Below are 132,997 nucleotides of genomic sequence, written 5' to 3' on the forward strand. Positions count from 1 at the left end.
ATTTAATTTACGTTCCTACATAATTCCACACACACACTTGAAGGTTTAATTTAATTTAAGGTTCCTACGTACGTACATAATTCCACACACACACTTGAAGGTTTAATTTAATTTAAGGTTCCTACGTACGTACACATAATTCCACACACACACTTGAAGGTTTAATTTAATTTAAGGTTCCTACGTACGTACACATAATTCCACACACACACTTGAAGGTTTTATTTAATTTAAGGTTCCTACGTACGTACACATAATTCCACACACACACTTGAAGGTTTAATTTAATTTAAGGTTCCTACGTACGTACACATAATTCCGCACACACACTTGAAGTCTTAAGGCGTCTACTGGTACGTGTACGGTACTGAAGTCTATCAAATAGTCTTTGTTTAACATCACGGTTATGTTATGTAGGAGTGATTTGAGTGAGTTGGAGCACGACACTGCTGTAGAAGTGGGAGGGCGCTTGGGTAAGGAGCCCCCCTTCTACCTTTAAAATGGGTAATTTCAAAAGGACACTATTGACAATAACGTCAAGAGAGCCCCCATCTGATAAATTTTAGTTCTACAGCACTGGAGCACGATCTTTATTTTTCAATATTATTGGGAGTAAATGGTTTGAACCTGGGCTTATCGATCATCGGGACATTGATCGTTACAATGACGTAAGAACCAGATAGCAAATACGGATGATCTGACGTTTACTCCTCATTTGACTCTGAAGATGACTACCGCTAAAGTTGTCAAAACGTCAGTCAACAACAACAAAAACAGTCCTTCTCAGGACTATACCAACCTGAACGATCTACATTTACAAACATGAAATTATTGGGAGGCTCACCTTGTGTTTGCCAACTGATATTTTATACAAACACAAACCTCATTCTGATTTCCTTTATTTATGAATGTTGATTATGTTCTTTATTGAACTTGTGTGATATAATTTTAGCTTGCTTCGGACATGCATCAATCCCTTGCAAATATGGATGTAAAAAAGTTACATATGGAACTTGACGATGCAGATTTCGGAACGAAATTGTTTTCGCTGTATTTCGCGGTGAAAGAAATCATCGAATATCGAAGATATTTGCCTCTCAGGTAACCACAATATGAAAAAAATCGTCCTTTTTTATGTCAAGGCCAGTTCACATGATCTGATTTTTCGGATCCGATTTTGTCGAATCAGAAAAAAACGGATCGTGTGAACACATATAAAGTGAGCTTACGTCAGTCAGAGTCGTCAGTCTGAAAAATTGGATGGAAATAGAACTTGCTCTTAACGCGTGAAAAATGTATTCTGTGTTAAAATTTTGAAGGTGGGAGATAGATTGTTGACAACCTATGTTACTGCAAAAATTGCCATGGAAAGAGCACACACCATTATCCCCCTTCTAGAAAGGTCTTCATCCTTTGCAGTGGACATTATGTCCTTCCAAAGATTCTACTCTAACAAACTTTGCGTCTAAATAACTTTAACTATTTGATTTATTGCAAAATGCTTGGCATGCCAAAAATGTAGCCAAGAATTCAATTATTTGTCAAAATCGTCAATTGTTTTGTTTCCTTAGTATATTTTACATGCGATAATAAAAGTTTCTTATTTGTTATTTGTCGAGAGGTGGAAAGTTGTTTTTTATTTGAACATTATCTTTATCATCAGGGTGAATGAAGTATTTGCCTTCGACAACAGCCATGTTTGGTTTAAGAAGTTCATAGAATATTGGTTTCGCGTGGCTCGTGAAAAAGCTCTGGCTCGAGTAACGAATGCTGTGGAAATTGATAAGGTTTGGGCCATTTTTGATCAGCATTTAATTTTGAAAATGATTTTAAAACGTCAATAATATTTTAGATGGTTGCCGTGGATTCAAGTGTACAGTATTCAAATTCTGCTGTTACCGTCACTTCTTGTTTTCATAAGGTACAGTTGGAGTCCTTATATGCTCCAGTCTAGTATCTTCATCATGAGCTATCTGATGTTGAAACTTGAGTCGTTATATACTCCAGTCTTCATTAGGAGTGATCTGATGTTGAAAATTCAGTCTTTATATACTCCAATCTAGTGTCTTCATCTGGAGTGATCTTTTATGGAAACTTGAGTTCTCATGCTAAAACTTGTGTCATTGAACGCTTTAATCTAATGGCTTCTTCTGAGGTGAACTGAGGTTGAAGCCTGAATCCTCACATACTCAAGTCTAGTGTCTTCATCAGCAGTGATCTTATGTTAAAATTGGGTTCAATTTTTTGTCTTAATGACTTGTTTTTTCTCTTCATCGTCATTTTGTAGCTGTGTGAAATTTGGAAGAGATTACAATGGCCTGATGGCAAAGAAAGGTATCTTTTTGTCATGAAAATAAGCGAAGTAAGTTAACTAGATTAAATCATTGTGAAAAAATATCTACCAAAGTCAACAGATGAGATTATGTTTTTGTCTTCAGGATATATGCGAAGCAGCTCGACATTACGCTGAGGAATTGGGAAATAAATTGAAAGCCAACAACTATTACAGCGATTATCCTTCCTATTTTGGTGTAAGCAAATCGGTAAGTTTTGGTTAAAGGAAAGAATACACTTTGAAGACGACTTTTTTGTATGTTGTTCATAATTGATCTCTACATTCAACTTTTGCCGTGAATGTGGACCTACGCTATGAAGAACATTATGTAAATCCTCAACTGAAACTACTGCCAAATGTATTAAGGCTACCTTAGCTGTTTTGTAGCTACTGCAAACATTTAAAGGCGACATATTTCACAGTAAATGCCATCTAAACGTTGAAATCTCCAGCTATTATTAACGCCAAATCACTTTCCCTGAGTGAACTGTATAAACTGAAAATTAATTTAACTAGTGTCGAAAATATTCTGAAAAATGATGTTGATAAATTCAAGCAATGATGTATATTGGGGAACTCTTTTATATTTTTGTAGTTATGCATCACAATAAATAATGTGCCCTACACTCAAAAATGGCTGACAGAGCTTGATAGGCACTTAAACTGGCACAGTGTCATCAGAGACATGAGACTTGCGCATGACAATGAGACGGCAACGGAATCCGAACTCACTTTGATACAGTTATCCGAAAACACACAAGAAGTTCTGTTCAATAAAATGGACGAAATGATTGATCATATTGTAATGAAGGTTCGAGGCGTTCTGTTTTTTTAGCATATGAAAGGATGTTTTGGCGTTTGTTGTTATACTTCTCTGGGGAATTTTGAGAGCAATGGACTTCTACCTTTATATAGCTTTCACTGGCGTGGAGCATTTTGTGTACGCTCTGTTTATTTCATTTATCAGATGTCCATAGACTTGAAAAGATTTATTTCCGAACTCGTGAGCAGCAACGAAGACATTGAGATTGCCGATGTAAGTATTTATTAAAGTTTAGTTTCCAATTTGTATTGTGTGGAGTTAGTGGCGGGCACTAATGCTGTGCACCGGAGTTCCGGAGGCCTGAGGCCGGAGCTCCGGCTATTTTCCACTGTTTAATTGCTTCAGTTGTAGTCAAGTTTTGTTTAGTGGTTGACTGGTTCACTGTTCAAATGCTTCAGTTGTAGTCAAGTTTTGTGTGGTGGTTGACTGGTTCACTGTTTAATTGCTTCAGTTATATCAACTGAGTCATTGTTGAATAGATTGCTTATAATTTACAAGGATCTTTTTTAAATGCAGGCAATGGATCCGTTACTCGCATACCTTGAAAAATCATTGAGAACATTTTACGAGACTTTTGTTCGTCCTGTTTTTGAAAGGCACGTGTATTGCAATGACTTATAAATCTTTTGATTTAGCTTAAATCTTTAAGCAACTGCTTCATCTTGCAGGACGTTGCTTAATCTTTGGAATGGACTCGTAACGATTGTTGTCAATACCATCAAAAATGATAAAGGGGTGAGCGCTTAAGATATTGAATTATGGAAAGAGCAATGGTGTTACTATCATTAATGGAAGGGTGGGAAGTGGCGCTTCGAGGTTTGACAGTGAGGGTGTTAATTGAGAGGTGAAGCTCAAGTCCAGTTCTTTTTTTCTATATTTTATATTATCTTTGTTTCCAAATTTGTCCAATTTGCTTAAAACAAGAACATTACTTGGTTGTCTGTGTGTACGATTACGTTATCAATGTATTTTCATATCTAGAGATCGCCAAATTTCTATCAACGAACGAAAAAAGTCATAAAGGTATTATTGTTTTGTAGAAAATGTTCGACTCGAGAGTAAAAAATCTTATTTTCTTCAAAAAAATCGCATTCCTTGCGACATTACCAAATATAATAACCTTTGAGCGAAGTAAACAATAATAATTTTAAAATAGAAGAACTATTTCTTTTCTGCTGTTTTATGACCTAAATGAAAAAACATGTACGATGTTCAATACTTTTCCCAGCACTCACGCATACAGAATTTCTCACGTCAACTGACGTGTTTACGATTTGGTTTTGAAAAACGAAACAGGAAGAAGATAGAAAGGAATTAGTCATTGAGTTGTATAAAGAACTGGGGCCGGTTGCACGAAGCCTGGATAGCGTTATCCATTGGATAGCAAAAATTTTCAAAGTTATATATTTATAAGTTTGAAACTTATATTTTTATAAGTTTTATAAATGCAAACACCTTTTTAGGTGTTTGTATTTTTCATACGACAAAGAAATTTTGTAACCTTCAAAACAATATTTTAATTCAGTGATTTATCAATTCAAATCTTATATTTTTTGCTTGTTAAAGGGTTTTATAAAAGTTTTAAAAAATTGCTATCCAATGGATAACGCTATCCAGGCTTGGTACAACCTGCCCCTGAAGGTAGAAATGTCTTAATACAACTCAGTGGAATTAGTCTGCTTGCATCACTGAGTCCAAGATACAGCTGGAACGATAACTTCGTTGCTTTTTTTGAACAAAAATAAAATTTGCTTGTTGAAACTACTCACAAAAGACTTATTTTGTTTTGCTGCATACTGTAATGTAGAGAATGTGACAGTACGTAGTTTCTAGTTTTCCAGATCTCGTACAAATAAATTATTTTCATTTTCTATTTGATAACTTTTTTACATATTTGTTTTTCAGGTTCTAACTAATTTTTTTGGCGTCGATGGCTTCGGTATACCAAGTGAGAACATGATAAATGACGAATTACAGGTGTTGCTTTTTCGCTGTTTGCTTTCGTTTTGCCTTCTATGCAGTTGCTCAGCGGAATAACACGGCGCCCCTTAGGCATATTTGGTGGGGAAGTCTCCAGGTTGACTGTTTTCACAGCTTGACTGGAGTTCTGACAATTGACTTTATTTTACTTTTTTTTTATGTATTCGATAAAACACCTTAGTGGCTTAGTTCTTTAATTAACTGTACTTAATGAGTGCTACATTCCTGCATCAGTGGATCATAGGTAGTGTGACCATATAGGGAAAATTTTTTAGCAGATTAGATCGAATGAGCTTAAACACTTCCCCTGTTCAGAATTTTGCAACTATATAAAGTAGGTGGGAGAGTGTATGCTCATCTGACAAAATCTAGTAAAATAATATTACGTTCACTGGGCAAATTTATTTTGAAAATGATGTTTACCCTTATTTTATTTTTGTGCAGGAACTCCTTGACGATCTTGGTATTCGTCAGTTTACATCGGAGAGACTCATAGAAGAATACTATGCTGAGAAAATGATCGAAATGGTTTGTTTGGCTGATTTTTTGATGCACTTATCAATCAGTTGAAATTCTGTATATGAGAAACATAGTGCTTATATACTCATATCCTTCTCTTAAATTTTCTCTGTTCGCTCACTGCGAAAACAACAGATTTCTAAATTTACACAGCTTGACCAAAACTGGGCTGTTTGAGGAACATGTTGTGGTTTAAAATCAGTTGAAAGACTGGAAATCTCATGTTTCGTGTTTTGTAGTTGGAAAAACCGCGTGATTTAGGAGAACTGGCGCTGAAAATGTTTTACGATTCTAGAAATGAAAATCTCCACATTGAACGTATGTTTTGTTGATTATATTTTCATCGCATAAAAGGAGAAAGTATTTGGCATTATGTGCTTTTTTTGTAGTGTTGAATGGTAGAAATTTACCTGCATTAGACTCAAATGGTAAAATGATTTTGAAAATTTATTTATTGTTAAGTGGTTTGTTGTGGATGGTCAGCATTATATACCCTTTTCAGGTTTCAGTGATCCGTATGTTAGGTTGACACTTGCTCCACGTCATCTCTTTCCCATGGCAACAGTGGAAAGGACTGCCGTACAATGGAAAACGCTTTTTCCACTGTTTGATGCGAAGTTTCAATAGTAAGTTCAGAACATTGCTTTTGACACCATTGCTGGGGGTAATTCCTGCATCACGTGATCATATTCTCTATCCCTTCCGCGCTCTCATATCACATTTTCCTTAGACACAATAACAAATAGTCTTTACGATGTACTTGTAGTGTTTGTGCTAAAACTTCTTGTCCTTTTTTTTCAAAAACACCTAAAAATGCTGGCAAGCCTCTTCAATAGCTTGGACAAAATTGACATACTCAATTTATGATGTATTCTTTTACCAGCTCCGTTTCGGCTGAGTCATGTAAGCAGCATGGTGCCCACGTTCAATTGACCGTAATTAATAATAACGTTCTGACAGATGACGTGGCTGGTCAGGTGTTTGCATCACTCAATGATGTCCCAGGCCTCGAGACCAAAATCCCGAACACTTTCGCTGCTTTTGAACAAGTCTTATTGCCCGTCATTCACCCCACCCTGAAGGGAAATATTTTGAAAGTAAGTGAAACAGGGACTTGTTGTTATCACCAATGGCTGCTATTTAGCGATATTCGCCAGATTGTGATAATTTTCATCGCTCAAAATGTTGTTGAAACCACCTTCGACTATCTTACAGCATAGGCAGCCCATAACTACGGGTTTTTCTTAATAAATGTGAAATAATTAACCTTTCTTACTCCTAAGTAACTTGATGCTGTAATTATTAAACTGATAACACTACACGTCACACTAACGTTGCGTGAGGCTGATCGATCAATGCGAGACAAATTGTTGAAGTCATCAAGTTACCCAGGAGAAAGATACGAATATTATTTCATCTTTATTAAGAAAATCCATAGTTATGGGCTGCCTATGTGTACGGTTGATGTGTTGAACCAAAAGACGGCATGTGTAGAAAGACTGATTGTAAAATGTATGAAAATAATAGTTAATTGATCTGGAGTGTAGCTTGGGGTAGAGGGGTTAGTGATTTTTGTTGTATTCGCACTTTTTCTGTACCTGTCAGTGCCGGCGAATACTGAATACAGCGAATAACCTGTTTGTTGATCGGTACATGCTGTGTATTTTGTTGAGCTACGCCATAGCATTGTAAAAAATAGGTTAAGCCAGTAGCATTGTTCTATACCTGTCAAAACTATTTTCATGTTCTTTTCGTCTAGTTTTGGAAGCAAGAAGCGACGAATTGGCGATGAAATTCGTGAAAGAAAGACAAGATATTTACCAAAAACTTTTACTCGTACGGAATAAAGCAAAAGGGAAAACTCCTTAACTTGCGTGTAACTTGCAAACTGGAAAAATGTTCAGACAAGAACAGTTGAAAGGGCAGACTGTCGAAATGAATGTTGGGATACTTCTGGGCTCTTTTTTTTTCATTCATAACGTAAATGTTTTGCTGAAAATTTACTTCCGTCCATAATTTATTGTAGGTAGTTCTATTTTTTTCGTATTGCTCTTTTGTGATTAGTTTCCTTCATTCTGTAGCATCCATCAGAATGATATTGGTGGAAGTTATAAAAAAATAGCCATTGTTGTAAATAATTTAATGAAGTCACTTAATTTAAAGGACGATGTCTTTATCTACATGTGCTAAGTGGTTGTGTAAAAATTTTTGCTAATTTATTTATTGTTAATAAAATACTATTCTACGCATTCACTTCCTAAGTTTATCGATAATTGTTGCCAATGAAGTGCCTGGCGAGAAACGGATTCTCAATATAAATATTAGAGCCCAACAAATAATTTTGAACATAGCCATAAACAATTTGGTTGTGTGAAATTTATTAAAATAGTGACGTTTCGTCTTGACTCAAGACCTCTTCAGACTAATAAAGAAGTTAACAAGAATTATAGGCGAGCACCTTGTATATACACTTTGTATATAGGAAATTTAAATTTGATGATTCTCCCGTATAAAACAGTGCTCGATGCCCGAGAGCAGAGCGCAAATCCCCCGAAGAGTGAACAATCACGAAACAGGCTTGTCGGGATTTATCGGTAAACTTCGTGATTTTTTTTCAGCATCACTACATACATATATACATTTTGTAATCAAATTAGTGTGAACTATATATATATATATATATAAAAGATAAAAGTTTCTCCGCATTTTAAATGATTTTTATTGAGCTCAGCTTTATAAGCCCTGAGGAGATTAAATCCAAGAGTCACCATTGCACTATGGTGATAGCCGGGGAGAGCACATTGTATATACACTTTGTACATAAATATATATATAGCTCAATAAAAAGTCATTTAAAATCCGGAGAAACTTTTATCTTTTATGTATTAAATGCCAGGATTACCAATTTTCAAACTTATATATATATATATAGTTCACACTAACAATACATCACATCACATTTACACATCCACAATAATCTGATACCTCTAACTATGTAGTAATGTTGGAAAAAATCACGAAAACTACAGAGATTTCTACTAGTTTTCGTGATTTTTTCAACATCACTACATATATTTACGCTCTGCTCTCGGGCATCGAGCACTGTTAACTATTTATGTTAAATATGTTCCACATCATTTCAGTCGATGGGAATGAGTAATGTGTATGATAGTGGACGCCATTTTGAATTTATGCTTCTACTTCAAATTCAAATCTGTTGTCACATATTTTTTTAATTTAACCAAAAAATCACATAAGCACGTCTTGTGCATGGTTTATTATCTGGTTTGGGCCTAGAGGATAATAAAAACATGGGTCGTCGATCTGTGAATACCACAAAAAGTGGTAAATTTATGAATCCTACAGACCAAGCCAGTAAGTTCATTATTTCTGAAATTTGCACAATTTGATAAAGTCAGCTCGGCTAACAATTAAATGTTTCATAGGAAAGGAAGCAAGAAAGAAAGAACTTAAAAAGGTTAGAACTTCCTTAATGGCTACATCATCACACAAAAAATGCAACTCTTAAGTTATCAATATAGCCATTTAATTGAATTTAGTATAAAAGGAAGGCAAATTTCTACATAATGTTTGTAGCCCAGACTAGAAAATTTGTGAACTGCGCACACGAGATTCGAAATGCGTGCATTAAAGTGTTGTTTTCTCAAAGTTGTGCACTCAAGATCTCTGGTGCACACTACAAACTATCCAGTCTGGTTCGTTAAATTCAGCAGTAGTTTACACATGTCACATATCCTGTTATTATATTCCTATTGTTGTAGGTTTGTATCACAAAAATAGACAAAAAGAATATTCTGCTACAATTTGCAAATTTTTTAATAATTTGCATTCTTGTCATATAATTATTGAGTTTCCCTTGGAAATTTAGCTTGTCTCCATGTAATTTTTATTTTTGGCAATCCTAACTCAGGACGCTAGCTATTGTAATTCTATTTATTTGAATATCAGAACAAGAAACAACGAAAGATGGTCCGAGAACATGTTTTAAAGGGAAAAGACCCAAATCAGATTTTGGAGGAAATTGAAAAACTTGATGAACTAGGTCAGTGAATAAAATTTTCCAATGTTTTACTCTAGTGTGAGTGTGATGGTAAATTGGTAGTATCAGATTATTAGTTAAAGTGTCAGCACTCTATACCATTGATTGGTCACTCAGCCAGGGGGAGAAACAAAGGTAATTTGTCCACCCTACGTTTAAAATGCCCAATAAAGATTAATTCCAATAAAAATCTATCCATGAGGGAGTAACCTTAGTATATTGCACTTGGTGTGTGCTGAGTTAATGGCATATATCTTATGTATGTATGTCTGCAATGTACGAATTAACGGTGTGCAATGTGCAATTTGCACATCGTTTTAGCTAAAATGAAAACAATTGCACATCACTTTTTCAAACGATGTGCAAAAATCAGTGACGAAAAATACTGTCATAAATCATATGAATTTGTTCACGTTTAAAAATATTAATTTAGCAATTAGCGCTATATAATAAATAACGTAATATCGATTTGATTATATCTCTAAAGAAACACTTTTGTCAAAAAAATTGCTCATTGTTTTTTGAGACTAAATTCACAAGCTATTGTAGTTATACTATCGAATATTAGGTTTGACAAATAACTCTCAACAGGTATCAAGTTAAAATATGGTGTATTTTTGATTTGATAGCATAACAACAAATTTATCAATTAATATCAACTGTTTCATTATGTAACTTAAAAGATAACTAGTGATTTGTTTTTCACTTAGAAATTCAGAATGGTCCTGTTCCTTTGCCAAATGATAAAGCAATCAAAGAGAAGAAAAGGAAATTAAGAGAAACACTTGATCGGTTGTTGTCTGTCTATGTAAGTAATCTGTTGTCTGTCTATGTAAGTAATCTGTTGTCTGTCGATGTAAGTAATCTGTTGTCTGTTGATGTAAGTAATCTGTTGTCTGTCTATATAAGTAATCTGTTGTCTGTCGATGTAAGTAATCTGTTGTCTGTCGATGTAAGTAATCTGTTGTCTGTCTATGTAAGTAATCTGTTGTCTGTCTATGTAAGTAATCTGTTGTCTGTCTATGTAAGTAATCTGTTGTCTGTCGATGTAAGTAATCTGTTATCTGTCGATGTAAGTAATCTGTTGTCTGTCTATGTAAGTAATCTGTTGTCTGTCGATGTAAGTAATCTGTTGTCTGTCTATGTAAGTAATCTGTTGTCTGTCGATGTAAGTAATCTGTTGTCTGTCTATGTAAGTAATCTGTTGTCTGTCGATGTAAGTAATCTGTTATATGTCGATGTAAGTAATCTGTTGTCTGTCGATGTAAGTAATCTGTTGTCTGTTGATGTAAGTAATCTGTTGTCTGTCTATATAAGTAATCTGTTGTCTGTCGTGTAAGTAATCTGTTGTCTGTTGATGGGTAATCTGTTGTCTGTCTATATAAGTAATCTGTTGTCTGTCTATGTAAGTAATCTGTTGTCTGTCTATGTAAGTAATCTGTTGTCTGTCGATGTAAGTAATCTGTTATCTGTCAAGTAATCTGTTGTCTGTCTATGTAAGTAATCTGTCGATGTAAGTAATCTGTTGTCTGTGATCTGTAAGTAATCTGTTGTCTGTATGTAAGTAATCTGTTGTCTGTCGTGAGTAATCTGTTATCTGTCGATGTAAGTAATCTGTTGTCTGTCGATGTAAGGAATCTGTTGTTGGTCTATGTAAGTAATCTGTTGTCTGTCTATGTAAGTAATTTGTTGTCTGTCTATGTAAGTAATCTGTTGTCTGTCTATGTAAGTAATCTGTTGTCTGTCGATGTAAGTAATCTGTTGTCTGTCGATGGTAATCTGTTATCTGTCGGTAAGTAATCTGTTGTCTGTCGATGTAAGTAATCTGTTGTCTGTCGATGTAATCTGTTGTCTGTCTATGTAAGTAATCTGTTGATGTAAGTAATCTGTTGTCTGTCTATGTAAGTAATCTGTTGTTGTAAGTAATTTGTTGTCTGTCATGATGTAAATCTGTTGTCTGTCTATGTAAGTAATCTGTTGTCTGTCTATGTAAGTAATCTGTTGATGTAAGTAATCTGTTGTCTGTAAATAATCTGTTGTCTGTCGATGTAAGTAATCTGTTGTCTGTCGATGTAAGTAATCTGTTGTCTGTCTATGTAAGTAGTCTGTTGTCTGTCTATGTAAGTAATCTGTTGTCTGTCTATGTAAGTAATCTGTTGTCTGTCTATGTAAGTAATCTGTTGTCTGTCGATGTAAGTAATCTGTTGTCTGTCGATGTAAGTAATGTGTTGTCTGTCTATGTAAGTAGTCTGTTGTCTCTCTATGTAAGTAATCTGTTGTCTGTCTATGTAAGTAATCTGTTGTCTGTCTATGTAAGTAATTGATTTGAAAAATACGTTTTATAGTTTCAAGTTATCAAGACTTTGAAATATTTTATTGTTGTCTCTCCTTTATAATGTAAATTTTGATCATGTTTTCTTTAGGAACGAGATGATCCTGCTCGAGTTATTGAAATAAAAAGGTTCACATCTTTATACAATATTTTTATGTTCTGTGCCATTGATAGCCCGGGAGGGGCTTCAGCATGGTCTGAAATTTTAAGTTTTTTCAAGTATCTACTTGGATACCAAGGTTTTAGAATTTTTTATCCTTCTCTATCATCTAGCATCCCAAGTTTTTCTTGTTTATTTTTTAATGATGTATTACATGTTGTTTTCATAGAGTTCTAGCTGAATCAGAGAAAAGACGTGCTAAGCTAATGATAAATGCTTATGGTAAGAATGTAATATATTTGGCAGGATTCACTTCGTTTGTTTTGATCAAAAATTTAGATTTTATTTTTCCAAAATTTCATGTCTCAATAAACAAAGATCTGGGGAAGTGTTGGATCCGTTTAAGGACTGGGTGATTTACCTGTTTTTCCGTTTTTCTCCGTTTTGTTTGAAAGCGACGTTTATCGGTTTGCCGTTTACAAAAACAGGAAAAACCTTCATTATTTAATTCATCTATCAAACGTTGTGCTCCCTCAATTTTGCAACATTACTATGAATATTGTTGTTAGTTAAGGTAAGAACTCCTTCAGCTGGATTTTTGTCGTTGTTGAAATTTTGAAAACGACATACGGAGTGAGCCCAAAGTATTCCTTAAACAACTATAGGAAAAATTAACGTTGAAAATCGGTTTTACCGTTTTAGAATTTGACGGTTTTGGGGTTTTGACAAAACTTTCCTAGGCTAAATGCCGTGTGTATTAGATTTGATGACGAGTAGAAATTAGGATTTGCAGATATTTTACCAGATGTTTGATTTTTGGGTTTAACTTCTGCTGTGTTTAATGACAACGAGATATTTCGTGTTTCACGCGAGGAAAAAAATTAAATCCTCATACCCTGTCACCTTTTGCTCAACTTTACCACCAATTACGAGTAATTGTATGTATTAACACTTTATGGTTTTACTCTGTGACAAATCTGTTGACTTTTGTTTTTGTTGTATTGCTTAATAGCTACTTCACTTTATCTTTATTTTATTATATTCTGAAAAACTCGTCATTCCTGAATGCTTATGAAGTATGGATAAATTGTGTCGTCTTGACAAATTTTATTTTTATTTTAACTGGCGTGTGGTCGTTTAGTGACTGTCCTTTTGTCAAGAAAAGAAAGCATTAAAAGGCCATCTTGCTCAGAATTACATGACTGACACATGTTGAGACAAGTGTACACATCGATCGCCCTCCACCTCCACCTTCCCCTCCCTCCCTCCCTCCCTCCCTCCCTCCCTCCCTCACCTTTTTAACTGATAGTTAACATTTTTTGTCTCATTCTAGAAGATAACCTTAAAAGTTCTACCAAGGTGCTTCTGATTTTCATTTATCACTGATATTTTTCTTTATTTGCCTTCTTTAATGTATCGATCCTTCATTTCAGAGTGATGGTTTTGCCATAGCAGACATACCTATGCCAGAGGCCATTCCTACACCTGTTGGTAAGAGCAAAATCTCTTTCAACTTATGAAGTTGCTTAATTTTGTAGAAGTATTTTATAAATGTCTTCACTATCATCCAAGGAAGTTCTTATACGTATATATTTTGTATTGACGTGTTGACCACTCCCTACATGACGTCACAAAAATAAGTTGTTCCAGGCTTTCAGTCTGATACTGTACAAGATCCATCAAAAAGAGCATTTTTTGCCCACTTCAAATCGCTATAAAAATGCATTTATTTGACCAAATTAAAAACTTTTTTCACTGCTACGTCAGACATCACACCTAAATTCAACATCGCGAATAATGTTTTTGCTTGAAGAGGTGCTCTGATATAGTTTTATCATGTGCGAATATGTAGATACATCCTAAGGCTAATGAAAGAAAAACATCCCTGACAGTTATCTAGTTTTACTGTACCCTTGTCTCCCATTAACGAACAATCAAAATGAAACTATAACAGATCTTAGTTAGTGTTGGGCTACGTATGTATTTATTTATCATTCAATGTTAAATATATTTTTCCATTTCCTAAGGTGCGCTCTCTCCAGGAAATATACCATTACCTGGAACACAACCATATGGAGGGTGAGTTGGTGCAACGTTGTACATAGGATTCGTACAAGACTTGAATGCTTTTAAATTAAAATTGAAAAATTCAAGGCCTTACTGGAATTTATTGAAATTTGCTCGAATTCAATTGTTTTTGATCGACTTTTGTGATTATATCATCTTACTACGTACGTTCCTTTGAAAAATAGAGTTGACATTGTATCTTAATCCAATATTGCAAAAAAAAGTGAGTCGTGTACAGGAAGGAGTAATGTCAGAATTTTGAAGTGACATGTCAACATAGCAGCTTACATGCCATAGAAAACACGCTCTCGATTCATTAGAAAATTTTTTTGTGTTGATTTTGATGTTTTAATGTTTTCTTACTTTACATAGTTGTGCTTTGTGTGCAATTCAAGTGTTTTAATTTCATCACCTTAGCATTGTGCGAATCCTGAGTACAATGAGGAACAACGATGTATCGAGTGACATTTATAGTTTCCTTTAAACTTTGTGTGACAGCCATAAACGTTTGTCTGCGATAGATTATCTTTTCACAGCCTTTGAACTCTCAAATTATCAGCGTTTTACGCTTTTGTCTCTTCTACCGTCTGAATTATTTTCCTTATTGGTATAGATTCCAGATAATACCACCAGGTCCCCCTTCCACCCTCCCCCCAAACCTTGCACCTCCTGGTCCCCCTCCCGGTCCACCACCAAAAGAGGCGTTCCGTTTCAACAATGTCAAATACATTCCTGCTGATGGAAAGCAGCAAGTTGGTCAGGGTAAGCGAGTTATTGCTCTTTTGATGGATGGAAAAGAGTATATAAGATTAACAACAAAATATAACATTGCGTCCGTGTGATTATATATGCAACATTTTTTAGCAGATTTGGTGATATGATGATCTTAGACTCTCCCACCTGATTTTTATAGTTACAAAGTTTGGGACAGAGGGAGTGTTTAAGTTGATTCATCCAAATCTGGTAAAAAAATGTTAGTATGAGTAAAGTTACACAGCACTGAGTAAGCAAAGCAATTCCTGCGCAATAACATTGAACTAAATATACAACTGAAATTCTTCCTTTGAGGAACATACCAGTTTTTGCATGAAGCCAAATTTTATCCCCAAGCACGCGTGTCCAGCGTTTAACATCCTGCATCTTAGCTTGTTATCGAAGTGAAATTTCTTTGAGCCGTGCGTTGGAGGTTTGGGACTAGTTAAATTGCTGAGTTCAAATTTTAGTGACAGGTAGCCTTTCAGTTAGTTTAATACTATAAATATGTACATGTATACAAAATTACCGTTTATATAATGCTCTAGAAAAAGGTGTGGCTTCCACTCCCCCTTGATAGACATAAAGTTTCTATTTATTCCGGGTGATGGCTACTGAAAGTTTGCGCCAAACTATTGCACATAATGGTAATGCTACAATCTCTGTTGTTTGATCGATTTTAGCTTCGACACAAGACGATGATGATGCAAGCACAGGAGAAAGCGAAGGTATGGACACTGATGAAGAATATCTTGCACCCCCCGGTGAAGAGGAAAAGGAAGAAAAAACAATTGAAGGTATTTAAGTGACGATGCTTTATTTTCGTTATTATGTTTGTATTTTAAACAACTCGTGATTGGCTTTAAACATTCATGTGACTGCGCACGTGATTGGATATTTACTGTTTGACATTCAAATCTTTAGGAAAAAGTGAAAGACATGTACGGTTTGACAGTGAGAAAGATGATAACGTTGGCGGGGAAAATAGGAAGGAGGCAAAGTCTCTTCAAGATCGATTGTTGATGTTGGCTGGACAAGCAAAGAACGACGAACAAGTGGGTGAACAATGTTTTGGTGCTTGCGTATTTAGTGCATCATGTTTGGGTACTTTTTAGCTGTTTTAGTCCTATACTAGTGTCCTTCAGAACCCATTCTACTAGATGTCAAAATACCGTGCCCAGGTGAGACAAGGACGCCATCTTGAAAGGTGGCAAATAGCAAAACTCAAAATCGAATTAGAGCTAAACGAAAGTTTAAAAAACCAATCCTATAAAACATTCTATAAATCAAACCTAGACTATCAACTATGCAGCTGTATATCAACTCAGGAAAAGCAGATATTAGTCGTAAATATTGTCAGTTTTGCCACCTTTCAAGATGGCGGCTTGACTCACTCGTGACTATAGAATTTCGGCAGAGTCAGATATCTAGTAGTTTGGGCTCTCGGTTATTGGTTCTTTTTAGCTGTTTTGTCGTTTATCTAGTGCGCCATATTTAGATACTTTCTAGGTGTTTTGGTGCTTTATCAACGCACTATCTTTGGATCCTTATTGTTGTGTTAGCGCTGCTACAGTGCACAATTTTGGCATTTTTTCTTCACATCTTCTTCATACAGGAACTAGAAGAAAAAAGTCAAGAAAGACCTTCAAATCCACCTGCACCACCACAATCAGGTATGGTTCCCCCCGGTCCTCCTCCCGGTTTACCAAGACAACCTCGTCCAGCTCATTTGATGAACTTCAACCAACGACCTATGATGAGAATGATGCCACCTGGACCACCACCTGGTCGACCCCCGGGAATGCCATCTGGTATGTAATTTTATAAAGGAGGGGTACAATGGTACAATATTTTGTCACCCTGATGTTTTTATTAAGGTATGCCACCACGTGGAATGCCCCCTCGTCCTCCTCCTGGCTTACCCCCTGGTGTGCGTGGACCTATGCCTCCTGGGCAACGCCCTATGATGCCTCTGCCCCCTAGGCACCCTCCTCCAGGTCTTATGAACCTACCTCCTACCAGACCTCCGATGCCACCTCCTGGTGCTGTTCTTTCAGCTCCGCCTTCCGTGATAAAACCAGCAGCTTCAAGTTCAGAAACAAGTTAGTAAATTGTTACATCACTTCAATGAGTTTTTGAAGCACGGAGATGAAGTCTTTACCACGATATAGAGGATAAAGGATGTTTCTTACAGTAGTGTGTGTAGGTAGTGATGAATGAACAGAGAACAAGAACAGTCTTTACACTAACTAAAATATATAAGAAATAAGATAACGTGTATCAGTGTAGGTAGTGATGAATGAACAACAGAGGACAAGTACAGTCTTTACACTAACTAAAATATATAAGAAATTAGATAACGTGTGTCAGTGTAGGTAGTGATGAATGAACTACAGAGAACGAGAACCGTCTTTACACTATCTAAAATATATAAGAAGTAAGATAACGTGTGTCAGTATAGGTAGTGATGAATGAACAACAGAGAACAAGAACAGTCTTTACACTAACTAAAATATATAAGAAATAAGATAACGCGTGTCAGTGTAGGTAGTGATGAATGAACAACAGAGAATCGACGATTAATTGAGACATGTTAAAAATACAGAGTATAAATGATGTTCGTGCTTGTTATCACATTAAAAAAGACTTTCTGCTGTATTAACATTGTTTTCATGTAGATGATCCAAAAGGAGAAGCTATCATAAGCGCGAAGCCTCAACTACGAAATACTCAAGCTGAACTAACCCGACTGGTTCCGGTTACGTTACGAGTAAAACGCGAGCAACCGAAGACTAATAAACAGAAAGTCAAGACTGCAATTGCCGAAGAAACATTTCGAACTCCTTCAACAACCGGAGCGTCGGTTCCTCTTGGTCAAGTGGTTCATGCACCCACTAAAGACGATGCGTACGCACAATTTATGAAAGAAATGGAAGTCTTGTTGTAAATAGTCCGTCTTATTAGAATAAAATTTTATAAACATTTTGCTGCAAACTTTACTTTGGGACTAAAACTGCTCTTCTGTGTCTTCTCTAAATTTTAACATTTTTCGTGGAGCACACGCGTGGTTTTATTTGAGCTAAATAGACTGGTAACTAATGACATTTCCTCTTGCATTTTGTCAACGAAGGTAAGAGAACGTAAATGTGTTTATGTGGTTTTGAAATCTCTCCAATCTGAGAAATCCTAACATTTTATAGTTTTCTTTAATATCCCAGCGAAAAATATGATCCTTTCCTACTTTTTCATATCAATATTGCATTGTTTTTCGAGAAAACAGATAATTTATATATTGGTTAAAATTCGTAAACCTGACAACGCAATATTTATACTCTTTACAATGAGTTGACGATAAATTTTCATTTGTTTTAGGACAGCAGCATGGGTCGCCGACCTGCTAGATGGTATGCTTGAAGAAACCTTTGTTTTGTCAATTGTAATCTTAGTTTTGGGAGACTTGTTCTGTGGTTATATTATCAGTGTATATCTACTTTTAGTTACCGTTATTGTAAAAACAAGCCTTACCCAAAATCCCGGTTCTGCCGTGGTGTTCCCGATCCAAAAATCAGGATTTATGATTTGGGTCGTAAGAAAGCTGGAGTTGATGATTTTCCCCTCTGTGTTCACATGGTCTCTGATGAGTATGAACAGTTGTCTGGAGAGGCATTAGAGGCAGCTCGTATCTGTGCCAACAAGTACATGGTGAAAAATGTTGGCAAGGATTCCTTCCATATTCGAATTCGTCTGCATCCATTCCATGTGCTTCGTATCAACAAAATGTTGTCATGTGCTGGGGCTGATAGGTAATTCATTAGCAAAGCATACGTTGATGGTTTTTACAGAAAGAGATTGATGTACTTTCAGGGAAAGCTTTAAGCTTGTTACTAACAAATGAGCTTGGTATTTGATGACATAAGAGGGGTATGGTAACAATTTTTTAAAGCTGTTCCTCTTGCAGAGATATTTTGGTATGTGTTGTAACTGTAAGAGGTCATGTGACCATTTCTATGGGTCATTCATTCGCTTTCAACTTATGCTATTGTATGACCTTATTCATAAGACTGTGTGGTATTAATATGTGGGAATTCATGTATGTTAGAGATCTTATCATACAAAAAAAGACATCTTGACTATTTCAGTAGGTGATTTTCTTATTGAAAATGAGGTTCTAGGGTAGTTAACAAATATAACCGTTGGATCATGTAATTCTTCTCTAGAATAGAAAATTGGTTAACTGCTCAACTTAGATCTTCAAAAAAAATTGCTTTGTCTGTTTTATTTTTTGTGCAATGTTGCATGTTTTTTCTTACCCATATCAAGAAATGTTGGTGCAATAATTAAAACCCATTGTTTGTCCCAACCTTAAATATTTATACTCCAACAATACTTTGCCTGTAACTTTCAAAACTTACTGGTTTTTATGTGCATTTTTATACATAGTTGGTCTAGATATAAGTTATGAAGTGCAAACTAACCTGTTTTACAATTGAATGATACAATGTCTTGCCAAAAATGTATTTGTACCTAATTTAGACTCCATCTTCTTTTTTTTGCCAGTGAATCTTACTAACAATTTCATTTGGTATTTTTTTCTTACTTAAGGCTCCAGACTGGAATGCGAGGTGCATTTGGTAAACCTCTTGGAACTGTTGCACGAGTGAACATCGGTCAAACAATTTTGTCAATTCGATCCAAGCCTCAGCACAAGGCAGCTTGTATAGAGGCTTTTCGACGTGCTAAGATGAAGTTTCCTGGACGACAAAAGGTTTGTTTAATCAATTGATTGCTCTGTTAAAAGACAAGGTTATATAATTATTCTTTTTTGTTTAAATAAACTAATACAAAAATACTTAAAATGGTCATATGGTTTTATAATGGGTATGTGTGAAACAAGAAATCGAAACGGGGCTTGTACAAAACTTGATGTACTCTCTTCAATAAATTACAATAATGCTAAACTTAGTACACAAGTTTCCTATTTCAAAGTTGAGATGAAATTTTATTTTTGATGTTGAAACTTTGAAGTAACCTAACTCTTATGGTGCCTTTGCCATCAGTGTCATACATGTGTTCTTGATTCATGAATTTAAGTTTTTTATTTTAATTTTGATAATGTCAGATTTTATCCCCCTAAATCAGTTGAAATGATTTTTTCTGGGAATTGTTTCAACTTGTTACACTCAATGATGGATCAATGCTCTTTTGACAAGAAGGGTGCAGATTTTCCAAGTAGGTTGCATCTGTGTCCTGGCTAAAGTTGCAAGGAATGTCAATTTTAATTTTTCAATGAAAACATGAAAACATGAATTCAATTCCAATGGTGGTTGTATAAATTACGTAATTGCCTTTGAAATGAGAAATTCTACCTAACTTAGTCTTATTGTACAATTTCATAGCCTCTAATACTGTTATATTAAGCGTCCACAGTACATAATACCATTTTAGAATTTTTCTTGAGTAGTTGCTAGAGAATTTTGGGGGTGCATACCCACTGCATCGCTGAGAAAATGCCCTGGTTCCACTTCTCTTGGTGGCTAGAATTCTAGACTGCCCCCAAAATCCAGACCCCTAGTTTGTCTTACATGACTTCCTTCACCAGCTTATCACTCTAAAGGTTGTAGTACCACCCTTGTAAAAAATATAAAAATCTGTCCATGCCTGCAACAAAGATCTTATCCCTCAGTATGACCGTGAAATGTTTTTGAATTTATTTACTTCCGCATCATATGAACCCTGAAGAAGTTTAAAGAAATTTTCCATACATCTGACGTCTCTTGTTTTCTATAACTTACAATCATGAGTTACACGATAATTTTGTTGCAAGTAAAATTGTTGAATGTTTATAATCAGTTTTTATTTGTTATAGATTTTTGTGTCTAAAAAATGGGGTTTCACCAAGTTTGACAAGGCAGAATATGAGAAAGGTCGTTCTGACGGGTCAATCATACCATCTGGTGTTCATGCCCAATACATTCCTAATCATGGTCCTTTGATTGCTTGGAAGAAACGTGTTGCTGCTGCAAATTGAGGCAATTTGTTACAATTTATAATATTGTGTGACAATAAAAATCAATTACACATGGCCAATTCTGTATTGTTTATTTCATTTCTTTGCTTCAATTTCTGACATTTCATTCTATATTCGTAAAAAAACTAGTTTTACGTATCTGTGAAGGGGTCTGCCTGGTGCCTAACTAACTTCTGGTCTCTGTATTTAAATTAACGTGAATTTTTTTAAATATTATGCATCGTTGATATCCGACCGCGGTTCAACCTAAAAGCAACACCTTACCAACACAAGATTGTAACTAAACATAAGAGAAAAATCGAAGCTGTTTCTTTTGCAAATGTATTTCGGTCAAGCTCATTCCAAGGGGCGTCTAACTTGACTTAGATAGGCGTTGGTGGGATAATGTAGGATAATTTAGGTAGTTCAAAAATTATGATTATTTTTATCAATTTCTGTGGTGAGATACGAAACTGACTATGTGTGTTTTGTTATGAATAAACGAGAAGTTGGAGTTTGACCTGACGTGTCGTTGTTTTGCATTGCTAATTATATTGCCATTGTGAGAAGCGTTTAAAATTACTGATTTAAATGGTTCAAGTATGACATCAGTCGTTGTGTAATGCATAGTCTGTCGTTTTTGTGTTGGCGTAAATATTCAAGTTTATCTTCGTCACTGTTTTGTTGAGAGCTATGGACAGGTTAGTAAATCAATAATAGTCGTTTATGTTAACTAGAAATGAAATCATAGACGTTTTAAAACGGTTATGTTCATGTCCTGTACAATTTATATAATAAAGACAACACTTCGTTATTTGGACAACATTTACACGCGTAGACACGACCAAAAAGTTTTGCATTGATTGAGAAGTTGTAAAAGCCTAAAAGGCAGCAATCTCACTTTGCAATGTTCGTTAAAATAGTTATGTCGGGCATTTAAATCCCGCTATTTTCAATGTTTTGATAACATATGGGTAGGAACTCATCTCGTTCTGCTTGGCTAGACTAGGTATTTAGCGTCATGTAGGTTTAGTCGAACTTTCGATCTCTTTGTGCAATTATTTTATTTGTTACTCAATCGATAAAGCTTTCTTATGCTTACTGAAAAATGTCCAGCGCGCGATGTATCACTAATTTCGGAATTATTTGAACACAACCTCAATTCCTTCACCCGGGTAGTGTTTAGCCCAAGAATCCTAGAGTGTTCAAGAAACAAAATGCCCAGTATTGTCGCAAGATAGATAGAACTAATCTATTTAAGATATCGACTGAAGATGTATTACTGCTTCTCAAAATTATTTGACACAGCCGTTCGCTACGTACGTGGCAAGCTACGTGTGGAAGTACTTGAATACTATTAATAATTCCGTCTGGAGAGTGATTAGCCACAATATTTTGAAATTATAGAATGTATGACGTTACATAAATGGCCGACAATTGTTAATATAATTTTTCATCGTTAAAATTAAAAAAACCTTTATAACAGTGAAAAACTTCGAAAACTATAGTAAATATATTTATTTAATCTTCATGCATCTTGGCCCTCTTAGCGTTCACAGACGACCCGGGCATTCTACGGCATTGTCATGCATTCTCCGGCACTCCGGCGGCTTTTGGTAACCGTAGCAACGTACTTGCATCGATTAACAATTTTTAGATTTTAAATTCCAGCAAACACTGAGGATATGGAAACTATTGAAAATTATAATTGAATCTATCAATAATCTTACCCTTTTAGTGTTGGATCAAAACAAGAGATGGAAAATAGGAACGCAGCCAAAGGTACACATATTAAGTCAGCATGTAAATGATGTGTAAAAGGTATTTTTACTGCTTGAAAATTATACAAACACTACGTATGAAAAATAGGATTTTGTAGAATGCAAGGCTGTTGGGAGATTGATAATTAGGGAGGGGTATTGTTCATAAATACATGTTTTGTAAGAAAAAAAGATATTAACTGTGTTTGCACATGCAAAACAAGTGAGAAACTAAGGAGATTCTCAATATAAATATTAGAGCCCAACAAATAATTTTGAACATAGACATAAACAATTTGGTTTTATGAAATTTATGACTATGTTCAAAATAATTTGTTGGGCTCTAATATTTATATTGAGAATCCATTTCCCGTCTGGCACTTCATTGGCAATTAAGGAGATGTTTCAGAGAACTCAAGAGCAGATCAATCAAGTACTATGATTAATTTAGAAATTCTTTTTATTAATTGACCAAGCTCAGATTGATTTCCTACATTTGCGCTAGCTATGTAACACAAACTCAGCTATGCAGTTTAATCAAACCACACATTGTGTTGTTATTTCATAAATGGTTATAATCCATAGAAAACAATGAATATACAAACCTACCCAGTTATTGATCTTGGGTAGGGTCATATTTTTTTGTAGCATTGACTTGACATTCATTTTTAGCACAAGGGAAATGTTATGACTTAACCCAAATGAAAGAAAAACTATTGGAAACAGAGAAGCCATCTATTTCTGCATTTCAAGCTAGTTTGCTTGCTGATGCAGATGTTGCTAAAAAAGTAGCAAATGCTCTTCATACAAAGAATACTGCTAACTTTGTTACCTTAATTCAAAATTGTTCTGGTGTTGTGTTGACGTCTGGCATAGGTATTGTAAAATTTGTTTTTTTCAACCATAGTGTGAATGATCTAAAGTTGAAACTGATTAGATGCTGAAATTTGCATTCTTTTTCTCCTGTCTAGTGTTTTCATCAGAATTGATCTGATATTGAAACTCGAGTTCTTTTATTATAGTTTCTTCATCAGGAGTGATCTGATGTTAAAACTTGAGTTGTTACGTTTATACTCTAGACTAATGTCTTCATCAGGAGTGATCTGATGTGGAAACTTTAGTCCATATATACTCCAGTTAAGTTTCTTCATCAGGAGTGATCTGATGTTGAAACTTGAGTCTTTATATACTCCAGTTAAGTTTCTTCATCAGGAGTGATCTGATGTTGAAACTTGAGTCTTTATATACTCCAGTTAAGTTTCTTCATCAGGAGTGATCTGATGTTGAAACTTGAGTCTTTATATACTCCAGTTAAGTTTCTTCATCAGGAGTGATCTGATGTTGAAACTTGAGTCTTTATATACTCCAGTCTAATGTCTTCATCAGGAGTGATCTGATGTTGAAACTTGAGTTCGTATATACTTCTGTTTATTGTCTTTGACCATCAGAAGTGATGAGATGTTATGGCAGTTCTTTTCAGTCTAGTATCTTCACCATAAATGATCTGATGTTAAAGCTTGAGTTGTTATGTATTACACTTATACTGTCTTTTTCACTCTCAAGAATAATCTGATGTTGAAATTTAAATATCTTTCGATTAAAGGAAATCAGGCATTGTTGCTGAGCGATTGTCCGCCTCATTGGCCTCAACAGGAACTCCTTCCCATTATGTCCATGCTGCGGAATGGACCCATGGAGACCTGGGGAGAGTTTGTAATGGTGACATTGTTGTGTTTCTATCACACAGTGGTAACACAAAGGAATGTGTTGCTGCAGCAGAGCTCATGAAAGATCGTGGAATTCCTGTTTTGTCTATTGTTGGAAAATATGGTGGGTATTTTTTCATTAACCCATAAAATATAGTTGTAAGTACAATAATGTCTACATTTTTTTTGTTTTTAGATTGTGGTCTCCGAGCATGGTCGGATGCATTGATTAATTATGAAGTAGCTGGACCAATTCAAGATTCCACTGGGGGTGCACCAACTAGGAGTATTGTGGTACAGGTGAGGAATGTTAGTTATTGAACTTGAGGTTTCACAGAGGGCACCAACAAGGAGTGTTGAGGCACAGCAGGGGAATTGTTTATCATTGTCATCAATTATTTAGTCATTGCTTTTTACTCTGACACTCATCCATTATTTCATATGTATTTTAGTTAGTGTGAAGACTGTTCTCATTCTCTGTTGTTCATTCATCACTACCTACACTGACATACATTATCTTATTTCCTATATATTTTAGTCAGTGTAAAGACTGTTCTTGTTCTCTGTTGTTCATTCATCACTACCTACAATGACACACGTTATCTTATTTCTTATATATTTTAGATAGTGTAAAGACTGTTCTCATTCGCTGTTGTTCATTCATCACTACCTACAATGACACACGTTATCTTATTTCTTATATATTTTAGATAGTGTAAAGACTGTTCTCATTCGCTGTTGTTCATTCATCACTACCTACAATGACACACGTTATCTTATTTCTTATATATTTTAGTTAGTGTAAAGACTGCTCTCATTCTCTGTTGTTCATTCATCACTACGTTCACTGACATACGTTATCTTATTTCTTATATATTTTAGTCAGTGTAAAGACTGTTCTTGTTCTCTGTTGTTCATTCATCACTACCTACACTGACACACGTTATCTTCTTTCTTATATATTTTTCTCCCCATCTCAAATAAACCATCTCCCTACAACTGAAATATGTCTCTGTAAAATTTATTTTTTTGAGTAGTTTTTTTTCAATATTTTACTCTATAATTTCTAATTTATCCAGACTTGCAAGTTTTGTATACTTAAAAGGTATATGCAAACTGATAATTTTTCATAGGAAATGATTGTTAATGCTATTGAATGCGAGCTGATGGAGCGAAGAAATTTCACAAAAGCAGACTTTTTGCATAATCATCCAGGTGGCTCTCTTGGAAAGAAGTTAATGCGTGAACAAATCCAAAAAGAATGAACATTGACTGTAAATTATGTAGTAATGCATGTAGCAGTGTTGTGAATGCTGTTTATAACGTATATATATATATATATCCTGTAGTTTCTTTCCATCTTTCAGAATTATATTTTGTTTATGTTGCAGTTTTATCATTGACATTCAATGTCCATGTCTGATGTTGCCTTGAACTTTCCCCTTTTGTGTTCTTCCCATTGCTGTAGAACTAAATTTATCAGAATTTGACGTTTTTGTCAATAGTGCCCTTTTAAAATTACCCATTTCAAAGGTAGAAGGGGGGCTCCTCTCTCAAGCCAAGTGTCCCCCACCACACTTATACAGCACTGGTTCTTCCCCACTTGATTACATATGTAAATTGTTTAGTTAAAGAATGAAATGAAACCTTTTTATAGCAAATTTCACTGCATCTTTAGGACATTTTTTGAGTCTTGCAAGCACTTGAAATTGTCCACTTGCATTTAAATGTGCACAGTCTGGTGATAGCAATATTCTGTTTGTTGGTTTTTCATTTGTGTACACAATAGAAATTAAAATTGAGAAATTTAGAGATGTTGCACATGGTTGGAACCAACTGGAACTTATGAAAATATTGAGGAAATTTATGTCTATGAAATGCCCTGGCCTCTACATCAATCATTTCTTACCAAATTTGTTGCTCTTCATCTTGGTGTTAACTGTCAAGGATGTTGCTTTGTAACAAGTTCTTCTTGCTTTCCATTATTTGAAGCTGGCTCTCCAAGTCACCGACTGTTTGTAAACATTATCCGCCATACATTTTTATAGTAATTTGTATCTCTAGTGGGTAACCGGAAGTGAATTTTGCATATATTGGGCTTCACTTCACATTAGGCTTCACTTTTGATACCTATAGAAGCTATATGCAGTCTATTATCAGTTCAGTGCATAAATTATGTTTGATAAAAATTATTTTGTTATTTTCTCATTTTCTTTGATACATATAGTAATTTTTTACCTAGCTTCATAAGCCTATGACCATATTCCAAGTTCTTATAATTTCCACGGGGTATCCCTTTCATACCATACATACTACCCCACCATGCTGCAGCCAATATTCCTGTATTGGGCTTCACTTCACATTAGGCTTCACTTTTGATACCTATAGAAGCTATATGCAGTCTATTATCAGTTCAGTGCATAAATTATGTTGGATAAAAATTATTTTGTTATTTTCTCATTTTCTTTGATACATATAGTAATTTTTTACCTAGCTTCATAAGCCTATGACCATATTCCAAGTTCTTATAATTTCCACGGGGTATCCCTTTCATACCATACATACTACCCCACCATGCTGCAGCCAATATTCCTGTACTGTCACTATCTCCACCATGAAACATAGAACAAGAACACAATTGAAACCGGGAATCTTTAGCCATCATCAAAGCATCGTAAGCAATCATTGGTGCATCATGACCACTGGACCCACCCCAACCTGCATAACTCACAGATTTATAAAAAGCATCACGTTCAAGTATGTTATATGTCACTGGAAACTTTGGTTCACTGGTTCCATTGGTTAATCCCCGTAGTTCAAGATATGACTCCCAACTGTCTTTAAAGTGTTCCAAAGATTCCTTGGTTTCTTCTACATCTCAATCAACCTTCTCAATGAATAAAAAACTTTGGGTAAAACACTTGTGGTGAAGCAAATAATGGTAGAGTCCTGCATCCATCTACTGTCAAGATTTTTAAGCTAATCCTTTGACTCATATTTAGAGTTGGAGAAGAAGAATGGGCTCTAATGGACCGACACGACTTCAAGGATGAAGAATGGAAGGCAAATTTTAGTTAAGAATTTTTGACGTTCAGGTTTTTATAGTTAAATTGAAGAAAGTTTTTATTTTTTCTGCCTTTTTTAGCAATAACTTATGAAGAAATAGAACACTTGAAATATAGAGTCATGAATTATCAGTATAAAAAAATTGAGCTATTAGGAAAAGTCGCTAAATCTATCAGCGCCCAAGATTTGCAAAAACTTTCGGGAGAAACAGGTAGTTAGACTTCCAATTATTTATCTGACAGTAAACTTGCTGCAAATAAGAGACAACTTTAGGATAAGAATTTTGTCACCAAGAAGCACTTTAGAAATAGCTTGCGCACGAAAATCACACAGCTAAAAGCATATGGAACACATAGGGCTAAAATATGGCATATGCTAGTTAAGCAAAATTTCAGGAAATTTGGTTTTACCTTCCAAAATATTAGTCATTATGAACAATTTGCTTTTAAATGCTTTCTTTTTATAATTCTTAACAATATGTGGCTTTGATGGCTTTAAAAAATGGGATTTAAAAAGGAAAAGCTCAAAATAATTTGCAATTTCGCTGCCAAGCAAGAAACCCGATGTAGTGTTCATCGCAGAAACATAGCTTACATGATACTTGTAATCTTGAGATATCTGAGTATAACATTGTTTATAAAAACAGAGCTTTTGGACCACATGGCGGTGGTGTATATGTCTATATATAAGAAAATCTATTCAGTGTACAGTTCTTGACTAATTTAGTTCGACCACGTTTGAGGCTTTTTGGGTTTAAATTACGCCAATCATTTAGTTATAAACTAATTAAACAATTCAATTACAGCAGTGGACATTTTTATATTCTAGGTGTTAAGTCGTTTTGAATTGTGCTTTTAATCGACTTAACTTTTGCCATCTAACGGATCAATTCTGAATACAAGAAACAGCTTCAATTCAAATATACCTAAGTGATACAACCAAACATCGGACATGATCTTAACAAATCTTTATAGTTTCTACAATAAGAATTCTATATCAGCTTTCCTTCATTTAATTTATCAGAATATAATGTAATGTTATCTTATCAAGGCGTGAGATTTACTTTTCCCAACATTTATGCGAACAAACACCTAGTTTTTCTTATTCAACTTAAACAAGCAAATGAAAGAAAAAGTTCCACAATCTGATATTGTAAATTTTCATGTACAAGACCAACTCTTAATTATGGAGCTAAGGTTTTTTTTAACAAACTCCCAAAATACCTAGGAAACAAAAATTCAAACATGTTAATAAAAACAATAAAAATCATAAAGCCGTATCTTTGCTTTACATAACAATAAACTTTTAATGTTTTAAATTAAGTTGCACAAAATAATTTGCCACGTATTAACTCAAAGGAACGCAACCATTTGACGCTTAACTTTTCAAAACGTTAAGTGATTTGAAAGATCGAATGTTCAAAGTTTGGAGCCATCAACTAATAAAAGGTTTGTAAGACTAAAGATAAAGACTTATCGTGTGTGTTAACGATCTGTAAATGAAATCTTAAAGAAAAATTGCTCGTCATCTTTAATTGATAAACTTTTGATAAATATTGGTCACACCCAAGTACTATAAAATATACATCATAGATACCCGTAGTACTTTGCAATCCTGTAATTGTACACCAATCAAACCAAGTTACAAATACAAACATATAAACTGCTTACCAAAAAAATCACTGCCATTCATCTAAAATAAGGCGTGTTTATCATGATGTGTTTAATTGTAATTTAATTCATGTTTATAAAAAGTGGTTTTCGCCTTTTACCAACGTTATTATTTAGGAAATGTAGCTTTTTTAAATGTTATCAATAAACCATTTATACTACAGATTTCAATAAGCACAATTTAGACGTTCATGACGTATAATTGTGCAATGATATTGTGTTATTCAAGGGGTAAGAGTACCACTAGTATAAAAATAAAACTGACATATCAAGCTGTAGATTTTTACTAATCGCTCTCAAAGTACCTTAAAAATGATACAATGCAATATAATTTACACTTCTCATTTCTATTGATGAATTCGATCCAACTTAAATTCAAACTTATAAAGAAAAACAATAAAAATCATAAGACCGTATCTTTGCATTTACATAACAATTAACTTTTAATGTTTTAAATTCAGTTGCACAAAATAATTTGCCACGTATCAACTCAACGGACGAAGCCATTTGACGCTTAACTTATCAGAATGTTAAGAAATCTGAAAGATCGAATGTTCAAAGCCTCAATCGTCGACCAGTAAAAGGTTTGTAAGACAAAAGACAAAGAATTATCGTGTGTGTTAACGATGTATAAATGAGATCTTACATAAAAGTTGTTTGTCAAATATAATTAATACACTTTAAATGAATATTAGTCTCGACCTAGTACTACCCATATTACATCATAGATCCCCGTAGCAACTTGTGATCCTGTAGTTGTACAGCAATTAAACAAAGTTACAAATACAAACAATTTGCTTACCAAAAAATCACTGTCATCTGAAGGAAGGCGTGTTTATCATAATGTGCTTGCTTGTTAAGGAATTTAAATTGCTAGTTAGCATGCAATTATATTTATCTTTGGGTCCGGACGGTATATTTATAAAATATGTGTTATTTCATTATACTTGTTATGATATGAAATGACATTTATGAATCAGGAAGAAAATTTAGTTTGAAATTGCAAATGGACTCATGCATGCCATCATTGAATATTTTAAATATTTAGTCGTTTTGTGACGTTGCAATTATCTTTCGTCAAGCTGTTAACGCTAAGGTGATACATGAAAATTCATAGCATTAAATAAAAAAAACTGAAAATCTTTGATTTCTGATTTGAAAAAACAGACCTTTTGGACCAAATTGTGGTGTACAGCAGAAATTATTATATAATTATGCCACGTTTGAAGCTCTTCTCGTTAAAATTAGAACGATTAACTAATTATAAACTAATTATTGAATTCAATTACAGCAATAACATTTTTGTATTCTGAGTGTGGAATCGTTTTGACTTGTGATTTTGATAAACTTAACTTTTGCCACCTTACGAATCAATTCAGATTACCAGAAACAGCTTGTACTTAAATATACCTAAAAGATACAAGCAAACATTGAACTTGATGCTAACAAATCATTAGAATTTGTACAAGACTACAACAAAAATTCTCTATCAACTTCCCTTCATTTGATTTATCAGAATATAATAAAATGTCACTTTATCCAACTGTGAGATTTACTTTTCCCAACATTTAAGCCAACGAACGCCTGGTTTGTCTTATTCAACTTAAACAAGCAAATGAAACAAAAGTTCCACAGTCTGATATTGTAAATTTTCATGTATAAGATGAACTCTTAAATGTGGAGCTAAGGTTTTTTTTAACAAACTCCCAAAATACCAAGGAAACGGTAATAAAATTCAAACATGTTAATAAAAACAATAAAAATCATAAGGCCGTATCTTTGCTTTACATAACAATAAGCTTTTAATGCTTTAAATTCAGTTGCACAAAATAATTTGCCACGTATCAACTCAAAGGACGCAACCATTTGACGATTATCTTTTCAGAACGTTAAGTGATTTGAAAGATCGAATGTTCAAAGTTTGGAGCCATCAACTTGTAAAAGGTTTGTAAGACTTAAGATAAAGAATTATCGTGTGTGTTAAAGATCTGTAAATGAGATCTTAAATAAAAATTTCTCGTCATATTTAATTGATAAACTTTTGATAAATATTGGTCACACCCAAGTACTATAAAATATACATCATAGATACCCGTAGCACTTGTGATCCTGTAGTTGTACACCAATCAAACCAAGTTACAAATACAAACATATTAACTGCTTATCAAAAAAATTACTGCCATTCATCTAAAATAAGGCGTGTTTATCATGATGCGTTTGATTGTAATTTAATTTATGTTTATATAAAGTGGTTTTCGCCTTTTAGCAACGTTATTATTTGGGAAAATGTAGCTTTTTTAAATGTTTATCAATAAACCATTTATACTACAGATTTCAATAAGCACAATTTAGACGTTCATGACGTATAATTGTGAAATGATAGTGTGTTATTCAAGAAGCAAGAATACCACTAGTATAAAAATAAAACTGACATGTCGAGCTGTAGTTTTTTACCAATCGCTCACAAAGTACCTTAAAAATGCTATTTCTATTGATGAATTCGGTCCAAATTAAATTCAAACTTATAAAGAAAAACAATAAAGATCATAAGGCCGTATCTTTGCTTTTACATAACAATTATCTTTCAATGTTTTAAATTCAGTTGCACAAAATAATTTGCCACGTATCAACTCAACGGACGAAGCCATTTGACGCTTAACTTATCAGAACGCTAAGAAATCTGAAAGATCGAATGTTCAAAGCCTCAATCGTCGACCAGTAAAAGGTTTGTAAGACAAAAGACAAAGAATTATCGTGTGTGTTAACGATGTATAAATGAGATCTTACATAAAAGTTGTTTGTCAAATATAATTAATACACTTTAAATGAATATTAGTCTCAACCTAGTACTACTCATATTACATCATAGATCCCCGTAGCAACTTGTGATCCTGTAGTTGTACAGCAATTAAACAAAGTTACAAATACAAACAATTTGCTTACCAAAAAATCAGTGTAGTCTAAAGGAAGGCATGTTTATCATAATGTGCTTGCTTGTTAAGGAATTTAAATTGCTAGTTAGCATGCAATTATATTTATCTTTGGGTCCGGACGGTATATTTATAAAATATGTGTTATTTCATTATACTTGTTATGATATGAAATGACATTTATGAATCAGGAAGAAAATTTAGTTTGAAATTGCAAATGGACTCATGCATGCCATCATTGAATATTTTAAATATTTAGTCGTTTTGTAACGTTGCAATTATCTTTCATCGAGCTGTTAACGCTAAGGTGATACATGAAAATTCATAGCATTAAATAAAAAAAACTGAAAATCTTTGATTTCTGATTTGTAAAAACAGAGCTTTTGGACCACATGGTGGTGTACAGCAGAAATTCTAATTTAATTCTGCTCCGTTTGAGGCTCTTTTGGTTAAAATTAGACCGATTAACTAATGATAAACTAATTGTTCAATTCAATTACAGAAATGAGCATTTTTGTATTCTGGGTGTGGAATCGTGTTGACTTGTGATTTTGATAAACTTAACTTTTGCTACCTTACGAGTCAATTCAGATTACCAGAAACAACTTGTAGTTAAATATACCTAAAAGATACAACCAAACAATGAACTTGATGCCAACAAATCTTTATAATTTCTACAAGACTACAACAACAATTCTCTATCACCTTCCCTTCATTTGATTTGTCAGAATATAATGAAATGTCACCTTATCCAACTGTAAGATTTACTTTTCCTAACATTAGAGCAAACAAACGCATATTTTTTCTACTTCAACTTAAGCAAGCAAAAGTTCCACAATCTGATATTGTGAATTTTTATACCACCTCATCTGTATAAGACCAATTTTTAAGTATGAAGCTGAAGTTTTTACCATATAGTCCCAATTATCTTGAAAACCGTAAAATTTAGTAAAATTTATACTTCTCATTTCTATTAACAATTTGATCCAAATTATATTCAATTTTATGAACATAAACAATAAAAATCATAAACCCATATCTTTGCTTTACATAATCTATTCTTAAGATGGCTTAAATTCCGTGGCAAAAATAATTTTCCACGTATCAATTCAAAGGAAGAATATATAGCACTTAACTTGTTAAAACGTTAAATCTGTCTAAAAGCTCAACTGTTCAAGGCTTCATGCTTTCAAAAAAAAAAAAGAATTTTAATGCTTGATTACGACGTATAAATGTGACCAATGGAAACTTGTAAATTCTGTAATTGTAGATAAATCAAACGAAGTTACAATTCCAAACAAGAACAACATGCTTACCATAAGTAAATCATTGTCATCTTAACCAAGGTAAGGCTTTTTTTAAAGTATATTTAATTAGTTATGATTCACCAAAAAGTACATTTACTTTAAATCGCAAATCGACACATACATGTCATCATTCAATAGTTTAGGTATATAAGTCGTTTTAGAATTAGAAATATTAATCAACAAGTGTGTTTATCTTTGTCATAAACTGTAGTATCGCTTGTTCAATTTAGTAAGTCCTCATTTTAAATGAAGCTAAAGAATTTTGCTTATCTTTGTGACGTTGCAATTGTCTTCCGTCGATGCTAAGTTGTTGACTCTAAAGTTGATTTGTGCAAATTCATCGTATTAAAAAATAACAAGTTAGGCAATCTGGAAATTACGAAAAAGCTATAGAGTTTCACAAAAAAGATATGGAAATTCAAGTACAATCGTCAGAATCAAATTATGTTGATGATGCTCAGTCTTTGAACAATCTTGGTAATTTGTTTTATGAAAGTGGAAACTACGACAAAGCTATAGAGTTTTACGAAAAAGCTCTAGAAATTCAAAAACAATCGTTAGGTCCAAATCATGTTGATGTTGCTGATTCTTTAAACAGTCTTGGTTTGGTGTTATATAAAACTGGAAAATACGTCAAAGCTATAGATGTTCAAGAAAAAGCTCTGGAAATTAGAAAACAATCGTTAGGTCCAAATCATATTTGTGTTGCTGGGTGTTTAAACAATCTTGGTATGGTGTTTGATGAAACTGGAAATTACGACAAAGCTATAGAGGCTCACGAGAAAGCTCTAGAAATTCGAAAACAATCGTTAGGTCCAAATCATGTTTATGTTGCTCATTCTTTAAACAATCTTGGTGCGTTGTTTAAAAAAACTGGAAACTACGACAAAGCTAAAGAGGTTCACGGAAAAGCTCTAGAAATTCTAAAACAATCGTTAGGTCCAAATCATGTTTATGTCGCTTTGTGTTTAAACAATCTTGGTGATGTGTTTTATGAAACTGGAAACTACGACAAAGCTATAGAGTTTTACAAAAAAGCTCTAGAAATTCAAAAACAATCGTTAGGTCCAAATCATGTTCTTGTCGCTTCGTCTTTAAACAATCTTGGTTTGGTGTTTTATAAAACTGCAAACTACGACAAAGCTAAAGAGGTTCACGGAAAAGCTCTAGAAATTCGAGAACAATCGTTAGGTCCAAATCATGTTGATGTCGCTCAGTCTTTAAACAATCTTGGTAATGTGTTTTATGAAATTGGAAACTACGACAAAGCTATAGAGGTTCACGGAAAAGCTCTAGAAATTCGAGAACAATCGTTAGGTCCAAATCATGTTGATGTCGCTGCGTCTTTAAACAATCTTGGTATTGTGTTTGAAAAAACTGGAAGCTACGACAAAGCTATAGAAGTTCACGAAAAAGCTCTTGAAATTCGAAAACAATCGTTAGGTCCAAATCATGTTGATGTCGCTATGTCTTTAAACAATCTTGGTTTGGTGTTTGAAAAAACTAGAAACTACGACAAAGCTATAGAGTTTTACGAAAAAGCTCTTGAAATTCGAAAACAATCGTTAGGTCCAAATCATGTTGATGTCGCTATGTCTTTAAACAATCTTGGTTTGGTGTTTGAAAAAACTAGAAACTACGACAAAGCTATAGAGTTTTACGAAAAAGCTCTGGAAATTCGAAAACAATCGTTAGGTCCAAATCATGTTGATGTCGCTGCGTCTTTAAACAGTCTTGGTATTCTGTTTTATAAAATTGGAAACTACGACAAAGCTAAAGAGATTCACGAAAAAGCTCTTGAAATTCGAAAACAATCGCTAGGTCCAAATCATGTTGATGTTGCTGATTCTTTAAGCAATCTTGGTTTGGTGTTTGAAAAAACTGGAAACTACGACAAAGCTTTAGAGTTTTGCGAAAAAGCTCTGGAAATTCGAAAACAATCGTTAGGTCCAAATCATGTTGATGTCGCATCGTCTTTGAACAATCTTGGTGTGTTGTTTGATATAACTGGGCAACACGACAAAGAGAAAAATTATAATGAAGAAGCTCTAGGAGTTCGAGATTTGAAGTTGCTAGGTGAGGACCAAACTATTGTTACTGTGTCTTTGAGCAAGTTTGGTGCAATGTACGAAGAAAGTTAAAATACTGATAAAACGAAAAAATTCTGAAAATTCTATAAAAGCTCAAAGTAAATTTCTAGGTCCAAGTCATGCTCATATTTTGTCGTCTTCAAAATATTTTGGTAAGTTTGCTTAGGTATTACACAATATAATGTGGGTTGCTCAATTGCGATGAGGAACTAAGGACGTAAATATATTTTTTCCTGTAAGCAAGGCTTTGGCAAAATATTTTTCCATCACAAAATTATTTGGATTTATTTTTTAGCATTTTGTTCGCGCAAATGTGAAAATTTTCCACCAACTAAAATATTACAAAAATTTTTCATTTTCAATTTTTCATATTAACATTTTCTTGAAATATATTTACTCATACCCTATATTACTCGCCTTTTTAAAGCCGTCTTTCTCAAAATCAAATTCATATACCTTCATGGTCACGTTTTTCATTGTGCTTACATGTTAGCAATAAAAGATAAAATAATTCCAGACTTTTCTTGTAGCTAAATCCATCAGTAACTAAACAACAAGGCTAAAAAATATGTTTGCTTACAATTTTCGTTGTTGACCAGTTTGCATAAAATTACATAAAGTTGTAGCTTCCTCCTCCTCTAAACGGACAGTCAGCATCAATGAACTCTATAAAGTTTTTCTTTATAAGATACCTTCCCAACGGAGACTAGCGAGAACTAATTGCTAACATTTATCTATGTCTGAATTGATTAATTTAATTTAAAACACCAGAATTGTCAATAATGAGATGCAATAATGAAAATTCAACGTTCTTCAACCAACATTAGGAAAAGAAGGATTGATTTGCTAAAAGTTCAGACCATTTCACGAAGAAAGTAGTGCTAAAATTCGCCTTAATTGGAACCATAAAACACATATTATGCAGAAAGTATTTGTACCTGTACGTACTTTAAGTTACGTTTAAACACACTCAAAACCCAACATTCGCTCAGCTTTTGTTGACTCAACATGTTGAGAGCTTTTACACACCCTGTTCAGTGGTTTTGAGAGGTGTTGAGCGTTTTAAAGTGAAGTTAGAACTTGTTTAAACTTTTGACTCAACAGTGCTCAACATTTTCTCTGTTCAGCGCTCACCGATGCAAGCCTAATCATTGCTTCACTTAACAATGTTGAACTAAGGCATGTGCACTGCGCAGCGTATGTTATTGTAAAAATGGCACTATTTCTATGCATTGTGGAATATTTCATGTCATAGCTCAACATGTTGAGAGCGTTTACACATATCGCTCAACATCTCTCAAGACCATGTTGAGCGCATGTTAAGTGAATGTATTAAGTGCATTTGTACGTAGCTTAAAGCAGCCATACAGACAATATATCAAATTATGTAGGATCATTTGACCTGAAACGAAGCTTTTTTTTTCTCGTCCTTGATGTTTTGTAAGGACCAAATTTTTTACTCGTAGCTATAGTTTTTGTTAGCAGAAATGATATTGTTTGAAATTGTATCGTCTAGATAATAAAACCCACTTTCCGAATGTTCTTTTTCGACTTACATTCATATCATGGTTTTTTGGGTTTTTTTTCAATTTACAATACATTTAGTGTTTGCTTCATGAAGATTGTTTAGCTCCTTTTTATGTGAAATAACGCCTGATGAAAACTGGTGCATTTTTCAAAATAAGGGGCGCTCACAAGGGGAGCACTATTAACAAACTGCCCCCTCAATATTCCCATACTAAGTTATTTATATACATGACTGGAAATGTCAGTCATCCAAAACAGTGCGTAATATATGTATATGAAAATTTTGAGCTAATGGGCAAAACGAAATGAAATATATAGTTTTAAAAAGCTACTATCCAAAACTTTCCAATTTATTTGTGTTATTTCTTTTCGAGCGCTAGCTGTAAACTCATTTTTTTACTTGTTGTCAAAATAGAAATACACAGCTTGTGTGGATAATGCTTTTTAAAATATTATTCGTAGAAATCACAAGTGGTGACGATGCTAATTCTAAAGATGTCGGAAATTCTCCTGGTGTTGAAAATACAAAACAAGGTATGCCTTTTTATTCTATTTTGTTTTATATATATTGCATAACCTAAGAATATTTGTTTTGTGATTTACTTCGGAATTCAAGCCAATTGATTGGCATTTATGAGTTTTTATGAAGATTTATTTTATTTAAAATATGATATATACAGTCCAAACGTTCGTTTAATACGTATAATCAATACGGTAAGGAACGAGCAGGCGAGGTTAATAAAAGGTTTATTTTATGGCTTTATTTGAACTGAAAGTTTTTTTTTCTTTTCTCGTCTTTGCTGCTTTGCATGGACTGGCTTTCACTCCTGTAGTTTTTGCCAGCTGAAAATATATAGCTTGAAATCGTGTCGTCTACATAAAAGAAAACCCAGTGTTCTTTTTTTGACCTACATTCGTATCATGGTTTTTTGTTTTGTTTTTTTTTTCGTTTTAAAAAACGTTTGGTGTTTCCTTCATGAAGTTTGTTTAGATACATTTATTTGTAAAATTACGCCTGATGAAAGCTGGTCCATTACATGAAAATAATAGGCACTTAAAAGGGGGTAAACCACCTCTCAATATTTCCATAGACTTGAAAAATATCAGTTATATAAAACTGTGTGTAATATATGTATATGAAATTTTGAAGGTGCAAGATTTTGCTCTCCCAATTAAATCCGTTCGGCGCGCTACTATACTTTAATGAGCAAAACGAGATAAAAGATATAGTTTTTAAAAGCTACTAACCGAAACTTTTCAGTTTACTTGTGTTATTTCTTTTTGAGTGCTTGCTGTAATTTTTTTTTATTTAATGACGGAATAGAAATACACATGCAGATTGTGTGGATAAAATTTTTAAATATATTTTTCTTAGAAACCACAACTGGTGATGATTTTATTGCCGAAGATGTTGTAATTTCTCCTGGTGTTGAAAAGACAAAACAAGGTATGTCTTTGAATTCTATTTTATTTTATATATATTGCAAAACCTAATCATATTTTTTTCTTATTGTATGACAAATCAAGTCATTTGATTGGTATATATGTGTTTTTATGAAGCTTTATTTTTAATAATCTGGGGCTGGTTTTTCAAAAGCTGGTTAACGCTGACCCAGGGTTAAACATGCCTAACCCAAGGTTAATTTTTAACTCTGGAATAGTTTGAATTTCTCGAAACTAGGTTATCTTAAACCTTCGGTTAAAACAAGGGTTAACTTTAACCCTCTTCGCTAGGTGGGTTAAATTACTTAACCCTAGGTTAGCATATTATTTTCCTAATTAAAACAACTGATGACAGAATTTGCTCTTCATTTCCCATGTAAATTATCCCATTTGCAAAAGACGATATTGTCTATGTAGACAAAATACTAAAGGTTTTTACGACAGTGAGCTAAAGGCAAGAAATAAAATTTGGCAGAAACGAAATAAATTGTATAACAAATCTAATTCTTCAAGCTTTATTTAGATAAGCAGCAAAGCTGTGCAATTTATCTACAACAAGTCGTAATTGCTTTGAGGTTCTTTGCTTTGGACAGTTTCGTAGAAGATGTATAAGATGTACAAGATAATCGAATTGTTGATAAATCTGCAATGGTGCTAACATTACAACTGCATTGAATAGACCTAGGAATCACTTTAAAACTGGCCACCTTCAATGGTTGAAAACTACGTAATCGATAAAATCAAAATAACTTTTTTGCAAGCTGGCTTTGCTATTGATTGTGTTGATTGAACTCACATAGTTAATTGACCTTGTTTGGATTTGCCTGCTTTTTAACCCAAGTTTAGATAACCCAGCGCTTCATCCTGCTTTGAACAACGCAATTTTAACCCAGGGTTAGCCAACTTTAGGTTAACGAACTGAACGTAGTTTAGGTGTTAACTCTAGGTTAAGTTTATTGGCTTTTGAACAACCGGCCCAAGTTGTATACATGTTGAATTTTCGGACTCCAAATGATCGTTTATTACGTATGTTCAATACTGTATCAAAGACTTAAATTTTGCTTTTGCTAACGACAAATAATTTAAATGTACTTTGTACCAGACGGCAATGCTCAGCACAACTTAACAAGTCCTTGTTTATCTCAATAAATACTGCGTAGCAGCAAAGTGACGTAAATCTTTTTTATAAAGTGCTCAAATTGACTACATTACAAATGTCAGTCATCTAAAACAGTGCGTAATATATGTATATGAAATTTTGGAGCTAATGGGCAAAACGAAATGAAATATATAGTTTTAAAAAGCTACTATCCAAAACTTTCCAATTTATTTGTGTTATTTCTTTTCGAGCGCTAGCTGTAAATTCATTTTTTTACTTGTTGTCAAAATAGAAATACTCAGCTTGTGTGGATAACGCTTTTTAAAATATTATTCGTAGAAATCACAAGTGGTGACAATGCTAATTCTAAAGATGTCGGAAATTCTCCTGGTGTTGAAAATACAAAACAAGGTATGCCTTTTTATTCTATTTTGTTTTATATATATTGCATAACCTAAGAATATTTGTTTTGTGATTTACTTCGGAATTCAAGCCATTTGATTGGCATTTATGAGTTTTTATGAAGATTTATTTTATTTAGAATATGATATATACAGTCCAAACGTTCGTTTAATACGTATAATCAATACGGTATCAAGGATATAAATTTTGCTTTTGCTAACGACGTTCAAATAATTTAAATATTAATGTCCACTAGACGGCAGTGCTCAGCTTAACTTGAGAAGTTTTTGTTCACCTCAATAAATCCTGCGTATAACTTTTTCCCTATAGTTACTTAGGTACCTTCTCAACAGGGATTAACGTCAACGGTTATGTAACATTTATCAATGTCTGAAATCATTAATAAGCTCTTAATAACCGAGTGTGTGATTGAAGTTTTTCGTGCAGACTGAGCCCCTTAAGGCAAGGTTTGTACTAAAAAACAGAGGTCCGAGATTTCTCAGTAAAGAACGAGCAGGCGAGGTTAATAAAAGGTTTATTATATGGCTTTATTTGAACTGAAAGTTTTTTTCTTTTCTCGTCTTTGCTGCTTTGCATGGACTGGCTTTTACTCCTGTAGTTTTTGCCAGCTGAAAATATATAGCATGAAATCATGTCGTCTACATAAAAGAAAACCCAGTGTTCTTTTTTTGACCTACGTTCGTACCATGGTTTTTGTTTTGTTTTTTTTTCGTTTTAAAAAACGTTTGGTGTTTCCTTCATGAAGTTTGTTTAGATACATTTATTTGTAATATTACGCCTGATGAAAGCTGGTCCATTACATGAAAATAATGGGCACTTACAAGGGGGGAAACCACCTCTCAATTTTTCCGTAGACTTGAAAAATATCAGTTACATAAAACTGTGTGTAATATATGTATATGAAATTTTGAAGGTGCAAGATTTTGCTCTCCCAATTTATTTCGTTCGGCGCGCTACTATACTATAATGAGCAAAGTGAGATAAAAGATAAAAGATAAAAGTTTTTAAAAGCTACTAACGGAAACTTTTCAATTTACTTGTCTTATTTCGTTTTGAGTGCTTGCTGTAATTTTTTTATTAAATGGCAGAATAGAAATACACATGCAGATTGTGTGGATAAAATTTTTTAATATATTTTTCTTAGAAACCACAACTGGTGATGATTTTATTGCCGAAGATGTTGTAATTTCTCATGGTGTTGAAAAGACAAAACAAGGTACGTCTTTCAATTCTATTTTATTTTATATGTATTGCATAATCTAATCATATTTGTTTCGTATTGTATGACAAATCAAGTCATTTGATTGGTATATATGTGTTTTTATGAAGATTTATTTTTAATAATCTGGGGCTGGTTTTTCAAAAGCTTGTTAAAGTAAACCCAGGGTTAAACATGCCTAAACCAGGGTTAATTTTTAACTCTGGAATAGTTTGCATTTCTCGAAACTAGGTTATCTTAAACCTTCGGTTAAAACAAGGGTTAACTTTAGCCCTCTTCGCTTGGTGGGTTAAATTACTTAACCCTAGGTTAGCATATTATTTTCCTAATTAAAACAACTGATGACAGAATTTACTCTTCATTTCCCATGTAAATTATCCTCGTTGCAAAAGATGATATTGTCTATGTAGACAAAATACTAAAGGTTTTTACGACAGTGAGCTAAAGGCAAGAAATAAAATTCGGCAGAAACGAAATAAATTGTATAACAAATCTAATTCTTCAAGCTTTATTTAGATAAGCAGCAAAGCTGTGCAATTTATCTACAACAAGTCGTAATTGCTTTGAGGTTCTTTGCTTCGGACAGTTTCGTAGAAGATGTATAAGATGTACAAGATAATCGAATTGTTGATAAATCTGCAATGGTGCTAACATTACAACTGCATTGAATAGACCTAGGAATCACTTTAAAACTGGCCACCTTCAATGGTTGAAAACTACGTAATCGATAAAATCAAAATAACTTTTTTGCAAGCTGGCTTTGCTGTGGATTGTGTTGAATGAACTCACATAGTTAATTGACCTTATTTGGATTTGCCTGCTTTTTAACCAAATGTTAGTTATTCCAGCGCTTCATCCTGCTTTGAACAACGCAATTTTAACCCAGGGTTAGCCAACTTTAGGTTAACGAATTGAACCTAGTTTAGTTGCTAACTGTAGGTTAAGTTTATTGGCTTTTGAACAACCGGCCCAAGTTGTATACATGTTGAATTTTCAGACTCCAAATGATCGTTTATTACGTATATTCAATACTTTATCAAAGACTTAAATTTTGCTTTTGCTAACGACAAATAATTTAAATGTACTTTGTACCAGACGGCAATGCTCAGCACAACTTAACAAGTCCTTGTTTATCTCAATAAATACTGCGTAGCAGCAAAGTGACGTAAATCTTTTATAAACTGCTCAAATTGACTACATTTCATCAATTGCATTGAAGAAAAAGTATTATGATAAATAGACTAAAACGTCTTAAAATAAATCTTGATATAATGCACACCATAGAGATCGGACTCTGCATTTTAGAATTGTTCAGGTTAGACAATCTGTTTTAAAGTGCTTTAATCTGTTTTAACCATGGCAGTAAAATTTTGTCACTTAGCAATTTGTACTTGAAGCACATTATCAGTCAGTTAAAATTAAAATGAGACATGAGGTGATAAGGACATCATGCAATCTATTTGTTTTTAAGTAACTTTTATTTGTATTCTGCTTGTTTAATCATAAAAAGTTCTCAACAAACTATCCTTTGGATATACTGTCATACTTCACGTTTGCACCACCATGCATACATTACCTAGCTAATGACATTGAAAACTATGCAAAGAACGGCCACCATCAAATCGACTTGCTCAATATACTTCAATAAATAAGAATTCCTGTTCATTGTAAGTAAAATACCTCAAAATCATATGGAAAATAAGCCAATTTGACGATGTGAATTCTCAAAGTACCACAATAAAAAGAAGGCTATATAGAATTTTCCTTATGACAAATGCAGCATTAAATTGCACATTTATTGAACAAACTTCTAAATTCTAAATTTACAGAAAATTACAAGTTTTTTTGAGATCTCTCCTTGCTAAGTATACTGGAGATTACATCTTCAGTGTAACATCATTCAAATGTTCACAAAGGTAATTTTCTAGCTTAGAATGGCATTTTGAAGGTTGCCTAGAGAGTAAAAGTTGCTGTATTAGTTTTTTCTACTAGAAAATTTCCCAAAATAGATAAGCAAAAAGCGTTACTAATCGCAAAACATAAAAACAACGACTTTATTCATTAATTTCAATAAATATCTCCAATGATCTCAAAATAGATAAATGTAATTATTTGGACTATATTAGAAGAGGAAGCGAGTCCAAAGATCCCATTTATGATCTAAAGTGCGTCTTAATTCGTGATTGGTTAACTGAGTTCATAACCTCAATTAAAAAGTGCACGTGAATCAGTTCAAGGCACTTAAGACGTAAGTCAAAAGATTGAGCAAGAATAACCCTGCTGAAATATCGCTTACGAAACTCAACGGCTGTATCATGTTTTTCAGATATTATAGCACAGACCACTGTATACAGGGCCGAAATTATAAGTTTTAGTAGGGTAGGGGAGTGGGTGTTTAATAACGCTGCTGATGAAATATTGCTTACAAAACTCATTGGCTGTGCAATGTTTGCTCCGATAATGTAGCACGGACCACTGTATAGAGGACCGAAACTATAACTTTTAGCGGGGTGGGGGAGAAAGTGCTTAATAACGCTGCTGCTGAAATATTGCTTACAAAATTCAATGACTGTATCATGTTTTTTTAGATATTGTATCAGTGACCACTATATAGAGGACCGTAAATATAACGTTTTGTGGGGTGAGGAAAGGGATGTTTAATAACGCTGCTGATTAAATATCAATTACAGAAATCAACGGCTGTATCATGTTTTCTCAAATATTGTAGCGTGGACTTCTATATGGAGAACGAAAACTATATATCTTAGAGGGGTGGGGGAGGGGGTATTTACTAAGGCTGCTGATGAAATGTCACTTACAGAACTCAATGACCATATCATGTTTTCTCAGGTATTGTATCACGGACTACTGTATAAAGGACGAAAACTATAACTTTTAGTGGGGTGGGTGAGGGGGTGTTTCCTAAGGCTGCTCCTGAAAATAGTTTATGCGTATCTCTTATCTCTCACAAGATATTGAAGCTTTTATTATGTTCGATTCATATAACTAGTGACGTCACATTGCATAATGAGAACTAGTATTATTCGGTACATTTGCTAATACTTTACTTCCACTTTGCAGAGTTTCTTTCTTTGTGATGTGTTAATGATATAAAATACTGCCTACTATTATCAACGTAAAGTTGTCAGAAAAATGAAGTGTATTTAAAACATGACAGCGACTCATTTTGCATGCAATATGATGTCACAAGTTAGATAAATTGCTAATAGCAAGGACTTCACTTCAGTATTTTTTGAATGAAAGTATCATAAATAAAAGATTTTAGAAAGCATTCATTTCAAAAGTTCTGGTCAATGTAAATATAATTTAACTAGCAAAGTTTTCGTTTCATTGGCACTTTAATGGTGTTCAAACAAGGTTTGAGAGAATAATTGTTTAGTTTTAGTTGCTCATCGAACTTCAATGTTTATATTTGGCATGAAACATTTGATAGTCTATCTAAATAATGAGTGTCGAGAATGAAATGAAAAATTAAATGAAGCTATTTTGTTATTTTCTACTATAAAAATTTTTGGACTCTAAAAAATATGCTCTATAAATTTAAATTTAATATTTTCGAAAAACGTAAGATTATTTCTTAAAAATAATATATGAAATTACTGCAGAAAGAAGTTTTTGTGATTAATTGTATGGTATAAGCTAACCTCAAATGTTGCCAGATTTGATTGTACAATTAAAGAACTTATGATTTGTCTAATGGTTGCTGATAAGTTTTTTCAAAAATGAGCCGGAGCTAATATCCTTTCCTGATTGGGAAAGTTTAACCTATTTTGACGTATTAATTTCGTTTCTTTCACCATTGAATGTAATATTTTATCTAATTTTTTTAGACTTGATTTTGCAAGAGTGGAAATACATTGATGAATCAACGAAACATCGAGAATTGTTTTTAAAATTGATTGAATATGGACGCAATTCCAGTGTTAATGTCAAAGTGGTGGGCAATGTGCGAGTAATTTTCTCAGAAGAGTTTCGCATTGGCAAAGGAAGTGATGCAACCCGTGTTTTTCTTGGACTGGGTAAGGATGGTTACGGTAAAGCAGTGAAACGAATACATCGAGATAGCTACATCCAGCTTGCGCTGCACGAAAAAGAAATTTTGAATAAATTCAACGCAAGAAAGTCAAAATATGTTGTGAATTATACTTTCCTAGAGGAAGAGACTGGAACTGAATATGTATATTTGATATTAGACTTATGTGAAGAATCATTGGAGAATTTCATAGAATCTTCTACTTTACATGATCTTCAAAAAGCTCTTCCCGAAATTCTTAGACAAATTTTGCAAGGATTAGCAGATCTTCATAGCGGCCCAAATCCTATTCTTCATCGTGATTTAAAGCCCTCCAATGTTCTCCGAGACTCACAAGACAACTTTCTCATAGCTGATTTTGGCATTAGTCGAATGTTGAATAATGATTGTACGACACATGAAAGCAAGCCTAACATGGGAACTGAGTATTGGATTGCTCCTGAATCATATTGTGAAGATAAAGATACTGTCGATAAAGGACGGTACAAGAAAGAGTCTGACGTATATGTAAGTGTAGGAATATGACCATTTGCACAACATGCATTTATAAAGTCAATTTGTAACATTACATTGTCAATCTTTTTAGAATGCAGGAATGGTAACTTATTATATTGCAACAAAAGGAAAACACCCGTTTGGAACTAAACCGTATAGACTGATGAACATGTTGAATGGAAACCTTGTTGGCTTGGACGAAATCAAGGATGAAGCACTGAAAGACCTTTTGTTGTGGATGTTAAACCGAGAACCCGAAGACAGGCCATCGGCTAACGAGGCGTTAACACATCCATTTCTTATGTCGGATGAGGAGAAATTTGACTTATTATGTAAAGTTGGAAATCTTCAGCAGATTAAGACAAATGATCCCCTGTGTAGTGTCGTTCAACAATTGAATAGTGAATCCTCAGATTGGAAAAGTAAAATAGACAGTGATGTTTATGATTATTTTAGAACGGACGTGGTTACTGGAAATATTTTTACATATGACTCTTCATGGACAGAATGTTTACGACTTATTCGAAACATTAACCAACATTGGAACGATCGACCACGGCCAAAACCTCAACCAGAACCATTTTATAAGATTGGCAATCACAAGGCGTATATTCTCAAAAAATTCCCTAATCTCCCTGTTCGAGTGCATGCTACTGTGAGGTCCAATGAAGAATTGAAAAACAATCCAGAACTCAAGAACTTTTTCAATTTCAGTGAAAGGAGACCACATCAAGAATAAACAGTTTTTAAACAGTAAAAACAGTTTGTGAAAAGGCAAGTGAACATGAAATATACCGTGTAAAATAACATTTACTCAGATTGGAAAAGACAAATAAATTTTTTACGGATATCACTATTTTGATTGTTGGCTTTCATTGACAGATCGATTGATTGCGACCAGCACTAAAACCATCCATTTTATAAAGTCGATGATCCTAAAGAGTTCTTTTTGAAATCCCAGTTCGGGTACGTGCGGCTGTCTGGTCAAATGGCGAATTGAAAAACATTCCAGAACTTAAAAACTTTTTCAGTTTTTAATGAAAGCGAACCACAATGAAAAGTTTACTGTCAGGAAAACAAATAAGAAATCAACGATACGGTTGTTAAAGGATTTATTTTATAGATGTAAAGTAGCAAAACACTTTTCACGACGTATTTGGATGATGTATAATCACATTTCTGCATCTAGCTTACATTATTGAATGATATAATATCTGATTATTTAAATTTTATTCTCAATTGCTTTTGTTGAAGACGCATGACATTTAAAAGTCAACTTTATAAAATACATAATAAAACTCTTATACGATAGTAAATGGTATTTCTGGAGTTTCAATATTACCAAGATCCCGTTTATTAAAGTATTAAAAGGCAGTGATAATGGTTAATGCCAACAGCACAATTAAATGGACTTTCCTTTGTCTTCAATAGGTCTTGCTCGCTAGATCCAGTCTTCTATGGTCTTCTTACAGATGCTATTTGCATCCTCTACGCTAAGGTACAATTTGTACCCATTAACGACAAGTAGAAGTTGTCTTCCTTTGGCCAAACTTCACTTGCATTTCTGATCTAAGCTACATATTGTCCTATCTATCCTTCTGCGAGGCAACGTCCGCGGCAAGCATGCGTAGCTTCTTAATGCCATATATTCACACAGAGGCTTCCGAAGATAAATCGAGTAGAACCGACACAAATGCATGTCAATAACAGGCTAATAACCGCTGATACAACTTCACGTTTACTAATTAAGACACAAATTTTACTAATGAGCACCGAACACAAATAATTTTTCGAATTAAACTGAAAACTTTCAAAACCTCTTAATGAAGGATATTCTTGAAATGCAGAGAAAAAAGTACTATGAAAATGTGTATTTAAAAGCATAATGCAAACCAACGGTTTTCGAGGAATCCGTTGCCATGCTTAAGCAAAGGACGATGAATCTTTCTTTCCTTTATTACCATGAAGTGAACGGATGCTGAGCACGTGAAATCATTCAGAACCAAAAAACAATTTTTGACGTTGATGGTACATCCATCGTATCAACTTTCTTGCTACCTGACAAACATCCCCGGTTTCGTCTCGACGACGGCAAGCACAGAAGCAAGATTGGCCATTTCTTACAACTGTGCATGTCGTCTACGGCATGAAAGTGGAAACATCGACAGATGGACTTTTGATCAAAAATTAGGACTTTTGGTTTTGTTTTGCATGCTGAAAAAATTCCATGTTTTTATTAGGAAAATTTTCTAATTAATTAATGTAGAAATTTGGCTGGTCGATGGTGGCGTGGTTTTAATCATCTGCAAAGCAAGAAAAACTATTGATAGTGACTTTGAGGATTTGCGGGATTTTTTGCTGTTGTAAATAGTTTAAGATAATTAGTCGTACCATGATATTATTGATGTATCGTCGTTTATAGTTCGCTTGTCTTTAGGATTGGCGGATTAACCAGTGAGAATCATATCTTAGTTAGATATAATACCAAGAATAGTAACGTTTTGAACTGCCATAGTCCAATAGTCCAATAACCTTGGTCATATTCCTATAGGACAGGGACTTGCTGGTGGACATAAAAGTTGAGCTGATGGAAGCATTGCTTAAGAGCAACATGTTTTATTTGCAATTTTAGTATGTGATATAGACAGATTGATGGACAAAAGATGTCTCGTGTTTTCTAACATCATTAAAGTATATACTGTCCCATCCTTGATCATTGTTGGGAGGACTTGATCGCCCATTCTTGTTAATTGTTCGGAGGACTTTATTCAAGTATATTGTCCATTCTTGATCATTTGTCCGAGGACTTTATTCAAGTATATTATTTATTCTTGATAAGAATTTCTATACAATAAGATAATAAAAGATAATGTCAGCTTACAATATACTGCCGGCAAAATTAATGACAAAAATTAATAACGTAAAAAATACTTACTTTGAGAAATGGAGAATACCAATGAAGTATTGTATTCCATTCTTTTTACTCCAATGCTAGCATGTAAGTCATTGCAATTCTAATGTATGATCTTGTGCGTATACAAATTATGGTTTTTGCAGTCTTTTAGAGGAATTTTATCTCATTTTCATTTGTCTTTAATGCATTCGGCGCATATAAAGTTTAACATTTGAAAATGTCAATGAAATAGTCACTAATAAGTTGATTATGTATTAAAGTTCATTTTGTAAAAATAAGCATGAACGGCAAAACTTTTTTCCGTTTACTAAGACTAATTAAGGATTGGAAATTTAATCTTTTTTTTTTCTCTTTCTGTATATTTATGTCTTATTTTACATCGTTCGTTCACTTTGGTGACTTTATTTTTTAATCTTTTGTCAACGCTTTGTTTTATTTGACACCTGCTGAGCTGAGCGTTTCAATTTAAACTAAAGCTGTTTTTTGTAGGATTTCCTGTTTCTCACGCATGAGTTTGGGGACGTAAGATTAAAGATGGGGGTGCATGCATGGGGATAAAACATTCGTATTCGGCAAGATCGAATGCCTAAACTATGTTTATAATACTATACTAAATTTTCACTTGTAACATAGCATAAATATATTGTCTAATTTATCATATAGCTAGTTCCTGTAATTAGTATAGTGTAGAACACAAGTTTTTAGCCTGTGTTTTTACCATTTTTAGCCTGCTACAGCTACCACAACCCTCGAAAAATTCTCTCCAATTTACAAACACCTACAAAATACTAACTGAAAATTCCAACACTCACTTTGTGTTTGACAATCTTAGACGATGAAAATACATTAGCACAAGTTAGCTATCTACACAATAAACGCAAACACAACTAGACCTGAACAAATTGTAAATAATTTACTCCTTTTACGGTTATAATGCATGCAGGGAGGTATAAAGTTTACAATTGGAAACAATATGCAACAAAGGGTTGCATCAAAGCAAATTTATGGGTAAAACTGTCATTATTTTATTATGATACATGCTAAAGACATGGGCTTAGAGAGTTTGATAATCAAAAGGTGGGTATGATTTTCACATATTCATGTCATATAATTCGTTAAAAACAATGAATTTCAAAAGAATTCAAGACAACAAATCATGCATATATGAATATGAACCGCCCAATATACAATTTTCCCAACTTTTGCTTTTCTGTAAAATATCCTTAACATATGATTTCTAAGAACAATCAAAAATTACAATTTCTAAGAATAATAAAAAATTAGAATTTCGAAGAGCAATCAAAAATTACTATTTAATGATTACATTATACACAAAAGCATACTTGTATAAGATAATTGTCCAAAGAAAACTATTTTATTAAAAATCATTATGTGAGAGCCATTGCTGTCTCCATCATTTGAATAATGATAATTTATACGTTGTATTTACAGTTACACTTAATCTCAGGTAAGGTCAATTATCATTTAGTTCAGCAATCACTTATTTGTTCTATGTTAACAGAACGTTTCCCAATCATTGCTTCCGTTGGCGATATCTGCAAAATTCAAAAAACGTTAATGAGACTTGTTGAAGAATCAAGGTCATTTCAACTATATAAATGTAGTTTCGTTCAGTAGAGGACGGTTGCAACAGTTACAGCAGTTATATCTCTATTTTAAAATACTTTGCAGTTAACCCTATTTGAGCTATTTTGGTTAATTCTTATTTTATATTCTGTGTTATCTTTACGATTATCTAGGTGTAGGAACGTATCTTTTTCACTACGGCTTATGATTGATTCCAAATACAATGGAGTACAATACGCAATAGAAATAATAAAGATCGAGTAGCTTATTGTTATCGCCAGTACACAATCGGAGAATACACTCATATTATATTATATAGTTACCACGATATTTAGGGGCTGCAAGTACAATACTTCAAAACACAACAAATGTTATTTTCAGTAATATCTGCAGGGAATTTGTTAGCTGGAATTCAAATGATAAACACCAATAGCACACATGTGTCAAGCTTACGTACGTTACGTATTGTAAATTATTAATCGATTATAGAATGTTCTTCACCTTTCTAAATTTCGCCCATTTCATTTGTTTCCTCGTGGTATTCATCAGTTACTCTCATAACTGCCTCCCCCCAAAGATTACCATTAAGAGTAAATGTGCGACCAGTGGCTTTCTCGTATCGGAAGATATGAGGTGTATACGGTTTCGACCAGGTATTTGTAAAACGGTCGTACTTCATAACGTCGCCCCAAAATGGACGCATAACTTTAAATCTCACTTCGACATTTGTTGCGCTTGCAGAAATATTCACTCTCTCTCCATCACCACTACTTCGTGACTTTTCTTTCGTTTAAATAATAGGTTACAATCATCTTTGAGATCCACGGACCTTTGGAGTAATATTGAATGGTTTTTCTGGTCAACTGCTTTTGGCTTATATCGTCGAGAATTGAGTGTTGTTGGGTTTTGACGCAAAATTTTTATTATTTGAGCAGGTTGTATTTCTTTGAGGGCAATAAATTTCGTCAGTTGATAAAAAACCCATTTCTTTTGTTTCTCCATACTCATTACTGACTCCCATAACTGCCTCCCAACGAAGATTACCACTAAGAGTAAATGTGCGATTTTTGCTTTTGGTATCGGAAGATGTGGTGTATATGGTTTTAAACCAGGTCTTGTTAAAACGGTCGTACGTCATGACATCACCCCAAAATGGACGCATAACTTTAAATCTCACTTCGACATTTGTTGCGCTTGCAGAAATATTCACTCTCTCCATTACCACTTACTTCTTCTGTGACTTTTCTTTTGTTTAAATAATAAGTTACGATCATCTTTGAGATCCATGATCCTTCGGAGTAATATTGAATAGATTTTTTGGTCAATTGTTCTTGGCTTGTTTTATCAGCAATTGAGCGTCGCTGTGTTTTTGACGCAAAACGTTCATTATTTGTGCAGGTTGAATTACTTTGATTGAAATCGATTTCTACTGTTGATGAAAAGTTTCTCTCTGTTTGAGAGTCACGTGTCAGGGGTTTTGTAGATGCTCCATACTTCACGGGAAATTCTTTTTCTCGATTTATGTGGCGACCGATTATTTTTTACTGCCATTTTCGTATACAGTATTTCGTTGACAAGTTAATGATTCACTTATAGTTATCCCTTCGATATCGCTGCAATTCTCGGGTCCAAGAAGCTTTTCTTTATTTTTATTGTCTATATGCGCAAAAATTTCAAACTTGCATGATTCCTTATGGCGATAGCAATGATTCTCTGTTGGTTGGAGTGTTTTTGAAGAAGTCGGAAACTTGCAAAAAGGAGACCAACTTTTGTAATAGTTTACAGTGATTTTAACATTAGAATGGTTTTCAACGACTAAGCATTTATATTGATCATCCGCCATTGAGTTTTGTTTTTTGAACTCTCTTGATTTATTCAATTTTCTTTATGAGACACTTTCGTCTTAATGTTCAAAATTCTGCTTAATATGTCATCACATTAGTTCCTAAGAAAAAAAATCATTGTAAAACTGAAGTATTAACATTTTTTAATTGCAGACTTGGAGATTGCAGATTACGCATATAAATTAATGAAAAAGAATGGAAATCTGTATTGATAATGATAAACCATCAAAATCATCGAAATCTGTATTAATAATATTTTTCACACGGACATGGCTGTACCACACATGTCCGAGGAGGCTTTTAAGGAATTAATGATATCGGCTACTAAAGGAGTTAAATTTAGTTTTAGTGATATCATGTACAAACAAATTGATGGGGTGGCATTGGGTTCTCCTCTTGGACCAGTATTTGCTAATGTTTTCGTAAGCTATTATGAATGTAAGATGTTTGCCTTATCTGGGCCTCCAGATGTGCTGTGGTACAAAAGTTACGTTGACGTCACCTTTTTGCCTTTTTCGTAACGACAAAAATCGTTAATTATTTTTACATAAACTCTGTTCTCTTCACCTTTCTTTAAATTAAGCGTCTGAACATGAATCGAATTGTCAGTTAGCGTTTTTGGATGTTCTTGTCCATAAACGCAATCAGAGGCGGATCTAGGGTATGTCAAATCAGTCACGTGACTGATGTTTATAGTTCAAAAATTATCAAATTTAATGATTACAATTTTTGTGATCATTAAATTCCCGTTTTTAATCGTTTAAATTTCATCTTCAAAATTCTGCTTTATGTATGAAACTTATACAAATACCACCTCAGTAAACAGATTAGTAGATAAAAACATATCTAGAATTTTATTAACTGGCTGACTGATAAGCGGGGTGGTTCGAAAGTTCGACTGATAACAGAGTTCAAGAATGCTTATTTAAGCCATTCCATTGGTCAATAGCCGGATCAGTGGACGATCTGGAATAATCTCGACCAATAAGCGGGGTGGCCGGACCTATAAGGGAGTCCATTTGCTATCGTGTAATCGGTTCGTTTAAATTTTTGTCTTACTGTGATTGGTTTGACCGATTTCGACTGATAGCTAATTGAACTAACATAGTAAAGCTCACTGTCTGAATTGAATGTTTGATCGTTTCATAGTAATTTTCTAAAGCATGATAGAAACTAAACTACAATCAGATGGAATTTATGGAAATCTTTTACAAATTCATATAATGACATGAATGCGGCTGTCAAAACCGTGAATTTTTTCAAGAGGGTGAAAAATTTATGGATAAATTGTAAATGCTTGGCAAAGACGATCTCCCGAGCGACATTTCAGTCATTGATGTTCAAATGCAAGCCAACATTGTTTTGAGCTTTATCAGCAGAAATTTACATCCAAAATCGTAAGTAAAGGACAACTGAAGTGTATGCATGAATGTAATATATCAAAGTCAATTTATGCGAGTGGGTGATGCGATTTATGTTAATATGGCGTATGGTACATACATCATAGGTACCCTTATGTGTTGAGGCTACCATTGGGGCCGGTATTGTTCATGATGAGGCGTTTCACAGTTTTAACGGCAACTTCAGCGCGGGAATTTGAGTGTGGGAATGCAACGGAGACTTTGCGGTGGTGTAGCCCCCATTGTTCGAGGAACTGCCGTGTTTTGACGGCGGCGAATTCTGGTCCAACGTCAGTAGCGCAATCGTCTGGGATCCCAAAGGTGGTGAAGACGCGACGTAGGCAATTGATTAGTCCGTCGCAACCGTCTTTGGCTCGTTCGATAATAGGCCAGTTAGAGTAACGGTGTATGATTATGAGATAGTTGAATCCTTTGTAGTGGAAATAATCCGAACAGATGCACTGGAAGGGGTAGGCTGGTGAGATGGTTGGTGTGGGTGGTGCGCTGGATTGGGATGGTGCTATCCGGTTGCAATGGTTGCATTGCGTACGCCTTGCTGCGATATCTGATGTGATTCCCGGTCAGAAGACTGAGTCCTCTGCGCGGGATGTCATAGATGATATGCCCTGATGTGTCGAGTGTAGCACTTCCAGGATATTTTTGCGTAACAGTGGTGGGATAACCACCGGATCTCTGTACATGATGACGCCGTCCACCGTGTAGAGGCTGTGGGGAAACTGGTAGTATTCTTGTAATGGTAATTGGAGGTCATTACGTGAAGCTGGAAAGCCAGATTCGATGACATTCATGAGATCGTGCATAGTGGTGTCGCTGGCAGTTGCCATGCGTACCCTGTCCCAGGTTGTGGCGACGTTTGTAAGTGCTAGAGAAGCGAGTGAGGCGATGGTTTCGTCAAAGCCAGTGTGTGTAGTGGTGTCCTTTAACTCTGCTATGTCGTCCTGGAGGTGAAGCATTTTTGGGTACTGGACCTGTGGGGAAGCAGGAGATCGCATCCGCGGCTTTGTGATGGATACCAGGGATATGGATCATTCGGAACCTGTATACCTGTATGTCAGTGTCTTCTCTTTGAGATTGCAAAGGCTGGGGGTTGGGATATTCTCCAATGTCCGATCACCGAATAGTTTGAGCAGAGTTTTATGGTCTACAGCGATTGCGAGGTTGGTACAACCGAGTCCGAAGAACCTGGATTTGTTGAGGGCGACTGCCAGTGCCTCCCTTTCTATTTGTACGTATCGAGATTTAGCGGCATGTGTTAAGTTGCTGCCAACCAGGTTTAACATCCACCCGGTGTGGCAGCATAGTGGTCCAGTTAATTAGCATTCACAGTGTTTTTAGAGTAGCCAAAAGCCGATGCCGTGTTTTGACTAATCAGTGGCAAGACAGGTGGGGCATGTCTTGTCAAAGATGCAAACGCCCTTATGGATTTCATTTATGATTACGGATTTGGATTCCTCAAAGAGTGTGTAGAGCTCCTCGTCCCAATAAAACTTCGTGCTGGGTTTTAGCAGTTTTTTAAACGGTAGCATACGTTCAGTGGCTCCAAATGCATATGAGACTTGATTGATCAGGCCAAACCAAGAGAGGATGTCAGTGACACTGCTCGGCTCGATGTGATTTCAAACCCTGCGAACTCGACTGTATCTGATCCGAAGACAAATTTGTCTGGGTTGAGGATAATGCTGTTTTGACCGCAGATCTCTAGCCATTTGACAGCCTGATGGAAACTTTGGGTGAGGTTATTTGCCCAAAGTAGGAAATCGTCTTTGCATTTGGTTTTGTTTGGAATGTGTGATACAATCTCATCGAACCGGCCTGAGTAGCCTTCCACCGAAGCAATGTACCCTTGTGGCGCTGACTTATATCGATAGCGACACCAGGGAGTGAGGTGTCTGTCGTCTGGGTGAAGGGGAACGCTGTGATAACCGTTCCAGCAGTCGAACACTGATTTCTTTTTGCCACTAAGAACAGAGCAAGCCTGATGGAAAGGGCTCTCGGTGTGGTGGGTCTCCCTTGTTTGCATTTGCATTTAGTGCTTGTAGGTCAACGGATCGTCGTGGTTTACCGTTCTTTTTCGCACAGATGACCATCCTGTGGCCCCAGGTAACAGGCTCGCCAATTGGGACAGGTTCAATCACGCCGAGGGCCGCGTCTTGGCGTCTTGGCGTCTTGGTCAAGGCCAGCTTTCACCTCGTCCTGCCAATGTAGAGGAACTGGGATTGGTGTATGGTGTGCTTTAGGTCTTGCATTTGGGTCAATCATGAGTCGCATTGGTGAGCCTTCCATAATTGGCAGTTGTTGTTGCTCACAAGTGTTAAACGTGCTGGACTTGTAGTGATGGAGCAGCCAGTCCTCTGTTTTTTTTTTAAGGTTTTCTTCGGTTGCAGGGAAGGGCAGTACTTTGGGTTTAGGTGGCGGCAGTTCGCGACGTTGGCAGTCACATGTGCGCTTTGATGGGTGTTCTGCCACAACGTGAATAGACTGGTTTGTATATATGTCTACTGTCATTGTGTCTCCCACGTTGGGGAAGCTGTTTGGGATGATTCCCATGGCGGTGCATGTCTCACGACTGAGGAAGAGTTTATTTGAGTCACGAGTGACATATACAATTTGACGGCTCTCCAACACCTGTCCGTCTTTGGATTGACCAGAGAATCTCATGATGGCTGCACAGATGATATCGATGCCATTGTTGTTCGCAGCATGCATGCGCATATTGACCGGAAGCAGGTCTTTCTGGCGTATTCCTTGTTGTTTCATTATATGCATGCTGGAAAAGCTGCTTTGGCATCCAGTGTCCGCCATAGCATTCAAAGTGGCTGTCCGAGGTGTTGTACAATGCAGGGTTTACTCGAGGGTTGTGTTGTGCTCTGGGTGACACTTCGCATTTATATGGAGGAATGGTTGGGGCTGTGACAGTTTTTTCACCCGGAGGTCATTGAGGTCATTGTAAGTATGGTGGTCTAGCAGGATTTCGTTTTTGCAATGTTGATGGCTGTTTGTCATGAACAGGCTGCCAAGCACTGCGTCGTCTTGGTCTCAGTTTGCGTTGTGTTTCGCGTCCCGACGCTTAGCTTTGTCTTTGCTTCCGCACATGGAAGCGTTGTGGTTAGGACGTCCCCAGCTATCGCATGTTTTGCCGTAAGCCGGGCATTCTTGTCGTCGGACATTGGGTGGGGCGTTCCTACCATTGCCATGTTTTCCACAGTAGTAACATGGTTCGGTTTTATTGGTTTGCATGCCCTGGATGATGTTGTATTGTTTTTCGAGGCGATATTGGCTTCTGGTAGCATCGACGCCTTGGCTATTATGTAGGTGGATGGCCGAACGTCTGCCAGCTTCTTTGGCTTCTATGAACAGAAATGCCTCCTCCAGTGTCATATTTTGATTTTTATCGCTGAGCAAATCTAGTTGGATGTCACTGTCGGCGATCCCAACGGATAATGTATCGCGGAGGATATTGTCCGCGTAGTTGATTTCTGTTGCGCAGTTGGGACAGTTAGTCGTAAATTTGCATAAACTGGCTTGTCCACGAAGACGTGCGACAAAGCTGCGAAAGGTTTCGTCAAGATCCTGGCGCATGTTGTGTAGTTTGATACAGGCCACCATCGTGTTTTCTTCTCGTACAGCGAGTTCGCAGATTGCAGCCATGACGTCCTCAATGGGTTTGTTTGTGAGGGTGCCGCCAGCATTTCTGGGGAGGTCCTTGCGAAGCATTTCGTCACAGCATTCGACTAATTGGGGGATTTTGTATTTGCCGGTTATTTTTGCGGCTTTCACCTAATCCTGCCAGCGTGTTTGGAAATACGTCCATTCCTCACTGGACCCGGCCGCGGATATGGTTGGTTGTCTGACCTTTTCGATCTTGGCCGTGGCGTTGATGCCCGTGGGTGTGTTTGTCGCTTGGTTGTTGTTGTGAACGCCGGTCGAGTAGATTTGTAATACTACCGCTGTGAGTTGGTCCTCAGCTTCCTCTGTCTCATATTAACATACTGGATAGGGGCATTTTTACCTCGGCATTTTCTTGCCCACGTAAAGTTACGACCTGCCTCTGGTGGATGAGAAGTACTCGGAGTAATTCAACGCCGCCCAAAAAATGGCGCCAAATATCGGCGATCGATAAGATGGTGGTTTACAGTGTAATTTTTTCTTTATCTCGGGGTCAGGAGGGAGTGTTATTGATGCCTTTATTGGTTCTGCTCGTTACTTTGGTTGTAGGGCTGCCTTCGGATTGATAAATTTTGATTAGATTTTGGTAGATTTGCTCTTGCTCCTTGGCCAACTAGGTTCCGTAAAATTTAGTAAAATCTATACTTCTCAATTCTATTGATCAAGTTGATCCAAATTATATTCAATTTTATGAACATAAACAATAAAATCATAAAACTATATCTTTGCTCACATAATCTACTCTTAAATTGTTTAAATTCCGTGGCACAAAATAATTTTCCACATATCAACTCAAAGAAGGATGTATAAGACTTGACTTGTTAGAACGCTAAATCTGTTTAAAAGTTCAATTGTTCAAGGCTACACGCCATTAACCAGTGAAAGGTTTGTAAAACAAAAAATAAAGAATTTTCATGCTTGATTACGACGTATAAATGTGCCCATGGAAGCTTATAATTCTGTAATTGTAGATTAATCAAAATCAAACAAAGTTACAATTCCAAACAACAACAATTTGCTTACCCAAAACAAATCATTGCGATATTAAACAAGGTATGTTTACGTTGATGTGTTTGTTTATAAGGACACTTTATAATAAAGTGTTATAAGTGTTATAAGTTACTCTTTGCATAGTTGTACAGTAAGAATTTAAAAAAATCTTCACTAATTTTCTCAACTGTGAAAACCTCCCTCATTGGGCCACCACCATCAGTAGAAGGTTCACCAGCAAAACTAATTTTAAGTTTTCTTCCTTCAGCAAACCATTTTCGTTTCTCTGCATCAACATAATCTGCAAAATCTAATCGCCTACAAATGGTAACTCTGTTGGTCGACATTCTTTTAATATTGATCTTAATTAGATGAACCACTTCTTGCATAGTGGCAACAGTTGGCTGTCCAGTTTCCTCTTCAGCAATGAGTGTGTTTTCCAGATTATATTGATCGTCATCTGATAACTTGCCAATTGGGTCTATCCACCTTTCTGTACACATGTCTTCATGAGCCTCTATGTCTGCACGTGAATTGTATCCAAGACATGTAGGGCATTGGTGTTGCAATAGATATTTTTCTTTTCCATGCTGAGGCAATTGTCCCTGTGATACACTAAAAACTTGAGACGTTGAGTTAAATGAACTTTGACGAGACAAAAAAGAGGATTGGAGGATTTTATTATTTGCATCTTACTTGAAATCTCCACAACTTGTTGTGGCCAATGACTTTGATGTTGAAGGTTGAGACTCATGATACTTCATCGAAATCTCTTCAAGTTTCTTTTCAGAACTTTCATCAGAAATTGATTTTCAAAATCATTTTCTGTACACAGCCAGAAATAGATTTTGGACTATGGCAGCCACAAATCTTTATATTTTAAAAGCACAAATGGCATGTAGGTCTGGGGTAAATACCTCACTATTGACCTGTCATTATACAAAAGAACATATTTGTTATACTTGTTAAATTGTTTATGATGTCTTGAATGTTTATCAATTGCTGTTTCAAGAAGGGCATTTCTACCTTCATCAACTGCAATTGCTATTGTCCTTGGCTTCACACTTACCAATAGACCATCTCCATTTTTGTCTTTTACAAAGCCCACCTGCACCTTCACTTCCTTTGACAACTTTGCTTTTTTTCCACCAGGTTTTGGCGTAAATTTTGATGATCTGTCTTTCCCTTTCTTCTTACGGAACTCTTCAAATGAAAGGGAATTTACTCCAATGGTCTTGCTTGGATGTTTTGAGCCTATTTCTGTGTTTAGATATAGTTTGAAGTATATAGATACAGAAAATAAGACATCAGCCAAAAATATGAGAAAACATAAAAGAAGAATAGGGATAGATGAGAAGATTTTAAATAAGTAAAAAGTATAAGGAACAACTTCCATTTTACAATCGAAGGAACGTTCCTTCACTTGTATTTTATAAACTATAGGACTGTGTACTTACCGACATCTGATAATGCATAAAATCCAAAGCTGTGGCAAAATTTGGCTTTATGCAAAGGCTTTCTTCCACAACTTCTAGCAGAAGATTTTGCCATAAAAATTCCTCTTTCAGACTCGTGTTTTATAATTATTCATTGATAAGATTTACCAGATAGATTTCCTCGAAACTTCAAGTAACTGCATTATATTCCACTCATGCGCGCGCACAAGTTTGAACTTTGCACGGAAAACAAGCAATATTGTACGGCGAAGCAACAAATGTTCCATGGAAAACGTAGTATTTTGCGTGGAAATATTAAATGTTCAATGGAAAACACAGTATGTTGCTTGGAAATATTAAATGTTACATGGAAAACATAGTATTTTGCTTGGAAATATTAAATGTTCCATGGAAAACATAGTATTTTGCATGGAAGTATTGTCTGCCTTGTGGGCCACCGTACTAATATCATAATAATTTCAAATTACGTCTTTATTTTATCAGTGAAGAAACAAAACAAATCGACATAGAAAAATAATCAGAAAGACATTTTGATGAACAATAGTAAGTTGAAAACGGTATCATCAAACTCTACGAGATGTACATCATCAAAATATGCGAATTAAAGTACCTCTGTTGTCATTAAGCGAAGCAAAGTTTTCAACCAGTTCATATGTGAACAACTTCAATATCGATGAATATGTTGAAGATATGAATACCTTTGTTTTTACTTTGTCGCGAATTTGTAATTTAAATATTCATCTTCTAAAAATGCCTCGCACGGCTGAAATTGTTCTCGTTACCTTCAACTTTCAAATTTCAATGCAACTTGCCATATTATTTTCAGTCGTTACAAAGCAAAAAACAGAGCTTCAGAGTTACAACTCTCTACCGGGTTTCCTCTACATGTCTTAAAAATTTTCCTTAATCAGATGTTTGTAAAGGAATAAAAACGCGAAAACTCTGATTTTGTAATACAAAAGTATAGTAAGGTTGGACCGATACCCCTGAAGCCAGTAGCAAATGATCGATCTTCCGGCTTCAATATTCGAAAGAGATGCGTTACCCAGTTAATATATATATCAGTGAGGTAATCGCATTTGGTAATCGCCAGTAATCAGCCGTCACTATGGATATCTTGTTGTATTGTGACACTTCTCAGTGAATCTTTGTGAAATATTTTTTTTGTTTTCTTGTATTGAAATCAGGTATGTAACATCGATGTTAACCTAAAATCTTCCTTTGAATTTTTGTACTTTTTTGTGTCAAATCATCAGCGAAAATTGCGTATGTTTATAATATGCGTGGCGACAACAAATTAAATTGGAGGGAATGCTTTGCAAGCCTTTGTTATTTATGTTGGAAATGTTCTTGTTCTTTAACATCAAACGTTCAACATTTTTATAATGTAAACTGTCTTATGTAGAATTTACTAGCCTGTATTGCCTTAGAGACAAACTTGGAACATCCGAACGATATTTAGTATATAGCGGATATAGTTGACACGTCGACAAAGTCAAAGACTCAAAGTAAGCCAAAATTTTATGCTTGGATAGATTTGAATTGCTAAAAAAAATTGAATTGCTGAAAAAATCATTGATTTCGCTCTAAAGACATTAGGAAAAAATCATATACCAAGGCAATAATACTAAGTTCTACAAAATGCGATGTAAATTTAATAGCATGTCAACAAAGGCTGCGTTGGCTTGTTTCCTCATTGATTCGACGTGTATCAATTTGATTCTTTTTGGAGAAAAATATAAAACTTTACTCTCTACTTATTTTTGAATAAATAGCGAGCAGTGAAGCAATAGATAAGGAGTAGTGAAAAAACATGGCTGCTGACATTGCCGTCTTGCGTTTTAGCAGCCGTGACACCTGCTTAGGTTTATTATGCAATCAATTTATGTAATAGTACAGCTGTTAATGACAAAGTTCTTCACTTGAATGATACAAGGGTAAAACTTTCTTATACTCTTACCATGTCTCAAAAAACAAAATTTTGATATAAGGTCAGCCGATATTTTACATTTACAACGCGTTCTGAGTCATCGCAATTTCTCTGTATATTCTTATATACAACAGCTAAAGACGATAAAGAACTATATCACAACTTTTGCTTTTGAGCAATACATTCTGAAATATTCTACATTAAAGGTGTTTTAAAAGTGCTGACTCAATACTTTTGTTTAGTGTTATTGCTCTTTCTCAAATACATTGGAAAAGCCTATAACCAAGAACAGTAATATTAAAATTATTTTAATGCCAACATGTTATTGAAAATCACCCCCACAATTACACAAACGAGTACAAACTAAGTGTGCTTTTACGCATTTACAACGACTAGAACATGAACTTTTGCATCCGCAACGAATAAGTTCATAACGTTTACTTAAGCGTTGAAGCTGCACGAAGGTTTGAAGAGTTGTCTCGTTTAGCAAAGAAAATGCACTCGTTCTTGGAAACTCCAGGGAAGCTTGCTCTTCTGGCTTTAACTGGACTTCCTTTTTCGATTTCAGATATTTGATCTTTGTCTGTCTTCTCCTCACTTAAACTTCTTTTCAGGGCACGTTGCAACTTTGTATTGTTGAAAAGATCCCTACATGACTTATGCCATGATGCTTGGCGTTTCTTCAGCTTTTTCAGCGTTTCTTCTATTCCATTATCTCCATCGAGACCCTTATCGTCTAGATTCACCGGTAACATATCAATTTTAATAAATTCTTGCAGATTTTTCGCAAATAAGGAGTACCCAACTCCTGCATTCTTTCTTTTTGAGTTTGATGGACATTGTAGACATTCTGCAGTGTCTTTTTGACAAATTATGCATAGTTTCCAGTCCACGAGTTATATAATATTCTGCGAGGGAAGCAGTTATTGACAGTACATGTGCATGCTTTTTTGTGTTACGCAAATTGATGCGCGTCATTACAATCTTAAAGCAAAGTTTTACAACAAGAACAAGTAAGGATATAATAATAGATTACTTCATGGTTGGTCAGTGCGTATGATATTTATGCACGATATGGGAATCAATTAGGTGATTGTTTTGAGGCGTTTCAAAACAATGAAGTGACAAAGTCAGCATTTCAAAAGTATTCTATGCACAATATTTGGGAAAGTATTGCCCAAAAGAAAAAGTTGTGGTATAGTTTTTCTATCATCTTGAGCGGTTGTTTAAGAATATACAGGGAAATTGCAGATATCTCTAAACTTTACATTTTTTTAATACCGACGACATCATCAAACACGACATTCGCAGAACTCGTTTTAAATGTAAAACATGGGCTGGCCCTATATCAAAATTTTGTGTTTCTAGGCATAGTAAGAATGTGAGTAAGTTTCCTACTTGTATCATCAAAGTGAAGGGTTAGGTAGTTTTTTTATCATTAACAACTAAATACTAAATACATTCTTCGATTCGTGTGCAATGTTTGCCACCCACGTGATTATGCGTGGCTTTCACGTATTTTTTGTCTTAGTCTTATATTTTAACAAGGTAGGCAACTCTCATTACAAAACTACCGACCGTTAACACAAGCACTTTCACAAAACCGTAAATGTCTCATCAACCGTAAAACTGTAAATAAAAAACACGAAACACAAATACATGTCATTAATAACGAATAATGTAACTATACTTTTGCAGTTTTTCAATATTCAAATGTATTTCTTTGCATAAGAAAAACACGAATGTTTTTAGGGTTTGAGCATGGCAATATTTTTCAAAACCTATGCTTTTTGCTCACTTATCTAAACATTCCGCAAATTTTTGAATGCTCAAAGGCGTCGCAGATTTGTTGAGATTTCAAAAATATGGCTTTTGCTCACTGTTCAGTCGAATGTCCCTGTTCTGTCATAACCCTATTTGCATTTTCCGAGCGTCTTTGCTTAGAGTACATGTCACGTGACTCTTCTCCCTTGCTCAAATCATGGAAGCAGTTGTCCTTATGATTTCAGAAGATTTTGAACAAAAAATTGTTTGTCATTGTATTTGAAAACCGTTTTTACTAAGACTGCTTTTTCAGAAACTTTTTATCGACGTGTATGTCTGTATGAGATAGCGTTCATGGAACCGATAATTCAAGTCACATATGACTTGTATCACTGTAATGTAGCCAGTCAGCATGTTCTGGTCGTTCTATGTAAATTTCAGAACATCCTTATCCATTTCTTTAGAAGTCTATTGTTTTTACATTGAGTGAAGACAGAAAAATTTAATTGCAGGACTGAATTTAGTTTCACCACTTACATTGAATGTAATTATATTCATATGTACAATACCATAATTTACTTTTGCTATATCTACCACGATTTTTTGTGGATTGCAAAACTTAATGTTTGTCCAAAGTGTGCTAAATACAACTATACAAGTACAAAATTCGCTCAACTAATGAGATTTAACCATGTTTGCGATCGCTTACAAAGCTAGCGCTTGTATATATTGATATCTTCAGTTGTTTTGTAGGAAGGTCCGATCATGCGCACAAAGTAAACAATGTTTTGTTTTTATAGAAATTGTTCATGCTAGCAGCATGCAATCCGAACATATGTATGGAGATCAATGAGATGGATGGAAGACGGTCGGTCGGAGTTCTACTTTTTGCAGTAAAAGATGTAGTTTTATAGCCTGCGCACAGGTAGGTAATGACCAAAAACTGCAAGAAATGCACCCCAAAGTGCAGGAAATGGCATTTTAGGGCTTCTCAATAAAAAATTTTCCCTGCGAGCATTTGCCCCCGGACTGCCCAAACATGACTTGCACCTTAGGTTCTCGGATCAGGCTTTGGGCGCCGTTTTTAAAGTGTATGTATTTAGGGCTATTTTCAGTGGTAGCTGACTGCTTCCCCCCTGGAGTGTTCCTAGCACGCAACTGATCCCCCCTGTATTAAACAAAATTATTCAAAATACCTGTTCAAAAAACCCAATTATTCAAAAAACCCAATTATTCAAAAAACCCAAAAGAAACCGAGGAATGTATTAACAATAGACTACACAGCTTGAACCGTTCGCCGGAGCGAGATATAATTGATTTTTTATCACTTGCGAGCAAGCATTTGAATAACATCTTGACTTTTTGTTACGGTTCTTTTTATAGCTTTTTTATGAAGTTTGTGAAGAGTAAGATTTTTAATTATTCTTGTTTCATAAGACTATGCTTTCAGATGATTCCTCGCCGATTGCAAATTACTTCTGCTTGATCTTCCGTTTTCCGGTGTACGAACGCACAAATGTGCAATGAAAACATCAAATTAACAAACAATCTAACATATAGCAAGCTTATACAAACTTGAATGTTAATAATTAATATGCTCTTAATAACCGAGTGCGAGCTCTTTACGGAGAAATATCGGACTGAATATTTTTTATACAGACCGAGCCCGTAGGGTGAGGTTGTACAAAAAAACAGAGATTACGACAAAGCTACAGAGTTTCACGAGAAAGCTTTGGAAATTCGAAAACAATTATTATATCCAAATCATGGTGATGTCGCTGCCTCTTTGAACAATCTTGGAAATGTGTATTCTAATACTGGAAACTACTCCCTTCCCCCAATTCGCTTTCTATTTTTGCCCGTGTTCATGTATGTTCATTGATTTAAAAAATTGGTATGCTTGTAAGAATCTAGCATCCATGTCTTAAACGTTTAAAAAAGAAGCCAAATTTGTGGGTGTTCTTCTTATGTCCACCTTCTTTAGTCACACAATTCCACTATCATTGTGAATACAAAACATCAACATATGGTCACTGTGTGGTAATTTGCTTTTGACAGAGAAGTTTTCAAATCTAAATATTAGGGACAGGACGAAAATAGGTTTCTAAATCTAATTCTTTAAAGGAAAAGTATGTTTGAGTCTCACAATTTTCAGGAATAACGATGACAGTATCGTTTACATGTAACACTTTATCAAAGAAAGAGTGCTCTGTTTAAAAAAATATTTAGGTAGTCTGAACGCTTAGGTATGTCTGAAACTTTCAAAAACTCAAATTTTTGTCTTTGCTTTAAAAATTAAAACTTCACAGCATAGCTATGATTTTGGCCGATTTTTGACATTCTATTTAAGGAATATAAATTGTCGTTCAACAATTGATTAGTAAATCCTGAGATTGGAAAAGTAAAATAGATAGTGATGTATATAATTATTTTAGAACAAACGTGGTGAATGGAATAATTTTTATATATGACTCCTCATGGACAGAAAGTTTAAGACTTATTCGAAATATTAACCAACATTGGAACGATCGACCACGGCCAAAACCTCAACCAGAACCATTTTATAAGATTGGCAATTACAAGGCGTATATTCTCAAAAAATTCCCCAATCTCCCTGAAGGAAAATGTACAGTAATTACTGCCACGCTGCCCCTAAACTGTAAATGTCTTAACAAACAGAATACTTTATAAGCTTCAATTTGTCGAAATGAAAATGACCGAAAGATGAATTGGAAGTTTCCAAAAATTATTTAGTCATTTCTCTCTAAAGTGAGGTTTGCCCTTTAAATTAATAACGGTACTAACTCCACTTTAGTTATCTGAGCGTAGCAACTACTCGCCGCAACTATAGCGAATGCCTGAGCTATCTAAACTTTCTACCTGCGCATGACACCGGAATTCCGCCCTGAAATGGAATGCCCTTTGAAGGAGGTAACCCATCACGCCCTTAACTTAACTTAACCTAGTGCATGTCGCACCTACGGGTGACCTCCAACGGTTGTGGGTTGAACTACTCATGCACTATAATGGATCCAAGTATGCCTTAATAGTCCCTGTTGGAAGCCGTTAATGATATTGGCTAACTACAACGACTGCAAGCTTTTAGCGAACTAAGGGAGATGTTTTTTTTTACACCAGAACCACCATCTTTCCTTTGTTTTCAATAAGTCTTGCTCGCTAGATCCAGTCTTCTAAGGTCTTCTTACAGATTTGCAATTTGCATCTTCTACGCTAAGGTGCCATTTGTACCCACTAACCCCAAATAGAAGTTGCCTTCCTTTGGCCAAACTTCACTTGCATCTCCGATCTAAGCTACATGATCCTATCTATCCTTCTGCAAGACAACGTTCGCGGCAAGCATACGTAGCTTCTTAAAGCAGTATATTCACAAAGAGGTTTCCGAAGATAAATCGAGTAGAACCGACACAAATGCATGCCAATAACAGGCTAATATCCTCTGATACAACTTCACGTTTACTAGTTAATACACAAATTTTAATAATGGCTCCAAAACACAAATAATTTTTGAGTTAAACTGAAAAAACGTTTACCACCTCTTAAATAAGTCTATTTTATAAATGAAGAGAGAAAACTTCTATGCAAATGTTTACTTAATTTTATACCTGCACTGAAAAAATGGCCTTATAGTGGAATACACTGCACACCAGGATTTGCTGTGGCTATTGCCTGAATTTTATCAGATATATTACCTGTTAGCAGGCTAGAATACGTACAAAGCATAATGTAAACTCACAGTTTTCGAGGAATCCGTTGCGAAGTTTAAAGACAAAAGGCGATGAACGACAAATCCTTTTTTCCATTATTACCATGAAGTGAACGGATGCTGAGCACGTGAAACCATTAAAATCCAGAAAAAAAATTAAAAAAATTCAGAACGTTGATGGTACATCCATCGTATCCAACTTTCCGGCTACCTGACAAACATCCTCGGAAGCAAGATTGGCCATTTCTTTGAAATGTGTATGTCGTCTACAGCATAAAAACGGAAACATCGACAGATAGTTGGAAAATTAGGACTTTGGGTTTTGTTTTGCATGCTGAAAAATTCCATGTTTTTATTAGAAAAATTTTTCAATTATATTGAAGTCGAAATTTGGCTGCTCAATGGTGGCGTGGTTTTATTCATCTGCAAAAGAAGAAAAACTATGTTAAATTACTCATTCAGTTTACCTAAATAATTGATTATAGCATTAAAGATTTGTGGGAGTTTTTGCTGTTGTGAATAGTTTAATAAGAATATTATTGTTACCATGATATTATTGCTATAATATGGCGGATTGACCAGTGGGAATTGTATCTTAGTTATATATAATACCCAGGATAGTAACGTTTTGAAGTGCCATAGTCCAATAGTCCAATAACCTCGGTCATATTCCAATAGAACAGGGACTTGTTTATGTACATAAAAGTTGAGCTGATGGAAGCATTGCTTAAGAGCAACATGTTCTATTTGCGATTGTAGTATTTGATGTAGACGGATTGATGGACAAAAGAAGTCTCAGGTTTTCTAACATCATTAAAGTATATACTGTCCCATCCTTCATCATTGTTTGGAGGACTTCCCAGCTAGCAAAATCACGTTGGCTCAACGTTGTACCAACGTTCGTCGAACGTTCACTCAACGTCGGGACAAATGTTGAGTGAGCGTTTTTTGTGATCTCGTAGGAACGTGGTGGTGACGTTAGGATGAACGTTGGGATGTAACGTATTTTTAACATAAACCAAACGTTTATACAACGTTCATACAACGTTTATCCGACGTTCATAAGACGTCTATCTGACATTCATACAACGTTTATCCGACGTTCATAAGACGTCTATCTGACGTTCATACAACGTTTATCCGACGTTCCTAAAACGTCTATCCGACGTTCATACAACGTTTATACAACGTTCATACAACGTTTGTCCAACGTTCAAAAGACGTTTATCCGACGTTCATAAGACGTTTATCCGACGTTCATACAACATATATCAGACGTTCATAGAACATATATCAGACTTTCATACAACGTTTACCTGACGTTTATCCGACATTCATTTACATACAATTAATGATGCATTATTTGTGAAATCATAAAACAGCCTTTCCAATCATACGAACTAAAGTTTAATTTCCATATAATCAATTTTTAATTCATCTGTTTTGCTGTGCGTGTTTTAATATACGTATTTACAAAAATGCTAATTAAGCCGATTCCAATAAGGTTGCCTTTTCGGACCTGCAAGAAAATAACATATATGATTATTAGAAAATGGTAGTCTATATATCATTTTTATATGTCTTACCACCTACAACAACATTGCCATCTTTGTCTGTAAGAGATGCCATTTAAACTGAAAACTGAATCGTCTGCTGTATATATCTTCTTAATTTAATTTATATAAACATATGGATCAAAGTATTTTTTAGTTTATTCACTTAAAAGCAATCAAATAAATCCATTTATATGAATGCCACTAGGTACGTACGTCGGACATAAGAAATTATCTCGCGCTAAAACGTCATGTCATACGCACGAGAAACAAAACAAGTGAACAAGACTTTAATCGTTACGGCACCTTTTTCACATTTAACCAACACTGTCTTTTTTATATAAATCATAAAACAATTATTGAATTGGGTTTTCACGTAATATAAAGATTTATCAAGGCATCAATGTGTTTTATCTGCCTCAGCGTTGGTAGATTGAACAAACCTTGGCCTTCATAAGTCTTAATTCATATACTATTTCATTCAATAATTGTTTAATATCACGCTAAGCAAATTGTATATTATAAATCTAATCATGCAGTTTGAGTTAACAAAATTTAAAACTTGCACAAATCCAATACCTGCACTAAAATAAACGTTTTCAAAGGTACGCATTATGTATATGTGTCCATTCCATTATGCTTTAATTAAAACTGAAGGACAAGGAAACACAATTGCTCACTTTCTTTAAGTGCACATGCCAATAATGTTATTGTGTATTTTTCTCAACTTACACATACAAGAAAATACAAATATGTTAACTATGAGATTACGAAGTAAAATAAGTTAAGTTCTCCCTGTCTAAGTTGAGAAAATCAAACAAAGGAAAAATGGCATCTATATACTTTAGCCAACAATCTATGATGATAATGACATGTTACCTTAAATCTTGAACCACCTTGCTTGCCTGCAGCATATTTTAAAAATTCGGTGATTTGCTCTTCAACGTTGGCCTCGCTGCATCCTTTATGAGCTCTGAGGCAGGCTTCTAACAAGTGAAACAAAACAGAAAAGACATACTTTAAATAAATTTCATAGATAAAACACTAAATCATTTTCGTAAGCTGAATGACAAACAACAATTCATTAAAGTGACATATGCAAAACAGTTTAATGTATTAGCTTTTAAAACTTGCCACAATATTCCTTATAACAGGGAGCAACATAAATGGCTGTTTTTCCAATTCATGAACGAGAAAAAAGAGACAAAACATGGTACTGCTGCAGCAATCATTATCGTCTAATTGTGCTTACTTGTTATAACTTTGCAGAGGGCAAGGTGCTGAAATGGTCGCTTTCACTTTCTGCCTTTTAAACTATATTGGGACCATAGATTATTTGTTCCCCGCTTTGTCATAATTCTTCTAACACTGTTTGCACAGGTGTTTGCGCACAGTGCTACCAAAAACTGCAGCTAGTAAAGAGAGTAAAAGATAAATTATATAGAAAAGTTCAATTTAGACATATATATATAACCATTTTGATATCGAATTGCAAAACAAAACCATCCAAAGTGAATGGTGAGAGCTTTTAGAAAGACCAGTTTCTTCGTTAAAATTTTTCAGCACAAATAAAACGACACGCTCCTAAGAGCCGTTTGAAGTAACGTAACGTATTTAAATCAATCAGAACAGGACAATGCTCTCACGAAAAACACGATGTTAGATTCATATAGTTTAATCAGATAATCTGACCCCCTAACGTCACGAAAATCGTCATTAAAATTACATTTCAGACTTGACAAACGTGCATGTTTTCAAGTTTCAAACACAAATGGTAGAAAAAAGTCAATATTATGTTACGTAATTACAAATGAAACAATCGTTTTCACGTTTCCAAACCGATAAAGGGGAAATGGTACGCCTTGCTTTGTCACAATTTTTTACATAACACTTGAAAGAGTCATGCATAAAAAAATAGGCAGTGACAATAAATATTACTAAATACGTATGGGTGGTTAACTTTCCAAAACTTACCAACTTTCTTTTGGACTTTTTTCTATTAAGAATAGATGATAGCTCCTTAAGTTCTTCAACCGAATCAAAGGCATTAGGTACAACATCTTCCAAAATTTCGTGCTCGTCTACACCTTTCGTAACGCTTAACAGAGCACGCAATATTGACAACGCTTCTTCTTGATGATCAATTAATGTTTCCAGTTTGGTGAGAACTGATCTTTGGAAGCCTACAAGATAGATAAGAAAATAATAGAATAACTTATGTATAACCTACGTAATATCTTAAAAATATAAAACCTTACAACATGCTGACAATAAAATTCGAATAAAACTCGCATCAAATTGCTAATTCAATACGCATACATAATAACAACGCTATTCAAAAACTATATACTGTAGAAAAGGTACCATTAATGTTTGGTTTAGAACGTCTTACTGCAGGTGTTATGTTCATAAAACTTGTCGAAGACATTTCGTGCGATGAATGGCCATGCGCATCTGCAAAGCAATCACGTGTTGCAGTTAGTTGTGAAGAAAAAAAAAACATTTCAAACGACACGAAATGAACGTAAATGAAAACGTAACAACAAGACATGCAATAATGAATTGTAAGAAAAGCTTGCCTAAGACACCACTGTTTCGTTGAGATTGTCTTTCTCTTGTTGTGTCAGTTGTAGGAATTCCTTGTGAAGAGACGTTGCTTGTATCTACAGAGAAGACACGTACTGGGTTTAACATATATCTTTATTGAACGCACGAACGTCATTTAAATTAAGGTTTTACAAGTTTCAAAAATCAGAAACAGAAAGGTGACTAAAATAAAAATCTCGAGAAAGTTTCATTTGGTAGTTTGATAGCAAACGCTGATAATTAGATTTGAACGAATGTATTTTGATTAAATCGTGCTGAATACAACTGCAATTTTAACCATAACTAACATTTTTTCAACTAATTACAACATTTTAAAGGACCAACGCCTACAGCACCTGTAGAACATTCATAAGCCCTATAATGCAACGATGGACGTAGAAAAACAGTAAATGTACAATAAGAATGTTAAAGTTATTTAAAAAGAATCAATCAAAATTATTTCAACATTTTAGTCGACATATTATATGAAAGTTGTTGATTAGTCAGTTCTGATGACAGAAAACTTACCACTACGCTGAGATGGGGTCCTACTAGTAGATGGGGAAGTTATTGCATGATCCTTTGTGTTTAGGATTTCTGGTGCTAGATCACCGTCATATAAATCTAAGTTTAAGCTCCACCAATAGTTTAAGCTCCACCAATAGTTTAAGCTCCCCCCATATTTTACTAACAGCCTCTAAATGGGCAACAGACATTTTAGCAGCGCGATTTCCCCTCATCCAAACCATAATCAGTTTACGCATAACACCCTGACACAGTTGATGCATGTAGTCAAATGGAAATTGTTTTACCATATCAACAGGCAAGTGACAGAAAGGGCTAACAAAGCGATGATGTTCTTCTTGTATCTGCTTTCTTAAAGAAATATTAGAGTGCAATTCTATATTATTATTTTAAGAGTAAGTCACTAGACCAAGCCACTTCCCTTTTTGTGTACTCTTGTCACAACCAAAATAACCAGTACAAAATTTTGTACCTTTAACAAGTGCTCTTGCAGGAGCATCACAAACAATGCCCCTTACTGTAACAGTCAGAACCTTTTCCCCCATCTTGGACTCCCCTCTCTAGAATACCCTTCTATAAACTCATCCTAAAACTCCAAGTCTGTTGGCTTGGAGTCACCACATGTTAGGACAATAGGAAACACTACAACAGGTTTGATATTCAAAATGGCACACAACACTGGCCGTACATTATTTGCAGAACTTTTAAACAAAGGAAACTCATCAGAGATTTCAAAATGATTAATGTTCTTAAGGTTCTCAGGAGCATCCTGTTTCACAAGGATGCTTGTGAAAGTGCTGTAACAATTGTTCACCAAAAGAAAAGTACACGTAATCCATGCCAGATTTTTTCTGAATGGGAATACAACTTAATGTATGCAACAAAGTGCGAACACAACTAGACAAATTTGGATGATCATAATCCTTAAGAAGAGCAAGCAAGCCACCAACAGCATTTTGCTTAATTGAGTACTCATTCACCCAATCAACTAACCCATCTTGAAAAGAAACTTTTAAACTATCATGTTCAAAATCAGAAGAAACAGAAAAATGCATCTCCCAATGTCTACATTCACATGCACAAAGAATCAGCTTTTCCATGACTAAAAGAAACATCTAAAATATCAACTTCACCAGAAACAGCACGGTCATTTTCCCAATATCACAATCATTAATACCAACTTTTAAAGAGAAAGAACTTTGTTTAGGACTGGCAATGGTTTGAGTTGATTTTTGTAAAGGTTATGAATGTTCACGGTCATTACAAAAAACATTATTAAACATATTACTACAGCCATCATCATTAGGCATTGCAACACTGCATCTTAAAGCTTTATTAGCAGCAATCCAGTTTTTTCTGTATTGCACCTGGTCACGTTTCATTATGATATGAACTAAAATAAATAATAAAATGTAACTGTCACTCTATTTATTATTGATTGATTTAAACATATCCTAATGTTACAACCCATTCCCCCTAAGTGCTAGTGATAACATCATTTAGCAAAATATTTTACTAAAAAAATGATAATTCTCATTCACAGGTCATGGTAACTTATATGTCTCCTTAACCATTTGTAACTGATTCTCTTCTTTACATGCATGTATCATACCTAATTTATAAATAACCCCAAAATTTTAAGTACAACACAGTTTACTTGCTAACAACAGCAAATGAAAAATGTTTTCAGCAACTAAGTAAAAATAATTTAACTGACATTGCAAGCATACTAAAGAAATAGGCTAAGTTATAATAAACCAATCTAAGAGATAAAAAAGTGGGTTGTAAACTACATATTGTCTTGAATGCAATAATTGGACAAACGATACTTACTAGTATTATAAAGCAACCATGCATTGTTATGAATAAACATTCAATTACCTCTTTGTAAAATTATATCACTGTTTAAAAACTGCTGTGATTTGCAATAGAAACTACAACTATTTAAAGGTTTAAGGCTACGTGATTCTTAATCAAAAACATTTTGTAAATCACATAATCACATAACCTCATGTTAAAAAATATTAATCATCACCGCTTATCAGTCAGTCAGTCAGTTAATATAATTCCAGATATGCTAAAATCTACTGATCTGTTTGCTAACGCGATATTTACGTAAGATTTCAGATATAAAACAGAATTTTGACAATGAAATTCATTCGATTATACATCGGGAATTCAATGATCACAAAAAATCGTAATCATTAAATTTGATAAGTAGTTTTTGAACTAAAAACATCAGTCGCGTGACTGATTTGACATACCCTAGATCCGCCCCTGCATGTTATGACAATAACAACCATACGTACTGATGAATACCATATCCAAATGCTGTAGCAAGGTGTAGTGATAATATTATCTTTATAAAATAAAAATAGAAATTAAAACTAAGAATAAACTAAGCTTAGTAAATTTGTTTGTTCTTACACCAATATACCCGGACTCATAAAGTCACGGCAAAAGTAACATATGACAATCTCTAGATTATAGAGAATGATAAAATAAAGGTACTTACCACAATTTTTACGCATTGAAACATATTCTAGATCATAACTGCCTCTAAACTTGGAAAGCGAGCTGTACATTATCTTGTGTTGACAACTATGAGGCAAATTCGATTCTTGCACGAACGATTTTCAAATGAGCACGAACGCCGATATTTTACAGGTATCGAAATAATTTTGATGTCACATTGATTTAAATAACTTGTGTTATCCATGACAGATATTTGAGATAAGTAAAACGTCGCCAAATGTTTTAAATATTCGAGAATCCTTGGTTGTAAACGTTATCCGACATACATTTTTATAGTAATTTGTATCTCAAGTGGGTAACCGGAAGTGCATTTTGCATATATAATTAGGCTTCACATTTAAAAAGAAAAGCTCAAAATAATTCGCGATTTCGCTGCCAAGCAAGAAACCCGGTGTAGTGTTCGACCACGTTTGAGGGTTTTTGGGGTTAAAATTATGCCAATCAACTAGTTATAAACTAATTAGTTAATTCAATTACAGCAATGGACATTTTTATATTCTTGGTGTGAAGTAGTTTTGAATTGTGCTTTTAATAAACTTAACTTTTGCCATCTTACGGATCAATTCTGATTACCAGAAACAGCTTGAAATATACCTAAATGATACAACCAAACATCGGACATGATCTTAACAAATCTTTATAGTGTCTACAATAAGAATTCTATATCAACTTTCCTTCATTTAATTTATCAGAATATAATGTAATGTTATCTTATCAAGGCGTGAGATTTACTTTTCCCAACATTTAAGCCAACGAACGCCTAGTTTGTTTTATTCAACTTAAACAAGCAAATGAAACAAAAGTTCCACAATCTGATATTGTAAATTTTCATGTATAAGACGAACTCTTAATTATGGAGCTAAGGTTTTTTTTAACAAATTCCCAAAATACCAAGGAAACGGTAATAAATTCAGACATGTTGATAAAAACAATAAAAATCATAAAGCCGTATCTTTGCTTTACATAACAATAAACTTTTAATGTTTTATGTTAAGTTGCACAAAATAATTTGCCACGTATCAACTCAACGTACGAAGCCATTTGACGCTTAAGGCCCGGTTCAAACGTCGCATTTTACATGCGCCGAATCAAATGCGAGAATTATGTGCATGTAAAATGCGACGTTTGAATCAATTAAATTCGACGGATTTTAATTTAATGCGACTTTAGTCGCATATTCGACTGAGTTAGTCGAATATTCGACGGAAATTCGATTTTGATTCAAACGTCGCATTTTACATGAGCCGAATTTAATGCATAATTTATTTTAAGATATTTCTATGCAAAAATCAATTATTTCCATGCTAAATGCCATGCGCAAAGTTGTAAAAACATGGCGGCGGCGAGTGATGGTAATGGCCCTTGTATTTCGTGCACAAGTTTAACAAAATACACTTGTTTAAAGTGCAAAAAATTTATATGTACAAGGAAATTTTCCTCGAGATACACGAAATGTTTTTTTGAATCAGAATAAATACTCCAAACTTTCTTCCACCAGCCGGAATTTCTATCTTGTCTTCGACATGATCGATAAGAGGGCTACGTATGAAGGCTTTTTTTTGACCAATTAACGGTAGAAAAACATGGGAAATTTGCAGAAGCTGCCGTCTCGTTTCTAATAGTTTATTTGCTGTAACATGCATCAATATTCGTCTTTTCCTATTAACACGAATCATATTTGAAATGCATAAACTCAACATTTTTCTGTTCGCCATTTTAGGAAATTAGTACAAGAAAATGAATAAACTATGAAAAAGTGGAAGCATAACTATAATAAATGCGACTATTAAATTCGACGTCTGAATCAAACTACGCATAAAACTATTTTAGTCGACTAAAACTCAAATTTGATTCGGCGCGTGTAAAATGCGACGTTTGAACCGGGCCTAACTTATCAGAACGTTAAGAAATCTGAAAGATCGAATGTTCAAAGCCTCAATCGTCGACAAGTAAAAGGTTTGTAAGACAAAAGACAAAGACTTATTATGTGTGTTAACGATGTATAAATGAGATCTTACATAAAAGTTGTTTATCAAATATAATTACTATACTTTTAAGCCCTGTTCACACGATACCGGATTCGTCTTGTACCGGATTCGTTGAGCAATCCGATACGAAAAATGCACTCTGTTCACACGATGCCGGATTCGTAAGACGATACATAAGTTTTTATATCGCCCCAGTACTTGTACGTGCAAGCATTAACAGCGATGGTTGCTAATTCAAATATTTCATAAGAAAATGAGAAATTTTTTTGACAGATAACAAAGTACAGCTTTTTGTTGAGTGTATTAAGGTTTTTGCATGATTTGTAAGAATGGCCGCAAGGACTGGAAGAGTATAAAGTCCAAATACAACCGAATATATGTTGCCATTACAACAATACTAGAAAGAAGCTTTTCACACTGCGATAATACATTGTTAAAAGTTTAAACATGCCTTGTTGAAGATATATTATATTTGCTGGCGGATTATTCATTTAAAACATAGTTTGTATCGCTATGTTTGCTTTCATTTTTGAAAAATCGCACGGACTTCTTAGTTGCCAAAGTGGAACGTATCGGATTCGAGCGTTCACACGACAACGGAACGTATCGGATTGGTTTTTATACCACTTCCACAGCGGAGTCAAATCGCTCCGGAAAACGATATAAAGCGTATCGGATTTCAGCGGAGCCGTATGAACGCAAGGCCTATCTGGTACGAAAAGTAATCCGGTATCAAACCAATCCGGTATCGTGTGAACAGGGCCTCAATAATTATTAGTCTCAACCTAGTACTTGATACCCATATTACATCATAGATCCCCGTAGCAATGTGATCCTGCAGTTGTACACCAAATAAGCAAAGTTACAAATACAAACAATTTGCTTACTAAAAAATCACTGTCATCTGAAGGAAGGCGTGTTTATCATAGTGTGCTTGCTTGCTAAGGAATTTAAATTGTTTGCTAGCATGCAATTATATTTATCTTTGGGTCCGGACGGTATATTTATAAAATATGTGTTATTTCATTATACTTGTGATGATATGAAATAACATTTATGAATCAGGAAGAAAATTTGGTTTGAAATTGCAAATGAACTCATGCATGCCATTATTGAATATTTTAAATATTTAGTCGTTTTTTTAAATATTTAGTCGTTTTTTTAAATATTTTGTCGTTTTTTCAAACATTTAGTCGCTTTAAAACGTTGCAATTATCTTTCGTCGAGCTATTAACGCTAAGGTGATACATGCAAATTCATAGCATTAAATGAATAAAGCTGAAAATCTTTGGTTTTTGATTTGAAAAAAAGAGCTTTGGACCACATGGTGGTGTACAGCAGAAATTCTTATAAAATTATGCCACGTTTGAGGCTCTTCTCGTTAAAATTAGACCGATTAACTAATTATAAACTAATTATTCAATTCAATTACAGTAATGAACATTTTTGTATTCTGAGTCTGGAATCGTTTTGACTTGTGATTTTGATAAACCTAACTTTTGCCACCTTACGAATCAATTCAGATTACCAGAAACAGCTTGTTGTTAAATATACCTAAAAGATACAACCAAACATTGAACTTGATGCTAGCAAATCTCTAGAATTTCTACAAGACTACAATAAGAATTCTCTATCACCTTCCCTTCATTTGATTTATCAGAATATAATGAAATGTCACCTTATCCAACTGTGAGATTTACTTTTCCCAACATTAGAGCAAACGAACGTATATTTTAGATAAGACTTAGTCTATTTCACGAAATGAGGATCTTGTAAATTATAAATTGAGAGACAAAATACAGAGGTCATTTGTTTACGAATGACAAACAACAATAACAGTTGGGTCCAGGCACCTTATTAATCAACGATTATCCCATTATGCTCTATCCCCTAAGTCTTTTCTAGTATAAGAAAGCGTAATATAAAGTTGTTCTTTGATATTTGTTCATCCTCTCAATTTTCTAACAGCCTTCTCTTGTTGAAATCGAGTAATCTGCGTAGAGCTAGATGTGCTTTCTTGCTAGGCTTTGTGGTCGCTGGTGTAGGTTCTCTGGCATCCTCAGGTATCTTGGTTGCGTTTCGTGAAGTTCCATCTGCGGTATCTATGTTCGGTAGTGGTGCTGGTTCCGGGGTATCAGTCTGTGTCGTCGGTCCTAGACGTAGTAATGACGATGTTAGTTTTCTGTTGGCTGGTGTCAATTTGTTGGGAATAAGGTTCCCCGTTGAGGCTTTTGGTATCAGCAGCAGGTCCGTATGAATAGTACATTTGGGTGACTGCTCTTGTAGAAGTGTGAATTGCCGAAGAAATTTTCTGTTTCTTAGTGTTGGACCCGTCGACTTTTACGCGGTATTGATCGTGTTAAAGGACTTCGATGACTGTTCCAGTCTTGTCCCATTTCGTAGGTTACGGTCCTGTTTGGTTCTGTATTCTTACGTATTGTCCAATGGACAGAGGTGTTAATCTTCTTGTGTGTTCTGACCAAGTTCCGCTGCTCGCGTGTGCCGGTTTCGTAAAGCCTCCTCTCGAGCATCGAGTGTTTCGCTCCAGGTTGCGTGTGGCCTATAACGACCGGGGGAAATTGGTATGAAACCCTTAATAGGTCTACCGAAGACGCTTTGGGCCGGTGATAATTTCGTATCGGTATCCGGCGTGTTACGATTTTGTAGAACAGCAATTTGTAAGGCGTTTGTGTTGAGGCTACCAGTGGGGCAGGTACTGTTCGTGATGAGGCGTTTCACAGTTTAACGGCAACCTCAGCGCGGCAATTTGAGTGCGGTAATGCAACAGAGACGAGGCGGTGGAGTACCCCCCATTGTTTGAGGAACTGCCTTGTTTTGACAGCGGTGAATTCTGGTCCGCCGTCAGTAGCGCATTCGTCTGGGATCCCAAAGATGGTGAAGACCCGACGTAGGCAATTGATTAGTCCGTCGCAACCGTCTTTGGCTCGTTCGATAATAGGCCAGTTAGAGTAACGGTCTACGATTACGAGATAGTTGGATCCTTTGTAGTGGAAATAATTCGCACAGATGCACTGGAAGGGGTAGGCTGGTGAGATGATTGGTGTGGGTGGTGCGCTGGGTTGGGATGGTGCTATCCGGTTGTAATGGTTGCAATGCGTACGATATCTGATGTGATTCCCGGTCAGAAGACTGAGTCCTCTGCGCGGGCTGTCATAGATGATATGCCCAGGTATGCCGAGTGTAGCACTTCCAGGATGTTTTTGCGTAACAGTGGTGGGATAACCACACGATCTCTGTACATGACGACGCCGTCCACTGTGTAGAGGCTGTGGCGAAACTGCTAGTATTCTTGTAATAATAATGGGAGGTCATTACGTGAAGCTGGAAAGCCAGATTTGATGACATTCATGAGATCGTGCATATTGGTGTCGCTGGCAGTTTCCATGCGTACCCTGTTCCAGGCTGTGGCGACGTTTGTAAGTGCTAGAGAAGCGAGTGAAGCGATGGTTTCGTCAAAGCCGGTGTGTGTAGAGGTGTCCTTTAACTCTGCTATGTCGTCCTGGAGGCAAAGCATTTTTGGGTTCTCTGGATCTGTGGGTCGGAGGGAGATCGCATCGGCGGCTTTGTGACGAATACCAGGGATATGGATCATTTGGAACCTGTATCTTAGTGTCTTCTACTTGAGATTGCGTAGGCGGGGTTTGGGATATTCTCCAATGTCCGATCACCGAATAGTTTAAGCAGAGGTTTGTGGTCTACAGCGATTTTGAGGTTGGTGCAACCGAGTACGAAGAACCTGGATTTGTCGAGGGCGTCTGCGATTGCCAGTGCCTCCCCTTCTATTGGTGCATATCGAGATTCAGCGGCATGTGTAAAGCGGCTGCCGACCAGGCTTGTCTTCCACTCGGTGTAGCAGCATATTGGTCCAGTTAATTATCATTCACAGTGTTTTTAGAGTAGCCAAAATCCGATGCCATGTTTTGACCAATCAGTGGCAAGACAGGTGGGGCGTGTCTTGTCAAAGATGCAAACGCCCTCATGGATTTCATTTATGATTACGGATTTGGATTCCTCAAAGAGTGTGTAGAGCTCCTCGTCCCAATAAAACATCGTGCTTGGTTTTAGCAGTTTTCTGAACGGTAGCATACGTTCAGTGGTTTCAAAGGCATATGAGACTTGATTGATCAGGCCAAATCAAGAGCGGATGTCAGTGATACTGCTCGGCTTTATAAAATGGCAAATAGCATCGATGAGTTTCCTGCTTGGGCGAACAGAGTTTGATGTGATTTCAAACCCTGCGAACTCGACTGTATCTGATCCGAAGACAAATTTGTCTGGGTTGAGGATGATGCCGTTTCGACCACAGATATCTAGCCATTGGACAGCCTGATGAAAACTTTGGGTGAGGTTATCCGCCCAAAGTAGGGTATCATCTATGCATTTTTTTTTGTTTGGAATGTGTGATACAATCTCATCGAACCAGCGCGAGTAACCTTCCCACGAAGCAATGCACCCTTATGGCGCTGACTTATAACGATAGCGACCCCAGGTAGTGATAAAGGTGGTGAGGTGTCTGTCGTCTGGGTAAAGGGGAACGCTGTGATAACCGTTCCAGCAGTCGAACACTGATTTCTTTTTGCCACTAGGAACAGAGCAAGCCTGATGGAAAGGGCTCTTGGTGTGGTTGGTCTCCCTAGTGGCATTTGCATTTAGTGCTTGTAGGTCAACGGTTAGTTGTAGTTTACCGTTCTTTTTCGCACAGATGACCATCCTGTGTTTTCTTCTCGTACAGTGAGTTCGCAGATTGCAGCCATGACGTCGCTGATGGGTTTGTTTGTGAGGGTGCCACCAGCGTTTCTGGTGAGGTCCTTACGAAGCGTTTCGTCATAGCATTCGAGTAATTGGATGATTTTGTCTTTGCCGGTTATTTTTGTGGCTTTAACATAATTCTGCCAGCGTGTTTGGAAATACGTCCATTCCTCACTGGAACCGGCCGCGGATATGGTTGTATATCAATTACTTTTTCAAGAAGAGCATTTCCATCAACATATTCATCAACTGCAATTGTTATTGTCTATGACTTCACTCTTACCAATAGACCATCTCCATTTTTGCCTTTTTCAATGCCAACGTGCACCTTCACCTCTTTTGACAACTTTGCTTTTTTTCCTCCAGGTTTTAGCTTAAATTTTGATGATCTGTCTTCCTCTATCTTCTTATGAACTCTTTAAATGAAAGGGATTTTACTCCAGTGGTCTTGCTTAGCGGTTTTGAACCTATTTCTGTGTTTAGATACAGTTTGAATTATATTGTTACATGCAGGAAATAATATAACAGCCAAAACAAATGGGAAAACATATAAGAAAAATAGGGATAGATAAGAAGATTTTAAATAAATAAAAAGTAGAACGAACAATTTCCGTTTTACAATTGAACGAACGTTCGTGCACTTGTATTTTATAAACTATAGGATTATGTACTTACCGAAATCTGATAATGCACAAAACCCACAGTTGTGGCAAAATTTGGCTTTATCCAAAAGTTTTGTTCCACAACTTTGGCAGAACATTTTGCCTTAAAAATTCCACTTTCAGACTCGTGTTTTATAATATTTATTGGTAAGATTTGCCAAATAGATTTTCTCGAAACTTCAAGTAACTGCATTATATTCAACTCATGAGCGCGCAAAAGTTTGAACGTTGCACGAAAAACAAGCAATATTGTACGGCGAAACAACAAATGTTCAATGAAAAACGCAATATTTTGCGTGGAAATATTAAATGTTCAATGAAAACATTATTTTGCATGAAAGTATTGTGTCTATTGTGGGCCACCGTACTAAAATCATAATAATTTCAAATTACGTCTTTACTATATCATTGAAGAAACAAAACAAATCGACATAGAAAAATGATCAGAAAGACATTTTGATGACCAATAGTAAGTTAAAAACGGTATCATCAAACTCTACGAGATGTACGTCATCAAATTATGCGAAGCAAAGTTTTTAACCAGTTCCTATGTGAACAATTTCAATATCGATGAATATGTTGAAGATATGAATGCCTTTGTTCTTACTTTGTTGTAAATTTGTAATTTTAGTATTCATCTTCTAAGAATTCCTCGCACGGCTGAAATTGTCCTCGTCACCTTCAACTTTCAAATTTCAATACAACTTGCGATCTTATTTTTCAGTCGTTACAAAGCCAAAAAACAGAGCTTCTGGGTTAAAACTCTCTACCGGTTTTCCTCTACTTGTTATAAAAATTTTGCCTTAATCAGAAGTTTGTAAAAGGAATAAAAACGCGAAAACTGTAATTTTGTAGTACAAAAGTATAGTAAAGTGGGACCAATACCCCCATGAAATCAGTAGCAAATGATCGATTTTCCGGCTTCAATTTTTGCATGAGATGCGTTGACCAGTCTAATATACATATCAGTGAGGTAATCGCATTTTGTAATCGCCAGTAATCTGCCATCACTTAAGATATATTAATAAAGTAAATGGTTTGAACCCGGGAGTATCGTTACATGTTTGTAAATGTAGATCGTCCAGGTTGGTATAGTCCTGAGAAGGACTGTTTTTGTTGCTGTTGAATGACGTTTAGACAACCTTAGCGGTAGTCATCTTCAAAGTCAATTGAAAAGTAAACGTCAGGTCACTTTTATTTTAATAGTGAGTTATTAGTAAAATAGCATTCTCGTGGAACACTATTCCATATTAAATTTGTGAAAATATCTTGCTGGGAAGTCACGCATGCGTAGTGAAAAAATACGCCACAATTTTAGCCGAGTGGGCCTTCTGTTAGAAGTCTATTTTGTGGTCAGGTTAGCCGTATTTGTTATCTGGTTCTTACGTCATTGTATTGTGTGTACGGGAAATGTTTGGGTGTCAATTGTGTATTGTCATTGTGAATTAGTGTGAAGTGTAATGTTTTTAGTTGATCGTTTGTTTGTATTGGGAATACGTCGTTTGTAAGGTGCCGGTAATAGACCTTTTCAAGGTTATCGTAGCCATATTGCAGGGGGTGCAAAAACATTGGGCCGAGCGCGCGGTCCCGCATGGAGTCCATATAAATTACTAATAAATGCCCAAAAATTACCCTGTTACATATTGGCCATTTCTTCCAAAAATATTTCTCGAACTCGTCCATTTTAATAGTAGCATTATTATTTTCGATTTTTTATACATGTGAGTCAAATTTTGTGGTAATCAAAAAGCGGAAAGTTAAAGAAAACATTTGTTTTCTTTGAACAACTTGACCGTCGTTTGAGCGATGTTCTTGAGTTCGCAACACACGCACATGTCTACAGCAAAGTCAGCAAGAATCATGAGGAACTATTCTAAGGCGAACTCTTATTCTTAGTTTGATTTCTACTAGGCCATATAATGAGAACTGAGAGTTCCTTGGACATCAGTTTAATCCAAGTTATAAACGTGCTACTAACAGTAGCAGATTATATTTGAAACCTGAAAGCCAGATCATCAACAAGTAATGCCAAACGCAACTTCATCAAACACATAAGGAGCTCCTGCTGTGGTGATAGTTTGCGAGCTGGACCAGATAACCTCTACCAGCAAACAGTTGAAATGGTGTTTTTGGAGTCGCGGTTGTTTCATTTTGTGTCTGTGTGGGTCCACGCCAGTATTGCATATTACTAGCTTTTGGCAGCAAGTATTCAAATACACACTTAAAACTGTTAGTCGATGGCAGGCCGGTGTGAAACCTTACATCATACTCTCTCGTCAACTGTTCAAATTCCAAAGGGACAGGGAGTAAAGATGCCTCAGATTTTGCTGGATTTCCATCGAAACTTGAATGAGAATCCTCGGTTTTATAGGCTTGATGAGGACGCTTTGATGTCGTCCATGTTTCTCTTCCTTTACGTTTAAGCGGAGTCCTCGATTGCTCGTACTCTGATAGCGTAATAAAAACGGAAGGATTATCCGTTTCGCGGTTATTTGGGGTTCTTCTTCCCAAGGGAAAATGATTTGAGCAAACGAAAGTACCTTGTGCACAAGGCTTTGGGTTAAAGTCATCGGCTCTGCTGTTTGCAATTTGTTTTCGCCAAATTTCAGCAAGTGCTTGATCTTTGGGCCACTTATGAAACACTAACTTTTCTAGGTGAGACCTCTTAACTTGATAATCAGGATAGCGTTTATCATTATCGCAATATCCAACTGCACAACGCGCATTTTTTACCATTTCGGCTATGACTGCTTATGGCTACTCGGCTAGTTTAGGGTTTAGTTCGTTTGACTTGGCTTATGAGTTCCACACATTTGCGAACTCAAGAACATCGCTCAAACGACGGACAAGTTGTTCAAAGAAAACAAATGTTTTCTTTAACTTTCCGCTTTTTGATTACCACAAAATTGAACTCACGTGTATAAAAAATCGCAAATAATAATGCTACTATTAAAATGGACGAGTTTGAGAAATATTTTTGGAAGAAATGGCCAATATGTAAAAGGTAATTTTTGCGCATTTATTATTAATTTATATGGCTCATTGCGTGACCGCGCGCTCGGCCCAATGTTTTTGCACCCCCTGCAATATGGCTACGATAACCTTGAAAAGGTCTAATGCTGTGATCTGTTCAAGGGGGTTTGCTCGAAGTTGGTATACCAACTTTCTAATGTAAGCCGTTGTCTATAGTTAGTGCTGTAAGTAATGCATTTTGCCGAGTCCCAGTCAATGTTGTGCTTTGTGATTCGGTGATGTTCGACAATGTAGTTCGATTAGTTTTGTCTTGTTTCTTAGTAGCTGGTTTGTGTTCAGTAAGTCTTATGTTTAAGTTCCAGCCAGTTTCCCCGATATAGGAGGATTGGCAGTCGGAGCAGTTTATTTTGTTTATGTCCCTGATTTGTTCGTTTCGTTGGGTTCGTTGGGTTTGTAAGTGTTGTGTTTGATGAAGTCAGAGTTATAATTGCTTTTGTCAAAAACACGTTTTTCATAGTGTTTTACACAACTATCTCAAATTTTTTCGCTTTTTTATTCCTTTTACAAACTTCTGATTAAAACAAAATTTTTATGACATGTAGAGGAAAACCGGTAGAGAGTTTTAACCCTGAAGCCTCGTTTTTTTGGCTTTGTAACGACTGAAAAATAAGATGGCAAGTTGTATTAAAGCTTGGAAGTTGAAGGTGACGAGGACAATTTCAGCTGTGCGAAGCATTTTTAGAAGATGAATACTTAAATTACAAATTTACATCAAAGTAAGAACAAAGGCATTCATATCTTCAACATATTCATCGATATTGAAGTTGTTCACATAGGAACTGGTTGAAAACTTTGTTTCGCATAATTTGATGATGTACATCCACAGATCTAATAATACACTAGATAGTGCAACGGCTTACATTTCATAAGTAGTGGTTGAAGCCGGGCAAATTTACTTCCGGAGCCCCAAAGTAGTGAGAATCGATATGGCGTTGTATTAGAAAATATCTGGTCAAAGCTGATATCTTGCAATTACTTGCAAGTCACGACGGTTACATAAACTGGTTTACTCTATTAATGAAAAAAATTAATGTGACCATAGTTTTTCAAGAAAAAGATAGCAGAATACGCCAATACATCGCCGTAAAATTGATTTCAAGTGTAGCTCGATTTGAAAGCATCAGCAGCGACGAAGGCTTAAGATACTGGAATTTGCACATCTAAATATCGTATCACAGCACAATCTGCCACAAAATGTTCAATCGAACGTCGTAGAATTATCTTCCGATATTTATTGTTAAGTAAAACGAGTTGGAGATTACAGTTTGAAAGATTTTTCACGATTTATATAAAGTATATTGTTCACTGTACATAATTAAATATTGCACTGGATTATTGTACCAGAAATGCATTTTTCTGGTGTTTCTGGTCGGCAAACGAATATAGCTATGTCAAGATGTGAGTAATTAATACGTTCAGAAATTATTTACAGAAAGAATGTGAAGAGTCTACCTCGAAGAGTCTATGTCTTGCTTGTCTATGTCTTGCTTGTCTTGCTTGTCTATGTCATAGAGTCTGTCTTGCTTCTTCGGAATTTGTTTTATATTATGAGTCTACCTCTGTTACACCAAATGTTTTGTGAAGTATAAAATAGCAGGTCACTTGTGAAACTGTTGATACCACAGGTTGATACAATATACTCTGTCCAACACGGGGAAATATTTACTTGTTAAAGCAAGAAAAGTCACCAGACTTGTAGTATTGACTGTGTTTTACACATATATATAAACAATGTATTGTCATAGTCTAAACCAGTGGGTTATATGGCCAGTGCCCACAGTGCTTAATGTACTGTTATGGTGATGTTATGCTACTGTTTTCAACATTTTTATTGTCTTTTTTACCATTCAGGCATGTATATGCATATAAAACTTTCTACACATTCTTGTTATTGAAAATATCAAACCTAAATTATTTATTCTGAGCAAAACATTTAATTTGTGCTTGTAACATGTGTCAATTTCTGACTGATTTTTGTAATATGCCTGTTCTATTACAATACATCCATAGATCGAGTATGATATCGCTGTATTTGCCACGAACTAAGCCACACTATCGCAGATTGTGCTGTGATACGATATTTAGATGTGTAAATTCCAGTACTTAAGCCTTCGTCGCTGCTGATGCTTTCAAATCGAGCTACACTTGAAATCAATTTTACGGCGATGTATTGGCGTATTCTGCAATTTTTTTCTTATAAACTATAGTCACAATGATTTATTTCATAAATAGTGCAAAAAAGTTGATGCAACCTCCGCGATTTGCTAATAATTGCGAGATATTAACTTGGACCACATATTTTCTAATACAACGCCATATTGATTCTCACCACTTTGGGGCTCCGGAAGTAAATTTGCCCGGCTTCAACTTGTATGTCAGTTGCACTATCTAGTGTATTATTACATCTGTGTGTACATCTCGTAGAGTTTGATGATACCGTTTTCAACTTACTATTGTTCATCAAAATGTCTTTCCGATCATTTTTCTATGTCGATTTGTTTTGTTTCTTCAATGATATACTAAAGACGTAATTTGAAATTATTATGATATTAGCGATGTGAATAACAAAGTGTTGTTAAATAAGTAAATTTGTAGCAATCTTCCATAAACGTCATTGCAGGTGAAATTTTGGTAGCAGTAGTAGGATTCTGTATTCTGGATTCTGTGATTTTGTAATACAAAAGTATTGTTAAGTGGGATGAACCAACTTCCGGCTTCAATTATCCAGTAAAATATACATATCAGTTGCTCTAACACCTCTGTAGGTTTATTATGCAATCAATTTATGTAAATACTAATTACATTTCTTGAATCGTGTGCAATGTTTGTCACGCGCGCGATCTCGCGTGGCTTTCACGTATGTTTTGTCTCAATCTTATATTTTAACAAGGTAGGCAACTCTCAATACAAAACTACCGACCGTTAACACAAGCACTTTCACAAAACCGTAAATGTCTTATAAGTAAGTAAAAAACACGAAAAACAAATAAATGTCATTAATATCGAATAATGTAACTACATTTTTGCAGTTTTTCAACATTCAAATGTATTTCTTTGTATCAGAAAAACACGAATGTTTTTAGGGTTTGAGCATGGCAATATTTTTCAAAACATATACTTTTTGCTCACTTATCTAAACATTCCGCAAATTTTTGAATGTCCAAAGGCGTCGCAGATTTGTTAAAATTTGAAAAATATGCCTTTTGCTCACTGTTTAGTCGAATGTCCCCGCTCTGTCATAACCCTATTTGCATTTGCCGAGCGCCTTTGATTAGAGTACATGTCACGTGACTCTTTTCCTTTCTCAAATCATGGAAGCAGTTGTCCTTAGGATTTCTGAAGAGTTTCAACGAAAAATTGTTTGTCATTGTGTTTGAAAACCGTTTTTGCTGAGACTGCTTTTTTTGCAACTTTTTATTGACGTTTATGCCTGTATGAGATAGTGTTCATGGAACCGATAATTGAAGTCACATGTGACTTGTATCACTGTAATGTAGCCAGTCAGCATGTTCTGATCATTCTATGTAAACTTCAGAACATCATTATCCATTTCTTTACAAGTCTATTGTTTTTACAGTAAGTGAAGACAGAAAAATTAGATTGCAGGACTAAATTTGGTTTCACCACTTAAATCGAATGTAATTATATTCATATGTACAATATCGTAATCTATTTTTGCTATATCTACAACGATTTTATGTGGATTGCAAAACTTAATGTTTGTCCAAAGTGTGCTAAATACATCTATACAAGTACAAAATTCGCTCAACTAATGAGATTTAACCATGATTTTTGCGATCGATTGCAAAGCTAGCGCTTGTATATATTGATATCTTCAGTTGTTTTGTAGGAAGGTCCGATCATGCGCACAAAGTAAAAATATTTTGTTTTTATAGAATTTGTTCATGCTAGCTGCATGCAATCCGAACATACGTATGGAGATCAATGGGATGGATGGAAAACGGTCTGTCGGTCGTCTGCTTTTTGCAGTAAAACATGTAGTTTTATAGTCTGCGCACAGGTAGGTAATGAACAAAAACTGCGAGAAATGCATCCCAAATTTTAGGAAATGGCATTTTAGAGGTTCTTAATAAAAAATTTTCCTTGGAAGAATTTGCCCACGGTCTCCCCAAACACTACTCGCACCTTAGGTTCTCGGCTCAGGCTTTGGGCCCTGTTTTTAAAGTCTATATATTTAGGGCTCATTTTCAGTAGTAGCTGACTGCCTCCCCTACAGTGTTCCTAGCACGCAACTGATCCCACCCCCCATATATTAAAAAAACTATTCAAAATACCTGTTAACCCAACAGAACTTTGTCGAAACAATTAAAATTTGCTCGCAAAGTGTCTTCATTTGACGGCCGCCATACTTTTTCCGTTTCAAAAAATGTGTTAAATTGTACTTTTCTTACATGACATACATCACGGAGAAGCCACTGACTGACTCTTAAGCTTAAGCTTCGTTTAACGGCTCACATATTTCATCTTCTATGGGAAATGTTGCACTTTGCGCCCCAGATTACGTTACGTTGATGTGACTTATATAAATTAATGGCCACGCGGTGAGTTCCTTTCCCATAAACCAATATTAAACGCTCATCCCCATGAATTACTTCCGTTGGCTTTCTCAAGTCTTCATAGTCAGATAAATTGTCATGTTCAAACATCATATGCTAAGTGGCACCAGATTCAATTATCCAATCAAATCTAATCTTTTTTATTTGGGATAAACGCCACCTAATCATTATTTTCTTGATTATCTTTTTTGGCACAATGTGCTGACTTTTTTTCTTCGTAGTGAAAATAAACGATTAAATTGTTATTTCTTCGTAGACAATAGAGTGATTTAGCAAACACGACGTTTCGTCTAAGACGTCGTCAAATATTTGCGAGAGATCTGGGTCTAGGACGCCACCACGTCGTAAAGTATTTATCATTTAGCAAATCTTTTCAAGGACTTCGTAAAATGATAGTATGAAACAAGTTTCATCCATTTCAGCAAAAAATCATCGTGACAGTTTTGATTTATTCCAAGTTCTTCCTTCAAAACCTAATCATTTTTTCGTTGAACGCACTGAATTACGAGATAAAATTATAAAAGATCTTGAAAAATTAAGGAATGATAACAATGATAAACTGACATATTTTTACATCACTGGTAATCCTGGCAGTGGTAAATCACAACTTGCAAGACAGGTTTGTGAAAAATTATCCTGTGATTGGAAAAATAGAACATCGTTTGTAATGACTATCGATGGAAAAAATGAGGAATCTCTTATAAGAACTTACTGTGAACTTGGATACCGTTTAAACTGTGACAAATATATGATTGAAAAATTTGAAAATGAAAACTGTTCCATCACAGACAAAGTGAAGAATTTGCGATCGTTATTATCCACACGATTAAAATTATGGCAAAATTGGTTGATCATTGTAGACAACGTGGTACAGCTTGGAAAAATTTCTTCATTACTTCCCCAAGTTGGTGATCCCATGTGGAGAAATGGACAAATTATAGTAACCATCCAGGACACAGATGCCGTCCCTCAAGACGATGAGTTTAACAAACATATTTCTATCAGAAGTGGAATGAATAATAGGGAATGTTTTCAACTGTTAAAGCATTACACTATTGAACATTCTGATGATCAATTGTTGAATGAAGTATTGCACGCATTAGATCGTCAACCGCTGGCTTTGGTTGCTGCTGGTTGTTATTTCAGTCGTGTAAAAAAAGTCAACTGTTCATTTACTTGGAGTCAATATTTAAAGAAAATATGTTCAGAAGAAGAAGAAAGCATGGACGACATTTTTGTTAAATATAACTCGGTATATCCAAGAAGTATGTTACAAGCTTCACTTTTAGCTGTCAGACAAAATGCTGAAGAATCCTCAATATTGGAAAATGTTATTAACTTTTTTTCTATGATATCGTTTGATCTTATACCACGAGACATTATTGTTTTTTATGTTCAAGAAATTGATCCCAAACACTCAAAGGAAGATATATATCTTTGTTTAAATGACTGCTCATTGTTCTTGCATTCAGAAAATAATGACATTAGTCTACATCGTATTGTTCACAAAGCAGTTATTGTGTATCAATCTGAACATTCAAATGAAGAACATGAAATGGAAACTAACGTTGATCAAATATCCAAAGCACTTTACATGTTTAAAGAGAGAGACGACGAAATCAAATTAATGCCACATCTTGAAAAAATTGTTCAATTATTAAAGACCAACAAGACGAAAATCTACATGAACACTTTACAAGTTTTTCAATATTTTGTTGATAGATTAAGACATTTTGGGAAATACGGTCTTGCTCTTGGATTATTGGATAAATTTAAATCAGAACTATCTAGTTATGACAAAGCTTGGTATTTTAGTACCCTCGGTCTTTTATACCATGACACTGGGAAGTATAGCAAAGCAAAAAATCATCATGAAAAAGCTCTGGAAATTCAAAAACAATCGTTAGGTCCAAATCATGTTGATGTCGCTACGTCTTTAAACAATCTGGGTAATGTGCTTGAAAATACTGGAAACTACGACAAAGCTATAGAGTTTTACGAAAGAGCTCTGGAAATTAGAAAACAATCGTTAGGTCCAAATCATGTTGATGTCGCTACGTCTTTAAACAATCTTGCTAATGTGCTTGAAAATACTGGAAACTACGACAAAGCTATAGAGTTTTACGAAAAAGCTCTGGAAATTCGAAAACAATCGTTAGGTCCAAATCATGTTGATGTCGCTACGTCTTTAAACAATCTTGGTAATGTGCTTGAAAAAACTGGAAACTACGACAAAGCTATAGAGGTTCATGAAAAAGCTCTAGAAATTCGAAAACAATCGTTAGGTCCAAATCATGTTGATGTCGCTCAGTCTTTAAACAATCTTGGTGTGGTGTTTGATGAAACTGGAAACTACGAAAAAGCCGTAGAGTTTTACGAAAAAGCTCTGGAAATTCGAAAACAATCGTTAGGTCCAAATCATGTTGATGTTGCTGATTCTTTCATCAATCTTGGTAATGTGTATTATAAGACTGGAAACTACGACAAAGCTATAAAGTTTTACGAAAAACCTCTAGAAATTCGAAAACAATCGTTAGGTCCAAATCATGTTCATGTCGCTTCGTCTTTATACAATCTTGGTAATGTGCTTGGAAAAACTGGAAACTACGACAAAGCTAAAGAAGTTCACGGAAAAGCTCTGGAAATTCAAAAACAATCTTTAGGTAAGAATTTATACAAATTTCATAGTATAATACAAAAAAATTTGGCCATAATGAATTGAAAGTCCTAGATTTAAATTGTTCATTGACATACAAATAGTTTCATGTGAGGACTGGGTTGTTCATTTTTTTTGTAGACAAACAAAAGAGCCAAAGCAATAATTAAAACGCACTTGTGATTCATATTTACATTAATCAACAAAAAGAATAATTCAAAAATCTACCTATAAACTAAAAACAGATACATAAAACCCACTCTAAAGAACAGTGAGATGGAAACAAAACATTTTAATCAAACAAACATTGCTCAAGATGTATAACAGCTATAAACTCATTGTTAGTTGTAAGACTCACCAAACCCAGCTCAGTGAAAATTATGTACTCAAAAAAATCAGACTGAAAGATTGACAAACATTGGAAATAATTCAGGATGATTTCAAGACAGACATATTTCAGTATGCCTATGCCATTTCAGCATGCCTATGCCCATGCCTATGAAACGAAGCTTTCTTTTCTTTTCCCATCCTTTCGGTTTTGCAAGGACTGGCTTTCACTCGTCTAGTTTTTGCTAGCAGAAAATATGTAGTTTGAAATTATGTCGCCTAGATAATTAAACCCACTTTTCGAGTGTTCTTTTTTGACTTACATTCATACCATGGTTTTTTGTTTTGTTTTTATTTTCGTTTTACAAACATTTGCTGTTTGCTTCATGAAATTTTGGTAAAACACAAGACAATAGACACTCCGTATATAATAAATATTGTTCAATCTAGATAAATAATGTTTTCTATATACAGTGTATATTGCCTTGTATTTTATCAAAATTCTCTTTGGCAGTCGTAATTCATGAAGTTTGTTTATCTATATTTATTGGTAATCTTACCCCTAATGAAAGCTGGTTCATTACGTGAAAATATATTCTGCCCCCGCAATATTTCCTTTTGTAAGGTCATTTTATTACTTAAAAATGTCAGTCATGTAAAACAGTGCGTAATATATGTATATGAAATTTTGGAACTAATGGACAAAACGAAATGAATTATATAGTTTTAAAAAGTTACTATCCAAAACTTTCCAATTTATTTGTGTTATTTCTTTTCGAGCGCTAGCTTTAAATTCATTTTTTTACTTGTTGTTAAAATAGAAATACACAGCTTGTGTGGATAACGCTTTTTTAAATATTGTTCGTAGAAATCACAAGTGGTGATGAGGCTAATGCAAAAGATGTCGGAACTTCTCCTGGTGTTGAAAATACAAAACAAGGTATGCCTTTTAATTATATTTTATTTTATATATATTGCATAACCTAATCATATTTCTTTTGTATTGTATCACAATTCAAGTCATTTGTTTGGTATTTGTGTGTTTTTTTAAAGATTTATATTATTTAATAATATGCATGATGTACGTACCCTTACGAAAATTATCAATAGGATCTTATTAGAATTCCAATAGGAATATAAGATTCCTGTAGGAAATCCTATAGGAAGGCAGAGTGAATTCATTTTTATTCCGATTCCGATAGGAAATATATTAAGAAAATTGCGGCAATTTTAAAGCCTATAGGAATATTTAAATTCCTGTAGGAAATCCTATAGGAAGGCAGAGTGGAATTCATTTTTATTCCGATTCCGATAGGAAATATATTAAGAAAATGGCGGCAATTTTAAAGCCTATAGGAATATTTAAATTCCTGTAGGAAATCCTATAGGAAGGCAGAGTGGAATTCATTTTTATTCCGAATCCGATAGGAAATATATTAAAAAAATGGCGGCAATTTTAAAGCCTATAAGAATATTTGAATTCCTGTAGGAAATCCTATAGGAATCCATAATGGTGATTTGTTTTGCAATTCCGACTGGAAATCCTTTAAAAAAATAGTGGGAATTAAAAACCTTTACGAATATTAAAATTCCTATAGGAATTCTCCTGGAAATGTTATTTGAAAAACATATATAGCAATCGAAATATATAGGGGTATGGAGTTGGTGGTTGTGTAAAAGACAATGATAATGTCATCTCTTGAATCAAAGGCTGCTGATGTTTGAATTCTTTACCAGAATTTAAACAACAGCTTTACGAGCTGACATTGATTAAACTCCTCAAAGCAGAGCAACAAAACATGTCGAAATTAAACAACAGCTTTACGAGCTGACATTGATTAAACTCCTCAAAGCAGAGCAACAAAACATGTCGAAATTTAGTCATTAGATAATGAGTTTTTACAACCATTACGAACACCAACAGCATGCAATTGAAGAGGAATTGATTTTCGATTTCGCCACCATTGAATTAAGTTGTTTGCTTTGTTATAGTTGGTATGCGATTCCTTCAGGGATTCCTATTACAATGTGAAATCTCATAGAAAAGAGAATTCTTATAAGAAGCGCTTTAGAAAATTCACAGGAATTTGCAAACTTATAGAAAAATATATTTTCAAATTCTTACACAAAAGCTATGGGAAAAATGTAAAACAACAAACTCAAATCATCCTTGAATTAGCTAAAAAAAATTATTGTGAGATGAAGTTGGATTTTTTCATTTGTAATAAAAAAATCGTTTTGGGAATGTCTTGTTGACTGTTACGACAGTGAAATGGAATTTACATATTTTTCTGTATGATATGAATAAAACAACACATTCCAAAAGAGCTATAGTACAAATTAATGATTATAAACAATTTAAAACATATGTAGTGGCATGCATTATAAGCAAAGCTTTGTACGATATACAAGAAGTTATCTGTTTTGAGTTACGCGTCATATATACAACATGCAACAAATACTGTGTATCTAAAATATCTGTCCAGTCGAGTATTCTCAAACTTGCAAAAAATGAAAGACAACAGCAATCCTTTCTATTTTGAGTTAATCGCCGTAAAACTTACATGGCAATTCAAAGAAAAAGTCTCGGTTTCGTAGTTTTAAGTGTACGCCTTTGTCTTTAATTTGGTGAGGTTTGAGAGCCACAATTTGGTCTCTGTTTGTACACTCTCTTACGAAATGTGAAGTAACACCACATTCTTTGTTGGAAAATAGCGGTCTTCCTCCACACAAATCAAGTTTTTTCACAATCACAACATAATATACTTCACACTGGCATGCCTGTAATTCAGCAGTGCTGCATTGACAGTCTGGCTGTACACGGTAAAGCCCAACAACGATACCATACTTGGTAGTTGAGTGTCGATTTGCACATAATAATCATGGTGTCTTTGGGATCTTGTATAACTTTCCGAAGTGTATAGCACATGATTTACAATACCACGCTGTGGATAGTATCGAGTTGGGGGACCTCTATTACGGAGAACAGACACAACTTCATGTTCACACCAATCGCACCCGTACTTACCATTAAACTGCTTGCAGTTTCTCAACATTGCACGAGCTGGGCTGTCGCTGGAACATACTAATGCGAAAACTTTGCGAGGTATAATTTCTTCACGTAAAAGAAATCCCTTTTTTTCCAAATCATGGCATTCGTTCACAAATGCTTCAAGAAAAGTGTTCATCTGTGGTTTCGTCGCACCAAACCACAAACCTGTAAGTAGAATATTCTTGGAACGAAGGTGAGGAGGTAACTCGTTTATCATACATTGGATAGGCTAAATAAAGTATTGTGATGACTTAAAAACAGGAATGCCATCTGCATTCCAAGTTAAAGAAATGTCATTTTTCGCCATAGCTTTATCCCTTATCAGGCTCTTATATAGTTTACCCGTAGTTACGTCTGATATAACAGTTGATTCAGTCAAAACTTCCAAATTCCTGTTGGTTAAATATTCTTTTTACCAGAGATTCCTCCACTTGAATTGCTTTGTAGAACTTATACTTGCTGGATGGAAACGTGCTCGGCAAAATCAAACTCAAAATGTCGAGTAGATCAGTCAAAGCTGCATCTGTTAAATTGTTCTCTAATAAAAATGCGACGAGCAGGAGAACACTTTGAGACTTGGTTAGAAGAGCACCAGGATATATTTCTTCATCGCCATTTTCGATGTTTAAAACCTAAATACAAATTCTGAGTGTAAATCGGAATGTAGTAGCTATTATGGGAGGTGGGGAGGAAGTTCATGTTCATATATTCATGTACTATAATCAATAATTAAAATGGATTTCAAAAGAAATTGATAAAATAGAGCACACACAAAAAAGTGAATATTAGCCCTCTTTCCCAATCCTTGATCTTCTGCCTACCCTGGTTCTACGTACTGTATGATGTTTCACATTCACCTGCAGTGCTTCATGTCCAAGGCCATTATTATTAAGCTGGAAATCAACATCAATTTTTCCATTCTCCTGACATGCCTGTGCCTGTGTCTCTTGATCTTGTTGATGAAATTGAATCTAATTTTTAAAATATATGTTCTATTGATTAAAGCGTTAATGAAACAAAATTTTGCCAGACTGTTTTCTAAATACATTACAATAACTATTCAAGCTCATCTAGCATCTTACAAACTATTTTTGTTAAGAAATAAAAGATGTTTAATGTGTTTGCATAGTCTTATCCAATCAAGGAGACCTTTGGGAGAACTCGGGTGCAGATCAGTGCAAGCCCGAGACTGAACGTTGAGGGTTGCACCTGCTCGAAAGTTCTCACAAACGTCTCCGAGGTTTGCATAAGCCGGTGCAAACATGAAAAACATCTTTTATTTCTTTTATAAAATAACAATAATGCGAAACAGAGAAAACGTTCTGATATTCTTTAAACATGTATTCATGATCGACTTGCAAAATCTTTTAGATTGATTGATTGATTTGATTGGTTGAGCGCAGATTGCTTTTCAAAGGCTAATGCAATGCAGCTCTGGACCAATCAGCAGACACGTTTCATTATGTTTATTTTATAATTATCTTTGTTACACTGATATTGAAATTTCTTCATTATGCAAATTTTCTGGTAATGAAACACTTTGCATAACTAACGTTTGATTTGCAAATATTTTGAAGTGCATCAAATTTTCACACTCCTATCTGCCATGTATTGATTATGGTCTTGTACTAGTCAATAAATCTTTTAATTGTGTTGAGAACTGATGCAGTCTAAATATGACTATACAATGTAATGTCACAAGATGATATAGGTATTTGCATAGAAAATGAAGGTAGAAACATCTTTTATACCATTCACTGGCACAAGCTAGCTAACATGAAAATTAAGACATTTTAAGAGGTCAATGAAATGCAGTTTGCAATGCTTTATAAACACTTTGATCATTGTCTGTAATGTTATGTGGCCTCATAGATTGTTGAAAGAGATAATGTATATTTATCAGATATAATGTATATAATGAAAGATATAATGTATGTGTAAGAACACATGCACTTATAGGCTTATACACCATTGATAGACTGACTTGGACAATAGCAATAATAACATCTTTTTTATCTACATGAATTGAGCACACTGTAATACACGCAAGTCGACTTGAAGCACCAAGTTGAAAGCTCAACAAAATGAATAGTGTCAATACAAAGAAATGTCCAATCTAATATCGTTATCTATGTATATTTATTTTAAATCTATTTGCATCCAAATTCAATATTACAATCTGTACAACAAACAAAGTTGCATGACTCGCCATTACATACAATGAGTATCAAAAAATTTAAATCAAAATTTTATAGACAATCATGCATTTCACACATTGTTTTTTAAGGTTATATTTGAATACAGCAAGATAGCAAGGCCCTTTACCTTTCCAGTTAATGAACTCCTCAAATAACAACTTCATGTTAAAATAAAATACAATCATTCTCAAGCATATGATACAACACATGGAAAACCCTCTGTTTAGTTTTAGCTTGATTGAATTTGGTTTTGGTTAATTGGCAGGGAAACTTCATTTTAAATGCACTCAATTGCTAAAAGTGTAAAAATGCAATCTCAACATGCAAATTTTATTTGACAAGTACTTTCGCATCATTTTTGATTGTATGAATTCATTAATAGACATAATTATAACTGGACATTAAAGGAGCTCCTGTTTCTTGCTACAAGTTTACACAAAAGTAAAATTACAAAGCACAATGTCTACTGCAAAATTACCGACAAAAGTTCCATTATTATTTTTTGAAGCACAGATATAAGTGTATCATGAAATACAATTAAAATTAATACTTCAATTACAATGTATTAATGCCAATTATGTTAGGAAAGGCAAGAGGTATGTTACACAAATGTCTGAACATATGCGAATGGAGACACATTTAATTGTATAGTGTGGATAAAGTATGGGATAAAATTTTGAAGCACTAACAAAACAATATTACCAGAAATAATATCTAAATGAAATTTTCCATACCATATCTGATGAAGTTGCTTGATCTATCTCCATCGTAGCACGCAACTGCTTTCGTCGTCTATATTTTGTTCTTCTTGGAAGATCAACAGTGGAATCAACTGCATATCGTCTGTATTGCCCTCTTGAGCCCATACGAAAAGCTTAAATTACAAAACCGCGAATACAAGTTTTATCAAAACGATAAATTTTGACAAATTTTGAAGAATATTCATGACAAACTGCTCACGACGAAAGCAGCAAGCGTTTGTTCAAGTCAGCGGTGAAATTACTACAATTGATATTTACCGCCATTACCACAGTAACATCATTGAGTTCTATAATAACTGGAGCGGCTATCTCAAGCGCGGCCTTAGATATCTGATGACGCCAAAAAAATGGCGGATTTCGTCCTTTGCCGCTGAGATTTACCGAAATTGACCGCTTTTCCGAAAATTTCACAATTTCCCACTCCCTCCTGAGGAAAGAGTGAGGAAAATGTATGTGTGTATTTGGGATTCGGCAAGCAATTTTTTGATGAAAATCAAGGTAAAAACCTTAAATTCATAACAGCGAGTCAACTGTGGTTGTCAGTTATCTGCTCCTACGAGGATGCATTTATAACTATCGACGAAAGACCTATATGTCGGCTACACATGTATGAATGCAGATGTGCGTCGTTTTCTTACCAGCGTCAAACTTGTTTGATCGATTAAACTCTTTAGTCTATACAAAAAAGTATATCATAGTTCATCTCCACGGTTCACGAGAGAGAAGTTAGCTTATTTGTTATCATTGCTATTTTGCTTCTTTTCATGCAATGGGCAATGGCTTTTTTCGCCACAATTGTAGGATTTTTACCTATTTCTTTAAAAAAGTACATATTAAATCTCTGGATATTTACGGATTTTCTGTAATTGACTTTCATATGAAATTTCAAAAAGACTCAAGTCTGCATAGGTTTGGTAAATGAAAACAAACAATATTGTATAGAAATTACTTTAAGTAACCTTTTTGTGATGTTCTGAAGTGCAACTGCATCAAATACTTGTAAAGTTGTAGCACATTTTGATTTTGTTGTATTGATATATGAATTGGGCAAAATGCAAATAATAATCAAAACACTTATGCTTCCAATGGTGTTTATAATTCATTTGTAGTTTTAATACTTCTACCTTTCTTTTCACTTTGTTTTGTTTTTCCTATATTTGCAATAAAAGTGCACTATAATTTGAATGATTAACACAGTTTTCACCTCAATAATAAATTTCATAAGCAGTTGGTTGTGCAATTTGTTCTCTGAGTATCCACATCTGGTGTTTTGTTCATACAAGAATGATGAAGTGCAAGTAGATATGTCATAGCAAGGCAATAAAACCAAATGAATTACATACCTATAGTGTACTTTTATGCTAGAAGCTTAAAAGCTTTTTAGAAATTAGAAAGTTATTGGATTATATTACCTCTATATCATCAATCTCATGACAAGAAATAAGAAGCAAAAAATTTGTAGAAAAGCTTTGAAAAGTGAAAAACTTTTATTTAAAAAAGCAGCAATAATGCATATGATAAATCTCCATTCTGTACTCTAATAGGTAAATAAGCTCACACTGTTTCTTAAAAAAATATAAAAAATATATAAGAAATATAGAGTACAATAACTTTAAAGGTTTCGTCACTGAATCTTTAATGCTTCAGTATAGTGCATTAGATATTAGTAACATTTAAACAACACTCAACTAAAGTATTTTGATAAAGATATGACATGATTTAAACATTAAGTTATATAAAACCCAATGGCTTATACAGTTTGAAGCTTCACATCTGCATCGAGTCATCATCAATCTCAGTACAAATGTTTACATAGACACAAACTTTATGGCCTTCCATTTTACATGTTTGTGAATTGACATTTCATTAAGCATCAAAACACACACAACCTTCTTGCCATCTTTCTTTGGATCATGAACTTTAACTTCAAAGCATTCAAGGCATCCTTAGTGAATCCATTGTCTCCATCCATAGAATTTGACCATGATCAAATTAAATAACTCTGGATAGGGCAGACAATAAATCAATTATCTTTACAGCATTATCATTTTTTAAGATTCTGCCTGGTCAATAACATCTTCCAGTCATCTTTACTCCTTGATCTTCCCTGCATGTTGTCAGCAAATAGAACATAACAATCTCTGCTCCAAATCATGGGTACCGTTGGGGCTGATCATTTCTTTTTGATCCTTCTCACAGAGCAAAATGTGTGCAGGGTCTTTTTGCTTTAGGGAAACTATTTTGCAAATAAATGGGTAAATTTACGATTTCATGCATTAACAAATGACAGAAAAGTATGCAGAATTTTATAAACAAAAACAGGAAAACATCATTATATTTGGAATCAAGTCAGTCTTAAAAAATACGATCTTTAATATGTATTTTATGGCTTTTCAAGAGCATGTATAATTGCTTTTCAATCGTTGACGGACTGACAAAACAAACAACTACCTCACCTGTGAGAAGCGATATGTTCCTTTTTGTGGAAAATACGACATCCAACAATTGAACGATTTAAGTGTTGGCATTATAAAAGAAATGCCAAAAAAGATATCGTCACAGAATATGGAACTAACGATATCCATATTCTGTGATATCGTGGTTGTTTTTGAAAAATTCTTTATAATTTACTATAGACACCAGGGGGAGGTCGAGAATATTATTTTTCTGCAAAGCGATCATTTCAGCGGAAATACGTCCTTTGGCCGCCATTTTTTTGGCGTCCTCGCCCCAGTAAAGTTAGCCGCTCCAGGTATATAGAACTCAATGAGTAACATAAGTGCTGATCTGACATCACCAAGGTGACAAAGCAAATTTCCTTGCCACTCAAGTAATCAAGTTCAAGTTGTTCTCAGCGTTTTGCAGCTCGCTGTTGTGAAAAGGTGACCAAGTGTGAAAGTTAAGAATGAAGTTTGCGATTTTCGATTTTGGAGACAATACTTTTGATATTGGCCAAACATCATGGATACAAGATGAAAATTCTACAACATTTGACAACGAATCCTGGCTCTTTACCCACGAAATAATTGTCAAGTGGCGCATAGACTTCAATGCAGCGAAACGAAAAATGCGGAAAAAAATTGATGTAGATTCAATCAAAACGGAAAGCGAAAGATATCCAGCAAGAATTTTAAAATTTGGAGGTTGGCGTTTGATTTTGATTTTTGAAATGCCACTGCAAAAATATAAATTTAAAACGTATAAATATTTCGAATAATCGTTTCTGTATAAACTAAATTTATAAAAAATGAAAGTGACAATATGGCGGACACTTACTTTTTCAAAAAACATTGCTGGATATATACCATTTTTTGTCATGAGAATGAGTATCTATAATTTCTCTACAAGTTTCGGATTATAAAAACTATAAAAATCGTAAAACTATAAAAGCATTCTACATTTTATTATTAGATGACTTTGACTCCATGGATTCATGCTTAGAGATGTATCTGAAAAGTGGAAAACTTCAACTCCTAAAAGAGGAAAAGGTCAAAGAATCTCACAAAAGAATTATAATTACTATTCCGACTCCGATAAGGAGGATTATGAAGTCCAGTTTGGTTCACATATAAGTAAAAAAGTATGTTTTTATCGTGATTGGAGATTACAATCTTTTTGGTATCACTTTTGGATTCAAGCTTTTGTAGAAACTGCTAAATATTGTACTAAAAAGGCGTTACTGTCTATATGATTGTTTTTATTTAGCCTCCTTCAAAGAAAAGAAAAGTCCAGAAAGATAGTTCAAAGAAAAACTCCTTATATTCCATGGTTAAAGAAAAATATAAACAAACAGAGGTATTCATATGGTATTAATTACTTGATGCTTCATTATTATCAATATGTCCCGAGGAGTAAAAGATCATTGACCGGTTGTTTTTTAAAGGGACATAGCTTAATGTTAAAAACTAACTTAGGGTTTGATTTGTTAACATAGGGTTAGCTAATCCTGTGTTAAAATTTTGTTTTTGAAAGTAGAGTTCAAGCAACGGTCTAACTAACTCTGAGTTAAGACATTTAACCTTGAGTTAAAAAGCGCGCGACTCCAAAAACATCATATAACAATGTGTTCAATCAAATCGACCAATCACAGACGAGAAGCCAGCTGGCAAAAAAGTTGTTTTTCCTTTTTTTATCCATTAAGTACTTTCTCGATAATGGAGCATGGCCATTTTTGGATGTGATTCTTACGTCTATTTACAGCCAACGACAGTTAGAAGTAATGAGTTTTGAAATATTTTCGTGTTTCATAAGCTTTTGTCAATTAATCACAGCTAATGTGCGTTCTTCTCATGTTCAAATATGTTATTTTAGTTAGGCGAGCATTGTATGAGTACTCGTAATGCACTTTTTTGGATAAATTCATACGCTGAGTGAGAATATATATTTAAACATTGAAATAAAATAAGTTAAACAAAAGTATATGTTGTCGCTACTCCTTTCACAGCGCAGGGCAATCTTCTCGGGAATCTTAAGCATTATGATTAATATAAATGTTTTACTGATTTTTTAAAAGTTTGAAACAGTGCAAAATGAAGAAGACAACTTAAACGAGAATCGTTCCGTAAGTATACAAACTTTTTTCAGTTCTTAGCCGTTGACGTTGCCCAGATAAAGTACGTTTTGCTTTCTTATTTAACGTATTCGAGATTTGCCTGGTAAAAGGGTATTGTCATTATAAATGCCCTAAATTATTGTTTCTACAATGCTTTGTTTACAGGACAGTACATCCTTTTTACAGCTAAAATAATCGAAAATCGTTTAAAAGAAGTTTCCGAAGAATGTAGAAACTTAAAGATGCAGACGACAAATTTAGCTGCGTTGATGAATTCTGTGAAAGGTAAATGTTGGATTAGTGACAAGAACTGGCAATGTTTTCAACAATTGAAATGTAAGTTCTTTCATTTTTAGAATTACCCATTATTGTCAAAAGCCTTGAAACTTTAATTAATGAACTCCGGTCAAGCAGTACTCATTCAGTCTCGCCACCTGTCAACACTGATTTACCAAAACACCTGTCCCCTTTATGCCTTAAAAGCTCTTGCGATGCACCTACGATTGAGGAAAATGATAATGCTGGCAACGGAGTGGAAGAGATGGTAAGAATAATGCCTTCTTAGTTAAAATAAAAGTCGTCTATATACGCAATGCCTCAGCACAATTCCGTAAAAAAAAAGGTGTATATCTATAATGTCAAGCAAATATCATTATATGCAGTATTGGAAATTTAAGAATATGAATATAGCTACAGGGTGTATAAAAAAACGGAACAGTTATGAAAACTCTGCTAAAGTTGTAAGTGTGAAAAATTTGCAAAAGCACTTGGTTAAAATAGTAAATAAGACTTTATATCTGAAGGTAAAGTTTTGGTAAATAATTGACTTTTTAGAATAAAAATTGTGTTACCAAAGCTTTTTTGATCTTGCTTTTTGATTACTTAAGCGACAATTTCCTAACTGTTCATTTTTTTTGGTAGCTACACCCGTATAGCAATCAACATATCGGTATTTTTGTGCGTAGTCAGAGACGCCAACTAACAGCACAATTAAAGTCCTTTTGTTTAAGATAGGCATTCCAAAACAATCCAGAAGATGCTTCTTAACTTCTACTGGATCTCACAAATTTATTTTGGATCAACAGGTGGAGAAGCCAACTAGGCGAGCAACTTGGTTGCTGTCTTTCAATTTCTTTTTGCTAGCGGCATTGCAGTTTAAAATTCGACCTGATATGTTTCAGGAAACCATGTTATCATGTTGAAAACTGATGAATTATAGAGTCGTAGTACGTTGTAGACATTATCTTATTCTTGCTAAATTTTCTCTTTTTTCGGAACCTAGAACCTAACTCGTGCATGTGAAGAAAAAATCATAGCTATAGCAAATGGTAAAAGCATTAAATTTAAATGAAAAAAGAAATGACACTCCTTATAAAATAATCAATATTTATTCCAAACGTTATTCATTTCTATTTAATTTTTTTCTATTTGTAATCTTCGAAATGTCCGCATTTTCTACTGATGATGATACCTTGTAACATGTAACACTTGTCAAAACGTTTAGAATAAATATTCTTTACTTTATACGTAGTGTCAATTGTTTCGTGTTTTAGTAAAACACTTTATGGCAATCGTAATTGAAGGGCAATATAACTTTAATCAACACTATGCATTTGAAATTTAAGCCTTCTAAATTTTTTATTAGGTAGCACTGGCTCCTGGTATTAAGATTTTGCCTTCGCAGAGGGATCTTTTGACTTTACAAAGAATTCCAAAGAATTACACGTATGCGTTAATGGACATGATTTGGTCCAGAGATGTGTTGGCAACACATTCCCTAACAGGAAAAACGTCCAATGCTCACAAAGATAAAACACCAAAGCCTTCATTGGATGCTTCAAAAGTTGCTGCACTGTGTGGTAAGTAAAGCTTTTAACCTTTATTTTTTTTCAAGATGTATAATACAGTTTGTTAATACGGTCAGCCTTGAGGATTTTTTGTGGGATGGCTTTATGCAAATTGGAATTAATATAGGTCCTTTAGAAAACTACAACATTTAATAGAATATTTGATGTAGTTACAAGTAAATTTGAGATGAATTGCAGCATGTTTCAAGACATATACCAAAAAACCAATAAAAACTATATGAAACTTTAAATTGTTTCATAGTGTAGTCAAAAAATTAGAGACTATGTACATGATATCACCCGACAGTTTCAAAACAACAAAAAACTAAGTTTGGGGGCGGAAAAGATGAACGCGTCTGCTTACAGAGCTGACAGTTCAATAAAGGTCACTAAAGTAGTTACTACATTTAGAAATCCCCAGGTACCAAGTAGCTACCACATGAGCGCTCGAAACAGTGTTATACGGTCCCGCTCAGTAGCTATAATTTTAATTTGACACTCCACCAGGTATACTCTATGATTTCTAATTTTTTAAATCAGATTTCTGTCTATTTTAGATGTGGTTGTAAAAAAATTTCGATTACCTGACAAAAAAATGGTGAAAGGATTCATAAAGGCAAAGCTAAACAACAGCGAAAGATGTAAAAAATTCAAAAAAAGTGACAACGTACCAGATAACTGATTCTTTTTTATAATTTTATTTTTGATAGTTAATTTTCATGTTTTTTTCTAGTTATACATACATATACGTTATTTGTATTATTGGTAATTTTTGCAATTTTATTAACGTATGCAAGTTTTAAAATTTTTAAGTTCTATTAAATTATTTGAGTTTTCTGTATTATATTTAATGGTCATCTACAGTCATGTGTCTGTTTTTTATGACTTATCAATCCTATGATCCTGTAAGAATTTATAGTCTTTCAGAGAGTCTTATAGAAACTTGTGGGGCAAAACTATGTCATTTAAAATCATGTAGAATTCCCTATGTATGTTTTAAGAACTCCCCATGACAATTAGATTATGTAGCAATTCACGTGAGATTTTATAAAAAATACGATTAGATTCTGTTGTAATCTGTAAGCAATAGTTTAGCCTCTTTACAAATTCTTTTAAGAGTTTTGTGGGAATTTTCGCCGGAGATCTAATACGAATTCTTATAGGAATTCTTGCAGGATGTCTTATTGCAGTTGTTGTAGGAATTTGTATAGGAATTCTTGTAGGAATTCCAATAGGATTCCTTTGTAAGAATTCGTATAGGAATTCTTGTAAGAATTCTTATATGAATTCCTATAGGTTCCTACAGCATGCTACACGTTGTTCCTATAGGCTCATGGGCCAATTTCCAATAGGATCCTATAGGAAGTTTTAATAGGAATTTGGAGATCAGGTAAGAATTCTTATAGCAATAATTTGTGTAGGAAAACTTGTAGGAATTCCAATAGGATTCCTTTGTAAGAATTCTTATAGGAATTCTTATAGGAATTCCTATAGGTTCTTACAGCATCCTATAGATTATTCCTATAGGTTCATGGGCCAATTTCCAATAGGATCCTGTAGAAAGTTTTAATAGGAATTCCTATTGATAATTTTCGTAAGGGATATACAGTGTTGCACTTTCGGACTTCAAACGTTCGTTTATTACGTATATTTAATACTGTATCAATGACTTAAATTTTCCTTTGCGAACGACAAATAATTTAAATGTACTGTGTACCAGACGGCAGTGCTCAGCACAACTTGACAAGTCTTTGTTTATCTCAATAAATCCTGCAGAGCAGCAAAGTGGAGCAACTCTTTTCATAAAGTGCTCAAATTGACTACATTTCATAAGTTGTATTGAAGAGAAAGAATTATAATAAATGGGTTAAACCTTTTAAAATAAATCTTGCATAATGCACACCATACAGGTGGGACCCTACATTTTAGAAGTGTTCAGGTTAGACCAGTTGTTTTAAAAGTGCTCGTGTTTGATTACAATAATTCCTATTTTCTTTGTTAGAGTACAGGAGATTAGTCGGAGTATAACTTTTTTCCAGATAGAAATTATGTTTTTTGCTCCTGGCTTACAGCATGTTAAAACAATTAAAAAAACATCCCGAACCCAAGTTCTAATAAAAAATTTCTTTAAATACAGTCAACCTTTTACATTAACAAATGTTATGAGATATATGAATTTTTTTCATCACATGTCTAAGCAACAGTGAATGGTAACATTAGCGTCTGGTTTAATCTATTTTAACCATGACAGTAAAATCTTGTCACTTCAAAATTTGTACTTGAAGCACATTATCAGTCAGTTAAAATTAAGATGAGACATGAGGTGATAATGACATCATGCAATTTATTTTTTTAAAGAACGTTTATTGTATTCTGCTTGTCTAATCATAAAAACTTCTCAACAAACTATCCTTTCGATATACTGTCATACTTCATGTTTGCACCACCATGCGTACATTACCTAGCTAATGACATTGAAAATTGTGCAAAGAACGGCCGCCATCAATCCGACTTGCTCAATAAACTTCAATAAGTAAGAATTCCTGTTTATTGTAAGTAAAATACCTCAAAATTATTTGGAAAATGGCCAATTTGACGATGTGAATTCCACAATAAAAAGAAGGCTATTTACAATTTTTATTATGACAAATGTAGTATTAAATTGCATATTTGTTAAACGATCTTCTAAATTCTAAATTTACAGACAGTTACAAGTTTTTTTTAAATTTCTCCTTGCTAAGTATAGCAGAGAATACCTCATCAGTGTGAACATCATTCAAAAGTCCACAAGGATCATTTTGTAGCTTAGAATTAAATTTTGAATCCTTTTTACTTAGAATTGCATTTTAAAAGTTGTATAGAGCATAAAAGTTGCTGCATCAATTTTTTTTCTACTAGAAAATTTCCCAAAATAGATAAGCAAATAACGTTACTAATCACAAAACATGAAAACAACGACTTTATTCATTGATTTCAATAAATTACTCCCACTGATCTCAAAATAAATAAATATAATTTTTTGCACTATATTAGAAGAGCACGTGAGTCCATAAATCTCATTTATGATTCAACTATGTCTTAATTGATGATTGTCAACTGGCTTAATGACCTTCATTAAAAAGCGCACGTGAATCAGACCCAGCCACTTACGACTTGAGACACCCGATTGAGCAAGCATAACGCTGCTGCTTAAATATCCCTTACAGAACTCAATGGCTGTGTCATTTTTTCTCAGATATTGTAGCACGGACCACTGTATAGAGGACCGAAACTATTTCTTTTAGAGCGATGGGAGAGGGGGTGTTTAATAACGCTGCTGCTAAAAAATATCGCTTACAGAACTCAACGGCTGTATCATGTTTCCTCAGATATTGTAGCACGGACCACTACATAGAGGACCGAAACTATAACTTATAGTTGGGTGGGAGAGGGGGGTATTCATATCTTCAATTGTGGGGTTTACTAAGCGTCTGCTAGGTAAGCTACTGGGTTTATTAAGCTTTTGCTAAAATAAAGCTTACAGAACACAATGGCTGTATTATGTTTTCTCAGATAATGTAGCACAGACCGCTGTATAGAGGACCGAGAGTAGAAAGTTTTATTGGGTGGGAGAGGGGTGTCTTCATATCTTCAATTGTGGTCGACTGATTTCTTGTGAAATCCAACGTAGTCTACATTAAACATAATACAAAAATAGTTAAACAAAAAGACCAATAAATTGACAGGCACCATATGGAAAAATATAAAATTGATCTGAAAACTTGTTGTGAAAGCTTGGAAATATTTTGCTCAATTGCTCTTTTTAACTTTATTTATAAGAGATCTCCAAAGGACAGTTCTGTTATACGAGAAAATTTTTCATATTAGTAAAACATGATTATGGTAGCCAAAAACAATTGAAATGTTCTGCATCATACATAAAATAGAAAAGTGATGTTACAACATTTGAAGCCGGAAGTTCGATCATTTGCTTGCATCGTTCGTGTGCTTATCTTGTCAATTAATTTATACTTTAGCACTACAACATCATGATTTCTTTCACATGTTTCTAAAACAGATAGGAATTTAAGAAAAGGACTGAAATATATAAGAATTTAAATCGCTTACTTTTTTTGTGGTGTTAAAAATTTATTGAATTGCATGATTCCTTTTCTACCTGAGTAAAAATTTCATCAAACCCGAAATTTTCTGGAAAGCAAAAACCCGGACACAATAGAAACATGACAGACAAATTGTTTTTTGTAAATAAATCATCATAAGCTTAATAAATAATTGAAAACTGCAAAAACCATCTTCAATTTGGCAAAGGTAAAACAATACCAGCATTGTTGCACGAGAATAAGAAAAACAGGAGGTAGGGTTTGAGTTTGAAGACATAAAGATAACGAGGTTCACTTTACCAAGGTGAATAAGAGAAACAGTACGCGTCAGATAACTTGAAGTTAAAGCATAAATGCCTATAAAGTGAACATTTTGCAGCCTGTGTTATACTTTTATTGAACAGAAATTTTAATATGACAACGGAATTTCTCTACTAACTTATGCGTATCTCTATTCGTTCTCAAGATATTGAAGCTTTTATTTTGTTCAATTCATCTAACTTGTGACGTCACGTTGCATAATGAGAACTAGAATTAATTTACTTCAACTTTGCAGAGTTTTTTTTTCTTTGTGATGTGTTAATGATATAACATACTGCCAAATTTTATCAACGTAAAGTTGTCAGGAAAATGAAGTTTATTTAAAACATGGCAGAGACTCATTTTGCATGCAATATGATGTCACAAGTTAGATAAATTGGTAATAGCAAACACTTCACTTCAGTATTTTTAGAATGAAAGAGTCATACATAAAAGGTTTTAGAAAGCATTCATTTCAAAAGTTCTGGTCAATGTAAATATAATTTAACTAGCAAAGTTTTCGTTTCATTGGCACTTTAATGGTGCTCAAACAACGTTTGAGAGAATAATTGTTCAGTTTTCGCTGCTGATCGAACTTCAATGTTCATATTTGGCATCAAACCTTAGATAGTCTATCTAAAAGATGAGTGTCGAGAATGGAAAGAAAAATTAAATGAAGCTTTTTGTTATCTTCTGCTATAAACAAATTTTAGACTCTAAAAATATGCTCTCAAAATTTAAATTTAATATTTTCGAAAAACTTAAGGTTATTTACTAAAAAATATATGAAATTACTGCAGAAAGAAGTTTGTGATTAATTGTATGGTATAAGCTAACCTCAAATGTTGCCTGATTTGATTGTACAATTAAAAACTTATGATTTGTCTAATGGTTGTTGATAAGTTTTTCAAAATGTGCGGTAGCAAATAATATCCTTTACTGATTGGGAAAGTTTAAGCTATTTTGACGTATTTATTTCGTTTCTTTCACCCTTAAATATAATATTTTAACTAAATTTTTTAGAATTGGTGTTGCAAGAGTGGAAATACATTGATGAATCAGCGAAACATAGAGAATTGTTTTTAAAATTGATTGAATATGGACGCAATTCCGGTGTTGAGGTTAAAGAGGTGGGCAATGTACGAGTAATTTTCTCAAAAGAGTTTTGCATTGGTGAAGGAAGTGGTGCAACCCGTGTTTATCTTGGACTGGGTAAGGATGGTTACGGTAAAGCAGTGAAACGAATACATCAAGATAGATACAAAGAGCTTGCGCTGCAGGAAAAGGAAATTTTAAATCAATTCAACGCAAAGAAATCGAAATATGTTGTGAATTATTCCTTCTTAGAAGAAGATACTAGAACGGAGTATGTCTATTTAATATTAGACTTATGTGAAGAGTCGTTGGAGAGTTATGTGAAATCTATTTGGAAGATCTTCAAAAAGTTCTTCCCAAAATTCTCAGACAAATTTTGCGAGGATTAGCTGATCTCCATAGTGGCGAAAATCCTATTGTTCATCGGGACTTAAAGCCCAGCAATGTTCTCCGAGACACACAAGGCAACTTTCTGATAGCTGACTTTGGCATTAGTCGAATATTGAAGAAAGGTTCTACAACACATAATAGCAGTCCTAACAAAGGAACGGAGTATTGGATTGCTCCTGAATCATATATAGAAGATGAAGATTCATTTGATAAAGCGCGTTACAAAAGAAGTTCTGATGTATATGTAAGTGTAGAAATGTAAACATTTGTAAGTTGTAAAGAAACTCGATGTTGTCAAATTGCATTTTGATGTAACGCTTTTTGTTATTTTAGAATGCAGGGATGGTAGCTTATTATGTTGCAACAAAGGGAAACATCCTTTGGAATTCAACGGTATAGACTGGACAACATGCTAAATGGAAACCCTGTTGGTTTGAAAGAAATCAAAGATGAAACACTAAAGGACCTTCTGTCGTGGATGTTAAATCTAAAACCTGAGAACAGACCATCGGCTAGCGAAGCATTAAAACATCCATTTCTTATATCGGATCACGAGAAATTTGATTTATTATGTAATGTTGGAAATCCTCAGAATTAAGACAAATGATCCCTGTGTAGTGCCGTTCAACAATTGAATAGCGAATCCTCAGATTGGAGAAGCCAAATGGATATTGATGTTTATATTTATTTGGTTATTTGGTGAATGAAGGACCTATAACTCTTCATGGACAGATTGCTTATGACTTATTCGAAATATTGACCTGCATTGGAAGGAACTAACAAAACGAAAACGAAAACCATTTTATAAGATTGGCGATTACAAGGCGTTTTTCTCCGAACATTTCCTAATCTCTCTGTTCGGGTAAATGCTGCTGTCAGGTCAAATGAAGAATTGAAAAACAAAGCAGAACTTAAGAACTTTTTTAATTTTAATAAAAGTGAACCACATCAATAAGCAATTTAGATACAACAGAACCTGTTGTGGGTAAAAAGTAGCTATTAAGAAATCATTGATACTGTAGAGATCTTATTTGATAATTATTAAGAAAAACAGATTCCACGACGTATTTATATGATATTTCACCCCGTTGCTGATGAATCTATAGCCTGTGAAATTCATTGATGCAATGTATATATTTAATTTTTACTGTAAATTGTTTTGGAAAAGACTGAAGGCGAATACGACATTAAAAGTTAACTTTTATGCTTGGCTGCACTGATAAATTTTGCTCTACATTCATCCAACATAATAAACTCTTATACGATAAAAAATTGTATTTCTGAAATTATTATAATTACTAAAAGTCTGGCCTTGGTGTTTTGGGCTCTTGGGAGTTCCTTATTATATAAAACTGACCATCAGAAGTTGTGCATAAATCCATAAATAGAATCTTTTGTGTTTTACTATCTCACATTAATTACGTAGCTGATCAATTTAAAATAGTTGAAGTAAATAACATTTTCATAAAATTGAGTGATTGACAGCATTTCGTCTAATAATTTGTATATGGACTCAATATTATTTTAATTAGTTGTATAGAAAAATAATCATAGTTGTCATCACTTTCTGATATTTTGCTTATTTCATGCGCTGTAACTCTGACACTTATTTCGTGCCTAAATCCATACAACTAAAATACAAGTGCTATATATTTAAGATTTCTTAAATTAATATTGAATATACACCTAAATACACGCAAGGTTAACTACGGCGCTCTCTATTGCCTATATTCTAAAAACTCTCTCACACTCACATTGACTGAGTAAAGTTTCAAAGTAATCTTATAACTGCTGGAAGACCTTGTATTTACTCCACAGATAGAAAATAGTGCAAAATTTTATGTTGATTTTATCAGCTCAGATCCCATATCATCTGGTAGGTATTCGCACATTAATGTCACATGAAAGCACTCAGTAATAGTTGTGTGACAGATTTAGTTGAAAGTTTTGTAAATCATTTATATAAATTTTGAGCTTTTGGGCTTTATTTTATTGAATTAACTTCGCAAAGAGCAAACTATAACAACAAAAGAACGTGAATAACTTCTAAATGACAAAGAACAATGCTACAGCTTTTTCCAGTTACTGCAGCCTTTTAAACACAACGTTGCAAACATTAAAAACAACACGATTTATATAATGTATAATAAGTGCGAAGGTTTTCTTGAATTGACTAAGGCTGACATTTTGCCTCTTAAGTTGTTTGGATTTATTCCAGAGTTTACTGCATCGATGTATTTAAGATTTTAGAAACGTTCTTATTTTACAATGAGTTGAAACATATGACAGCTAGATTTTCTGAATTGTACAACCATGTTTGACTTTGGCAACGAGGATTGCCTTGTAATAGTAACTAATCTTCATCAATCTTCACAAGACTATAAATTATTTTGTATTCGTTTACTGAGCAATTAGTATGCTTTTTTAAAGGGCCTATGACACGAAAATTTTTATGTTTGCAATGACAGTGTACTTTCTAAAAAAGTTTATGCAATCACTTTTAATTCTTGAGATATTGAGGTTTATGCTATGTCCGATTTATCTACCTTGTGACGTCACATTGAATTATGAGAGCTAGGAGTATTAAGTATATTTAACGATACTTTACTTCCCAAGGACATAGTTTTATTTCTTGTGACGTGTTTGATGGTATAAAATGCTGCCTATTAGTATCAACCTAAAGTTGTCAGGAAAATGAAGATTATTTGAAACATTTTTAGAACTCATTATGCAATATGACGTCACAAGTTGCATGAAATAGAAATAACAAAAACTTCAATATCTCGCGAAAGAAAGGAGATATGCATAAACTGTTTTAGAAAGTACAATGCCATTTCAAACGTTCTCGTGATTGCATACATAAAAATTTTCATGTCAAGAGTAGTTGTACATTTCCAAGTATAACATCGAGCTGAATTGTAAGGGATATTCTATACCACTTAGTAAAAATGTATGCTTTATAACTTATGAAGCAGTAGATAAGTCTGATAAACCACCTGCTGAAATCCACCAGCTAGAGGATCACAGTTCACTTGAGGGAAACGAGTGTAAATTATTATCCCATTTACCCCCAAAATTGGATGGAAGTGTCAATAACCATTATGAACATTTTTAGAAAGCCAAAATTTAATTTAATCAAATTGAAGCATTTGTATTTTCACTTTCTACACATAAACTACGGAAAAAGAAGAAAATCATCTTCTTTACTTTTAAGACTTCTTCCGAGTGAATGAATTTCAAAAAAATTCGTTTTAAGACTAGACAACATACATTTGCCAATAAAATTATAACCAAGAACAGTATTTTATAGCCATAAATGCCTTTCCTATTACAATGTACAATTTGAGATGTTTACGTCAGGACTTACTTAAAAATATCAACTATAATATGGGCATATCTGACACAAGAACAGTGTATTGGGAATCGAACCCAAAAACTAAGCTGTACCGCTCAAAAAAGATGTGTGACATTTTGGGTAAATTAAAGCAGCTTAGAATAAATTAAACAGATCATAGATTTATTCAATAATTAAGAAATTTTATCTTCCGAAGATTGTCAGACGGTCAAAAATGGTTTGTGTTCACGTTAACTTTATCGGGAGCACGTACTCTAAACAACTTCTTTTACAAAATGAATTCTCTCTTTAGTTTTGATGGTTGTATATAACATGAAGTACCACTATAGTCCCTTACCAAAGTTACTGTTTTTTTAGACTTTACCGAAATAAAAAATCCCTAATGGAAAAACCTGAACGGTATAAACCAAGACCAAACACAAAGTCACATTAACTTGGAGAATACTGAACAGGAAAAAACCACTAGGGACTTTAGCCGAAATTCCGCGCCCCGGGGGAACCTTTACAAACAATAAACTTTACATACCTTTGAAGCGATTCAAAGAGCCAAAAAAGTAAAAGAGAAAGAATGAAATGCACTTTCAAGGCTGAAAATATTGACTTCCAGGTATGTAGTCATTTTTGTAAAATTCTCTATTTTTAACGAACACGGAATTCGCCACAGTTTACCGACACACAAATCTATCATTGAACTAGACAATTTTCTACTTTGAACGAGAAAATTGTTTTGATGGAATTTTGTAAAACGTGTGCTTTTAACATCTAATCCATATCCAAGTCGTACCTAGCGCCACTTAATTATTTTGCACCGTTTTCATTCGGTGCTACCAACGTTTAAAATATTAGAACCAGCATTTGCTGCATGATATGGATAAGATGAAAGTACTTCAAGTATTTTATAGAGCCGAATGGGGTTCACTTGTGCAAACAATCATTTTGGAAAAATGTAGTCAATATCAAAAAACAATATCAACATTAATTACTTGAAGAAGCACCCGTTGAGTTTGGTTACCGAGGAACTGGGGATGGTTTAACCAAACAACCGTTTGACGATTATCCTTCGTACTTGACTTTGATAGCAACTTGATTGGCGAACATGGAAACCTTAGTTACTACGAAGTAAAATATGTGACAACGTCTGCGACTTGTCTTCACACTAATCATTAAAGTATACAAACAAGACACTTTTATTAAAACTATGTTTCCTTTTAGGTTCTTTATGAAGGCATTTTGCATACCATTACCTGGTCTACTAATCATTTACTTTTTGCTCGTTTCCGCTGTGAAAAAAGTATTGAAATTCCCAGGAAAGAAGTCTGCTTTAAAAGAAGACAACATACCACTTTTCACATTTACAATAATTACTGCCACGCCGCCACTAAACTGTAAATGTCTTAAACAAACAGAATACTTTTTAAGTTTCGTATGAAAATGACCGACAGAAGAATTGGAAGTTTCTTCCAAACATTTTTATTCAGCAATTTCTCTCTAAACTGGAGTTTGTCATTTAAATTAATAAAGGTACTAACTCTACTTTGGTTATCTGAGCATAGCAACTACTCGCGTCAACTACAGCGCATGCCTGAGCTATCTAAACTTTCTACCTGCTCATGACACCAGAATTCCGCCCTGAAAAGAAGTGCCTCTTGAAGGAGGTAACCCATAATGCCCTTAACGTAACTTAACTTAGTGCATGTAGCACTTACGGGTGACCTCCAACCGGGGTGGGTTGAACTACTCATGCATTATAGAGGATCCAAGAGGGCCTTAATAGTCGCTGTAGAAAGCCGTTCATGAAATTGGTTAACTACCAGGACTGCATGCTTTTACCGTACTAGGAGAAAGATATATTTTTACTTTACACCAGAACCAACATCTTTTCTTTGTCTTCAATAGGTCTTGTTCGCTAGATCCAGTCTTCTAGGGTCTTCTTACAGATGCTATTTGCATCCTCTACGCTAAAGTACCATTTGTACCCACTAATCCAAGTAGAAGTTGTTATGTTTATTAATTTATGTTAATTTAATAGGATTTACGTTATTAGTTATGTTAATGGTTATAAAGCTTAAATATATAAAAGGAGTTAACTTGTACTATCTAGGCAGTGGTAAAATACACCTAAATGAAATATCAAACACTACAGTTGGCGACAAAGATTCGATTCTGATGGACGAAGAAGCCCAAAGTACACAGACAAATGTTGGTTTTAATGTGCCCTTTATGGGACATATGGAAGAATATTCAACGAGTACAGATTGGAAGCAGTACGTTGAGCGGCTTGAAATATTCTTCGAAGTAAATAATGTACCAAGAGAAAAGCAAGCCTCGAGCATACTTACCTTGATGGGTAGTAAGATGTATGCGTTGTTAAGATCAATTACAGCACCAAGAAGACCAAAAGAACTTACATATAACCAAATTGTAGAAACTTTAACACAACATCTTGAGCCAAAACCAATAGTTATTGCTGAACGATATAAGTTCCACAAGGCTGAGCAAGGACAAGCGGAATCGATTAGGGAATATCTTGCCAAATTGCAGAGATTAGCAGAAACATGTGAATTTGGGAGTTATCGAGACGAAGCAATTCGAGATCGATTTGTTTGTGGATTGCGAGATCGATCGATTCAACGTAAGCTACTAGGCGAAGTTGATTTGACTTTAAAGTCTGCGGTAGAAAAAGCTTGTGCGGCTGAATTAACGGAGAGAGAAACATCAGCGTTACACGGAGATTTACTGAACCGAGTGCAAACAGCATCCCTCGAGTGTTTTCGCTGTGGTAAGAAAAATCATTCTCCCGATAAGTGTTATTTTCGGAAGTCCAAATGTCACGGTTGTCAAAATTACGGACATATATTGAAGAAGTGTCCCAGGAGAGATGGCAACAACATGAAGAATACAAAAAGTGAAAAGTCGAGAAGGGAAGATGCTAAGAAAAGAAAAAAAAATCCAGCGAAATTCACAACGTTAAAACACATAGCAACGTTGATAGTGACAGCGAAAGCCAAGAAGAAGATATGAAAACATAGCCGGTGTTCACATTAACTGATTCGAGAAAGAAATGTAAAGAGATGGAAGTATTAGTCCTATTGGATGGAAAGTCAGTAAAGATGGAAGTAGACACGGAGCTGCGGTATCAATTATGCCAGAAAATGTGTGGAGAAAGGTGTTGTCTGCAAAATGCATACGCAAGTCCAACGTTAGACTGCAAAGTTATTCTGGGGATGAAGTTCCAGTGAGGGGAGAAGTAGACGTTTGCGTTGAACATGGAAAACAAAAAGCTAAGTTACCAATTGTAATAACACAAAATAAAGGTCCTGTGTTGTTGGGACGAAATTGGCTGGCAGTTTTAAAGCTTAACTGGAGTCAAATAAAACAAGTAGAGGCAAAACCTGTCAAAAATGTGGAGCAATTAATAATTCAATATGCGTCCTTAGTTGACAATTCGTTGGGGACAGTAAAAGGAGTTAAGGCACATTTATACATGAAACCAAACTAAAATCCAAAGTTTTTTAAACCTAGATCAATCCCGTTTGCGCTGAAAGACAAGGTAAAGGAAGAAATCTACCGTTTAGAGAAACTTGGGGTCATGGAAAAGGTAGAGTTTTCAGATTGGGCGACGCCAATCGTGCCAGTGTTGAAACCTGATGGTAGTGTACGGATTTGTGGCGATTATAAAGTGACCATTAACCAAAGTCTAGACGTTCAAGAATATCCAATGCCGACAGCTGAAGAACTATTTACAAAGCTACGAGGAGGCGAGAAATTTTCAAAGATAGATCTGTCGGCAGCATATCAGCAAGTTGTTTTGGACGAAGAATCACAACATTATGTTACAATAACACACATTTGGGTTTGTATAGGTATACAAGACTGCCATTTGGAGTTGCAGCTAGCCCAGCTATTTTTCAAAGAACGATGGATATGGTTTTGAATGGTTTACAGGGAGTAGGAGGTATACTTGATGATTTGATAATTACGGGTAAAATGATGAAGAACATTTGCGGAATCTGGAGAGAGCACTGAAACGTCTTCAAAATATGGGAATCAAATTGAAGAAATCAAAGTGCATTTTTATGCAACCTTCAGTGGAATATTTCGCATTTGTCGTGGATCGACAAGGAATCCATCCATCGCCTCGTAAATTCAAGCTATAAGGGAGGTACCAACTCCGGAAAATCCAACAGAATTGAAGTCATTTCTGGGGCTAGTGAACTATTATCGTAAGTTTATTCCAAATATGGCAAAGTTGGTTAATCCTCTGAATTGTTTACTGTCACAAGAAGTTACTTGGAAATGGTCGGAAGAATGTCAGAAATCCTTTGAGACTTTAAAAGTCCTATTGGAAACGGCACCAGTATTAACACATTACGACCCCAAGAAACCCGTGAGATTAGCGACAGATGCCTCATCGTGTGGAATAGGTGCTGTTCTATCAAATGTATCGGACGAAGGAGAAGAACAACCAATAGCTTATGCCTCGAGAACACTTTCTTCTAGTGAGCAAAACTATTCTATGATCGAGAAAGAGGCCCTTGCAATTATTTTTGGATTGAAGAAGTTTCATCAGTATGAGTATGGAAGACGTTTTTCTTTAATCACAGATCATAAGCCGCTTACTATGATACTGGGACCTAAACGAGGTGTTCCTGTCTTGGCAGTCTCCCGCTTGCAGAGATGGGCGATTCAACTGGGTGCATATCAGTATGATATTGAATACCGAACTTCAAAGAACAGTGCGAATGTTGATGCGTTGTCCCGGTTACCTAGGAAAAGTGTTGAAGAACCGGACGAATGGGAGGAAGAGGCAGCGGCAGTAAACAGCGTTCAACTGAAGCGGTCACCTGTTTCAGTAAGTATGATTAGAGAAGCTACGCAAAAAGATTCAGTATTGTCTCGTGTAGTATACTATCTGTTACATGGTTGGCCAGAAGGAAAGTTACCAGAGGAACTACAATATTTCTTTACAAAGCAAGACGAGTTTACTGTAGAAGAAGGATGCCTATTGAGAGGAACCCGAGTGGTAATTCCAACCAAATATCAAGGAGTGGTGTTGTCGGAGTTGCATATAAATCATCCAGGAATGGTGCGGATGAAATCTTTAGCACGTTTACATGTGTGGTGGTCAACATTAGACCAAGACATTGAACAGACTGTGAGAGATTGCACCAGTTGTCAATTTAATCGCTGTAAGTCTCCACTTAAAGTAAATAATCCATGGATTTGGCCTGTACGTCCATGGCAAAGAATTCATGTCGACTTTGCAGGTCCAGTCGAGGGTGGCATGTATTTAATAGTGGTAGATGCTAAGTCTAAATGGATGGAGGTTATATCTATGTCATCAACAATGGTCCACAATTTGTTGCGCAGAAAATGAAAGATTTTCTAAAAGGCAATGGAATTCAAATGCACTTATCTTCACCGTACCACCCTACTTCAAATGGGGAAGCGGAAAGAGCAGTGAGAACATTTAAAGACTCCATGAAGATTCGTAAGAATGAAGAAGGATCTACTGGAGAGAAATTAGCAAGATTTTTGTTAGGATATCGTACCACACCACATACAGCAACTGGATGTACACCTGCAGAAATTCTTATGGGTCGACGACTTAGAACAAGATTAGATATATTGCATCCCAGTCTGGCAAATAAAATGGATAAGAAATCACATCAATTACCGAAATTGACAAAGCGTAAGTTAGAAATTGGAGATCCAGTGATGGTAAAAGATTATAGAGCAAGAAGAGATCGTTGGATACAGGGAGTAATTCAAATGAAGTTAAGCCCAGTTACATATCAAGTGTTGGTGGACGATGTATTGTGGAAACGACATATTGATCAATTGCGAAGTCTGGCAGGATCAACAGTTCCAGATGGTAAGACAAAACAAGATGCTGAGAAATATCCCTCCAACTTGGAGACACAAAAAAGTCTGGTGCTCGATGAAAATACAGTGTCTAAACATATCAACCAAGAGATATTCAAAGAACCAACTGTAAGTACCACAACGACCTTGAAAACCACGCCTCTACCGCAGGTACAGACCTTACCTGACAAGATAACCAAAGAGCCCGGTAGTTGTAATGACAGTGAACAGGTATCAAACAATCGCCGGTATCCTCTGCGTAATCGCACGAAACCAAAACGTTTAATTGATGAAATATAGTTTATTTTGATAGATTGTAATCAATCCCGAACTTTTAGGAAAATAACACTACAAGTTAGCTAAAGAACTATTAGAATTGTGCCGGAGGGAATGTTATGTTTATTAATTTATGTTAATTTAATAGGATTTACGTTATTAGTTATGTTAATTGTTATAAAGCTTAAATATATAAAAAGGAGTTAACTTGTACTATCTAGGCAGTGGTAAAATACACCTAAATGAAATATCAAACACGACAGAAGTTGCCATTCTTTGGCTAAGCTTCACTTGCATTTCCGATCTAAGCTACATAATCCTAAATATTCTTCTGCAAGGAAACGTCCGCGGCAAACATACGTAGCTACTTAATGCAGTATATTCAGAAAGAGGTTTCCGAAGATAAATCGAGTAAAACCGACACAAATGCATGTCAATAACAGGCTAATAACCGCTGATACAACTTCACGTTTACTAATTAAGACACAGATTTTAATAATGAGCTCCAGACACAAATAATTTTAGGAGTTAAACTGAAAAAAACTTTTAAAACCTCGTCATGAAGACTATTTTTGAAATGATGGGAGAAAACTACTATTAAAATTTGTATTTAATTTTATACGCATCACTTTCCTTACAGTTATGCGAGTCCATCATCGTGGTGAATAAAAACCACAAACATCGATGTTTTTCAACCTTATTTGAATACGATTTTGTCTTTAACAGAGAAATATTCATGTCTAAAATCGAGAATGGAACGAAAATTAGTTTCTAAATCTAAGGTCTCATACTTTACATGAATAAAGATCACAGTGTCGTTTACATTTACCACTTCAATAGAAGAAAGATACTCTGTTAAAACCAACAATTATCACACACATTTACCTCAATGAAGGTGGTTTCAATAAACTCAAGGTGTATTTCACAGACAAAGCGTTTTGACTTTTTTTATCGTTTCTTTCTGCACGTACTGTTGTACAGAGTCATATGGCACGTTCTCAGGATGAGTTAGTTTTAAAATATGTCACAAGTTGCTTAAACTAATATCTTCTGATTGGTCAGTTCCTAGGTATGTTGTCTTCTGATTGGTCAGTACCTAGGTATGTTGTCTTTTGATTGGGTAGTTTCTAGGTGTGTTGTTAATTGCATTTCGCAATTCTTATTGCACTTCTAGCAACGGTATACCGGGCTTATCAAAGGGAACACCTTCATGACCACGATTCTAATCCTGCTGGTGCCTAAATTCTGTTCCTGGTCAAGAAGTTACATTCAATTTCAAGGACAGAAAAGCTTTCATGTTAATACCTGAGTTATGCAATACATGAACGTATAGCTTGCAATTCTTTATGAGCCCATGGGCTTAGCAATAGCATAATGAGAGCATTGAAAGAATCACAATAGGTCAATTTATGAAGGTCTTACTTTTTCTACGTCCTGTAAAATTAGCTTTATAATTAGCATTCATTGGTACTTTTCATTCTCGTATATTTCATATAGGAGGAAAACTCGTAGAGTTAGTATAATTTAAACAATTGCTGGCAAGACTACAGTTTAACGGACACCCGAAGCGCTTGTATGGGGAGCGTGGGCTCGTTTTTGCTTAGGATTATGAGGGTAGGGTTTGGGTCAGCGTCCAAGGTGTCCGCTAAACTGCAGTAACCCCAATTGTTAAATAATTGTTTAATACGTTGTCTACAGGCTGTATCACAAAACTGCAATGTTATAATTTGTATAAAGGAAATTAAACAATAGAATTTAAATGGCTATGCCTTTAAGTCATACGCTAAGCGATTTGTAATTGAACAAATTATAATTCACTTTGTAAAGGTTAGAGAAGGATCACGTGTGTTCTATGGAATTAAGAGTCTCGAGCATTAGATAGAAATTCCCGAAAATTATATAGGAATTTTTATTTAATGCGAGGGTATCTCAATCCCATAGGACACAACTGATTATGCACTAAGCGTCTTAGAACATGGCCAAAGTCACGAAGGATTCTATTATAGTACTAAATTTGTCCCATGCATGTTTTCAAACAAGTGATTATTAGTTTGCAAAAATTGTTTTTTGGTGTAAAACCTTTTTTTACTAGCAAGATAAGCATAATTATAAGGACCATCAAAACAAAAGAGAATACAAAAGAAGGCAATGAAGCAACTGACACATATGACACATGCATCAGCATAAGCACAGCAACTTGACGTAAGCATAAGTGAAAACAAAGTGAAAAGAAAATCCTTTTTTTATTTCCTTCAATCTCTAGAGAATATGCTTTGCTTTGTTTAATCGCTTGTGCTTATGTCGCTAGTGAAAACTAGGCTTAAAGCTAATTAAATGCAAAAATTAGGTAGCATTTAATGTCTTTAAGTAGTTCTAAGTTTTCTAAAATTGCTAAGATTTTTGTTTTCGTGCAATGTATGAGCATACAATTTACATTGTATGCTCATACACAGAGCTACAAAAGGCCAAGTTTTTTGATTATGTCAGTTTCAAAATCACTTTCTTCGGTTGATGTTTACATTAGAAAAATAAGAAGAAAGAAGCATGTGTTAGTACGGCGAATACACGACATACTTTAGAAGTTATTGAACACGTGGAAACACGTATGTTGTTTCAGTTTAAGCAATACACATGTGTTTTCTTTTAAATTTGTGAGCAATTATTTTCTAATTCGTTCGTAAGATTTATTTTAGCTTTAAATTTGTGCACAAGAATACATTTACATCATCGAAATGCATTTGAAGCGAGTTAAAATACATCTCATTGTTAATTGTTCTGGTATGTAATGTAGAGTTACGACAATCATTAATATTCTTTACACTCTTTAGTATTTGCTGTTTAGAGAATACAAGTTAGAAAATGAACAATAAAAAACAATATCTCGTTAGTATTCTCTACATAGAGAATACTTATAAGAAATGGAGAATACCAATGAAGTATTGTATTCCATTGTTTTACTCCAACGCCAACATGTAAGCCATTGCAATTCTAATGTATGAACTTGTGCGTGTACAAACTATGGTTTTGCAGTCTTTTAGAGGAATTTTATCTCATTTTCTTTTGTCTTTAATGCATTCGGCGCATATAAAGTTCAACGTTTGAAAATGGCAATGAAATAATCACTAAGAAGTTGATTATGCCTTAACGTTCATTCTGTGAAAATAAGCATGACCGGAAAAACTTTTTTCCGTTTACAAAGACTAATTAATGATTGAAAATTAAATCTTTTTTTCTCTTTCTGCATATTTATTTGCTCAATTCACATGGTTTGTTCACTTCGGTGACTGTATTTTTTAATCTTTTGTCAACGCTTGGTTTTGTTTGACACCTGCTGAGCTGAGCATTTCCATTTAAACGAAAGCTGTTTTTGTAGGATTTCATGTTTCTCACGCATGAGTTTGGGGACCTAAGATTAAAGATGGGGTGGGTGCATGCACGTGGGGATAAAACATTCGTATTCGGCAAGATCGAATGCCTAAACTATGTTTATAATACTGCACTAAATTTTCACTTGTAACATAGCATAAATATATTGTCTAATTTATCATATAGCTAGTTCCTGTAATTAGTATAGTGTAGAACACAAGTTTTTAGCCTGTGTTTTTACGACTTTTAAGTTTTAGCCTGCTACAGCTACCACAACCTTTGAAAAATACTTTCCCATTTACAAACACCTACAAAATACTAACGGAAAATTCCAACACTCACTTTGTGTTTGACAATCTTAGATGATGAAAATACCTCTAGCTCAAGTTAGCTATCTACACAATAAACGCAAACACAACTAGACCTGAACAAGTTGTAAATAATTTACTCCTTTTACGGTTATAATGCATGTAGGGAGGTATAAAGATTACAACTGTAACCAATATGCAACAAAGGGTTACATTAAAGCAAATTTATGGGTAAAACTCTCATCATTTTATTATGATACATGCTAAAGACATGGGCTTAGAGAGATTGATAATCAAAAGGTGGGTATGATTTTCACATATTCATGTCATATAATTCGTTAAAAACAATGAATGTCAAAAGAATTCAAGACAACAAATTATGCATATATGAATATGAACCGCCCAATTTACATTTGACCTAACTGTTGCTTTTCTGGAAAATATCCTTAACATATGATTTCTAAGAACAATCAAAAATTACAATTTCTAAGAATAATCAAAAATTAGAATTTCGAAGAACAATGAAAAATTACTATTTAATGATTACATTATGCACAAAAGCATACTGGTATAAGATAAATGTCCAAAGAAAACTATTTTCTTAAAAATCATTTTGTGAGAGCCATTGCTGTCTCCATCATTTGAATAATGATGATTTATACGTTGTATTTACAAGTACACTTAATCTCAGGTAAGGTCAATTATCATTTAGTTCAGCAATGACTTAATTGTTCTATGTTAACAGAACGTTTCCCAATCATTGCTTCCGCTGGCAATACCTGCAAAATTCAAACGTTAATGAGACTTGTTGAAGAATCAAGATGTAGTGTCGTTCAGTAGAGGACGGTTACAACAGTTACAGCAATTATATCTCCAGTTTAAAATACTTTGCAGCTAACCCTGTTTGAGCTATTTTGGTTCTTATTTTAAATTTTGTGTTATCTTTACGATTATCTAGGTGTTGGCACGTATCTTTTTCATTACGGCTTATGATTGATTCCAAGTACAATGGAGTACAATACGAAATAGAAATAATAAAGATCGAGTAGTTTATTGTTATCGCAAGTACACAATCGGAGAATACACTCATATTATATTATATAGTTACCACATTATTTAGGGGCTGCAAGTACAATACTTCAAAACACAACAAATGTTATTTTCAGTGATATCTGCAGGGAATTTGTTAGCTGGAATTCAAATGATAAACGCCAATAGCGCACATGTGTCAAGCTTACGTACGTTACGTATTGTAAATTATTAATCGATTATAGAATGTTCTTCACCTTTCTAAATTTCGCCCATTTCATTTGTTTCCTCGTGGTATTCATCAGTTACTCTCATAACTGCCTCCCACCAAAGATTACCATTAAGAGTAAATGTGCGACCAGTGGCTTTCTCGTATCGGAAGATATGAGGTGTATACGGTTTCGACCAGGTATTTGTAAAACGGTCGTACTTCATGACGTCGCCCCAAAATGGACGCATAACTTTAAATCTCACTTCGACATTTGTTGCGCTTGCAGAAATATTCACTCTCTCCATCACCACTTACTTCTTCTGTGACTTTTCTTTCGTTTAAATAATAGGTTACAATCATCTTTGAGATCCACGGACCTTTGGAGTAATATTGAATGGTTTTTCTGGTCAACTGCTCTTGGCTTATATCGTCGAGAATTGAGTGTTGTTGGGTCTTTGACGCAAAATTTTCATTATTTGAGCAGGTTGAATTTCTTTGAGGGCAATAAATTTCGTCAGTTGATAAAACCCATTTCTTTTGTTTCTCCATACTCATTACTGACTCCCATGACTGCCTCCCAACAAAGATTACCACTAAGAGTAAATGTGCGATTTTTGCTTTTGGTATCGGAAGATGTGAGGTGTATATGGTTTTAACCAGGTCTTGTTAAAACGGTCGTACGTCATGACATCACCCCAAAATGGACGCATAACTTTAAATCTCACTTCGACATTTGTTGCGCTTGCAGAAATATTCACTCTCTCCATTACCACTTACTTCTTCTGTGACTTTTCTTTCGTTTAAATAATAAGTTACGATCATCTTTGAGATCCATGATCCTTCGGAGTAATATTGAATAGATTTTTTGGTCAATTGTTCTTGGCTTGTTTTATCAGCAATTGAGCGTCGCTGTGTTTTTGACGCAAAACGTTCATTATTTGTGCAGGTTGAATTACTTTGATTGAAATCGATTTCTACTGTTGATGAAAAATTTCTCTCTGTTTGAGAGCTATGTGTCAGGGGGTTTGTAGATGCTCCATACTTCACGGGCAATTCGTTTCTCGATTTATGTGACGACCGATTATTTTTCTGCCATTTTCGTATACAGTATTTCGTTGACAAGTTAATGATTCATTTATAGTTATCCCTTCGATATCGTTGCAATTCTCGGGTCCAAGAAGCTTTTCTTTATTTTTATTGTCTATATGCGCAAAATTTCAAACTTGTATGATTCCTTATGACGATAGCAATGATTCTCTGTTGGTTGGAGTGTTTTGAAGAAGTCGGTAACTTGCAAAAAGGAGACCAACTTTTGTAATAGTTTACAGTGATTTTAACATTGGAATGGTTTTCAACGACTAAGCATTTATATTGATCATCCGCCATTGAGTTTTGTTTTTGAACTCTTGATTTATCCAATTTTCTTTATGAGACACTGTCGTCTTAATGTTCAAAGTTCTGCTTAATATGTCATCACATTAGTTCCTAAGAAAAAAAAATCATTGTAAACTGAAGTATTAACAATTTTAATTGCAGACTTGGAGATTGCAGATTACGCATATAAATTAATGAAAAGAATGGAAATCTGTATTGATAATGATAAACCATCAAAATCATCGATTTTCACACGGACATGGCTGTACCACACATGTTCGAGGAGGCTTTTAATGAATTAATGATAGCGGCTACTAAAGGAGTTAAATTTAGTTTTAGTGATATCATGTACAAACAAATTGATGGGGTGGCATTGGGTTCTCCTCTTGGACCAGTATTTGCTAATATTTTCGTAAGGTATGATGAATGTAAGATGTTTGCCTTTCTGAACCTCCAGATGTGCTGTGGTACAAACGTTACGTTGACGACACCTTTTCCTTTTTCGTAACAACAAAATCGCCAATTATTTTTACATAAACTCTGTTCTTTTCACCCTTCTTTAAATTAAACGTCTGAACATGAATCAAATTGTCGTTAGCGTTTATGGATGTTCTTGTGCATATACGCAACGGTCAATTCCTTACAAGCATTCATCGCAAGGCAACTTTTACGGGTTTGTACACGCTTTAACTCTTTTCTTCACATAGAGAAAAGATTTCTTTAGTAAAGTGTTTAATAAAGCGAAAGCTTAGACTGTCATCAAAGGAGTTCATTGAGGGTGATCTCAACTATTGAAAAGATATTTCTCTCAAATGGATATCCGGAAAAATGCTTGATAAACTTTTTCATCCACAAAAATGAGCAGAACAGGCCTTTTGGACTAGAGAAGTGCCCTGTGTTTATCAAACTTTTATGGATGTGATGATATTGAAAGAGAAAATAAGAATATTACGGAGAATTTGTTTTTTGCGAGCCATGCTATCTTTCTATTTTCGAAAAGAACTATTCTACCACCTACCACAAAGAATCTCTACCGGCACCACTTTTAAGCAATGTAATTTACGAATATAAATATGAGTGTGATGCTCGCTATGTAGGTAGAACGTCTCTAAGGTTGGGTGATAGGATCGAACAGCATGTAACAACTTCAATCAGAAATGGAACGGTCCCTCAAGACAACAACCAAAACGTGATTGTAAGAAAAGTAATTTAGTTTCATGTGACTCCGCGATAGGTAAACATCTCTTGAATAACTCCGATTTTGCTGATTCTTATTCAGACGACAATTTTAGAATCATTAAGAAATGCCGTTCATTCTTTCAGTTACGCGTCATGGAGGCTGTTTTAATTAAGTTAACCAATCCCGTCCTCTGCCGACAAAAGGTTTATGTCTTTAATTTATCCCTGTTTTGAGCGTCATCTCCCTTTGGAATGACGTACACCCTTTCTTGGCATTATAAATATCGGTAGATTGTAAATTTTCATTTAGCAGACGTTGACACCTGAGGAGTAGTCTGCCGAAATGCATCGTGTCGTTTAATTTAGAACTATTGGGTTAGTGCTCTTTACTTAAAACAGTTCTTTTAAGAACTATCAACTTATTATATTACTTTTACCGTTCACTAAGGTGTTCTCTATCTTTGGAATTATTTTCAAATTTGTCCCACGACAAAGTCCCTATTTTATTATTTAAGAAAGCGCTATAATGGTCGTCAGGTTCGTGACCTGAATAAATTGGTGAGACTTAGAGGAAAGGTTCGCTCGGTGGTAGCAGCAATCCGGAATTTTACGATAACTGACCGAGCGCTCCTCACTCTTATGGCTAATTACGTCAGCAAAAGTGCTTTTTTATTTTATTTTGTTTTGTTTTTTTTGAAAAAGAAATCTTCAAATAACTTTTGGTTGTTATACTTATCTGTAAATGTGCTGATTCGCCAATGATTTTATTGATTTTTTCTGTATATACCTAAGTCAAAATAACTAATGGGAGAACTACATTTGAATTATGTCTACAAATCATAAATGCATGAAGCAAGTTTAAAATTGAGTTGTAATTTTAACATAATTTTCATTTTTCTTAGTCCCATATTCCCATGGTGTTCATTTTTTAGTAATATTTTAGTAACATCCTTCAAGATTATTTGAAATGTATAAAAACACAAGCTCTATAGTTACGTCATGCATTGTCAAAATTGTGAAACTCTGTGCAATATAAGTACTAACAGTCTCTTTGAAAGTTTCTAGCAACAATGAAAAAACACTCCAATACTTGGATGAAATGTTTATTTATAAAATAGAGATGCAGCTTACAGGGCCTTTTTTAAGTTTTTTTTCGATCAAGACTATCATAATTAATTATCCTTATATGGTATTCCTAAAGCCCAATGAAATATGAACCAATCAAAAAATCCAGTTTATTAAAATTTCGTTTTAAAATGAGTAATGTAAGGTTAAATAGTTGGAACGCTACTGAATAACACAAACATAGCATAATGCTATTTTTTGTGTTTCTTAATAGCATTGCGACTATTTAACTTTATATTTATCGTCATATTGGCATGCGGAATGCATGTGACAATCTATGTTAACATCGGTATAAGATTCATTTTTTTCAGTATGAAGCGGGATGCTTTCACTGAAGGGCAATCATGTATTGCCTAACATTAACATCGGTATATGTTACTGTATATTTAATATTGAATTCGAAACAAAAATGAACAAGAATATTCAGTTGATTAATCTCTGATAAACCTTTCACCTTTACTTGTCACAAGCTCGGGACTTAAAGCGCAAGGCTCAGGGGCGGATCTAGGGTATGTCAAATCAGTCACGCGACTGATGTTTATAGTTCCAAATTTATTTATCAAATTTAATGATTACAATTTTTGTGATCATTAAATTTCCGTCATTCCCGGATTTCATCGTCAAAATTCTGTTTTATACATGAAAACTTATATAAATACGTTGGTACTTAGTAAATAGATCAGTGGATTTTAACATATATGGAATTATATTAACGGCTGACTGATAAGCGGGCTCGATGACTCGACTGTTTCGATGGATAACGGAGTTCAAGAACGCTTATTTAAGCCACTCTATTGGTCAATAGCCAGATCAGTGGACGATCTGGAATAATCTCGACCGATAAGCGGGTGGCCGGACGGATAAAGGAATCCAATTGCTATCGTGTAATTGGTTAGTTTAAATTTTCGTCTTACTGTGATTGGTTTGACCGATTTCGACTGATAGCCAACTGAACTAACATAGTTAAGCTCACTGTCTGAATTGAATGTTTAATCGTTTCATAGTAATTTTCTAAAGCATGATTGAAACTACAATCAAATGGAATTTAGGAAATCTTTACAAATTCATATTTTGACATGAATGCTGCTGTCCACATTGTGAATTTTTTCAAGAGGTTGAAAAATTTATGGATGAATTGTAAATGCTTGGCAAAGACGATCTCGCGAGCGACATTTCAGTCATTGATGTTCAAAAGCAAGCCATCATTGTTTAGAGTTTTCGCAGCAGAAATTTACATCCAAAATCGTAAGTAAAGGACAACTGAAGTGTCTGCATGAATGTAAAATATCAAAGTCAATTTATGCGAGTATGTGATGCGATTTATGTCAATGTAGCGTATGGTAAGCAGATTGATGCTTCTAAAATTGTTATTGCCGAAGGACTTTTAGCTATGATTTCTCTAGTGCTTGGGGAATCGTGGCCGTTATATGGCAGCGAAATCCTACATTCCTGCAAGTATATTTTAATCGACAAAAAATCTGTAGCCATAAGGCGCCATACTATTAATAACTTTATAATAAACAAATGTTTGGGGCTTTTCAGTTTATGATCATTGATCATTCAATCATTGGACAGTTATACTGCACATTGTTTAAGATTTGAGAAAACTAACATTGATTACATGAGAAGCTGTTTACTATAACCTGTGATTATGTGTCTTTCCGATCCATGAAGCTTTTTATTTTGACAATTTGACTGGAATGGTATTAAACCTGAGTATTTCACATACATGGAATGTTGTCCCATGTCACATATTGTCCCTTTTATAAATGAACACCTCATGTAGAGATGTCAAGGTGTGTGATCTACGCTCATACCAGATTGTTTGCCAGAAATTCTAAGGGCTATTGATGTATGAAAAGCCATTTCTATAAAACAAAATTGTATTCCTAGGTATGCAGATAAACCTTGAAATTAGGCAAAACAGAAAAGTATTTTCATGATCACTAGGTAATTTTTCTAATGATCATTATAATTTCTAAACTAAATTATTTCAGATTTACATTTAAACTAGTTTTGATCATATGAAAAGATATTTATCATGACCAGTAAGCATGACAGGTGAACCAATTTTAACATTCATGTAATTATATGATTAAAGGCATGTTGGTTACATTCTGTTTGTATTGCAAATACAATGCTACTGGTAATTGCTATATACCTTGCATATACTTACAGAAGATAATAGTCTAGTGAAAGGCCTAATAAACATTAATGGCATTAAGCTGTCCTTAATCGCAAATTTTATTCAATAATCTTTGTTTAATCTTTGGCAGAAAAAATTTTGGTTTTTCTCAAAGTGAATTTGCTGGCACTGTATAAGGTTTACAATAAACTTGCATGGTTTAAGTCTAGGCTTTTCCACATCTTGAACTGTCCCTTGTAGTACCTCATTTCAACTCAACTCATTACATAGATTTGTGAATGGGGGTCTCTAGAAGTCTATACCTGACAACTTGGTAGAAATTTTTAAAGACTATCTTTTTGGAATAGCATTATTGTAAAAAAATTTTATTCCCCAGGCATGCTAATGAGACTTATATTTGGCATGATAATGAGCCTAAATATTTGAAACATTCAAGTATTTCAGGATTTTTTAAAAAAAACGTAAGGAATTGTGCTGTTTTTACGACAAAACGATGCCCAGAAAAAACATTTTGTTTTGCTCTAAAACGCTGAAAATGGCATTTGCAACGCTTTGAAACTCAAAATTTCCCAGGAAGAACGCCTCGACCCCCCAGGTGCGGAACGCTTCCGACGTTCCATAACTGATGTTTGAAAAATCCTAGATCCGCCCCTGTCAAGGCTCTCTACATTTGAGTTGACTCGTCTCGTTCACAAGGAAAGGAGTAGAAGCTGACATTCAAATGTTGTGAGATAAGATAGTTATTGTAAACTGAATAATTTTGTTGATCTAAAATGAAACTGTCGAGAACTATAATAAAAATGAATGACAGTCTTCAAATACAAAGATAAACGATATATTTTGTCTTCGAAGTTAACATAGAACAAAGTGAGCTCAAAATCCAAAAAATGTCTAATAAAACAGATGACAATTTAGCTAGTTTGGTCATAGACACGTTTTATTCTCAAAATGAATTCTCTTTTAGGAATCAATGTAATATGTCTACAATCAACGAACACGTCATCCAAACTCACCGTTTTTATTGAAGACGATGTCAACGATAAATATTGTTCGTGTTTTAGTCACGCTATGCTTCTTGTACAGGAAAGATGCTCGTTGTTTTTGTTGACAGTTCTTAGACTTCAGACAAACATTCCACGAAGGTAAACTTCATAACCAACTATCACGTTTGTATGTGCTGATTGGAACTGCGCAACAGCTTTATAATTAGATTGTTACAAAATAAAACAAATTCCGAAGAGGACATCTCGTTTTCTTGATACTCAAGATATTACAAGAGTTTGAAACAAAAGATGGCGCATTAGATTGTTATGTACAGTGCTGCCACTCCAATACTTCAAATTTCACTACGTGATTGAATTTCACTACTCAGGGATTTCACAAAACACGACAGGATTACATTACAGGATTACTATTTTGTTATAACTACACGCTAAGAATGTCTTTTAGGAAGTAATAAAATGCTAGTAATTTTCAACCGCAAAACAAAGTAATAATTCATTTACTTAGAAGAATGACATAAATATATTAAATATGTAGTAGTAGTAGTAGTATTGCTGCCCGTCGAAACGACGATGGCTGTCTGCAAAAGTCCATTTAGTTCACTGACTTCCACAAGCGCGCTCGTGACTTAACATGCCAATGCGGCTTGCGCAAGTCCTGTTGCAGTGTTGGCAACGAAATTCTCCCGAGTCTGCGACAGTGGAGGCGTTCCTGGTAGCGTGACGTCTTGATCGTTTTACAGCTTTGCTCCGCCGCCTCAAATCATCCTTCTTATTGAGACCTTTACGTGACTTGTCTCTCCAGTCGTATCGATCCGCCGCTTCGAGTTGCCAATTATCTATTGAAATTTGACATGTTTTCAAAGTGTATTTGAGAGAGTCTTTCCAACGCAGGAGCGGACGACCAGTACGTCTCTTTCCTTCAGCGAGCTCTCCAAAGAGTAGCTGTTTGGGTATCGATTGTTTGCCATGCGAGCAACATGACCAGCCCACCTTAGCTGCATTTTGGCGAGGGTTATCTCAATGTCCATGGAGTTGGCTCTCGTCAGAACTTCGTCATTCGTTACTCTTTGTTGATAGGAAATGCGGAGGATTGCGCGTAGGTGATGTTGTATAATTTAGGATATTTTATTTATATTTTTTTTATTGCATGCCAGATTTTATAAGTTCCCATGCAGAGTTTTATGTGTGCC

General features: G+C 34.7%; 10 protein-coding genes and 1 long non-coding RNA gene across 14 annotated transcripts; 10 read left to right on the forward strand and 1 right to left on the reverse strand.

Annotated features, from left to right (window-relative positions):
- The first annotated feature begins 1,498 nt into the window (after window positions 1-1,498).
- LOC124456433 (BAI1-associated protein 3-like) lies at window positions 1,499-7,906 on the forward strand. The gene is made up of 17 exons (XM_047006879.1): window positions 1,499-1,518; window positions 1,664-1,787; window positions 1,853-1,921; window positions 2,288-2,362; window positions 2,439-2,543; window positions 2,931-3,146; window positions 3,303-3,371; window positions 3,675-3,754; window positions 3,827-3,893; window positions 4,140-4,181; window positions 5,064-5,135; window positions 5,583-5,666; window positions 5,897-5,975; window positions 6,047-6,085; window positions 6,160-6,283; window positions 6,541-6,754; window positions 7,417-7,906. Exons 1-17 carry the CDS (start codon window positions 1,499-1,501, stop codon window positions 7,447-7,449), a joined length of 1,512 nt encoding a protein of 503 aa, XP_046862835.1. The 3' UTR covers window positions 7,450-7,906.
- An 898-nt stretch (window positions 7,907-8,804) lies between these two features.
- LOC124456494 (WW domain-binding protein 11-like) lies at window positions 8,805-17,968 on the forward strand. Its single transcript, XM_047006920.1, has 15 exons — window positions 8,805-9,032; window positions 9,104-9,135; window positions 9,627-9,720; window positions 10,428-10,525; window positions 12,141-12,178; window positions 12,379-12,431; window positions 13,483-13,508; window positions 13,583-13,640; window positions 14,177-14,228; window positions 14,830-14,978; window positions 15,653-15,766; window positions 15,894-16,024; window positions 16,585-16,780; window positions 16,847-17,071; window positions 17,648-17,968. The coding sequence occupies exons 1-15, from the start codon at window positions 8,969-8,971 to the stop codon at window positions 17,914-17,916; spliced, it is 1,599 nt and encodes a 532-aa protein (XP_046862876.1). The 5' UTR covers window positions 8,805-8,968; the 3' UTR covers window positions 17,917-17,968.
- A 107-nt stretch (window positions 17,969-18,075) lies between these two features.
- On the forward strand, window positions 18,076-21,056 carry LOC124456497 (60S ribosomal protein L10-like). Its single transcript, XM_047006922.1, has 5 exons — window positions 18,076-18,099; window positions 18,342-18,373; window positions 18,467-18,772; window positions 19,572-19,734; window positions 20,836-21,056. The coding sequence occupies exons 2-5, from the start codon at window positions 18,351-18,353 to the stop codon at window positions 20,995-20,997; spliced, it is 654 nt and encodes a 217-aa protein (XP_046862878.1). The 5' UTR covers window positions 18,076-18,099; window positions 18,342-18,350; the 3' UTR covers window positions 20,998-21,056.
- Window positions 21,057-21,544: 488 nt separating this feature from the next.
- On the forward strand, window positions 21,545-25,832 carry LOC124456496 (arabinose 5-phosphate isomerase KpsF-like). Its single transcript, XM_047006921.1, has 6 exons — window positions 21,545-21,677; window positions 22,715-22,758; window positions 23,409-23,612; window positions 24,339-24,566; window positions 24,639-24,742; window positions 25,576-25,832. Exons 1-6 carry the CDS (start codon window positions 21,670-21,672, stop codon window positions 25,705-25,707), a joined length of 720 nt encoding a protein of 239 aa, XP_046862877.1. The 5' UTR covers window positions 21,545-21,669; the 3' UTR covers window positions 25,708-25,832.
- Window positions 25,833-28,839: 3,007 nt separating this feature from the next.
- On the forward strand, window positions 28,840-92,130 carry LOC124456435. Its single transcript, XM_047006881.1, has 7 exons — window positions 28,840-28,956; window positions 29,640-29,762; window positions 31,064-31,122; window positions 31,781-31,903; window positions 88,611-88,735; window positions 89,548-91,401; window positions 92,089-92,130. The coding sequence occupies exons 6-7, from the start codon at window positions 89,689-89,691 to the stop codon at window positions 92,128-92,130; spliced, it is 1,755 nt and encodes a 584-aa protein (XP_046862837.1). The 5' UTR covers window positions 28,840-28,956; window positions 29,640-29,762; window positions 31,064-31,122; window positions 31,781-31,903; window positions 88,611-88,735; window positions 89,548-89,688.
- LOC124456434 (serine/threonine-protein kinase/endoribonuclease IRE1-like) lies at window positions 35,296-46,621 on the forward strand (the record flags this gene model as incomplete). The annotated part of the gene is made up of 7 exons (XM_047006880.1): window positions 35,296-35,491; window positions 37,495-37,566; window positions 38,408-38,479; window positions 39,914-39,985; window positions 41,142-41,213; window positions 45,068-45,777; window positions 45,857-46,621. Coding segments are annotated over 7 exons (1,842 nt in total), but the record flags the coding sequence as incomplete, so codon positions are not given.
- Window positions 91,915-105,547, forward strand: LOC124456518. Of its 4 annotated transcripts, XM_047006942.1 has the most exons (10): window positions 91,915-91,954; window positions 93,143-93,214; window positions 101,141-101,428; window positions 101,697-101,865; window positions 101,991-102,080; window positions 102,799-102,846; window positions 103,003-103,122; window positions 103,194-103,381; window positions 104,483-104,696; window positions 105,242-105,547. In XM_047006942.1, the coding sequence occupies exons 7-10, from the start codon at window positions 103,080-103,082 to the stop codon at window positions 105,364-105,366; spliced, it is 570 nt and encodes a 189-aa protein (XP_046862898.1). In that variant the 5' UTR covers window positions 91,915-91,954; window positions 93,143-93,214; window positions 101,141-101,428; window positions 101,697-101,865; window positions 101,991-102,080; window positions 102,799-102,846; window positions 103,003-103,079; the 3' UTR covers window positions 105,367-105,547. The 4 variants fall into 4 exon arrangements, with proteins under 4 accessions (XP_046862898.1, XP_046862895.1, XP_046862894.1 ...); XM_047006939.1 differs by lacking the exon at window positions 101,141-101,428; XM_047006938.1 differs by lacking the exons at window positions 91,915-91,954; window positions 93,143-93,214 and having other exon boundaries at window positions 101,010-101,428.
- Window positions 105,548-109,996: 4,449 nt separating this feature from the next.
- On the forward strand, window positions 109,997-111,092 carry LOC124456437 (mitogen-activated protein kinase kinase 1-like). Its single transcript, XM_047006882.1, has 4 exons — window positions 109,997-110,003; window positions 110,108-110,296; window positions 110,485-110,813; window positions 110,903-111,092. Exons 1-4 carry the CDS (start codon window positions 109,997-109,999, stop codon window positions 110,966-110,968), a joined length of 591 nt encoding a protein of 196 aa, XP_046862838.1. The 3' UTR covers window positions 110,969-111,092.
- A 4,884-nt stretch (window positions 111,093-115,976) lies between these two features.
- LOC124456438 lies at window positions 115,977-116,945 on the forward strand. Its single transcript, XM_047006883.1, has one exon. It carries the CDS (start codon window positions 115,977-115,979, stop codon window positions 116,943-116,945), a length of 969 nt encoding a protein of 322 aa, XP_046862839.1.
- Window positions 116,946-119,369: 2,424 nt separating this feature from the next.
- On the forward strand, window positions 119,370-120,315 carry LOC124456513. Its single transcript, XM_047006936.1, has one exon. It carries the CDS (start codon window positions 119,406-119,408, stop codon window positions 120,087-120,089), a length of 684 nt encoding a protein of 227 aa, XP_046862892.1. The 5' UTR covers window positions 119,370-119,405; the 3' UTR covers window positions 120,090-120,315.
- Window positions 120,316-124,248: 3,933 nt separating this feature from the next.
- On the reverse strand, window positions 124,249-125,500 carry LOC124456498. The gene is made up of 2 exons (XR_006952314.1): window positions 125,026-125,500; window positions 124,249-124,518 (listed from the first exon to the last, which is right to left on the reverse strand). It is a non-coding gene; the product is annotated as an uncharacterized LOC124456498 (long non-coding RNA).
- Between the last annotated feature and the right edge of the window lie 7,497 nt (window positions 125,501-132,997).

Source organism: Xenia sp. Carnegie-2017, unplaced genomic scaffold (assembly GCF_021976095.1).
Source record: "Xenia sp. Carnegie-2017 unplaced genomic scaffold, XeniaSp_v1 HiC_scaffold_5, whole genome shotgun sequence".
In the NCBI taxonomy this organism is placed as follows: domain Eukaryota; kingdom Metazoa; phylum Cnidaria; class Anthozoa; order Malacalcyonacea; family Xeniidae; genus Xenia; species Xenia sp. Carnegie-2017.

Excerpts from the sequence above, each read along its gene's own strand:
- LOC124456433 (XM_047006879.1), top strand. The coding sequence starts at position 1,499 with ATGCTTGGCATGCCAAAAAT. Across the intron at positions 1,922-2,287 it reads TCACTTCTTGTTTTCATAAG|CTGTGTGAAATTTGGAAGAG; the intron begins GTACAGTTGGAG and ends GTCATTTTGTAG. Across the intron at positions 2,544-2,930 it reads ATTTTGGTGTAAGCAAATCG|TTATGCATCACAATAAATAA; the intron begins GTAAGTTTTGGT and ends ATATTTTTGTAG.
- LOC124456494 (XM_047006920.1), top strand. The coding sequence starts at position 8,969 with ATGGGTCGTCGATCTGTGAATACCACAAAAAGTGGTAAATTTATGAAT. Across the intron at positions 9,721-10,427 it reads TGAAAAACTTGATGAACTAG|AAATTCAGAATGGTCCTGTT; the intron begins GTCAGTGAATAA and ends TTTTTCACTTAG. Across the intron at positions 17,072-17,647 it reads AGCTTCAAGTTCAGAAACAA|ATGATCCAAAAGGAGAAGCT; the intron begins GTTAGTAAATTG and ends GTTTTCATGTAG.
- LOC124456497 (XM_047006922.1), top strand. The coding sequence starts at position 18,351 with ATGGGTCGCCGACCTGCTAGATG. Across the intron at positions 18,374-18,466 it reads GGTCGCCGACCTGCTAGATG|TTACCGTTATTGTAAAAACA; the intron begins GTATGCTTGAAG and ends ATCTACTTTTAG. Across the intron at positions 18,773-19,571 it reads TCATGTGCTGGGGCTGATAG|GCTCCAGACTGGAATGCGAG; the intron begins GTAATTCATTAG and ends TTCTTACTTAAG.
- LOC124456496 (XM_047006921.1), top strand. Across the intron at positions 24,567-24,638 it reads GTCTATTGTTGGAAAATATG|ATTGTGGTCTCCGAGCATGG; the intron begins GTGGGTATTTTT and ends TTTTGTTTTTAG. Across the intron at positions 24,743-25,575 it reads CTAGGAGTATTGTGGTACAG|GAAATGATTGTTAATGCTAT; the intron begins GTGAGGAATGTT and ends AATTTTTCATAG.
- LOC124456435 (XM_047006881.1), top strand. The coding sequence starts at position 89,689 with ATGAAACAAGTTTCATCCATTTCAGCAAAAAATCATCGTGACAGTTTT. Across the intron at positions 91,402-92,088 it reads ATACTGGAAACTACGACAAA|ACAAACAAAAGAGCCAAAGC; the intron begins GCTATAGAGTTT and ends TTTTTTTTGTAG.
- LOC124456518 (XM_047006942.1), top strand. The coding sequence starts at position 103,080 with ATGCAGACGACAAATTTAGCTGCGTTGATGAATTCTGTGAAAG. Across the intron at positions 103,382-104,482 it reads GCAACGGAGTGGAAGAGATG|GTAGCACTGGCTCCTGGTAT; the intron begins GTAAGAATAATG and ends ATTTTTTATTAG. Across the intron at positions 104,697-105,241 it reads AAAAGTTGCTGCACTGTGTG|ATGTGGTTGTAAAAAAATTT; the intron begins GTAAGTAAAGCT and ends TGTCTATTTTAG.
- LOC124456437 (XM_047006882.1), top strand. Across the intron at positions 110,297-110,484 it reads CCGTGTTTATCTTGGACTGG|TCGTTGGAGAGTTATGTGAA; the intron begins GTAAGGATGGTT and ends TTATGTGAAGAG. Across the intron at positions 110,814-110,902 it reads AAAGAAGTTCTGATGTATAT|AATGCAGGGATGGTAGCTTA; the intron begins GTAAGTGTAGAA and ends TTGTTATTTTAG.
- LOC124456438 (XM_047006883.1), top strand. The coding sequence starts at position 115,977 with ATGGTTATAAAGCTTAAATATATAAAAGGAGTTAACTTGTACTATCTA.
- LOC124456513 (XM_047006936.1), top strand. The coding sequence starts at position 119,406 with ATGAAGATTCGTAAGAATGAAGAAGGATCTACTGGAGAGAAATTAGCA.